Source organism: Camellia sinensis, unplaced genomic scaffold (assembly GCF_055761805.1).
Source record: "Camellia sinensis isolate YWXY unplaced genomic scaffold, ASM5576180v1 Unanchor11, whole genome shotgun sequence".
NCBI classification, from domain to species: domain Eukaryota; kingdom Viridiplantae; phylum Streptophyta; class Magnoliopsida; order Ericales; family Theaceae; genus Camellia; species Camellia sinensis.
The window spans coordinates 7,774,636-7,918,814 of NW_028128989.1; the positions used below are offsets into that span (position 1 = coordinate 7,774,636).

At 35.5% G+C, this 144,179-nt stretch overlaps 10 protein-coding genes and 1 pseudogene across 24 annotated transcripts; 4 read left to right on the plus strand and 7 right to left on the minus strand.

Moving 5' to 3' along the window:
* Positions 1-2,898: 2,898 nt before the first annotated feature.
* On the minus strand, positions 2,899-3,900 carry LOC145814498 (uncharacterized). The gene is made up of 2 exons (XM_082911328.1): positions 3,574-3,900; positions 2,899-3,483 (listed from the first exon to the last, which is right to left on the minus strand). Exons 1-2 carry the CDS (start codon positions 3,898-3,900, stop codon positions 2,899-2,901), a joined length of 912 nt encoding a protein of 303 aa, XP_082767454.1.
* A 14,292-nt stretch (positions 3,901-18,192) lies between these two features.
* On the plus strand, positions 18,193-22,427 carry LOC114287630 (large ribosomal subunit protein eL13z). Its single transcript, XM_082911420.1, has 5 exons — positions 18,193-18,333; positions 20,678-20,793; positions 20,964-21,097; positions 21,695-21,853; positions 21,949-22,427. The coding sequence occupies exons 2-5, from the start codon at positions 20,685-20,687 to the stop codon at positions 22,168-22,170; spliced, it is 624 nt and encodes a 207-aa protein (XP_082767546.1). The 5' UTR covers positions 18,193-18,333; positions 20,678-20,684; the 3' UTR covers positions 22,171-22,427.
* A 1,735-nt stretch (positions 22,428-24,162) lies between these two features.
* LOC145789252 (uncharacterized) lies at positions 24,163-35,103 on the plus strand. Its single transcript, XM_082911421.1, has 4 exons — positions 24,163-24,629; positions 33,287-33,340; positions 33,770-33,895; positions 34,570-35,103. Exons 1-4 carry the CDS (start codon positions 24,228-24,230, stop codon positions 34,753-34,755), a joined length of 768 nt encoding a protein of 255 aa, XP_082767547.1. The 5' UTR covers positions 24,163-24,227; the 3' UTR covers positions 34,756-35,103.
* A 1,578-nt stretch (positions 35,104-36,681) lies between these two features.
* LOC114314861 (uncharacterized) lies at positions 36,682-42,511 on the plus strand. Its single transcript, XM_028261386.2, has 10 exons — positions 36,682-37,198; positions 37,328-37,406; positions 37,541-37,635; positions 39,252-39,356; positions 39,472-39,551; positions 40,282-40,372; positions 40,447-40,554; positions 40,847-40,933; positions 41,712-41,780; positions 41,955-42,511. Exons 1-10 carry the CDS (start codon positions 36,959-36,961, stop codon positions 42,099-42,101), a joined length of 1,101 nt encoding a protein of 366 aa, XP_028117187.2. The 5' UTR covers positions 36,682-36,958; the 3' UTR covers positions 42,102-42,511.
* Positions 42,512-43,802: 1,291 nt separating this feature from the next.
* LOC114314860 (membrane protein of ER body-like protein) lies at positions 43,803-54,670 on the minus strand. 5 transcript variants are annotated; one of them, XM_082911423.1, is made up of 11 exons: positions 54,233-54,670; positions 52,331-52,486; positions 51,083-51,688; positions 50,746-50,889; positions 49,906-50,094; positions 49,045-49,323; positions 48,531-48,707; positions 47,306-47,494; positions 46,123-46,356; positions 45,074-45,135; positions 43,803-44,487 (listed from the first exon to the last, which is right to left on the minus strand). In XM_082911423.1, exons 1-11 carry the CDS (start codon positions 54,366-54,368, stop codon positions 44,017-44,019), a joined length of 2,643 nt encoding a protein of 880 aa, XP_082767549.1. In that variant the 5' UTR covers positions 54,369-54,670; the 3' UTR covers positions 43,803-44,016. The 5 variants fall into 5 exon arrangements, with proteins under 5 accessions (XP_082767549.1, XP_028117182.2, XP_028117183.2 ...); XM_028261381.2 differs by having other exon boundaries at positions 48,537-48,707; positions 54,077-54,670; XM_028261382.2 differs by having other exon boundaries at positions 47,306-47,488; positions 54,077-54,670.
* Positions 54,671-61,489: 6,819 nt separating this feature from the next.
* Positions 61,490-71,202, minus strand: LOC114314862 (uncharacterized). Of its 3 annotated transcripts, none has more exons than XM_082911425.1 (6): positions 70,243-71,202; positions 69,986-70,079; positions 67,390-68,264; positions 66,783-66,894; positions 62,390-62,485; positions 61,490-62,304 (listed from the first exon to the last, which is right to left on the minus strand). In XM_082911425.1, exons 1-6 carry the CDS (start codon positions 70,299-70,301, stop codon positions 62,221-62,223), a joined length of 1,320 nt encoding a protein of 439 aa, XP_082767551.1. In that variant the 5' UTR covers positions 70,302-71,202; the 3' UTR covers positions 61,490-62,220. The 3 variants fall into 3 exon arrangements, with proteins under 3 accessions (XP_082767551.1, XP_082767550.1, XP_082767552.1); XM_082911424.1 differs by having other exon boundaries at positions 61,496-62,304; positions 67,390-68,267; positions 70,243-70,435; XM_082911426.1 differs by lacking the exon at positions 70,243-71,202 and adding an exon at positions 69,794-69,854 and having other exon boundaries at positions 61,496-62,304; positions 69,986-70,064.
* Positions 71,203-73,666: 2,464 nt separating this feature from the next.
* On the plus strand, positions 73,667-74,386 carry LOC145814531 (protein RESPONSE TO LOW SULFUR 3-like). Its single transcript, XM_082911428.1, has one exon. The coding sequence runs from the start codon at positions 73,717-73,719 to the stop codon at positions 74,098-74,100; it is 384 nt and encodes a 127-aa protein (XP_082767554.1). The 5' UTR covers positions 73,667-73,716; the 3' UTR covers positions 74,101-74,386.
* A 1,147-nt stretch (positions 74,387-75,533) lies between these two features.
* On the minus strand, positions 75,534-81,227 carry LOC145814530 (chloroplastic import inner membrane translocase subunit HP30-2-like). Its single transcript, XM_082911427.1, has 6 exons — positions 80,784-81,227; positions 79,423-79,538; positions 77,451-77,577; positions 76,149-76,297; positions 75,998-76,060; positions 75,534-75,774 (listed from the first exon to the last, which is right to left on the minus strand). The coding sequence occupies exons 1-6, from the start codon at positions 81,069-81,071 to the stop codon at positions 75,738-75,740; spliced, it is 780 nt and encodes a 259-aa protein (XP_082767553.1). The 5' UTR covers positions 81,072-81,227; the 3' UTR covers positions 75,534-75,737.
* Positions 81,228-91,513: 10,286 nt separating this feature from the next.
* On the minus strand, positions 91,514-92,176 carry LOC145814499 (uncharacterized). The gene has a single exon (XM_082911330.1). The coding sequence runs from the start codon at positions 92,174-92,176 to the stop codon at positions 91,514-91,516; it is 663 nt and encodes a 220-aa protein (XP_082767456.1).
* A 21,277-nt stretch (positions 92,177-113,453) lies between these two features.
* On the minus strand, positions 113,454-126,894 carry LOC114286431 (uncharacterized). 9 transcript variants are annotated; one of them, XM_082911430.1, is made up of 5 exons: positions 126,431-126,891; positions 124,554-124,669; positions 123,082-123,409; positions 114,389-114,749; positions 113,455-114,298 (listed from the first exon to the last, which is right to left on the minus strand). In XM_082911430.1, exons 3-5 carry the CDS (start codon positions 123,171-123,173, stop codon positions 113,717-113,719), a joined length of 1,035 nt encoding a protein of 344 aa, XP_082767556.1. In that variant the 5' UTR covers positions 123,174-123,409; positions 124,554-124,669; positions 126,431-126,891; the 3' UTR covers positions 113,455-113,716. The 9 variants fall into 9 exon arrangements, with proteins under 9 accessions (XP_082767555.1, XP_082767563.1, XP_082767556.1 ...); XM_082911434.1 differs by adding an exon at positions 115,503-115,709 and having other exon boundaries at positions 114,389-115,404; positions 123,082-124,669; positions 126,431-126,463; XM_082911429.1 differs by lacking the exon at positions 123,082-123,409 and having other exon boundaries at positions 113,454-114,298; positions 126,431-126,894.
* Positions 126,895-128,873: 1,979 nt separating this feature from the next.
* On the minus strand, positions 128,874-132,399 carry LOC145814500 (UDP-glucosyltransferase 29 pseudogene; annotated as a pseudogene).
* Positions 132,400-144,179: the final 11,780 nt, after the last annotated feature.

A 144,179-nucleotide genomic window follows, 5' to 3' on the forward strand; every position in this document is an offset into this window, starting at 1 on the left:
ACCACCCACTTGCCACCACCATCCACCACCCATCTGCCACCATCACCCACCACCCACCACCATCCACCACCCATCTGCCACCATCACCCACTACCCACCACCATCCACCACCCATCTGCTACCACCATCCACCTACCACCACCACCCACCACCACCCATCACCACCCACCACCCACTTGCCACCACCACCTACCTGCCACCACCACCCACCACCCACCTGCCACCACCACCCACCACCATCACCCACCACCCACCACCCACCTACCACTACCACCCACCACCCACCTGCCACCACCACCCACCACCTACTACCCATCTGCCACCATCACCCACCACCCACCACCATCCACCACCCATCTACCACCACCACCCACCACCTATCACCACCCACCTGCCACCATCGCCTACCACCATCCATCACCACCCACCACCCATTTGCCACCACCACCCACCTGCCACCACCACCCACCACCCATCTGCCACCATCACCCACCACCCACCACCATTTACCACCCATCTGCCACCACCACCCATCACCACCATCCACCACCCATTACCCACCTGCCACCACCACCCATCACTACCCACCACCCACTTGCCACCACCACCCACCTGCCACCACCACCCATCTGCCATCATCACCCACCACCCACCACCATCCACCACCCATCTGCCACTACCACCCACCACCCATCACCACCATCCACCACCCATCACCACCCACCACCCACCTGCCACCACCACCCATCACCACCCACCACCCATCTGCCACCATCACCCACCACCCACCACCATCCACCACCCATCTGCCACCACCACCCACCACCCACCACCCATCACCACCATCCACCACCCATTACCACCCACCTGCCACCACCATCCATCACCACCCACCACCCATCTGCCACCACCACCCACTACCCACCACCCACCACCCACCACCCACCACCACATTTAATTTAATGACAACATATTTATTTCTAAAAGTTATTAAGAAACACATTGCATATTAATAACAACATATTTAATTGTCTTTGGTAAACTATACATAAATTTGCATATTACACATTGCATGAACAGCATATTTAACTACACATGTACTAAGAAAACCATTATCTTCAATGCCCATGGTGAACATGATTTTGCCACATAGCAGTAGCAATTGCATCCCTAACGTTCGATTGGGACGTTAACCCATGTTGTGACATGCCAACGTAGTCAGGTTGGTCTCCAGGAAGCCCGTCTGCTTCTGCTTCTGCGGCCATTTTATTATCAGCTTCCATAAAGAATGGATCCATAACTGCATGCAAACGGATCCAATTGTGCACTACATAACATGCAATCACGAGAGGCCCTTGTCGTGTAGACTAGTAATTTGGCATGGACCGCAATATTGGGAAGCGCTTCCTCGAAACACCAAATGTTCTTTCTATGACGTTGCGTAATGACGAACGTCGATGGTTAAACAATTCCTTAGGTCCTGCATAACGATGGCCACGAAACTCTTGCAAGTGATATCGTTGAGACCGAAATGGAGCAAGAAATCCAGGCATGTTCGTGAAACCAGCATCAACTAAATAGTACTTGCCTACATGTAAATAATGAATACACAGTTCTGTCAATTGATATGTATAAAAACAGCCAAGGAAAAAAGTGTACAGTATGTTGTTCAGGGACAGTCACCATTGGGTGGGTGTGGGAACTGTAGATCAGCTCGTGTAATAGAGTCAACCAGAATAGCGTTGTCGTGAGCGCTACCTTCCCATCCAGAATTAATAAATGTGAACAACATATCGAAGTTGCAAGCTGCGAGTACATTTTGCGATACCGTTGCTTTCCGACCGCGGAATGTATGTTGTCTTGAAGCAGGGACCCATGCATCCACCAATGTGCCATCGATAGCACCGACACAATCCTAATTGACAAATATCAGCCTTTGATACTAAAAGCGAAACAAACTGATTGATTTTACTTTCATAATTAAAAAATAATAATATTTATTAACCCTTATGGATATGAACAAATTTACAGGACAGTCACACTGTTCGTACCTTGAACCAGGGAAAAAATGCCTGTCATTTAAAATTTTTCCCGGGATGTCCTCTAGGTTACGTGGTTTGATAACCGATGATGAAAGCTTGCACAATGCCCACATAACAATTTTTATGTGCCGACAAATTGTTTCCGTTGAGTGTTGAAATCTATCTGCCATTATTCGATGGCGATCATTTTGTGCGAAAGTGTATAAAAAAATTCCAAGCGATTCCTTCACACTTATATGCATATGTTCAGTATCGATAAAGCCATTATGGAGTAAAGTGTCTTTCAATAAAATGAATGTTTGTGCATCCATTCGCATAACGTTCATCATTGTTTCTGGATGGCCATTTAATAGGCCGAAGATGTAATCATCACCTTTGAATGGACACGTTCGCTGCTATCGGCGACTACTTGACACGTTGATATGGTCATGCATTACAGCAATCATCAAGAAATCCATAAAATCATCAACAACCTCATCCTCCTCTTATGAGAGCTCCATTGTATTGTTTTCTCTGTCGGATGACATATGCCTTTGTCTACATCACAGTAAAAGCATACTTATAAAATATGTTATTCATGCAGTAACAGTTAGCGTTATTGGTGAAACAGTAAAATTCAGAGGATAACAAAATTTATTTAACACATGGTCATATTATAATAACTTCCATAGTTTTAATATAACAGAAAACACTTAAAAGTTAAAAAAAAAAAAAAAAACATACGAACATAGAAAAGGAAAGAGGATATGATGGAATGAAAAAAATAAGAATTAAAACCAAATCAGGGATAATGAAATGATCAAACAGTTCAGCCAAGAAGATTTGCTAACACAAGCAAAACAGGGATAATCTCAGTTCACTGCAAAGCCAGGATCAAGGCTAGGCGCAAATGGGTAGGAGTGCGCATGAAAAACCTTCGCCATTCCTTATCCTTGAACAGTGTCAGTGCCCTAACGTACTGCAACGGTGGTATGTCCCCAAGCTCAAGCAATGCATCTTGACATGCATAAAGGGAATAATCATCACCACCTGCACTTACAGCCTCAGTCTCATTTTCTCGTGCACGTGAATGTCCTGTTTTGGCTTGTACATAGGATGTGAAAGCAGCACACACATCATCAAACCCACTTGACCGTGACTTTTTGGAACGACCACTGTCAGTCTGGCTGGTTGCAGGACCTCTCTTGTGACTTTTGCCCTTTGCTGGATCTATATACTCATCCCCGAATAAGTCAACAGGAATGGCCTCAACAGCGTTACTCCCACCAGCATCAGCGTTCCAAAATTTATTTAACATGTCGTCTTCTTCTTCTGAGTCAAGGGGTCCTTGTGTGGATGCACGAGACAGGGCCCCTGTAGCACAACAATTTTCAACAATTTCTGCCATTTCCTGAAAATATTCAAACCCTTTTGTCCTAAACTTCTTCACATTTCTGCTAGCCTACAACAAGTACAAAACAAGAATTAAGCATTGTGTATATCATGAAACGTTTAAAATAAAATTAGAAAATAGTACAGATTAATGGAAAACCTTATCCCAAAATTCATCGGGTGCAACAACAGTGCCTGTAATAAGATCCCATCCCAGACCAGTCTGTGCCTGGAGTCGCTTGAATGTCTGGTAATCAGCTTTCAAGCGCTGATATTTTTGGCGCACCTTAACACCTGTATACCGAAATCCATATATGTTGTGCAACTGATTTGCATAATGATTCCAATGCCTAATTGTCCACGAAGTAGTACGGCCGGTTGTTTGATTGTTTCTAACCTCATCTCTCAACATATTTATTAATTTCATTTCAATTCTGGGCGTCCACATTTTGGTGTTCTCATTGTCATCGGAATTATTTCCATCCATCTATAAATATACAAATTATATTTAAACTAGTTTGGGATGAATATACAAGCAGAACAGAGTATTTTAAAGAACACTGCGATGGATATACAACAATAACAGTGCAAAATGATTTGAAGGAGAACACAGATAAAGGAAAAAGAACAAATTATTTTATTTTAAGGAAAAAAGTACGTAGCAGATTAATTGAATTTAAATAGCAGAAATATAATCACAAAAAAAAAAAAACATTCAGATAGCAGAAATATAACCACAAATAAAAAAAAAAAAAATCGACTTTTATAAACCCAAAACCAACTTTTTTTCCTATGTCCCAAACGACCCCTTGCTAGTAGTCATGGAAAAAACATTTTTTTGTTTTATCAAAAAAAGTTTTGCATAAAAAAAATTTCGCTAAACCTTTTTTTTTTAATTCTACAAAATGTAATTTCAGCCAATAGAAAGAAAAGGAGGGTAAAGTATGGTATGAACTCGATCAAAACAAAAGTATGGTATGAACATTTTATTTATTTATTTCTATAAATTAAAATATGACTCAAAATAATAAAAAATGAAAATGCATACATAAATATTCTAATTTGTTGAAAAATTATGAAAAAATATAATTAATTTTAACATAAGTATATTGACTTATCTTTTAATAAGATCAAAATAAAAAATATTTTGATGTAAAAAAGATAACATTATTATTATTTTTAATTCATATTCATATGAATGATAAATTATTAATAAAAAATGAAATGCTATAAAAATTAAAAACTTTACTATATTTTGTATAAATCTTATTTACCATATAAATAAATAAATATAGACATATATATGTCTAAATGGTAATGTAACAGTAGCTATCCCTGGTTTTAACCGTGTGTGCCAGCGCTAGGGGTGTCTTTACTCTCAAAGCCTCAAAATTCAGTTAACATTGGGGTGTCTTTGCTCTCAAAGCCTCAAAATTCAGTTAACATTGTGTTTAAATAGTAGGAAAGAAATCAGTAATTTTTTTTTTAATTAACAATCAGATAAAAAAAAAAATAGTATTGGTTGTTAACAATGTAAAAAAAAAAATCTGAATTAAAAAAAACACAATGTTAACATTCAGTTAACAATGTTTTACAAAAAAAATTCAGTTAACATTCAATGTTTAACAATGTGTTTAACATTGTGTTATATTGATTTGAATTCAAAACAAATCAGTATTGGTTGTTAATTGAAATTAAGAAAAAAAAATAGTAAAAAAGCTGGTGGGTTCAAACAGTTCAGGGAGGACCGGTGGTTCAAACCATTCAGGAATGGAAAGTGGAAGACAAAACCGGAAGAGAGGTGGGAAGACCGGGTGGTCGACCGGCCGGTCGACCAGCCGGATGACCCGGGGGACGACCGGCCGGGTGTCCCAGGCACTGCCACTATACCTTTGATAGAAGAAAGGTTCAAACCGTTCATAATTTCAAATGACAACCGATCTGAAATGGAAAATACGACATACCAAATTCTGATAAACCATTTACGAACTGATTTCAACTTCTCCAAAATCATTTATACATAACAGATGAATGATTTACACTATTCTTGAAGAACAAAAAGTTGAAACAGTTGATCGACTCGTTTGAAATCATTTTCAGATAACAGATGAAGGATGAAGGATTTATTTACCAGATTAGTGGGAGTTGAATAATTATCGCCGGTGATGGAATGTGTATACTGATTGAACGTGCCACTGTTTGCTCGTCGAATTCGACAATAAATTTGATAAATTTGACCTGAAAAAAAAAAATTAGAATGAATTTCTCAAATAATTTCCCTATAACAAAATATGTAAATAATTTTGTGAGTAATTTCACCTCGCAGTCGTCGTTGTTTGGTTGCCCATAATAAGAATTGTCCGCAACGCACAAATCGTAACTCAGTTGATTTGTGAAATATGATACGAGTACGAAGCGGGTTGGGTAGATTCATTATTTATAAAATGAGTCTGACTTCTGAAACTCTCTGAAACTCATCCATGATGAATCTGAACACTGAGAAGCCGCCCGTGATAAATCTGAAGGACAGGTGTAGATGAGGTTCACGTGAAAGTTGGGAGATGATGAACAAGGCAGAAACGTTGAAAGGGAGATATTTGCTACCAAACAGATTTTCAAAATGTAATTTGAATTAACACGCGGAATCAATTTTTGAACATCGTATCCAAACGTCATACGCGAGCCCACGTGTTGAAAATTGATTTCAGTTCACAACCAAACAGAGCCTTAGTGATATACTAAATTTGTTGTTCAAGTGGCAGATAACATCAAATTTTATTACTAAGAATATAATTGAAACTACCTAATAGAATTTTCAACTAATTCAATCAGACTTATAATTAATGTAAACAAATATTAGCTAAACACACATACATGTTCCTCAAAGAGATAGAGAGAGAGAAAAAGAAAGTGAGAGGACCAAACATCAATCAATTGAAGATAAACCCATTACAAATATCTTCTGTTTACTCTCCACTACAAAAGTTTCTCTTTCTTTCTCCGATTCAAATCTTAGGAAAGTAAATGCAAAATATCAGCCTATACCCATTTTTTATATAATAAGGATATGAAAACAAAACAGTAAATTTCATGAAACAGAGTACCCATGAATGGCACCTTAAACTTCACAAAAACATCAAAATAAACAAAACCCAGTAGAAATTATAACCCAATAGATATATATGAGATGAGAGGAGGTTAAATATGGGGTTTCATGAACTTGAGAAGAAAATAATTTATACACTGGACTATACATGAACCTGCTAAATGACACAGAATATACTATCAATAAATTCAATATAACTGCATCCATTAATAGCTAATGAAAGTTAAGTAAACATAAAGGATAACCTGATAATCAAGAATGAGAAAACATACATCAAAATAGTTTAATTTTGACCAGTTAAATCATATTTTCCCCATAGAATTTCCCCTTCAATCATATTAGCACTAAGTTGAGAGAGTTGGTTCAAGTGCTAATAAGACCTAATGGACATTTCATGGGAAAGTAAGACATTCTTTGAACATCTCTACATACTTAGATCTGGTAAGTATTTATTGAGTAACGTTGGATACTTCTAAATATACTTAGATTTGGTAAGTATTTACTTTGTACTATTATATGTTGTTGTTGATTAGTTTTGGAATCAACCAAGACCAAGAACATCTCCAAGACCCAACCCCTGCTATGTAGTAAATTTAGAGAAAATATTTTAGGGTCTTAAACATTTTACTAAGAACATCTCCAACCCTTCATGAATTTTATACACTAGACTATACATGTATATATATCAAGTGAAACCCATTTCAGACCCAAAACCTTCTAAAAATGAAAATATCCAGATTCAAAATCTATTTCAAAAATGAAAACTCATTTCATTTCAAAATCAACCCAACCAAACACCCACATGTCAAAAATATCCAGATTCAACTTTACAAACCTACAAAAATATTCAGATTCAAGCAAAAAAAATCACGAATTGTAACTTTACAACCAAATCCACAAAAACATCATGAATTGCAAAAGTTGGAAGTTCTAGTTTACCTTGCAAGGGGAGAGAGACGAAAGAGGAGGGTGAGAGGAGAGGAGGTGATCTGTGGTGTCGTCGAGAGAGGATGACACACAGAGGAGAGGTGGTCGGTGGTCGTCAGCGTCGCGATGGTCGGTGGTCGTCGCACGGGATGGATTTCGATGCAGGAAGAGAGAGAGAGAGAGAGAGAGAGTTCAAAAATTGAAATCAGAGAGAGAGAGGAGATGAGTACCTGTGATGGAGAGGAGTGAGAGAGAGAGAGAGAGAGAGAGAGAGAGAGAGAGAGAGATTTTCTGACCATTAGATCTTGATGATAATTGATTTCAACCATTGATGCTCAAAGAGCATTTGGGCCGGGAATAAAGACATCTCAACCATTGAAGTTGAGTTAAGACAATTTAAACCATTTGATCAAAATGTATTTCTAAGATAAATTAGACATTTTTCAAAAACCCTTCTCCCTTATTATATAGATATTTTGTGTCATTTAGCAGGTTCATGTATAGTCTAGTGTATAAATTGTTTTCTTCTCAGGTTCATGAAACCCCATATTTAACCTCCTCTCATTTCATATATATTTATTGGGTTATAATTTCTACTGAGTTTTGTTTATTTTGATGTTTTTGTGAAGTTTAAGGTGCCATTCATGGGTACTCTGTTTCATGAAATTTACTGTTTTGTTTTCATATCCTTATTATATAAAAAATGGGTATAGGCTGATATGTTGCATTTGCTTTCTTAAGATTTGAATCGGAGAAAGAAAGAGAAACTTTTGTAGTGGAGAATAAACAGAAGATATTTGTAATGGGTTTGTCTTCAATTGATTGATGTTTGGTCCTCTCACTTTCTTTTTCTCTCTTTATCTCTTTGAGGAACATGTATGTGTGTTTAGCTAATATTTGTTTACATTAATTATAAGTTTGATTAAATTAATTGGAAATTCTATTAGGTAATTTCAATTATATTTTTAGTAATAAAATTTGATGTTATCTGCCACTTGAACAATAAATTTAGTACATCACTAAATTTGTCTTTCTTGGGTTAATAAAAATTCCGGTGGTATAATTCCAAAGGGAATGGTTGCCTTATGCATATGATTTTTTGCTTCTTTTTTTTCTATAATTTTTATAAAAAAAAATTTCTATTAGTAGCCATGCCTGTGAGCTTTATATCTTAATAAATATTACTCAATAATCATTTTTGACACTTCAATTTCCCGTGGGATTGAATTGTGGAGGTGCTAATATGACCTTTTTCTTTTCTTTTCTTTTTTTTTTTCCCCCTCTCCTGTAGGAACATTGCTTAAGATTGGCATAGTTATGCTTATGTTTCTTTTTAAAAGATATGTTTATGAAAATGTCTATGTTACGGATGTGTTGTATAATCTTCGTAAGTGTGTTTGGATCGTGGATTTTGATAGGATTATGAAAAGATAGAGGAAAAGAATGAGTGAAATGTGAATGGAATATAAACTAAATTATTTCTCTATTTTTCTTTCCCTTTCAAAATCTCTATCCAAATTCATGATTCAAACACAGCATTAGCATTAAAAGAAAGTAAGAATGCAATTCCAAGCCTGATAAAATATTCAAATGAATGTTATCTTTTATTGTCTATTTTGACATATGTAAGTCGTGAGTATTGCACTTTAATTCCATTTGTTGAATAAAAGTATTTCAAGTAGCTCATAATGCTTTGAGTTTTATAAGTGAATGAAATTGCTATTCAAGCCTCTCCATCATGGTATGTGCAAGATTTGGGTATGAACTGGTCACCAACACTATGACGCTCTAATTTTGACTATTCAAGCCTCTCCATCATGGTATGTACAACATTAGTTCTATGTGACACATCAATGGTGTACCACACAGTAAAGTAGGTGGTCTTTCTAATAAAATTTTATGTTTTCTCCAAATGACAGGTGTTTAAGACAATTTCAGTCTCATATTCAAGTTTAGAAAGTCTCGAATCTCTTGTTCTATAAGGTTTCACTTTAATTTTTCTTTTTATTTTTTGAGATTGCAGAGTACTGGTTGGTGTGCATTGTTTATTATTTATTTTAAATTTATTTTTTTGGTATTACAGAGCACTGGCTGATGTGCATTGTTTGTTATTTAATTTTGAATTCGATTTTCTAGATTGCATAGCATGACTAGTGTGTTTCATTTGGTGTTTAGTAAATTTTTTTTATTTATTGTAAAGTATTGATATATGTACAATAGCTTTGGCTGGTATTATTTGGTAACGAATGAATAATAAAAATGGAATATTTTTTATTAAACAACAAATATATATACCTGTGCCTAGGGGTTGCTATTTTTAATTGAGTTCTGTAGCATGTGTGATACCAGGAAAATTATTGGAAGTGTTTTAAAAACAATATATATACCCATGCTTAGGGGTTGTTATTTCTCAATGTCTTAGTTTTTTGTATGTTTTTCGATAAATTACATTTGTATTCAACTACATTTTGATCTCAATAATTATTTGCATCGTATCTTTAGGGACGAGCATACCTCTTATTCTTCCATTTTTCCACTTCTCCTCTCATTATAAAAATCATTTAACACTAAGATAAATGATGGGAAGTGAGCATTGTTTTTAGGATTGCAAAAAGTCCTAAATTTATGGAAACTTTGACATATAATTAAGATTGCAAAATTAATACTTTTTAATAACTTGCTATTTCATGTAATGAATTCTTTTTCCTTATTTTTGTTTGTTTGTTTGTTTGTGTAGTATTAGATAATTTGATAAGCATGAAGGGATTGAATTAGCTTGAAATCAAGTGAAACTTCATGATTTCTAGGAAAGCCCTGAAGATCTAAAAAGGTATTATCAAATTCATCTACTGAAGACCTTGACTAGATTAAGTTGCTTTTGTTTATTAAACTCTATCTTTCATTATGTATGTGTTTGGGTTTCTCTTTCTTTTTTTGGGTTTGTATTCTGTTTCTTTTTTATTTTCCTTTTTTTGTGTTTTTTTTTTTTTTGTGTTTTTTTTTTCCTGTGCATTGTTGCCAATAAAATCTCACGTTGTTGTGTTCAAAATACCACTTGAAATTTTGTTGAATGTTTCTTGAGGACTCTTTCTACAAATTAGTTTGGCCCCTCTTCATCTCCTCATTTCTCTCTAAACTTGAGAATTTCATTCTGGGTATTTTGCCTATTTTGGTACAGTAAAGCTCTTTTATTTTGTATCTTTGTGCATATACCATATTCTGTAAAATGACTCAATTAAAATAGTTTATTTTCTTTTGGTTAAACCAGTTACTTATATAATTCAACTTTTTTGTTGGTCAAATAGCGAGTGAATCTATCATAACAAGCCAAGTAAATGATTAAACAACCTTTTCTATAGATAATTTGATCAACAGTGCATGAATACTCTAATTGTTTGTAATGTCTATGTTATGATAGAATCATATAAGATATTAAATTACGATAGATTCAATCACTATTTGGGGGGAAAATGTAGATTCACTCACAATACTTGGTCTATTATGATATCTTCTTTCAAATTGTGAATGATACATTATTTGGAGGGAAAATGTAGATTCACTTACCTTTCCTATAGAGAGTTTGATTAACAGTGCTTGAATGCTCTAAGTGCTAGTAATGTTAATGTTATGACAAAATCAAATAAGATATTAAATTATGATATATTCACTCACTACTTAGGGTAAAAATACAGATTCACTCACAGTACTTGGTCTGTTATGATATCTTCTTTTAAATTGTGAATGACACCTACCTTGGATATTTGATTTTTCATACCTATGATGGGAATGACCAAGAAACTGATATATATATATGATGGACACACACAGATGGACATAAGTGATGACCCATCACTACTGATTGTCCTATATATGATGCAAAGGACTCCCAGATTGGGGGCACACTAATAGACCTTCTTGAGGTTTATTTAGCTTTACCATTCTACGTCAATAACTCAAATTTTTTTAATGTTTTTTAATTTCCCAGCAGTGGCTTCAAGACCCATCGTACAACACCAAAACAAAGGTATTTTACATTGTCACTTGAATTTCCCTTTCTCTGCTCTTGATTGCTGTTGTTGGTTGATTATGTTGTTTGGATTTGTTGGTTGATAATATTTTGTATTACTTTTAAGATTTCATGTACAACACACAGTACTTCCCTTTTGTAAGCTTTTTTTAGTATTTTTGAACTTCTATATAGAGTGGTAAAGAGTGAATGACACAGGAATTGATCCTAGCAGTGACTGATGCTAGTGAACATGGGCCTGTTTGCCTCTGCAGGAATCTGATTGTTGCTTGCTACTCTGTTTTTGCTGCTGCTGAAATAGCAGTCTAGGGTAGTGGCAGTTTGTTCCTTCTGTGGGATGTTCTATTAGCTGTTTAGATGTTATGTGGTATGAAACGTAAACATGGGCTGGTTTGGAATTTTACCTTATGGAGAGTTTTTAAAAAAAAGTGAGAAAGAAAGAGTGGGCTGGTAGAGTTAGAATAAGGGTGAGAAATGAGGACATAGAGAGTTAGACAGGAGAAAAAAGTAGTGTATAGTGAGTGAGTAAGATAGAGTGAGGTAACATGTAAGAATATGGTTTTGTTTTCTACTGAAGCTAATTTTGATGCTTTATGTTGGCTGTTGCAATAGTGTAACCTTATGTTGATGATATTTACGAGTTCTATCTGTGTTGCTATGCTCGTGGGTCCTTTAAAAGTGGGCTGCTGCTGTCCTCGTTAAGGCTGTGTTGGTATTGGTAAAATTTTGGTTTGTGTGCACTGCCATGTTCGAAATCCCATAGCTCCTCAAGTTGATATTGTGAAGCCCCTGAAAAATGTATTCACTTTAAAAACCCTAATGTTTGCATTATTTTCTTAAAGCCCCTCAGTTCCTTAAATTATTTCGAACCTTGTCGGTTAGATTTTTATTTATTTATTTATTTATTTATTATTATTATTTTTTTATCAAAACAGGAATATCCTAGCCGGATTAGGTTCCTTAGCCTAATTTAATTTAATTCTACATAAGTAAGGTTCCAATACATGAATTTAATTCCAAGCCCTCACTCTTTATTTAAATTCAAGAATTTCCCAAAAAACTAGTACATTTACCCTTATACTATAAGTACCATCAATCAATTGAGATCTATATATATATATATACACATTGAGGAATGTGCCCCTAGTACCTAAATTGATTAAAAAAAAATAGTCCCATCACCCTTCCCAATGGCTGGCCACCCTAGGGAGAAGTGAGAAGCCTATTTTCAAGATTTATAATCATGGTATTCTAGAAATCCAAAAAAAACCTAGTACCCCTAGACCTAGGATGTTGCTTCCAATGCTAGTTTCATTTCAACTAGGAATCAACTAGATGTTGCCTAATCCTATGATTAAGCTCCCTAATCACTCCTATCCCATTAGACTCCAAGTAAATCCTAACTTTCCCATCCATTTCCAACTAGTGGGCTTTTATATCCTTTTACACCAAAATTTGCCTATAAATATCACCACTCCCTAGCATGGCAAACACAAGCAACACACTTACACACACACTCGGCCTAGAGGAGAGGAAGGAGAGCAAGAGAGAAGTCTTGAGAGGGAGAGGAAGGAAGAAGAGAGCCACCTTGTTCAAAGCTTAGCAAAGTAAGCCACAACACAACTTTCTCTTTCATTTTTCCTTTTTCAAATACATGTTCTTAAAGGTTCTAAATAATGTTTTCAGATGTGTTATTGATGAGTTACTTGTGTTAAAAATGATAAGAGTTGAGCCTTGATCCTACCTCTCTTGTATTTTCCCTCATTTCGGCACAAAACCATCTTTTTCATACCAATCTCTCAAACTTTCCAAAGGCATACTTTCAAGAAAATTTTCTGAGTTAAATATAAGTTATTTAGCATGTTTTTATCACAATAGAGACGAAAATTTTCCCTTAGTGGATCCCTTTTCTCATAAAACTTATTGTTTTGGGCATTGTACCTTAGAATCTGTTTTCGCAACCCACTTTCAAAAATTCTAGAAAAATTTATAAATTATTCTGGACCTCTATTTTATGTCAAAATCTTCCTTAAGGAGTTATATTTCAACTAAAATTGGTTTCATTGAAAAAAAGTGAGCGGTTTGCAAGAAAATCAAATTTTCGTAACGATCGACGAATCTGGACAGCGCTGGAGTGTTTTCTAAATAACTTAAAATCTAGAAAAGCTATCCCATTTCTGAAATATGTTCTGGAAACTAGATTAAATTCTCTACGAACCATAGGTAGGCTGAGTCCGGTAAAAATTCTAAAATAGTCCTTTCATTTTAATCCTTATGTGATATTAAATCTGGAAATTCTGTTGTGCATGGATGTTTTATACTCCCGTGTTCATGACAATGCTTATTAGCTTATGATCATATCTTGGCATGATATTATATGTGTTATGGTTATGTTTTTTATCTTCTTCATCTTAATGATGCATGCTTATGTGGATATTATTATATTGTTAAGTTGGTCTAACCTTGATTTAAAACATTTGACTCAACGAAAAACTTAATTGGGATGGTATTGGAATTTTGATCACTGGAGTAATGAAAAGATGATAATGTGTGATGTATAGATTGTTGGGATGCGTTCCTTATTTGGAAGCTAAGTCTTGCGCAAGTGTTTTCGGAACCCTTGAACGGAGTGGTTGTATTCGGACCTTAGGTGGTTTGGTGTGAGGAGGGATTTGGGCAAGGCCCATTGTTACCATCTCTTTTGACGCCTTACGGTTGGCGCTACGCGGTATATAACCGTTGGTAGGCATTTGAGGTTAATTCTGCAACAAAGTAGCAAAATAGGGGACATACCGAATAATCCGCGTCCGATTCTTGTGGTTGGGAGGACGAAATCTCTTTGGAGGATTTCTAGTTTACTAACACCTAACTTGTAACATTTTATTTATTTAGTTGAGTATCATGCTTTACTGCTTGATGTTATATTGGTGATTGCGTATTGGACTGGGAAAAAAGGGGATGGGGTGTGTGTGTGTTTATTGGGCATTCAAAGCTCACGACGTATCATGCCAGATGATGAAGATGAACTTATAGCTAGAGACGACAAGCCTGAAACCTTCGAAGACTTTTAGCTATCTTAGGAAAGTTAGAAATTTCCTTTGATATTTTGTAAGACTCCAGTGAAGATTTAAATTTTCTTTTGGGATGTAATGTAATGGAACAAGCTTTTGAATTAAGGATATTTGTGGTTGTTATGTATTTATATTCTACGTATATGCATGAACCTTATCGTTGCTTGTGAGACCTTGCGTCAATACCTTTTAAGATCTGTCAAAAGGGTAGTGCGTTGCCTAAGAAAGCTGGACTTAGAAGGGAGGCTAATTTGACTCATCCGGCGATCTGGGATCTTACTTGGTTATTGACCATAGGACTCATTAGTGACTCTCCCTTGACTGCAACCAATAGTGTAGAATCGGGGCGTCACAGATATGGTTGCTTTCAAACCATTCATACTAGTTGAATAGGTGCTTCAACTATATAGGAGGCTCAGGAAGATGGTTTGGGTTTAAAAGATTTTTGAAGACTGTGCGAGATCGAAGACATATAGCTTTCTTTTAACACTATGGTTATGCTCTCTCTCTTTTTTTTTTTTTTCTTTTCTTTTTTTTAAATATTTGGGTTTGTTAAGTAGGTTTATGGTTTAGAGGTATTTGTTCTTATATAGGTAGGTTTTGAAGGAATGATCCCCAGTTGCTTTTGCCAATGTATAAAATTCATTCTATGGTGGTCGCAGCTGGGCGATTTTTGTTTTGGGGTTTGGGATTGGGTATTGTTTAAAGGGATGTATCCTCCTTGGTTACGAACCAAACCATGCACACACAAAAAATGTATAATAATCTTGCATGGGTGATTTAAGAACAGTTAAAACCTCAAAAGACAATCAATTAGATGTTTAAATTACAAGATTATTTCTCTATAAATTATTACAGAGAATGATATGATTGGTGGTTGGCATTTGAAAGGCTAAGATGAAAGTAGCAAAGATATAGAGAAGAGGAGATTGAGAGATTACAAATATGAAAGTTGAAATGTTTGCATAGAAGAAGGCAAAGGGTGAGGTGAGAGATGGACACACACAGATGGACATGAGTGATGACCCATCACTACTGATTGTCCTATATATGATGCAAAGGACTCCCAGATTGGGGACACACTAATAGACCTTCTTGAGGTTTCTTTAGCTTTACCATTCTATGTCAATAACTCAAATTTTTTTTAATATTTTTTTAATTTCCCAACAGTGGTTTCAAGACCCATCGTTCAACACCAAAACAAAGGTATTTTACATTGTCTCTTGAATTTTCCTTTCTCTGCTCTTGATCGCTGTTGTTGGTTGATTATGTTGTTTGGATTTGATGTTTGAATTCTGAATCCTGAAGGATTTGTTGTTTGGATTTGTTGGTTAATAATATTTTGTATTACTTTTAAGATTTCATATACAGCACATAGTGCTTCCCTTTTGCAATAGTTAGCCTTCTATTTGACATGTAACTTTATAGAGACATGTCCAATTTTGGAGTTAATAATAATGTATTTTGGAGTTGATCTCAATCTCAATTAAACAATGGACGTTTTATTTCTAGGCTTTTTAATCTGTAGAAAATGTGCTAAAAATTTACCAAATAGGTTTTTGTTTTCAGGCTTCTTTTTTTCTCCTTCCTTGAAAGTTCAAACATTGAGTTTGGATGTGCTTTGATTGTTGGAAAACTTTGTTCTTTACCTGCTCACAAAACTTTTTGCTTTATTGTTGACTGTAAACGAAAGAACAGAACAACAACTTAAAGATCGCATAAACACGTAATTAAACTAAAATAAAACTATTTGGGCGTTAATTGAATTTCATTTGAAAACTCGCCTACGTTCTTATAAAGTTTAATTTCAAATCCCTTCATTTGATTGGAAACTCTCACAGCTTCTGTGAACTTAGATAGATATTTTTGAGTTTGTTTTATGGTGGGTCACCAAAGCTCAACAATGGTTGTTTACCTATGCCATTTTATTGGTATAGAAACAGGGATTTTCAGGTTGAAGGCATAATCTCATCTCTATAATTGACCCAAAGCTCAACAATGGCTGTTTGCCTATGCCATTTTCTTGGTATAGAAACAGGAATTTTCAGGTTGAAGGCATAATTTCATATCTATAATTGATAATTTATTTTTAAGGCAGGAATGGTTGGGATTACAATTATATTAATAATTTATTAAATATAATTGGTAATTATAATTTATTAAATAGTGTTGGGATTACAATTATATTTTAATCCCAACATTATTTACACTGTGCCTTCAGGCACGGCCATACGCTAGTACTATCAATAAATTCAACATAATTGCATTCATTAACAGCTAATGAAAGTTAAGTAAACATAAAGGATAACCTGATAATCAAGAACGAGAAAACATACATCAAAATAGTTTAATTTTGACCAGTTAAATCCTATTTTCCCCATAGAATTTCCTCTTCAATCATATTAGCAATATGCTAAGAGAGTTGATTCAAGTGTTAATAAGACCTAATGGACATTTCATGGGAAAGTAAGACATTCTTTGAACATCTCTACATGCTTAGATCTGGAGTATTTATTGAGTAACGTTGGGTACTCCTAAATATACTTAAATCAGATAAGTATTTACTTTGTACTATTATATGCTGTTGTTGATTAGTTTTGGAAACAACCAAGACCAAGAACATCTCCAAGACCCAACCCCTGCTATGTAGTAAATTTAGAGAAAATATTTTAGGGTCTTAAACATTTTACTAAGAACATTTCCAACCCTTCATGAATTTTATTCACTGGACTATACATGTATATATATCAAGTGAAACCCATTTCAGACCCAAAACATTTTAAAAATGAAAATATCCAGATTCAAAATCTATTTCAAAAATGAAAACTCATTTCATTTCAAAATCAACCCAACCAAACACCCACATGTCAAAAATATCCGGATTCAACTTTACAAACCCACAAAAATATTCAGATTCAAGCAAAAAAAATCATGAATTGCAACTTTACAACCAAACCTACAAAAACATCGTGAATTGCAAAAGTTGGAAGTTCTAGTTTACCTTACAAGGGGAGAGAGACGAAAGAGGAGGGTGAGAGGAGAGGAGGTGGTCGGTGGTCGTCATACGGGATGGGTTTCGATGCAGGTAAAGAGAGAGAGAGAGAGAGAGAGAGAGAGAGAGATTTTCTGACCATTAGATCTTGATGGTAATTGATTTCAACTGTTGATGCTCAAAGAGCATTTGGGCGGAAAATAAAGACATATTAACCATTGAAGTTGAGTTGAGACAATTTAAACCATTTGATCAAAATGTATTTGTAAGATAAATTTGACATATTCAAAAACCCTTCTCCCTTATTATATAGATATGAAAGGACAAGTTTGTCTAAAAAAAAAGTAATTTTTTTTTTTCTTTTCTGTATCCTCCATCAAGTATGGGCCCCAGGTGAGGCAGTATATGAAGAAGAAATTTATGAATTGTTCTTTTTACCCAAAAAAAAAGGTTTAATGAAAGGGTTTTGGCCAAATTTTATTTTATTTTATTTTCATATTCAAAATACTATTGAAGCTCACCGAGGCCCAACCCAGTTCAGGCCCAACGTAAATTTGCAAAGTTTGGACTTGGGCTTAACAGTATGGGTAAATTCTCAAGGCATCTTGGGTTACCTACAAAGCACTTTTGATCAGGCCAAAGCCCACCTTAAAACTAGGGTTTTTCATGGTGCCCTCCCTTATATATGAAACCAAAGCAGACAACATTCGCCCTGCTATATGTATATCGTCGAGAGGGAGACAGTACAGTAGCGAAGCTCTGCGCCATTTCTGCTCAGCTTCATTGGCGACGTTGTTGTAAGTATTTTTCTGAGATCTGTGCACTTCTCTCTGGTTCTGTTATATGCAAATGGTTCATCAATTTTGTTGTTGTCTATGGAGTTTTAAGATGATAATGGCTCGTAATCGGTTGAGCTTTATGCAACTAGTTAACTTCGCTGAGAAATCATGTAGTTGTTTTGTTTGTCTTGTTTTCTTTGGAAATCGATTTTTGTATGTTATGGGTGTAAGTGTTTTGATTAGGGTTTTAGATATGTTGTTTTATCATTTGAATTATTATTATGTTTCTCTGTATGCAATTTGAGAAATATGTAATTTTTGTTGTCATTTTCCTGAAGCTATTGTAGTTGAGCAAATCGAATTATGTTCATCTTCCTTGGTTTTTACTTGAATTGAATGAGCATACATGTTAATAGCGCTGCTATATTGAATATCTTGAGGTTTGACTGAACCTGTCCCCAGTTGTGTGGTTTTCATGGTAAATATGTATGGTTGATTTTATCATTTGATATAGTATATTTCTCTGTTTGCAATTTGAGAAATATTTAGTTTTTGTTGTCATTTGTAATTGAGCAAATCAAATTTTGTCCATTTTCCTTGGTGTTAACTTGCAAGTTGCATTCAGTGTGCATACACGGTAATAGTGTTGCTATTTTTGAATCTTGGTTCTGTAATTTCATGTGGCTCGACTGAACATCTCACCGGTTTCGTGTGGTTTGCATTATCAATATGTATGGCTGATTTTGTAAGCATGGTATTGTGGGGTTGTTAGTGGGTTTTTGCTGCTTTTTCCCCCTTTCATGGATGCCCTGGCCAATGAAATGCTGTTTATATTTTCAAACTGCGTCTATAATTTTAATGATTTATTCCAAATAGCATTCCTGATCAACATGTAAAACACGTTTCTTTGAATTGCTTGCAAATATTTTGCACCTCAACTAATATTTTGCACCTCAACCAAGGTTTTGAAAAGCGGTTACAGTCGCTGTAACGGTGGCGGTGGCGCGGTTGTGATTGCGGGGTGTAAAGGCCGTAGCGTAACGGTTGCGGTAGCCAAAACCGTGAATTTTTTATTTTTCGCACAATTTGAAAAAAACTTACCGATACGCATATTTTTTTCCATGATGGGTTTTAAAATAAATATTGATCAATTTTTGTAAATTTTTAAGTATAATCCAGTATATTTCATATTTTTAAATCACTATAAACTGAGTTTTTTTCATTTTATTATAATAATTAATGACTTTATATTATACAAAAAATCAATCACTAATTATTATATATAAAATAAACATTGACAAAAGTAAGAGAATAAATAAAAGTCTAAATATATATATGCATATTTTAATCAAGCCAAATAGATAATGACTACACTTATTATTATTATTAATATTATTATTATTATTATTATTATTATTTTCAAACAATATACACGCACAAACAAAATGGTTGAGTGATAGCAGCTGAATAAAATAGCATAGGTCTTACAGTTTCAACAAGTCAATAACATGTTCTTCATCTTCCTTTTTTCTTGCTATCTTTTGCTCCTTCATATTCCCTTTTTATCTTCCCTCTTCTCTCTCTATCACTCTTCCCCCATTTTCAACTTTTTTTGTGTGTTTTTTCGAAAGAAGAGTTCGGAATCATTACGTAACGGTGCGTAACCGACCGTTACGGCTGTTACGGCACTGTCACAACCGCTACGGCCGACACACCTGTGAATCTCAATCACACTGCAAAAGCGGCCGTAACGGGTGACAGTAACCACCACAACCGTTACGTATGCGGTCGCTTTTTAAAACCTTGACCTCAAGATATTATAATTATCTTTTAGGTCTAGATCACGTCCTAATATCGATAACAATCTTTTTTTGTGCCGTTTGGAGTGATGAAAAAGGAAAGATTGTATTCATTACAATTTACTATTATTATTTTATTTGTTGGGTGAAAATAACGTGAATAATCATTAATGCATAATATCATCAAGTTATTCATGGATGGACCTTCTATTTTTATTTGTTTTGTTATAGCAGCATGTGAATCATGGCAAACTAAATAATTAAACAATGATCTCATTTGGCAACTTGAAGTTTTAGGCAAAAAGTCATTTTAAGTTGTCACCTCACTCTCTTTACTTTTCTGCATATCTTTTCGTAAAAAGTTAAAAAATTACTAAGATAATTTGTTCCCAAACCAAGCATCTAAGTAACCCTAAATTTTGTGCCACACATCTGAAGTGTGTACTGTATATTAAGCAATTTACCTTTTCCCTTTTTTGACCTTTGTTTACTTTAATCACTTGGAATGAAATTGGCTTGCTGTTATTGGAGTTGTGATTTTTATACATTCTACTACTTTATAGGTAAGCCATGGTTAAGCATAACAATGTTGTGCCCAATGGGCACTTCAAGAAGCACTGGCAGAACTATGTGAAGACCTGGTTCAACCAGCCAGCCCGCAAAACCAGAAGAAGAAATGGTAAGCAGATCCTGTCTTTAACAAAAAAAGACAGTAAAGGATGCCACAATGCTGATCTGTGTTCTTTTTAGTTCTGCAAGTTGAGTTTAGTATGTTTTAATTTTTAAATTTTTATAGTAATTTTTTTTATGCCAACGTTTGCGATTATTGTCTTTTATTCCCATTTTCAGCGAGACAAAAGAAGGCTGTGAAGATTTTCCCTCGGCCCACAGCTGGCCCACTACGTCCCATAGTTCATGGGCAGACATTGAAGTACAATATGAAGCTAAGGGCTGGCAGGGGATTTTCTCTTGAGGAGCTCAAGGTCAGTTGTTTCATTTCTATCAGTAGGATGATTAGTTCAACGTTCTTTCCCTGTTATATTTAAGTTTCTTTTAGATCTTGACTAAAAGGAGGCAAGAAAGTTAATACGTAGAAAATGTTTTAGTATGTGAATGTTCTTCACTTGAATGTTTTGATAACAAGTATGAATGTTTTTTATATTTAAAAGCTATGCCTCTAGAATTGGAGGGGAGCTATACATTTGTAGTTAGGCCTCGTTTGGGAACAGGCTAATTTAGTAATTTTTTGGCTATTTGGCTAAAAAGGTAGGTAAAAAAAACTTGTATGTTTGGAATAACTTTTTGGCTAATTACGAAAAGATGTGCAAAAAGTAGAGAGAAAAGAGAATCTTTGACTTTTTGATATGAGTTTTTGGCTTTTTAGCTAATTTAGTAACTTTTTGGCTAATTGGCTAAAAAAGTAAATCCCCAAACAGGGCCTTAGTTTCGGATAAAATCCTTCAATCTCACTTTTGGATCAACTGGACAATTGTTGTAAAACTGGTAATCCCTTTGAATCTAAAATCTCATCAAATGATATACTTCGGTAGTTTACCCCTTCTCTTTTCTATCCCTATCAGGCAGCAGGTATTCCCAAGAAACTTGCCCCGACCATTGGCATTGCTGTTGATCATCGCCGCAGGAACCGTTCCCTGGAGGGTCTCCAGACAAATGTCCAGAGGCTGAAGACATACAAGGCCAAGGTGGTCGTCTTCCCAAGACGTGCTCGCAAGTTCAAGGTACTGTTAATATGGTTGACTGAACTTTGGTACGTAGGATTTGCTTGCTATTAGTTTATATTTCAACACCTTTTATGTAACTACTTTGACTGCAGGCTGGTGATTCTGCTCCTGAGGAATTGGCAACAGCCACCCAAGTCCAAGGCTCTTACATGCCTATTGTGCGCGAGAAGCCAACCGTGGAGCTTGTCAAGGTCACAGATGAGATGAAATCATTCAAGGCCTATGCCAAGCTACGTGTGGAGCGCACAAATACACGCCATGTTGGTGCCAGGTTGAAGAGGGCTGCTGAGGCTGAGAAGGAAGAAAAGAAATAGTTAGTTTTTGCCCATGTTGATGAGTGGAATTTTTGTTTTAATTTTTGCTTTTTCAGATCGTAAGTTAATTTGCTGGACTTCTTTTGAACCAGTAGTGGTAGTGTTTACAATATCAGTTGAATGTATGGATTTTGATTATTACTCGTTTATACCATTGTCTGGATTTTTTGTGTTCCATCATCCTGGATCCTTGTAAGATTAAGGCACCACCCAACTCTTTTGACTGTGTCGTTATTCAATTATTTTAAACTTGATTACTTTTGAGGTTGGTGTAAGTTTCTTTTGACAATGCCTTGGTGGTGGGGACTGCTTGCTGTTGAGTGAATATAATAATACTCCACGCTCAGTGGTGAATGGTGTTATTTGTGTGGAGATGGGTTTTTATGCATGATCTTAATCTACTTAGCAGTCTAGCACCCAACAAACCTTTCTGCTTGTATGCTCACTGTCAATCTTTTCTTTTGCTGGTTTGACATGAATTGCCTATATATCTGCTGCTTGGCATGTTTGCTCAATGGTGTTAATTGCTTTAGATTCATTCATGTATTTCTGTTCTAGACCTGCACTTGAAATGTATATTGGAACAGGGAAGATAATGTTGAAACTTGAATCAGATGCTCTGATTCTGGTCTCTATAATTTTGCATCTGTGTATTTTGTCTTCTTGCAGCTTAGTTTGTTTTTTTTGGAGACTTGATATAGATTTTCAACAATGATTCATCCCACTAAAAATATCACCACTAATAGCACTAATGCATTAAAAAAGTAAAAAAAAAAAAAAAAAAACACAACTCCAAGACTAAAACATCACATTATTAATGGCGGGATCCACTGCCACCTAATTAGTGGGTGTACTAATTAGTGCTTCCAAGCATTTTTCATAGATTTTACAGGGAGAAAGCAATTCAGGAATGTTGCACGACCACATTACCAATGCTGTCCGGTTTTGCTGACTTTAGATGCTGTGGTGTTGAAGTCCCCTTTGTATCTTGGTGGGTACAACGTGGTTCTTTTTACTTTGACAGAAAATATATTTAAAAACGTTTTATTTTTCAAAAAATTTTAATTTTTTGTTTTTCGTATTTTTTTATTTTTAATGATTTTTTTTTTTAATATTTTAAGTAATTTTTTTTAATTTAATAAAAAAAATTACTTAAAATATTAAAAAAAATCAATAAAAATAAAAACACATAAAATAAAAAAGTAAAATTTTTTTAAAAATAGTTTTTAAAAAAATGAAAGCAAGCAAAGTGATGGTCATCACTTCCACCACTATTACAATGCCTAGGGGTGAAACCGAGATTTCATTTAGGTGTCAGAGTTGTGTCCTTTCATATCTCTCCATAAACAGATATATGTGTCAAATTTCATTAATCATATTATAACATCAAGTATAACTTATTTTCATGCATATTTTATTAAATAAAAAAGGAACACAATTGGAATATATAGTACATATTTTAAAAATATCATATGGTATCATATGTATTATTATTGCAAATGAAAATATTAACTACTTACGACACTCTTATAAATAATAAATGATTAGTTACATTATGATCCTTCATCTATTTGTAAATATTAACTCATATTTATATGACTTTTATAATTATAGAGTCTATTTGAACTTATTTATAGATAAAGAATGATAAATTATATATACACTTTTTGAGATTTATTTATATTATAAATTGTCTCATGTAGTTTTAGAAATTACATTATGCATATTAAAATTTTTAATTTTATAACAAATACGTCGTTTTATTAATAAATCATTAAGTTAATTAACAGTTTTTAATAATGTTATAATTTCATTTTAATTAATAATTTATATAATTTTATTATTGTATAGGTGAATAGTTAAAAATTTTATTTTTTTAATTAATTATGTTAAATAAAAAATTTTGACAAAAAAATATTTATAATTTTTTAAACTAATTGAGTAATTCGTATTTTAAATAAATGTGATAGATGTATTTGTAATTTTGAATTTAATCAAAATTTCTGTAAACCCCAAGAAGCTATATAATATAATTTCTCTCCACCAAACAAAAATCTATGTATTCGATCTGTGTCGTCATGGCGACGAGCCTGCCATGGAATCCTCTACTCCCCTCGAAACCTATACGCCTACACCACCACCACCACCACCACCACCACCGCCACCGCTCTCCCTTCGTACAGGCCTTTAGGCGCAGCGACTTCGATGGTTTCGCGAGGCGCATGGCCACCGGCGAGGTCTGGAGGGACGTGTGGCGGAGCGCCAACGACGGCTTCGAGCAACTCCTTTATGAGACCAAGAAGACGGCGGAGCGCATCGACCGTCGGTACTCCGTCTCGCGGCGGCTCTCGGCGGTCGCCCAATCCGCCTCCTACCGGGCCAGAGAGATCGACCGCGACTTGGAGATCACGCAGCGTTGGCGGACTTTTACCCTCGATTTCAGTCGGAATTGGCCGAGGGTTTGTTTTACTCTCTCTCTCTCTCTACCTATGTTTTGATGCTTTTATTTTATCTATTTGATTGTGTATTGAGTTCAGTATGAATTTTGACATTCTATGTATAGAACTGTGAACCAAGGACTTGTGAGAGCCTCCTGGTGAGTAGGAGGAAAAGCTAGTATCTGCAAGTTAGGGCATGGTTTTCAATTAAATTAGCTAATTAGATTTTATGAAATGTTGAGTGTTCTGAATCCAGCTGTATCTCATTAACCAAACTGAGCCAAGCCAAGTCAAGCCTTAAGTCTCATCAAATAGGGTTGGCTACACGAATCCTTCTTCTCCACATGGTAGTTAGTCCAATTAAGTAGATCCATATCTCTATTAACTACATTAGCCAATGTTAATCTAGGCCTATCCCGTCCCCTCTACTGTTATAGTATCGCATCTTTTTACTACTGTCTCTGTTGGTCTCCGTTGAATGTGACCAAACCATCACAATCGATTTTCTCTCAACTTATCTTCTATTGGTGCTACTCCTACCCATTCCCGAATACATTCATTCCTAATTTTGTCTTGTCTAATCTTGCCATACATTCACCTTAGCATCCTTATTTCAATCACACTCATCTTACATGTTGTTACTTGGTTGCCCAATACTCCATCCCATACAACATCGCTGGTTTAATAGCCATTCTATAGAACTTATTTTTGAGTCTAGTGGGTATTCGTTTATCGCATAGTACCCCAGATGTATTTCTCCATTTACACCATCCCGTCTTAATTCTATGGGTCACATCCGTATCAATCTCCCCCCGCTGTTGTAATAATCGACCTTAAATAACGAACATGTTCACTCTTAGGCAGTTCTTGGTTCTCAATTTTCACTTCTCCTCTACTGTTACTAAATTTACAGTCCATGTACTCTGTCTTAGTTCTGCTTATCCAAAAATTTTTAGATTCAAGAGCTTTTCTCCAAATATCCAACTTTGTGTTAACTTCTTCTCTAGTCTCATCCACTAGCACAATATGGTCTGCGAAAAGTATACACCATGGCACGTCATTCTAAATATTTTTCGTCAACTCATCCATAACTAAAACAAAAAGATAAGGGCTTAAGATAGATCCTTGGTGTAACCCAACAGTGATAGGAAATTCATTTGTTTCTCCAGCAGTCGATCTAATAGTGGTCACCACCCCTTCATATATGTCCCTAATCACATCAATGTAACTTTTTGTCATTTCTTTCTTCTCTAACACCCACCATATTCTATCTCGGAGCACTCTATCATATGCTTTCTCAAGGTCGATAAATACCATATGAATGTTTCTTTTATTTTTTCTATACTTTTTTATTACTTTCCTTAAAAGATAAATCACTTCCATTATTGACCTGCCGGGCATAAACCCAAATTGATTTTCTGACACCTTTGTTATATCTCGCAATCGGCGTTCCATCACCGTCTCCCACACTTTCATTATATGACACATTAGCTTGATTCCTCTATAGTTGCTGCAATTCTGGACATCTCTTTTATTCTTATATATTGGCACTAAAATACTCTTCCTCCACTCATCTGGCATGTTCCTAGTCAACAAAATTTTGCTAAACAACCTAGGCAACCAAGCAACTCTGTTTTTACCCAAGCATTTCCAAGTTTCAATAGGGATATCATCGGGTCCTAAAGTCTTATTTTATTTCATCTTCTTAAGTGCAATCTCCACTTCAAAGTTCCTAATCCTGAGATAAAATCTATAGTCTTGGTTTATCGTATTACTGGTCATTTCTTTCTCTATTGCCGTTCCTCCATATTTCTCATTTAATAGTTTCTCAAAATAGTTCTTCCATCTTTCCTTAATCTTTTCATCCTTCACCAATTCCTTAGAATTAAGGGTGTTCGCGGAATCGGTTTTGTGCGGTTTGCGGTTCGGTTTTGACCCGCCCGCATCTATGCGGTTTGGAAAAAAGTCAACCCGCAACCACCCGCAGTGCGATTTGCGGTTTGTGCGGATATGGTTTGCAGTTGTGCGGGCGGTTGTCGGCGGTTTGCGGTTTAGAATTTTTTCTTTAAAAATTAATTTTTGAGTTTTTTTTTTCCCATCGAATTTAGGCATCAGATTCATTTTATATATTTGTGATCATTTGACAACAATTTTCTGATGAGTTTACAAATAAAAATTGAATATCAATGCATTAAATAAAAGTACCCAAAATAAAGAGACCCTACACTAACATTTTTGCCATGAAAAAAATGTATATCAATGTAGAAAAAAATGTATATCAATGCATTAAAGGTTGTACTCAATTAGAATTGTCAATTCAGTAATCAATAATCAAACTAGAAGTTCCATTGACCACCAGAAAGAAAATTTTATTAGAAAAAAGTGGATGAGTCACCAATGAAAATTATATGAGAAATCAAGTGTAGGACTTGATAATTCTATGGCATTAAGAAAGTTGAGAAATACTTAAAAATAAGAATCATAGTGCCATAGAGAACATAATAGTGCTCCTGTTAAAGTTACAAAGTTGGTATATAAAAAAAAAAAATAATAATAATAATTAAAGTGCGGGCGGTTTTTGTGGGTTTAACCCGCGACCCGCCCGCAACCCGCAAATTTGTGATATTTCAAACCGCATCCGCCCTCATTATGTTTGCAAAATCGCCTATTCATATGCGGGTTGGGTGGTTTGAGCGGTTCGGATAAACCGTTGCCCACCCATACTTAGAATCATCACTCTTGATGCACTTAACTTGATTAAAATCTCTTATTTTCCTCTCTCGTATTTTAGTAAGTTTGTATACCCTCTTCTCTCCCTCTTTTATAGCGACCCGTGGTTGAGTGTTGTAGTTTATATCTTGTTTTCCACCCTTGTTTCTTTATATTTGAGCTTTGGGATGTGTTGAGCGAGTTTGGAACAGGTTGGTTGTGAGTTTGTGCAAGTGGTTGCTGCCCAGGTTTTTGCCTCTTCGCTCGAGCGAGACTTGGGTATTTGTCTCTTCGCTCAAGCGAGAAACTTTGCGCTCGAGCGTGCGTCTGCGTCTCTTTTAGACCTGAAGAGTGGCATTCTTCGCTCGAGCGAGATTTCTCACGCTCGAGTGAGCTCTGTATTCCTTCGCTCGAGCGAGCATTCTTGCGCTCGAGCGTGCGTCTGCGTTGGTGGGTTGTAGACCTAAAGTCTTGCTTTGTCCGTTCAAGCAAAGCTTCTTGCGCTCGAGCGAGGTTCTTTCGTTGTGTCTGGTCTCTCGAGCGACAACTCCTTCGCTCGCTTGAGCGAGCTTCGCATATATCAGATTTCAGCAGTGGGAATTTTATCACTTTTTCATTGTCTACTTCCTCCAAAACCCTAGATCCGACTCTCTCTCTCTCTCACTTCTTCTCTCAAAAAATACTCCATGCTCTAGGGCTTTCCTACCCTTCATCCTTGCAAAAAGGCTAGAGTTTGGTGTGGGCTTTCTTTTGATCCAAGAAAATACGAGTTTGGAGCACCTTAGGGTTTCTCTCATCTTTCCTTTTGAGCTTCTACTTGGAGGTAAGGATTTCTTGAGTTATATATATAGGTTATGTATTGTTGTTGTTGATTTAAAAGTTTCCTTGAAAGATTAGTGTTGATTTTGATTTTGTGACCTAAAATGTGGAGTTTTCAAGATGGGTTTAATCTCAAATCATTTTACTAAATACTAGTGGGCTTGTTTAGTTATTGAACTCAAGGGGATGATTTAATGGGATTTCTTTACGGGGATGGGAAATGTTTGGTTCTTTGGTAAAAACCCTAGAAATTTAGGGATTTTTGGAGAATTTGGAATATGTTCATGAAATTATTTTTTCCTTCTTTGAATAGAGGTTGATTGAGTATAAATTTCATAATGTGTTTGCAAGAATGGTAACCTTTTATATATAATGAGATGGAGAAATTGTTTTTTTTTTTAAAAAATTTCATGTGTAGCCCTTGATGAGACGATGTTGCTATGACTTGTGAAATGAGGGAATTGTGGTATGAATGGATGGTTTATGGTTGACTTGTGAAAGACAATGAAGGAAAGAAATGGGAAATTGTAAATGTGGCATTATTGTAGAGATTTTGAACATGAAGAAATGTTATGAATTATGGAAATTATTGCATTGCAAACCATTTCATTTATTATTGTGCATTGTGGTTCTAAATCGAAGGAATTTGCATTCACGACAGAAAATGATTTGTATGAGAAATATGGTAATGTGAATGGGGTAAATACGTGGTAAGTCCGGATAGAGGGTGTAGATGAACTTTGTTAAGTTGGCCTGAGTGTCCATGGTGAAAGACCAGAAAACCGCGCGGATAGGTGTCGAGCCTTCCGGTCACCGGTAAAAATGACAGTTTGGTAGTGCTTGTTGAGCCTACTTGCAGACACCAGCCTAGGGATTACCAGTGTCGTATTTACCGCCCCTATTGAATTAATATTAGAAGTTTGAAATTGATGAAATCACATGATAATATTAAGAACATGGTAATTTTAAAACAATGTATTGAAATGAATATTTTTCCTCATTGATTAACCTTGGCATAGCATTGCATTTACATTTACTTTTGTGTTGAGGAAAAAGCATAACTATATATACTTCGTGAGAATTCTCTACTGGGCTTTATGCTCACCCCTATGGGATTTGGTGCAGGTAAAGATGTCGTGATCCCACCGAGCTAAGGGTGTGGATGTATTTTGGTGAAGAGTAGTCTTGTTTTTATTTTTGTTGTGATATTTTTGTAAGCCAAGGGCTAATATGTTTGGGTCCGAGAGACCATTTCATGTAACCGGACTACTGCCTTGGAAGATGTAAGCCCTTAAGGGCATTTTATTATTTTGAGATTAGATGCCTTACATGCTATAGATTCAAGTGATTCATTTATCGTTGAATGTATATTTGCATGTGAACTTTTGTATAAACTCTCTCATTTTCTATGTAAAGATGGATGGTTCATTGTCATGGCTTAGTGGATGTTAATTAATATGGGTTGATCATGTTGGTTTATTTTCGGGACGCTACATCTTTACTGTCTAGTCTAGTGTATAGGTCATCATAAGCTTTCAATTTTGCCTCTTTCACTGTTTTTTTGACCTCCTTATTAGCCAATCTATAGCTCTTAAGGTTTTCTTCAGTTCTATCCTTCTGCCACTTTTTAAAGCACTATTTTTTTTGCCTTAACTATTGCTTGAACCTCTTCTCTCCACCAAGTTTCCCTAGAGCTGGGTCCCGTCCCTTTCGACTCTCCAAGTACTTCCCTTGAGATTCTCCTTATGCAATTGGCCATCGAGTTCCACATAGTGTTAGCATCATCTTCCAACTCCCAAGCACCTTCCTTATCCATTCTATTCTTAAATATTTCTACTTTATCCCTTTTTAGGTCTCACCATCTCGTCCTATGATGCCCACCATCCTTCCTAACTTAGTATTTCCCTCTAAAGCATAAATCTAGTGCCAAAATCCTATGTTGAGAGATCAGGCTCTCTCTAGGAATCACCTTACAATCATTGCATTTTAGGCGGTCCACTTTTCTCACTAAGAAGTAATCTATTTGGCTCTTAATTGACCTACTCTCAAAAGTTATCAAATGTTCCTCCCTCTTCTTATACATAGTATTGGCCACCACCAGGTCAGAAGCTAACGCAAAATCTAAGATACTCTCTCCAACCTCATTTCTGTCACTAAAACCGTATCCACCATGCATCCTTTCATAGCCTAGTTTATCTATGCCTACATGGCCATTAAAATCTCCATCTATAACCAGGTTCTCTCCTACTCATGTCTCCTGTAAGATCTCATCCATTTGCTCTTAAAAATCCCTCTTAGTCTGATCATCTAATCCTACTTGAGGGGCGTATGCACTAATAACGTTCATAATATTTCCTCCAATAACTAGTTTAATTAACATAATCCTATCCCCTTTCCTAATGACCGCCACTACATTCTCCACAAGGCCCTTGGCAATTAAGATTCCTATCCCATTCCTGCGTCTATCCTTACCACTATAATACAGTTTAAAATCGGTATCCTCAAATTCCCTAGCTTTTTCGCCTGTCTACTTAGTTTCTTGTACGCAAGCTATACTAACTCTTTTCCTAATCATAACATCTACCAACTCCATTGTTTTACCAATTAAGGTTCCTATATTCCAAGTGACTACCCTAAACCTATAGTCTTGGACTAGTTTCTTTACCTGCGCTCGTCCAGAAAAAAGAGAGAACCTTTGGCCATTTTTCACTGCACCCAGGCGTCGATGCGGCGCCCCTTGCTCACTTTTCGAAACACCCGGAGGCAGGCGCAACGCGTCACTTGAGGGTAACGACCTAACATTTAAACGATTCAAAGTAGGATTCATTGTCATAAGGGATCCGAGCGGCTTTTTTACGTGTTGGCTATCGGCTACCTAACACACAACCCTCCTCCTTAACCCGGGCTTGGGACCGGCAGAGCTGTATCTCATATGTTGCTAAAATTATTGGTGCTTTTCTACGGTCTATTATGAAAGAGTTTCTATTAATTTAATGAAAAAAACATTAAGATTGGTTGTATTGTTTAGGAATTTTGCCAAATTTTAACCCCAAATCTTATCTTTACTTGGTTCACATAACCCTAAACCTTGGAAATTCGACTCATGCCACCAATAGCTTCAATAATGTACCATGGGTTTGAGCTCTTATTAACAACACTGGAAATCTGACTCATTATCATCCTCTTGTCAAGAAAAACATCAAGATTATTCTAGTTATTTTATTTATTTTTTATTTTTTTTGTCCACATGCACACACACACACACACACACACACACACACACACACACACACACACATCTATATATATAGGATTCATGGTTTGGCTCTTGACGTTTATCAAGGCCAAAAACTAAAGAAATAGTCTGATAGAATTACTTAGGATAGTTTTCAAAAGAAGATCTGAGAAACTTTTTGAATGATGAGATCATTCCTAGTTTTTAAAAATAAAAATAAAAACAAAAAGATTCCCTGTTACTAAGGTAAATAAACTTGAAATTGTTCCGATGGTGATTTTAGATGTTTTTGTCTTGTTAATTAAATCAGTTACTAAATGCATCCTTGGAATTTGCTGAAGTGTTGATGTTTATAGCAGCAAGGGCTTTCGTGAGAGATATACTTGATATATACTTCTGAACTTTTAATGTTCTAGACATTTTAAACCCTAGGATCTTTATCCATATACTACATGAAGATTAATTGTTAGGAGGGCTATCGAGGATTGAACTTTGGAAGGGGAACCAGTTCCATAACTTGTGTCTACATGGGCTTTCTTTGCCATGTAATGTGGCATTATCAAATGTTGACACATTTTCTACTCATCATGTTGAGATCACCAGGGGTTCCCTCTATGTCAACCGCATGAGGTGACGTGACACAAGAATCACACAACGCACATTTTTCTCGTTAGCTTCCCTCTTAGGTCGGTCCATATTGCTTTTGAGTGAGACTAACAAACATGGTGCCTTAGCCTTTGACCTAGTTGGTCAAGAATAATGTATAGAAAGCACTTCTTATAAGCTTGTTATAATGTGCTTGCCCTTCTTTCCCCCTCTCCGAGCTTTTTGTAGTGTGTCCTTATCTATCTCCCCTTCCTTGGCTGACTGAACCTTCAATTTCAAGCAAGTTCTCTTTTTTTTTTTTCACGTAATAATAACTCGTTTGGAACATCCTCGTCTTGCATGAATGTCTCTACACCTAAGCATGTTCTTCTTATGTCTTGTGATTCCTTCTCTAGAATGGCACCACATTATCTCACACCATGCCGGGATGGGAACAAGGCGGTAAGGACCCTCTCAGGGTTGGTTCATTGATCATTGCATCTAGTGTTACCTATGTTGGTTGTTAGAATTGAAGGTTCACCAAGTTGCTCGTCTTACTCTCCCTTAAGGGATTTGTACTTGACCAATCTTAGAGAAAGAACACCAAGATCATGTATTATACTGTGTTCATTTTCCTACATATTTTGTGACATTTGGCTCCATTATTAGTTGAATTGAGATCGCTCCACTAGTAGGATGTTAAACTTAGTAGAGGCCACTTGTCTCTTGCACTTGGTTGATCACAATCTCCACTAGTAGGATGTTAAACTATCATCTGCTCTATACTCTTCTGAATCTAAGGAGTATGTTCCATATTCTTTATGACCTTTGGCTCCACTGGCAAAGGATCACCTATTTCTTGTACTTGCTTGGCTTTGTGCCCTTGACTTGTGTGGTGAGTTGGTCTCCATGGCCTAACCACCCGTATATATAGTAAGCTTGCTCCGTCTCTAGGCAAGCAATCACCTTCTTTTGGTTAGAAGCTTTGGTTCATCTTTTCTATACCTCCGTTGGCCGTCTCTCTCTCTCTCTCTCTCTTAGGCCGCCTTAGCTTTCACCCAACCCAATTCTAGTGGTTTGGTGCCTCCTAGCTGTCTACAATAATTATACTTTTATTCATACTTTGGTTAGTACTTTATCCTACAACAATCTTTTGTCTCTAGGCAATTCTTTTTTCTTTCTATTTTATAAATTTGGCAACCTAGTTTAGTTGTATTGCTTTGTTATTTGTTGGTGCTAGAAGATGAATTGTTGTTTTTTGTGTTGCTGAAAGAGAAGTTTTATTAATTGTCTGATTTCTTTTTTCTTTTTTTTTTCTCTGTTCTTGCAGTACAGGAAGCAACTTAATGACTTTTCAAACACTCCTATTGGAAAAAGTTTTGCTGTGAGTATCACCCAATTTCATGTTGCATGCTGTGCACTTATTGATTGAACTATGTGGCATGATGTTGTTCATCATGTCTAATGAACTTTTTGGTAGGTTAAAGTTAATAGAGAACAATAGGTCCATCCAATAGTTTGGATTAGATTTCTAATCTATTCTGGCTGCTATATTGAGAATTTGAGTTTGATTGAATCAGCAAGTGTGATATATAATATTAATTATGTAAATGTTAGTCAGAGGGAGCACCTATTCCACAGTGAGTATATTAAGTGGGGAATAGACAAGGCAATGATTTTAATTTTGTTTTTGAAACTAATACTGGTAGCCTAATATTCATGAATTACATTTAAGTATTTCAATTTTCATATATTGTAGTCTCTGGCTGTGCAATTTTCTGTAAGCTCACTTTGTATTTGTTTATATGTGTAGACAATATTCTTCATCTGGTTTGCACTATCTGGATGGCTGTTTCGCTTCTTGATATTAGCAACATGGATACTGCCATTTGCGGGTCCTCTTCTCATTGGAACAGTTGCCAATAATTTAGTCATTAAGGTAAAACAAGCTGCCATTACTTTTCATAGACATTTGTGTTTTTGTATTGATAAATTATTGTTGTTTTAATTTTGTTGATTTGCAGCTGTGCTGGTAATAATGTAATGTACCATCTCATATTACACATGGGGCAATTGGATATAAGCTTAAGTCCTCTTTCAGCATTCAATAAATCAACTCTTGCTTGTCTTTGGTTTTGCCTCATAACACATCCAAATATCCCTCCGTCCTTGGCTTCAGCTAGGATTCACTTTTTTTTAAGAACTGTGTGACATGCCCACCCTTCGTTAGAAATTTTTGTCAGACATGTTTGATTGTATTTGTGCCCCTCTCCTATACTTCTTGTTAGTTGCATTTTGTTGGTGACGGTCTCACATGTTTGTAGCCAGTTTAGTGAAATACATTATAATTCTCACAGGCCGCAGCTGGCTTGCTCTAAATTCACTGACAACTCTTCTACAATGCTTTCCAGTAATATTGGTTCCTCAATTGAATTTATGGAGCGCACACACTTTCTCATAAATTACTTACTATATCCAGTGAGATATTAATACTAGTACTCATAATATGTGTTCAAATGTGTGGGTTTTGAGAGATTAAGTGAAGCCATTGTGGCCATGGAAAAATCTACATAACCGAACTGTTTGGCATATTGTTTTAATTGATTTGAGCAGGGAGCTTGTCCGGCTTGCAAGAGGCAGTTTGTGGGTTTAAAGAGCCAAGTAGTTCGCTGCACGGGTTGTGGAAATATTGTATGGCAACCACAAGGGGATTTCTTCTCGAGAGGTCGTGGAGGCAGTAATCCATCTTCCTCAAAGTCTGAACCTGAAATAATTGACATTGACTTCGAGGAGAAATGAGTAGAGAGCTGGTGATGTGGATTCAACAAGGCACAGAGGATAGGAGACAGATGAGAATGGAAGAGTCGTCTCATAACTTACACGTGAGTTTGGACTCATGTTTTATGTTTTTGTGTATATTAGTTCTCTTGTATTCAGAGTGTTCGTAGGAATTAAATGTGTTAAATTTGTATACTATCTTTGCCTTTGCCTTTACCCGCAAAGTTGACAAATAAGAACCACAGCCAAAACTGTCATACTCAAATTTTCTGCTATTGCTGGGCTGTTATTTCAGTGTACAGGTTGATGTGGAGTAGTTCTAAGAAATGCTGCTTTTGTATTTTATTTGAAGAATCTAATTTCATTCAACTTCCCCACTATACATCTATGTGAAGATTTTTTTATTTTTATTTTTATAAAGACCCAAAATATAGTTTATATCTAGTCTTCTTTTAAAGATATGGGGAAGGGGGAGTCATCAATCGATAGGGGCAGAGTGAACCTGCGACCGGTGATCAATGGTATGCATAGACGGGGAGGGTTTAACGAAGCTCCTTCACAGATGACATTGGATTATGATGTGAAGAGATGTTTTAGATGCTAAATTGTAGTACTCCCTCTTTCTCTGTCTATCTCTTTCTTTTCGTAATGAAAATGATAGATTGGTGTTATATATTAACAACAATTAACATTAAAAATGATTACATATGGTGGAAGGATAGAAGGCATACTAAATGAAAGTAAAATGAGTTTGCATCAGCATGGCTTTTATTATAAAATTACTTTTAGATTTTCATTTTAATTATCAGTTTTTAGTTTGTTTTAACTTTGGGTTTACTTGTGGTTTTATTACAATTTTTTATTTATAGTTTATATCTTAAATAAGTTAGGTTATCTATAAATTAGGAAAGATATATTTTAGCTTTCCATATTATCATTTTTAGCTTATTTTTAGTTTTTCATTTTAATTATCAGTTTTTAGTTTGTTTTAACTCTTGGGTTACTTGTAGCTTTATTACAATTTTTTATTTATAGTTTTTATCTTAAATAAGTCAGATTATCTATAAACTAGGAAAGATATATATTTTAGCATTCGATATCATCATTTTTTTAGTTTATTGATGTAACAATTTAGATAGTGGTTCAAAAGTTGATAATAAAAAAGGTAACAAATAAAAGTAATTCTCTCTTTAATTTTTAGTAATTAATTTTTGTAATTTGCTTGTGTCATTATTTTTGCTGCATAAAATATTCTTACACAAATTTTTAAAACAAAAAAATATATTATATATATGAGAAATTACAACCAGAATCTCATCTAATGAGTAAATATTAAATATAACGATAATATTATGTGACTAATTTTATTTTTGACTTGATTTTTGATTTATTTTACCTAAGTGCATCTTTAATCTTTTACCAAATCCTTAATCAAATTTATAAAATAAGATCCAATCAATTTATCAAACTTATATTAATCAAGTTTTTTGAAAAGTTTCATCAAATGAAAAATAAATTGAATCTTTTATCAAACTTCAACAACTATTTTTTTATTTAAATTTAACAAAATTGTTAAAAGATAAAATATTAGAGACAATTTTTTTAAAAAAATCTGAATTGAGATAATGTTTTTGAGATATATTAGGTGTATTTTTTTAGAAAAAAAAAAATGATTTTTACTAGTTCTAGAAATTATTGAAAAAAAAAAAAAAAAAAGGTTGGGAGATGGTGTACGTGAGACACCGGGAAAGGTGGCAGTTGCCGTGGGGCGAAGGCAAAGTGAATTAGGTGACCCGCAACCAAACACCAGTAGCACGAAAAATTATTTGGTGTTTTTAAAATATTTTATATTTTTTTATTAATTACTATATATTATATTTTTTAATTATAATTATAAATTTCATCCTCTTTACTAATTATATTCTCCGTAAAACACCACATAATCGCACTTCAAAACAATCCATAATTATAATTACTCCAGTCCAGTAGCAGAGCAGAGGTTTTATTGCATCACATTTCAGGAAACAAATAACCCAAAATACATACTCCATAAATAAATATTAAAAATAAATAAATAAACTCTAGTCTCTTCGGGAGCACCACCAGCGCTTCACTCTCTCTCTCTCTCTCTCTCTCTCTCTCTCGATTCTTTTACTCTACATACACATACACGTAAAACCTAGGTAGGCGAGGCGTGAATTGATCTGGATCGATTTCCTCGGGGATGGGCGATTCGAAGTCGAACTCGAACTCAGATAGAGCAGTCGGCGAAGAAGTTTCGAGACTGATCGATTCGGCCAAGGAGTTACAGGACTCAGCTTCTTCGTTGATTTCAAGAACGACTCGCGAAGACGAAGCCCTGCGACAGCGAGCCCTCGCTCTTGATTCCGCTATTCGCACCCTCCGTTGTTCTATTTCCTCCTTAGTCCGTAATGGCAATTTGGATCCCAAAGAGGCCGACAAAGTAACAACTACTCCAAATCTCATTCTCTTTCTCTTGCTCTTGCTTTCTATAGAATACAAGTTTTATTTATTTATTTATTGAGATTTTGGATGATATACTCACACTACAGTTTCCTTTCTGTTTCTCTAGTTGGAAGAAGAATTATACAGATCTAGCTACATATTGAGTGAAGGAGATGCGGCCGCTTTTATTCCCAGGAAATCTCATGGTGCCTTTCTGTGTTGTGTTTACTCATTTCATTTATCTATCTATTTTTTTTTATTATTATTTTTTTTATGAATGGGGTTTTTGTTAATTGCATTCGAAAGATGTGATGATTAACTTGCTATTGATTGACGGCAGGACGGTTCTTGAGTATGTTTCTCGGTCCAATTAATGTCCGTGCCACTAGGAAGGATGTTCAATTGAAAGTCAAAGAGGAGTACAATAGCTTCAGGGTATGCTGACCTACCTTTTCTAGCTCATTTTTTTCTTTTCTGCTTGGAAATATTAACATTATATTAAGTTGTTTGGTGAATTTTGTTCCCCCGAGTGATGATTTCATTGCAACAAATGGAGCCTTGTTGATACTTTCTTTCTTTCTTTCTTTCTTTCTTTCTTTCTTTTTTAATATATTTTTTTAACGTGCCCTGTGGATGGATGATCTACAAACCATTTGGAGCGTCCATATCATTTGCTCGGGTTTTTAACTTCCAATTTTTTAAGTCACTTCTAATTTTGTTTTGGATTTTGTCGAGTATAGGTAAATGACTCCTGTTAAGTCTGGCAAGTCAGGCCATGCTCCATCAATAGTGAGTGCAGTTGATTCAAAGCTGAAATGAAACACAAAAGTATATTGGGGAATTGCTCTATCTGCTTAAGGGGCTTTGTAACCCCAAGTCAATATTTGTGTTAAGTCAAATGGTGCAGAGTACATGAACGGGGGTTGGTTTGCTTAGGGCTCTCTGGGTTGATACTTGATGAATTGGAGGAAATGAGAATCGTTAAATGCCTGTCATTTCTGTGAATAAAGGGGGATTGTAAAGATATTCTGATTTTGACATCGGAGGGGTTATTAGTGGCAATTGAGTGCTCCATTACAACAGTAAGCACCAATGAAGATTTTGCAAAGATTTTTTTTTTTTTTCAAATAAAAAAAAAAAAAAAAAATGAAAATGCGAAGGGATCTCAACAGAACCATATGTATGGGTTATGAAATGAATTTAAATCTTTTTATGTTTCTTGGTATTTTATATCAAGGGTCTAAAGAGGAAATTGGGAACCCTTTTGAGGTTAATAAAAGCGTAGGGTCTTGAAAAAAAAGTAATGTGATGTTGTAGAATTTGAAGGGAATTAAGGCTTTGTTATTAGAATCATACGATTTACGATTAGAATCGTACGATTCAATTTGATTAAGTGGGTAATCGATGTGAACAGGTTGCGTGAATCGTGAATTGTAATTTACCCTTAAATAATTTTACTTATAATTTTACCCTTAAGGGGTGTCAGTGTAATTTACCCTTAATAATTTTACTCGTAGGAAAAATAAGCACACTCATTATTCTTTGGCCATCAATGTGCTAAATGTAAATGATTTATGTTGGGGTGATTTTTTTCTGATACATATTGTTTTTACCTAAAGAAAAAGATATGCAATTGTAAATGTTCTTCCCTTACCCCATGTCATGGAATAATGATTGAGGCTGTTAGATTTGTTTTCGTATGGGTGTTTCTGAGATATATCTTTGATGTTTCATTGGCTAATGGTGGTCAAAAGCCTCAGGCATTAGAAGAGAAATATAGTGGACCTTTTCTTCCGCCATCTGGTGGTGTTCTTGATAGTGAATGAACCAAGGAATGGCTGAATGGGTTTTATTAACAATGTGAGAGGTTTGTTAATTGTTATACGTGGAGGATGCTTCTGTGCTTATCTGACTCTTATTTCTATGTTGTGTATATTTTGATTCTATCTACTCTCAGTATGCAATCAAGCAATTCCTTAAACCATCTCCTAATAATTTTCATCTTGTTATAATATAATTGTTCTCATAATTTTTTATGCCATTGTGGACAGGATAGAACTGCGTTTCTGTTTCTTTTTTTCCCATCACTGCTACTTGTGTTAAGGACATGGATATGGGGCGGGTGCTTACCTGCATTGCCAGTTCAGCTTTACCAGGTACTTATGTGGACACAAGTCTTTGTATAACTCCTCTTCTTCATCTGATTTATTTTTTATTTTTGTATTTTGCTTTTGTTTTTGTTTTGAACCATACTGAGCATAGCTTTTTCAGGCCTGGTTATTATATCTCTACACAGGTTTGGCTTTGCGAGAGAACATTCTTAGAGTGAATGGAAGTGATATTCGCCCATGGTAATTGGATATGATTTTTTATGCATTTAGTTGTTCAGATGGTTATGCTCTTATCCTTCACCAGGTCAATTATTTTGATTGAGAATGTGTTTCTTTTAATTTATCATAGAGCTAGATGTTAGTAATTTTCATTTCCTGTACTGTACCTTTCAGGGAGAAAAGGGACTTTTAAAATTTTTCAGGCAATGAATTTATGAAATAAAATAGAGTTAGTGCCAGAAGAATCATTTTGTAACTTCCATGCGTAAAGATAGTATGATATTACGGTAAATGAATTCCATTTACTCTGTAGTCTAAGATTCACTGCGATTACAACAAGAATAGTGAGGGCAGAGTGTATGAGAAAAAATGTGGTTGTCAATAACAAAAGAATAGAGGATATGGTTCTAGATGGAGCTGTATGTTGTAAAAGAATTCATCTAGTTGACTTTAACTAGAGGGATTAAACTTTGTTGAATTGCATATTTCTGGTGGTCTCTTGTTCTCTTATATTGATACTTATGTGCCACTACATTCTAATTCCAGGAATATGTTGAATATAGTTTTAACTTATGTCATGCTCTTTTATTCAACTGGTCCCTCATTACATTAACTTAATTTGCCAAGTTGCTTCATGACTTAGATGACAATGTGAAAATGCAGTGGATTTCTTTGTGATTCTCATCTGCCCCATCCTTGATTAATAGACAACCACAGGACATCTTAATTCATGACACTTGTGTTATTGTAGGTGGATATACCATCACTACTTTGCTATGGCTATGGCACTTATCAGTCTCACTTGGGAGATAGAAAGGGAACCTGATTGTGCCCAGAAGCAGGTTACTATATTTGAATTGTATATTGAAATTTAGTTTACTTCTTTATTTATTGAGACTGTACATGTATTGTGCAGAGAGGGGTACAACTGTTCCTGAAATGGGCCATCATGCAAGGTGTTGCAATGCTTCTACAAAATAGATATCAACGGCAAAGACTCTACACACGTATTGCACTGGGCAAGGTGCAACTAGAGAAAACCTTTTTATTTTCTTCTTTTCTTCCTGTCCATGCTCTTTTTGAAGCATTGACTTCTTGCATGGTTTGCTGAAATTTAATGAGTTCTTTTGCCTGTGCTGGTGGAAATAACCATGCATATCAATCTTAGCTGATGCATGTTAGTTTTTTTTATAACCCACCAAAATGCCAATGGAACTTCATTTTGGTGGGCATTATCAGAAATTTTTAGGTTGCTGATGTTTTTTCTCTAAAGGTCTGGCGAGGCTCTTACCTTTTGATCCTTTTGCTGGTCATAGGCTAGGAGAATGGATGTTGTTTGGGGAGAAACTGCTGGAGTCGAAGGTCAACTGTGGCTGTTGGCACCCATTCTATTCATATTGCAGGTGATTCAAGCTATGCAAATGACTGTCTTGGGGATCATGGCCATGATGATTGTATTAATATATGCTTTGTGCTTCTAGTCATTTTGAATCAAACATGAAAGTGATCTGAATCAAGATTATTGAATTGACAAATATTTTTCCCACAATACCTTACCGAACTTTTTTTCTACGGAAAGGAAATTATTTCATTAAATATCATACCCGTCGTTACAGACAAACATATATAAGTGTTTTCTTTCATTTCTTGCAGAAGTTGTAGTCATATTATTAATCTCTTTCTGTTTTCCATCTGAGAATTTTGTAGTTTTGTGTATCAAGTTTCTTCTTTTCATAACCTTCTCTCTCTCTCTTTGTAAATTTCTTGGCCCACTTGTCGCTATGTAGTTCGTGGAATGACTAGTGTACATATCAAGATATTAGAGAGAAGAGGTATTATACTCTCCAAAAGGAAATAATCCATAAATCTTTGCATGATGATCATTAGTAGCTCAATCTTTTGCTGGAAAAAGACAATGAAGTACTTCAAAAGAAAATTACTAACGGCCTGCCATCAATGTCATTAACTATGGCTTCTCAAGGCTCAAGGCCTTGCATTTGCTCTATAGTTGTACCAGATATTTTCTTCAGTAGTAGTCCTCCGAAGTACCAAATATTTTCTTCAGTATTAGGCCTTGGAAATCAATTGTTCTCTTTCATTTGTTACAAATCCAATTAAAGAATTACCCTAAAGACTGAGCCAAATCAAAGTTACCATTATTTGTGTGTACACTGATTTCAGGGTTTTGAAGCATATGTCGGAATGCTGCTACTTAAAACTGCACTGGTTGGTGTTGTTTCGGAGTGGCAGGTAAGAACTATCTTATAGTATTAAGCAGACCCGCTGGAGTTCTATTTTCATGGCTTTTATTTTTGTGACGTGCTTGAGCTTTCCAGGTTAAATTCTTAATTACATTTCAGTATATAAGCTCAAGTAATTTACTGTCATGTAGCACTAAATGGATTGCCTAACTTGATTTGGCAGGTGACCACTTGTGGGATCCTTCTGATTATCATGGCAGGTGGGAATTTTGCAAACACAGTAGAAACACTTTTGGCAAAATCTCGGTTTAAAGCAAAAATGAAGAAAAGTAAAAGTAAGCCAGAACTAAATCCACAATCCCATTCTTAAGAATTTGTGAATGGAGATTCTTTTGCTCACTGAGTTGAGGATATGGGAACAGGAATTAGGAAAATTTTCTTACTCAACCCATTCTTACTTGTAACAACTTTTTCACCTTTTTACTTGTAGACCATCAATGCTGTTTGTGAGTGCGACCTTTGATTGCATACAATTGAGCTGTAGGTTGGTTGTTAAAGTTTGAACTAAAAGGTCAATCATACATACTGTGACAGTTATGCTTGATGTTTTCACACACAGCTTCGATTTTTATTTTTTATTTTTGTCATTTAGGTGATGTGTAATTTGTCTTGGATGTTGAGGTGTGTGATACTAACATTTTGGCACATAGCATTATCATTTTCTATTTTAGTGTACAAATGTTCAAACAGATTATGCCATTACTCTTTTTGAGTGCTTTACGTTGCTGTCTTCTGTCTCATTTTGGAGGACCATTTACGGTGTGTTTGGTTTGAAAATTTGAGAAAGAATTTGGAAAAAGAAATGAAAAAGGTAAGTAAAATGTGAATAAAATATATTTATATTTTATTTAGTTTTACACATTTTTTTTTTTTTTTTTTTTTTTCCAAATCTTCCAACCAAACATAGCATTAGGATTACGAAATTAGTGTGAACATTACACTTTCTTTGTAGTGTTACAATTGTTTTTCGAACTTTTTATCTGTGCAAGTCTTGTGGTTACTTATTCATGTACTAGAAACTGTGGTAAACCATTGTAGCCTACACCCTCCAAAAGTTATAATTTTGGAGATTGAGCAGGAATGAAACTATTCAAGTTATACCCTTCCGTTTCACAATGGTACGAGTAGCTTAAATATGGGTGTAAAGACATCACAAAGTTTTACTTTCCTGTCATAAAATCTCTATTCTTTTCGTAAATTTCCAGAGAAAATGACAAGATTAGTTTGATTTGTTGTAGATGTGTACATTAGGATTATGTTTGTTTGGATGGATTAGAGTAGATGATATCAACATTTTTATGACTGTACGTTATGTGATTATTATTATTTTTGAGTCAGTGGTGTTATATGCACCAATTAGTATATTAACTACAACAATGATTCATGTCCCCTTTTCCTCCCACCCCTTTTGACCCCCTCTCTCTCTCATTGGTTACATTTTCTTTTTCTTTTTCTTTTTCTTTTTTTTCCTGCTCCTCCAATCATCACCCGCCACGTGGCAAAAGGGGGGTGAGGGGGTGACTCCCAAAAGGGGGTCTCAAGCATTATTTTATTAACTATTGTATCAATATCAATTATGACATTATTATTGACTTTACTTATTCAAATTATAAATATTAAAAATTTCTTAAATTATGTCACATCATCAATTGGTATATTAATTAATACACTAATTAGTACATATAACATTATTTTTTTTAAATTGTGTATCCTAATCTATGTTTGAATGAATCCCAAATTATGAGGGATTGACAAAGATTTTATCCATTTTATAATTTAGTCGATTAGTCTGAATCTCTTCCTATTTTTACATTTTGTATCCTAACCCAATCATCATGTTTTAGCAGCCAATTAAAATAGTTATGTCTTGGTGATCAATTAATTTAGACCTAACTTTCTTAATCAAAAAGTAATATATTTTGCTGAATTATTAATCCAATTATAAGGTTATGTCGATCCGAACAACCATGGCCTTGTTTGTAATGTAATCCACATTGTACGTGTATAAAAATTTTTGCAACATGCATTGAATTATTTGATTCTCTTTTATTTCAACGAAATTTTGTTTCTCTTACAAGTTGCTGTCGCCCTAGGAAATGACTAGAAAATATAAATAAAAAAGCGCGAAAATGAAACACCACTGCAGGAAAATGGTTCATTTGACCCACTGCCACACTGCTCAATCAAGTTTCTGAAACAACTCTGCTTTCAAAATTTGTTACCAATTAATAGGATTCCCATGCTGGCTGCTTTGATGTTGCCTCAAGAATGGGCAGGGTGAGAGCTAAATCACCAGAGTTGAACCCATGTTTCTCCAGGAGTTCCTTGATTAGATCACCTACCGCGTAAGAAACACCAGAGGCCATAAACCCGACGATAACATAGTACATTACTGTTTTTATATAAGCCTTCAGTGGCCTTTGAACGTAAGCCTTTCCGGTAGCAAGTATAGTGACGCACAGAAGAGAAACTACGGCAACTGCAATGAGTTTGAAATCTCTGTTGTTACTCTCGCAAAAAGAGAAGCCGTATATGACAGGTGGCAGTAAGCCAAAAATGAGAAATGATAAGATGACGACTGTTGCATGAAGCAAGAAATTTTCTCTCCGGCCCAGTAGTTCTTGGTACTTGTCTAGTCTCTCAGTTACTTGATGGGAAGAAACACCCTCGTAACGGTCATTTTTCAACTCCCACAGCTGTAAGATTACATGTAAGTTCAAGATGGAAGTAACATGGATATAGGTTAAAATAAACAGATTCTATGGACATATCATGGTTCAAGTTACTACTTTTACCAAGACACATCATCACTACTAGAGTTCCAATCCAACCATGTTTTTTCTCTATAATATCTGCTGTAACGTTACATGTACAGTGAGGAACAAAAACAACAATAAGATCATTTGAGAGAACCAAAAATTACCAGTCCTGTTACGTGCTATGTTGCATGGACGGGTGTCGAGTGTGGATGCATATCTAGATGTCGGACGCATCAAAAGCTTGTTTGGCATCCCCTAAATAAGTGCACTTATTTAGATAAGTGCACTTATTTGGATCATATTACCTCTCTACTTTCCTACACGTCAAATTTAAGGATACGTGGACTTGGAAAAAGAACATGAATTAATCATAATTTTTGCAAAACTCACCTAATTTCCAATCATCTTGACAAAAGCATTTCTACATGAACCTTTTTATTTGACAAGTGCGACTACTATGATTTTTGGAATGACTACTACATTTATTGATTGCAACATTGGCAAAAGCACGAGAAAAACTCACATTATGACCAATGATGAATAGTCCACCAATCAGATTAGCCAATCCCAAAGCCAAAATATTTGCTGCAATAATAGAAGACAAATATTAATCACCAAGATACATGCATATTTCACAGACCCAAAGAAAATAAACAGTTACAGAACAACATATAAGCACAAGAAAGGAAAATTTTAAAACAATTTTTGCAATACAAAGGCAACAACCCTAGAAAGGATGTCATGGTAATCCCATATGAAACAAGAGCACCATGTCATATCATCAATACAGAAGGAGATCAGTAAAAAGTGTCTTGATTCAGATGCTTGCTAATTTCAGCAAATTTTTTTTTTTTTCCCAAAAGATTTCAGAAAAAGATGCACATTACGTTAGGCACAGGTGTCTGAACAGAGAATACCAATTTTCAGCTCGGCGATTTTTCAAATTGCTTTTTGTTATTAATGTTATCTTTTAGTCACAAGTTATGGATCTATCAAACCAAAAAAAAGGTGTCAATTATTAACTTACTCTTGTGATTTACCGAAAAGTAGATTAGGATTGGCTATTATTAGTGTATCAGTATTATAGTTTTAGTAGTACACCCATTTTAAATAAAACCCATGCATTTTTTGAAAAATTACAGAGGGAACATCCTGTCTCACTTGTGACCAAATTAACCATTTTGCAGTAGTGACTTGTACAAAATTAAGTTAAAAGAGTAAAATTTTTCATGTCCATTCGGATATGTACAATCTTTCAAAGCAATTACCAACTATCATCCTAATTCAAGAATACTTAAACCAAAACTGCAATTTCTTCTCCTGAAGTTGATAATTGCCCACCTTTTCTGCAGTAGTAAAAGCTTGGCAGGTTTGAGTCTCAAGGCAACCATTGTATATATAGTAGAAATTAACAATTTACAAATACCTCATACTATATCATGAATAGGAACCTAACAAAATCTAATCATCAATCAATTGTTTCAACTCTAATCATCGATCAATTGTTTTAACTCTAATCATTGATCAATTGTTTTAGCCTAAGCACGGCTGAAAGAAAAATCTAACACTTACATGTGGCGGCATCAGCACCTGCTGCAGACGACACAATACCTAGGCTTGTAATTGATTCAATCAGCCCACCATACACAATACTTTTTATTACATCCAATCCTTGAAAACCTCTAGCTTCAGTAATTTCAGTATGTGGTGAAGGCCCTATTGCTGCTGAAGCAACAATATCTCGTGCTTCGTGAGGCTCTGCTGGCTCAACAGGCCCTTCTTTTATGATAATGATTGTGTCACTGCCTGCAACATATTTTAATAAGACAACAATTTGACAAATAAGGTTTAAAGTAGGCAAATATTATGGACGAGACAAAAAGAATAAGAGCATGCTTTATAATAATAAAGACCTTTATGGGACGAAGAATTTGGTTAGTCTTGCAAACAAAAGAAGATAAGGGAAAATTAGTTTAGCAATCACAAAATCATTTGATTTGTGGGGAGGCTAGTAGAATGTGCTTCAAGCAAAGAACAGTTACCCTACGCAGAACCTACGAGCATATGCTCCTCCTGTTACGACATTTTGTACTTTTTGGTTATGAGTGAAGTGTGTAGTTATGACCCATTTGTGATTATGGGGTCTGAATTTTTCATTTGGAACTAGTAGTGTACGACTGGCTTCAGCTGAAAACATCACAATTTATTAGTAGTACATGAGAATAGGGAAGAAAAAAAGGGGTTTTTGTTCAATTAGTAAGTTCATAATTACCCTATGCAAACCTTATTAGTTTTTTTTAATAAGAAATAACAAACTATCAACTTAATCAGTTGATGATATATTTTAACTACTATTTATATCATCAGCTTTTCCTGTTATTACAAAAATCAAATTTGAAAATTTTGATCACTAAAGTGGTTTGCAACAACATAATAATACCAGGGGATGATAGCAGAGGCAATTCAACACCCCAAAACTCTTTCTACCATTATTTCTTCTCTTGTGAAAAAAACATTCTATGTAGTTATTTGTGGATATAACAAACTTATGTTTTAGAGACCTCCAAAAGTAAGAACATCATATCCTCAGATACCCTCAGAAGACAAACATCTCAACTATCAACTCTCTCCATGCTTACCCAATACACATTGTCTGCAGATGACTACGCATATTTGTAGCGAATGGTCTCACCTCAAAAATGGGTCAGGGATACATTGGTGTAACAAAAAAACAGAAAACAAGAAAATTTCTTACCTGCACTGGTTTTTGCTGGCATATCCTTCAAATCTTTAGTAGTATTGATTAGTCTTTCAGGACGCAATAAAACATCCTGTACAGATAGAGTAAGGGCGTCAGTATCAGCTTTCAAGGGCTCCTCTACATGAATGTCCACTTTGGTGCCAATGATGGCATGCGAAGAAACTCCAGAGGGATAGGCTGCATCTGGCAATGTAAAGTATTGTTATCTTCACAAGCAAAGGCATGTCTGAATTTTGCCATGAACATTATCAAATTTATTGAAATTGTGCAGATAGAAAAGCCCTGATCACCATTCTATGGAAAACAAATTCATATGACATTAACATAAATTGCAATACATTACATGACTATTAATTTCAATCATGTCAAAATGTTTCTTATTACAAGGCACATGGGAAAGCACCAAAGAAGCTTCTGATGAGTGTGTTTACTTAAAAAGAACATTAAATGATACTAGCCATGATGTCATAGACTCATTGTACTACACAAGTAACATTCAGAGTACAAATTATTAAATGAGTCTAGTTTTGGGTTAAGGTAACATTGCAACTCAAAGTGATCCCTAAGCAGGGTCAACTCAGTTTCCTGCCTCACCAGAATACTTTTAAAAGCCATCATCCTCCCCTACTGGCCTGATTTTGGCCTGATTTTGGCTTACATATGCTAATCATTTCAAAAACTAAATCTGTAATAGTTGGCTACTTGGATATACTAAAAAAGACAAGCATAAGGACATTATCTCAATTTTTCTTTGCAATCTAAGGTAAATGAAACATTATGCATACAACTAGGTTAGGTTCGAAGTGCCGCACCCCTAGCCTAGCCCGAAAGGAAACCCAGCCCCAGTGTACCTTGCAAAGGTGGAAATTGCCACCCCTAACCTAACCCTAAGGGAGCATGCTTTGGCAACGTCCGTCGAATTACTATAGTTTCATATGTTGCTAAATGGTAACTGCCATATTCTAACAGGCCAATCCTTGAATAGTTGAAAATTGACATCAACATGATCCCAACAACACCATTCACCAAGGTACCCCCAGTAATTTCAATCTGTAACCACAGAAAGTGAGGAAAATAAAATATGTACTTACTATTACTTTTGCAAGGTCTGGTGGCACATGCTATCAACAGTTGGAGATTGCAAGGCAGAAGGACAAGAGAAGTGCATATAATAAGAAGTAGTTTATAGGACAAGCTATACAAAATTTCACTTACATACCGTTACCATTTAGTTTGAGTTGCTCATTTTTATCTTCAACTATAGATTTGGTGGGAAGTTTGACCTGCCCATTTTCAGAAGGAAGATCTACTACAATATTCGCTTTCTCATTAATATCCAACTCTCCAAGTACTGAAACTGGTTTCGACAATAACAAGATTGATGAGCCTTTATCATCTGCACATGTTCAATTCAATATGCAATAAAAATTCAAATGAGAAAATAAATCCATCACTTCAAAGTCCTGAACAACAAAATTAACATTTTTCAGATAGCATTAAAGCAAGGGAAAAAACAAGCAGCTTCAAAAGACATAAGCACCTCTTGTACATACAATACTCCGTGCTTCTCAAATGTTTAAACTTTACATAAAAGAATACGTACAGATTAAGCTAAAGTAGAAGTTTGGCAATAAAATTATGTGGTTATACTAGAGGGGTGTTAGCATTGTCAAACATGGCTTTTGTACTATAGTCAGTGCATCACTGTCATCATTCAACATCAGAAACTATACCTGCACTTTTCCTTTCTATTGTCACATTGAGTTTCTGGTCTGTCTGTGATTTCTCAAGAGTTATAGACTCTGCACTTGAATGAACTAGAATCTTTAGTCCATCTTGTTGAGGTTTGAAGACAGCAGTTTCAGCTGGTTCTTCAGTATGCACCGATCTTTTTCCAGTAATTTGTGTTGCTGGATGATCACTTTCATGATTCAGTAGCATTTCATCCGAAAATCTTGATAAATTCAACTGATTAACAGTATCTAATTCAGGATGGTACGGTGCAGCCCCCTCTGTAACAGATTTCAATCAAAATATGCAACAGTCAGCATAAAATGTTACATACATCTTATGATTCAAACTGCTGGCAAAATACATGTACCATTGTCCAACCACGATTATCAAATACCGTCAATAACCAATCAACTTTGGGGAACATTACTAGTGAGAAAGATAAGCATGAGGTACTTCATGCTTCAGTAACAGAAGATGGAACACAAATCCTTCTGTCGGTTTCATTAATTTCCAGAGGACATCTGATAAAAGGCTAAACATGCAAGTATGCATTAGAAGATGAGCTTTGGCCATTATTGTATATTCTAACATCTCTATGTGAATAAATCATATGCATACAGCATGCCAAATCCATTAATTAGACATTGATAGTTGTGGTAGCATGTGCAGCAGGACCAAACTACATAATTTTAGTCAGATGAGATGACTTTGTAATGGTTTTAGGTTTAGAAAAAACCAAACTGCATAAATTTAGTCAGATGAGATGACTTTGTAATGGTTTTAGGTTCAGAAAAAAATCCAAACAATCTTCCTACTTCACAAAGTGGTCCATTCATCATTCACAAGCAAAACTGCCATACCTGTTTGTTTTTTCATTACATCAACTAATTTCTCTCCTCTGTCAGCTAAAACTTTCTCAAGAAGTTCGGAGCCTTGCGTTGAAGAAGGCACGATATCATCTCCACCTTCTGGAGGTTCAGCACTACCGGTTATTACAAGTCCATGAGCACCAAACAATTGAGGAGGTGATGTAACTTCTTGGTTTGATGCTGCAACAATATTTGCATTAGCACATTAAACAACGGTATGCCTAGAAACATAAGCACAGGGACAGTTTATGATTACTGAACATATATAGGGCATCACTAGAATATTGTTAATATTATAATTGTCACGCTAAGTTCTTCAGTAAACACTTTTACTTTTCTTTAAAAGTACTAGTGATATTATATTGACTTTAATATCTTCACTATTTAATGGCAAACCACACCTCCAACAGATGCCCTTTCATTTCCATGCAACTCATTTCCACTACTATTTCCCCCCCAATTTAATTCCCCCAACCGTAGATAGCCTGAAATATTTGCTTCTAACTGGTTTACAATTTCTCCAAGGCAGGAAATTAGTATGCTTAAAACACACTACCTCAGTATGGAAATCTTTATATAATAAGACAGTAGGTGTAACAGGAAAAAAATAATTACTTGTCCACAGTAATTTAAAAGAAATAGATCTTCTAGTTAAGACAACCAATTCCAATATGGCAATATATTGCAAATTTTAGCTCAGTAGATAGCAATCATAGCATATAACTTTACTAACACATAAAGCACTTAAAGGAACTAGTGAAAAGATGAAGCAACAAATATTTCAAGCCTAATCAAGTTTGACAGTTGAAAGGATAGCAGATGATTCAGTACCTGGCACGATCAACAATTCATCGTTACGTGATGCAAAAATAGATGAAAGCCAATTTTTCTTCGTTGCCGATATTTGTTGAGGATTTTGCATGGTTTCCTTCTCCCTTTTATCTCCAAATATATTGAACATCTTAAAACCATTACCTGTGAAATTTAATTAGATATGTAAATTTTCTGTCAATAGTAAGAACCTGAACATTACTTTCCCAAATACCATGAAAAAGAACAGTTTTCATTGCCAACCCCATGAGAAATCACATCCAAATAATGATAATGCAAACAAATATGAAAAATTAAAAAGAAAAAAGCTTTCTGCTAAGCTGGAGTAGTTTTGTACCAGTAGGAATGAAAAAGCTGAAGCATGATAAACATCTGAAAATCTCTGGCTCTCTGTCACGATTGTTGTCATTGGCTGCAGGTGTTGGACTACCATCCAAGGAAAAATCAACTGCATTATGACCTTGATCGTTGGTTGCATGGCCAGAAATAGCATCTAACTCAGATGCAACTACTGTTTCCAATTTGTTACGTTTTGCATCTTCACCAGGAATTCGAATTTTGCGTTTTCGTTTACGAAGAATAACTCTTCTGGTAATGCAAGAATTGCAATTTGGACAGTACAAGTCATGTGTATCCTGCTTCTCTAATACTCCCTCAACGTCTAATTCTGCCAATTCCTGATCACTCTCCTTTATTAGCTCAGTATCATCACATGCTACTGTTATATCACTGATAGATTTGTTTGTGTTATGTTCTTCAAATGACTTTCCAGAGAAGCTGCCATCCTTCAGGATTTGCTTGTGTTGATGGTTAATTACAGTGCTTTGACTGACAAAATTATTTTCTGTGATGACTAATCCATCATCTCCAGGATTTTTCTCAGAAGAAAAAACTTGAACACTACTATTTTCTGTCATAGAGAGTCCATTAATGGATTTAGTATCTGCAATCATGTAGCAAACAAACATTCATTACAAACTCTTGCTTTTAAAATGTATACACACAAAATGTCCATCGACAGAGTTGATATTCTTAAAATGCACAATCACAGTCTCTTTTTTCGTAGGTACACATGCCAGTCACGAACATCTTGAGATATGCTGTGCGCTTGTATGTTTCACGTGTTACAGTGTAATCTATAACTAATTTCAGTTAACATGAAAAATAACAAGGACGCAATCTATGATGCATTTGTGCATAAGTTTTCAGTACAATCATAAATTTAGAGTAACAGAAGATAAAAATTGAACAAAATTAGTACTATCCTAATTTTTACTTTATGAAATGTAAATATTAATAATAAAAAGTGTATAGTTTTCTCTCCTTTATTTTTACAAAATTTTAGGTACCTATTACTTTGGCCCCTGTAAAGAATCTTCTAGCCACAATTGAATAACCAAACAGCTCCAGGATAAATAGTTTTCTTTCTTTCTTTCTTTCTTTTTGAAAACATCTCTACGATCAATGTTATTCAAAATTAACATAGAAAAATCCATATCTGTTAACAGATAACAGCAATTTGTACTAATTGTCATTTTCCACACATACTTTGTTTTCTAGAAATCATGGTATCTAATCTACTGACCTTTAATTTCACAATAGAAACATTGTCCCTGTTGATCTACAGTTTCGACATTCATCGGCATATGCAATTGCCACTTGCACTTAGGATGCTGAGTGTGATCAATCCACGGACTTCCACTTTGGTAGGTCCAAAAGCAGTTTCGACATTTCCATATTCCTTCATTCATAATAAGAAATAAAATAATTGCAATTTTACCAAAATTGCCCATTCTTAAGGAATGAATTGAGTAATGCACTCAAAGTGGTCTCGCAAGCAAGGGTGCAAGATATACAAGAATGGGTTTATGTTTTATAAATAGGTAAAAGCTTAGACAGATCAAAACAGAAGTATGAAATTTATCAAATTCCAGACAACGCAGAGCATTGGTGAAGATTCATCTAGAAAAATGAGTTGTTTCCTACAACATAATCCACATTTCCAACTAACTCACGAAAAAAAAAAAAAAAAAGAAATAGAAAACAATTATTGCACGTTCAACGATTACCAAAATCATCCCATACTAAAGGAATGAATCAAATAACTTGGTTGAGATGGTTTCACAGGCAAGATACATGCTACAAACATTGGCTATGTTTAGTAAGTAAAAGCCTGTAAATTTATATGAAAAAAATCAGGATATGACCATGAGATTTAGCGATCAAAACTATGGCATAGATATATCTAGAAATGGATTGCAAATTTGCAGTTTTAGGTGACAATTTGAATAAGAAAGCATGGGTGAATCAAATGACCACAGTGACAATATGGTATACATAATTTTGGTGTTATTAAAGATCTAGCCTCTAGGTCACATCACATTCACCAATTGAGGGAGATAGACTCTTACTGCAATTACTTGCATATTACTGACTTTCACAGTAACAATATCCTGAAAAGTAACCCACAGAATCACGACACGGAGAATATGTGAATGTTAGTATAATCAACCAATCTTAGTAACACCAACAATCAATCCCTTGCTTGAATATGGATGTTCCAACAAACATGCACATATTAACACAAAAACATGTTTGAGGAGGTGAAATTTTTTTTTTTTACTTCAAGCAGAACCAGTGAAGGTGGGCTCCCCAGGGAAAATCTCAAAACATATTTGTTAGGTACCTCTCCCTGCAACCGCTACAAAAACATACATGTAGATGCGATATCGAATGCCATAAAAACATAATAGCAATTGATTTTAGGTAACATGGTGGAACTCGGTCCAATAAGTTGTATTAGAGTCAGGTTGTCATGTCATGGGAGCATCATTGTGAGGGAACGATTATTAGTTACACAAGGTCCCTTGTCACGACCACTCTAAAAATAAGCCTGCGGGTGGGGTGCACCATAAAATGCCATAAAAGAAACCCTCCCTAACACGTTTTAGGTGAGATGGCGGAATTGGATTCAACATTATTCGTTCTTTACAGATTGAGAATGGAAGAGAGGTTGCATTTGTTCAATACATATATACTAAAGAAATATTTTGGGATGAGGGGGAAGAGGAAGGGACAAGGAATTAGTAAAAGAAAGCTGAGGCAGTAGGGTCTAAGGGGCATTGCTGTAATTTGAAATCTTCTTATATTATAGTTTTGTTGTTTCAAAAACCCTACTTCAATTTACGAATATGATGATCATGATGAATGAATGAATGAATGAATGAATGAATTCATTCAACCATACGCAAGAAAGACCGACTCACATATTCATAACATACATACATACATACATACATAAAATGGCTATTAAATAAATAAATAAATGTACCTTGGTCATTGTCAAAGTAAACGTTCCATTTAGAAGCTCCTCCTCCATTACCATCACCATTACCATTTGGAAGCTCCTGTTGTCGATATTCTCCGTCTCCAAATCCATTGGAAGACTCTGGGGAGGTCACCATTACATCACCATTACTACTCTCACCAATACTTGCAGCGGCGGCGGTGGTGTTGGGAAGCCGAGGCCGCCTTCCTTGCAAAGCCACCGCGTCCGCCGCGACATCCGCCTCCTCCTCCTCGGCTTGCTGCCATTGTTGCTCTGCTGCTATTTCCATTTCCATTTCTATTTCTGAAAAAACACACTCCAATGCTTCACACCCCCCCCCCCCCCCTCTCTTTTGTATACAGACTCTCTCTCTCTCTACTCTCTCTCTCTCTCTGTCTCTGATTATAACTCTCTCTTTTTTTTTCTCGTGTTTTTTTTTTTTTTTTTTATGTGATCAATTACTGTAATTGGTCAATAACCCTATATATGTATTCATTCAGGCGTAAACTGCAAGCAAAAAATAATTTTTTTAAAGTTTTGAAGCTGTTGGGATTTGTGAACCTTATCTCCAATGGCCCTGACCCCAACAACTTTTTGAAAAACGCTTATCAATGCTATCTATACATACAACCGTACTGCTATATACATTAATATATCAATATTAATTATAATATTATTATTAATTTTATTTATTTTATAAATTATAACTATTAATTTTTTTTTAAATTATATCGCATTATTCATTAATATAATAATTAATATGTATAACATTATTCCACCTACAAACACACGTGATGCCAACTTGCATCATCATCAAGCCATGACTTGAAGAATTTTAAATTATATTATAAAATGAATCTTCTCTCAAATAAATTAGAGGTAATATAATATGAGTTTCGATTCAGACTATTAAGATCATCTCTAATGTTTCATTAAATTTGACATTAAATTTAAAATTTAGTGAAAAAGTCACTTTTTTGAGCTTTAATGATTTCACCAAATCAATATCAAATCGAAAATTTACTAAACCTTTTACCAAAATGAGAACAGGCGCAGCATTTCATCAAATCACTGTTCCTGACCGTTGGCGGAGACCAACCGGTCGACCACTAAAGGGTTCAAACAGTTCAAAAAAAAAGTTCAAACAGTTAAAAAAAAAAAATTTTTGCCTTATCGATCGACCAGCCGGTCGTCCCGGAAAAAAGTTTAGTCAGTTCACTGAAAAGGTTCAAATAATTCCAAAAAAATTGTTTTGTCTTCACCGGTCGACCAGCAGGTTGACCAACCGGTTGTTCCGGCGCAAATTTGATGAAAATTTGATTTGATGAACCATTGGAGCCCTCCGTATCAGAATAAAAAAAAAGTTACTTTTTTACTCAGATTTGATGAAAATTTTGGTGAACCGTTGGAGATGCTCTAAGGGCTGGTTTGGGGTACATTATATAATCCATCTTTTTATCTTTTTTTCATCACATCACCTCTCTATTTTTCTGCACATCTTTTCGTAAAAAGACAAAAAGTATACTTTTTTAGGACACCCCAAACCAACCTTAGGGATTGTTTGGAATGACCTAAATAAGTTTACTTTTTATCTTTTTACGAAAAGATGTGCAGAAAAGTAGAGAAGTGATGTGATGAAAAAAAGATAAAAAGATGAATTATTTTTGAGTTGTCAAACTTGACCTTAATACACCATTATTAAAAACAACACTAATGATCTTACAGTATAAGAAAAAAAGAAAAATATTAAAGACCAAATTATCATCTCAATATGAGATCCACATCTCACCATATTATTAGTAGTATGTTTAATAATGTTAAATTAGTGATATAAAATATTTTTGATATAATATATTGGAGCAAATGGCTCGCCTCTTGGGTTCACGTTCACCGCATTCCCTATGTTCGGCGTGGTTTGGTATTTTTTTCTTTCTTTTTTTTTTTTTTTAATTGGAGCCAAATTTTAAATTTTTTTTTAACTTGTTTAATATAGGAAATTTTTTTAAAGTCAAGTATTTTAAATTTTTTTAGTAGACTATTTATCAAATAATTTTCGTTCTACGTTTTTTATTAGTCTAATTAAGTAAAATTTAAAAGTATGAAACATTTTTAAAAACTCAAAAAAAAATTTACTTAAAAAAATTAATAAGAAAATCACTAAAAAATCAATCTCAAACTAGCTAAATTATTAACAATGATTCAATGAAGTAAAATTAGAAGGAAGCTAAAGATGAGAGAAATGAGTATGAGAACATTTTACATGGATCTTAGCCTCCGTTTGGGAAGTGGGTTGGCTTTTTGGCTTTTTGACTTTTTTGGCTATTTTAGCCTGGGCTAAAAAGCCTGGTTTGGGAAGGGCTTTTTGGCTTTTTGGCTTTTTGGCTTTTTTGACTTTTTTTGTGAGAGAAGAGTGTAATGATTATGGGTTGGATGTGATGTTTTGTTTGTTGTGGCTAAAATAGCCTGTTTTGTCTTTTGTGGCTATTTTAGCCCCAACCCAACTTGCCAAACACCACTCATTGAGATTGAAATAGGAGGGGCAAAATTAGGAGCTGTATTATGACTATTAATTTATGTATAAAAAAATAAAAAATAAATATAATTTAAAAAATAAATCATTAATAAAATGTCTATTTAGGTCTCGTTTGACAATTACACATTGCCTTGTTTGGGAAGCTAAAAATAGACTTTTTTTTGAACTAAAATTTACAAAAAGACAAAATGTCACATCAAATTCATAATTATTTTATTTTTTTTTCTCATAAATATCGCATTCAACTTAAAAAAATCCAACATTCTTTCCAAATACAAATATTTTAGCCTATTAAAATATCTAAAAATTAAAATAGTCAACTTCTCAAACAAGGCCATTGTAGTCTAAAAGTAAAAAAAAATCACTAAAGCCAACAAATATAAAAAAAATCAAAAAATTATTTCCATTTATCCTACTTTTTGTATATATTTTTGTAAAAAAATAAAAATTCATTCTAAACATATTAGTAATTTTTTTCACCTCCTATTTTAACTAAAAACCTAAAAAACTAAAAAATCACTTAAAAAAAAAAAATCTAGTCCCAAACGAATATCCACCAAAGCAAAACGTTGGGTTAGCCTTTTCAGCCAATTGAAGCCAAGTTGGACCCAACCCTCCCAATTTACTTATGTAGCATTGATTTGTAGTTCTAAATTTGAAACACATGATGTGTTTGGTTGGAGGATTTGAGGAGGAATTTAGAAAGGGAAAGGGAAAAGATGTGTGAAATTAGGTGAAATTTAGGCATGTTTTATTCATATTTCACCTACCTTTTCCATTTCCCTTTCCAAATCCCTCAACCAGACACAACATAAATCAATTTTAATGTGTTGAGAAATCACAAAAAAAGAAAAAAACAAAAACAAGATCAAAATATTTTATCATGTAGGACTCATATCTAAATTAGAGTTATTAGAGCTCTTGAATTAGAGGCTTAAAATATTTCTGTTTACATATATCTCACACATGAATTTTAAGAAATAGATTTTGAAATAAAATTGTGAGCTATTAGAGCTCTTGAATTTGCGACCTAAAACATTTCTGTTTACATATATCTCACACATGAATTTTAAGGAATAGATTTTGAAATAAAATTGTGACTGTGCAAACCTTTCTGAAACTTTCGTTAATTATTTTTCTGTTATGTGAATATAATTTTTTTTTTCTCTTTTTTTAATAAAGAGGAAAGAATAACTTGTTTCAAAAGATAAGCACAACAATTTTCCGGAAGTACAGGCGAGGGGAAAAAAAAAAAAAAAAAAAAAAGGTTTCTCTTCATTTCAGTTTGTATGACACGATTAACCATGCTCACAGTTTTAAGTAAAGTGTGTTTAAATAAGCCTCCGTTTGGCAAGAGTTAAACGGGGCTTTTTTGACTATTTTAGCCACAAAAAATAAAATAGGTTATTTTAGCCATAAAAAATAAAATATCACATCCAACCCATAATCATTACATTCTTCTCTCACAAAAAAAACCAAAAAAACCAAAAAGCCAAAAAGTCCTTCCCAAACCAAACTTTTTAGCCCAGGCTAAAATAGCCAAAAAAACCAAAAAGCCAAAAAGCCAACCCACTTACCAAACGGAGGCTAAGTAATATTTAAACAAACCCAAAACCAACCCCCAGCTAAGTAAAGAATCTGTAAAATTTGTAATTTGATTCAGTCTAATCAAATTCGATAAGTTTGAATTGATTTTTTAAATCTGTGGTTCAGTTCTGGATTGAAGAATTAAAAATTCATAGTCCATGAATTGGTTCCGGATTGAACCCTACAGTTCCGGATTGGAACCGATCCGGACCGTATACAAATAGTCTATATTTTTATTATGCATCCTCCCTTATAGTATCTTCTCTTATTCCATATGAAACTAAACCTAAATCCGCATCATATCTTCTTTATTACTTTTATTTGTTAGTTTTTAATTTTAATTTGTAATGGTCTAAATATTTATAGCAAAACCAATTTTCTTATGGTTGTTTAAATTCTAAAATATGTCGCAATTATAGAAAGACATGTTGCTATTGTGGAACTAACATAGCGCTATGTTTATGTTTTTATGAAATTAAAGTGTTATATATATTTTTTTGTTATTTAATTATGTGAATCCGTGATCCTAAACCGATCTAATCAGTATTTAAATGGATTGGTTCGGATTGATTTCATGATTTAAACAGATTGGATTGATTCCAATATTTCAAGAATCGTAAATAACGGATTGATTCTGATTTTACTCCAATCCGATCCAATCCGGGCCATTCTTATCCAAAAACTATTATATATGAGATGATCAGCACTCAACTACGTTAATGCTGCTACTCTTCTTCACGTTTAAGTTTCTCAATTTTTATTTTTTATTTTTAAACTTTTAGTTTTTTGAGATTTTTGAAATTTTAAATTTGTGAAGAGCCAAAAAAAAAAAAAAAAAAAAAAAACCGCATAAAATATTTATCATTTATTTCATTCACGATATCTTTCTTAAACATCTTTTATTTCATTCACGATATCTTTCCTATTTTCTTTCTCTTTATAAATCTCTATACAAATTTAAAATTCAAACATATTACAGAAGCATTTGGTTCATTTTTTAAATCATGATTCTGTTTTTAAATCATGATTTGAATTAAACATGTTAATTAAATATATTTTTAAAGTACAATTCAAATTTTTTCAAAACTCCTACCTTTTTTTTTATAATAATTATTAATCAATCAATTAATTATTATTTTTTTTCTCCTCTCTCCTCTTACGTTCTCTCACATTCTATACATCAATCAATTAAAAAAAAAACTACAAATCATCTTAAAACTTTTTTCAAAACTCATAACTGTTAGTGTTAATTTAGGCCAAGTTTGGGAAGACTAAATAAGTGTACTTTTTGACTTTTTTTGTATTATGTGTAGAAAAAGTAGAGAGAAGATGTTGATTGATGTGACTAAAAAAAGATAAAAAGATGAAATAAGTACACTTTTTTTTGTTAGCCAAACTTGGCCTTAGTGTAGTGATAATTTAGTGTATTATTCATAGTAACCAACTGTCCTCCCATTATGTACAGTCAGGAAAAAAAAAAAAAAAAGCTCTAAACATAAAGCTAAAGTGATGTACACTAACAAATGTCTAGGCTAATGGGTCGTGACTGTACATAATGGGAGGACAGCTGGTTGCTATGAATAATACACTAAATTATCACTACACTAAATTAACACTAACAATAACAAAATAAATTTTCTCATTTCAAATTATGTTTCAAAAACTCAAAATTCAAAATATAATTTCACACTCAAATCATTATTTTTAAATTAAACCAAACAGACCTTATAAGTTTCAGATAAGAGTATTTCGAAGGTGATGGCTATCTCTAGTTGATTCCCACTGGGGATGTGCGGATGAACTCATTGAGCGTCTTTGTCTGGAAATAATTTTTTTAGCTAATTTAACATGGCTAAATTAATTCCATTTGAAAGGAATTTTTTGACTTTTTTTTTTTTTTTTTTTTTTTGAGAGAAAAAGTAAAATGATTATGATTTGGATATGATATTTTATCTTATTGACTTATGTAATCTATTTTATCTTTTTATACTTTTTTAGCCCCAACCAAATTCCCAAATGGGGACTAAATCGTTTCGAAAAATATAATTTATATAAAAAATAAGATTAATCACATATTAATAATTACATAATTGAATTATATTTATCTTATAAAATTAGATTGTAAATATAATTTTGAGATAAATAGTCTATTTTTTTAAACACAAATGTAATCCAATCATTTGATTTTCCATGTTCGATCAATCTAATTTTATATATAAATATTTTGTCAATAAATTATATGAAATAAACGGTTCAAATCAATAAATTAAACCCTTATTATTATATTTTTTTGAAACGAAAATTAGACCCTCATATGAAACCATCTTTAGTTTTAATGTTGTCAAAGCTAGTTAACAGTATTAAAATGGTGTTGTTGTTCATACTTTCACATCTATCTAAAACATTCCTTGGATCTAAGGCGTCAAGCTGGTAATTTCCAACACCCTTACGCCTTTGTTATTGTTGCATTTAACTTTCTATTACCTGCCTACCTTCTAATGACAAAGATACAGTAACTAGCTTTTATTTTATTTTTTTAAATGAGATGTCAGGTGAATTTCACCTGAAAGTTTTTCCCCCTTTTTCATGTCAATCTACATAACAAATAATGTAACAGGAATTCTCAGCTATGATTTTGCGATAATGATAACAATCTCTCAATAAGTCAAAAAATATATATCAATGGATCAAATTTAACGTAAAGTAAAAGTGACAATAAAATCACATTCCTTCGTTTACATGACTTAATTTTACTTTAACTTTAAACAGACTATTAAATCATCATAATACGATCATTATAAAGAGATGATGTTCCGTAAAATTTACCAACATATATACATAAATAGGAAATGAATTTTTTTTTTTATAAAACTCATCTGATAATATATGTATATATAATTAAAATTTGCCTCAGGCCATAATCAATAGATTAATAATTATGTACAAGCCATGTGGGTGTTGACCTAACAACTTACTATCATTTAAGTCTGACTGAAAAAAAAATAGTCAATTAATGCCTAGGTACACATTTCCTTACCACTTTCTCGTATTAAGGATCTGGTCCAAGTGATGAATCAAGATTTGTCTAAAAAAATAAAGAAAAAAGTGATGTATCAAAATATAATATATTTTCTTCAATCATGCGCTACACGACCTAGCATTAAAGAGAAGGCGACAATAGGGTGTATTATTTAATATTTGATCTCATTTACACTAGCTTTTTTCGGTCAAAAATATTTTATGCATTCACGATAGAAAATATTTTTTTGCAATCAATAAAAAATGAACTAATTTGCTTTTCAAATGTGTAAAGAGACAATGGAGTCAATTAGATTGCTTTTCAAATGTGTAAAGAGACAATGGAGTCTTACCAAAAGCTGGCATCACCCTACAACCACCACCTTGTCCCTACCACCCTTACAACTGCTAACACCATCATTTTTTAGAGCCGCTACTGAACAAAAGATTTCTTCTAAAGAATGTTTTCAATGGAAAGTGTTTTCCCAAGAAAATGTTTTCCGCATAAATAAACAGACAGTTAACCTGAATTTGTATATTTGGCTGGAGGGTACTATGGATTCAACTTCATTGTTAGTGTCACACATTTGACATGGTACAAGCAATTATCCAGCTCGCCATAGCTGGAGTCAATTGTCAGTGTGAATTCAGCTCTCCATAGATGGAATCAACAAAATTGAAAAGCAATGGCAGCTTATCGTCTAGAACAACACAGGTGACCATTGCCCATGAACTTTCCAAAATTATAAAAATCATGTAAATGGGTACCTCGTTCAAGATTCTACAGCTTCCAGAGCTTCGCAGAGAATTAAATACCTACACACACGCAAACGCACATGCTTACAAAGTTTTATACAGTGTATACTCCATGATGTTTGCCCAATGTTTTTCATTTTGTATCTTGATTGTCTTATCACATGGTGGATGCAAATTGTACTCGTTTTAGTTCCAGACAAATAAAGCATTGAAGCAGATGCACCTAAAAAAACTGCACAACTTCAGATATAGTCTAAAATTCAACATAGACACTGTCTAAGGTCTTGAGCTGCTCTATCTCCACGCCGTAGGCAATTCCAAGATCAATATAACACAACTGAAACAAATACAAAGCATCAACCAAACCAACTTATCAAATAACAAAATGCAAAAAAGTAAAAGTTTTTCAACTGCAGTAAAACCTGGTACTGTGGTTTCTTCAATGTGTGTACACCTCTTTTTATTAGCTTTTGCCATCCGACATTTTCTTTGAGTGATTTTTCCAGAGCTGCAGTTTTCTGTAGGCATGGGCCAAGAGAAAGCAAAAAAAAATGTGATTTTGTAGACAGTAAAACTTCTAGAATACTTCTGGCAATTTGTTTAGAGACATGTATTAACATATTATTTATCCATGGAGAAAATAGATGAGCCACAGCTATAGAAATTAAAACAATGAATTATATGGCAACAAACAAAAATGACCAAATGCATTAAAAATTTCGAATCTACAACCAATTCTGACTAGGCAATGTATAAAATTTCTAGTATACTTCCACAAGAAGCTTCATTTGGTCACAAGAGGAAAAGAAGTACTATGATTCTGTTAAAAAATACTGTATTATTGATTGATATTGTTTGATTGATGTATTCTATTACAAATCAGAGTAGCTCATTATATAGGAGAGGGTTTGGGTAGTAGGTGAGGAGTAGGTGAGGGTAAATTGGTGGTAGGTGTAGTAGGTGTGGTAGTAGGTGGTGGTAGGTGTAGGTAAATTCTAACAGCCCCCCGCAAACTCAAGGAGGATAGAAACTAACCAACTTGAGTTTGGAGAGAGGAACAAAACAAGAAAATACATAAAAAATAAAATAAAGATAGGAGACACTGTATGGTCGTGTCAGACCGTTGGTGAAGACACTGAAAGGTGGTGCCATAACGTGGTAGAGGACACTGGATGGTGGTGTCATAACGTTGTAGAGGACACTGTATGGTGGTGTCATAACCATGTAGAGGACACTGTATGGTGGTGTCATAACGGTGTAGAGGACACTGGATGGCGGTGTCAGACCGATGTAGAAGACAGTTTATGGGGTCATGTCGGACCGGTGTAGAAGACAGTTTATGGGGTCATGTCGGACCGTTGTAGCAGACAATGTTGTGACAGTTGTTGTGACAGTTTACGGAGTCTTGCTGGACCCTTGTAGAAACTAACCGGAATCAATGTCGGGACAGTTTACAGAGTCTTGTCGGACCCTTGGAAAAGCTAACCGGAATCAAATGTCGGGACAGTTTACAGAGTCTTGTCGGACCCATAAAGGAGCTAACCGGAATCAATGTCGGGACAGTTTACAGAGTCTTGTCGGACCCTTAAAAAGTCGCACCCTCAAAAGGTGTGCCCAATCCATAAAAAGGCGTGCCATCAAAAGGCGTGCCCAATTCATCAAAAGATGTGCCATGAAAAGGCGTGCCAGTTTGTCGGGCGGCAAGAGGCGCGCGATGCGCGTGGCTGGCCCTGGCTATTTAAAACAAGGTTGAGGCGAAGGCTGTGCATACGAGTCTGAAACCTCTGAACGCTCGGAGAGCTTGTCTCTGCAAATCTTGAAACACCCGGAAACCAACCCTTCTCTGAAACACTTAGCAACTCAAAAACATGGCCTCTTCTTCCCGTCCAGTTACCCAGAACCTGCTCACGCTCTTTCCAGAACTGAACGAGCCCACAAGAGAAATAACTGGTGCGGTGGCCAGTGAACCGCAACCAAACACCTCTGGTTTTGCTCCATTGAACTTTCCGATGCGGTCGGTGGAGCAAAAAATGGCGATGCAAACTGATATTGAGGCTAATCAGTATACTCTGAAGTCATGCGTGGAAACCATGACGGCGGTCACAAATTTGTCGAACCGGCTGCAGAGTAGGACAAATGAGGTGCAGCATTTAAACTCCCAGCTGGCTCTGCTCCAACGCATGTATAAGGATGCGCGAGCAGAGATCAGTGTGCTAAAGGCAGAAAACAAGGAGCTGAAGCGGAAGGCCACCGTGATGTTCCGATTTGGAGGGCCGCCATATGCTGCAGTGGAGGAGCAGGGAGTAGTGATCATGCCCAGTGGAGTGGGAAACACGGAGGCCGCACCGTCTAGGGCCGCGCAGGACGGAGGCAAAAAGAAGAGACCTGCAGTAGAGTAGAGAAGAAAAAATCCCGCCTGTGGATGTGTTGTTTGTTGTTGTTGTTTTTTTTTTTTTTTTTTTTTTAGAAAATGGTGATCGGGGTGAGCCCCGACATAAATAAAATGAGTTTGTGTGCAGTCGTCTTCTTCTTCTTCTTCTTCTTCTTTTTTTTTTTTTTTTTTTTTTTTTTTTGGACCCAAATCGCCACAATATATATTTATATAAATATAAATATAAAAGTAGGATAGCTACGTAATAACAAAATAATACCTCAACTTGTTGCCTCCAAAAGCTACATTTTCCAGCTGACACCCACTTAAAATAATTCACAAACCAATTATCACCCCACGTGATAGAAGACGTATTTGCAGCTGGTAACTCTGCCCAAAAAAAAATATCGGGCCCCACTTCAACTAACACCCGTAGATGGATTCCACTAAACAAAAAAGGTATATATAAATAAATATATATACCACTCACAACCGGACCCACGTTGGATACAGCAGGCCAAGATCAACGGCTCACTCACAAACTCTATTCTGACACAGCAGTGCACTTTCTCAAAAACAAGAATAAACAAAACAAAACCATAAACCAGCCCCCCGTTTGTTTTTAAACCAGCTAAAATTTCTGAAACCAGCCCAAACGCCGAGCCACCTAGCTAACGACGGAGCAGACAAAACCAAATGGAATCGAAGGTGACTGGGAGATGGCCAGCAAATTTATAAAAAATGAACCAGATAACACTGCAGTCAGGGCTGCCACAACAGCAGACTGAGAAACAGCGCTCATCGTTGCAGTAAAGTCAAGCAGAGAAATAATTTTGTGAAGAAGCTAGTTGAGGAGCATATGTCACAAGAGGATCTAGCTCTCGGTGACAGCAGAAAAAAAAAAAAAACAGCACTTCACAGGGCTGCCGGAGCTGGAAACATGGAGGCGGCGAAACTGTTAGTGAAAAACAACCAGAACCTGCCAAATGTCGAATGTCGAGACATATGACAAGATAACACTGGCGCAATGGTAGCTTTTCTACTCTCAAAAAAAAAATGGGAAAAGGCCAGAAGATTGGCTTTGGTTTGAAACTACGCTGGCTCACGGCGAAGCACACTGATGGGAAGGTATGTATAGAAAATAAGCGGAATAGGTTGAGGTCCGGCGGACGGCTAAGGTGAGGTTGCCGTCCGCCGGTGAAGCGAAAAATCTTAGGTTCTAAACCTGCTCTGATACCATGTTAAAAAATACTGTATTATTGATTGATATTGTTTGATTGATGTATTCTATTACAAATCAGAGTAGCTCATTATATAGGAGAGGGTTTGGGTAGTAGGTGAGGAGTAGGTGAGGGTAAATTGGTGGTAGGTGTAGTAGGTGTGGTAGTAGGTGGTGGTAGGTGTAGGTAAATTCTAACAGATTCTTATATGAATCAATCAATGCTTAGACAACAAATTTGTATCCCTATAGGCTTGAGTTTTTCCAAATCCCATAGGAGTCCACTAGTAAGTCCTTAAAACTTCAAATGACTAAAAGGAAAATACATCAAGAAATCATCTCGGAAGAGAACGCATCCCCTCCCCTGGCATGGTCGCAAATTCGTATACAGCAATTATTTCATACGCAGCATTATATTATAAAGAATGTGCTGCTTCTATGCAACGACTTGATTGAGACATTTATTGAACAAGGCCGATCTCTATAAACAATTGAGAACGGGGCAGACCCCGAATAAGAGATATAAAGTGGATCACCACCTGGCGTGGCATTAAGACTTCGTTACAGACATATCATCTGAGCAAAAAAAACCTAGTTTTTCAAGGCCGGGCGTAATCCAACTAAGTTAATACTACCCTAGTATAGGGTATCTGGTTCGTTCCTAGTGCTAGATAAAGAAATGTCCCATAAATTGTGAATACAGGAATACATGAAATTTTTATGTGAAATTTCAAACCTATTCCTTTACCAATATAGCAATGATTGAATAAATGATAGAACATGATAGCAATGAAGCAGATAATATGCATTATGCAGAACCTGTATATAGGCACACAAAAAATGGTAAGATGAAGGGAATTCATGAGACAGTAGATACTAGACAAATAGAAAAGTTTCACATCTCAATGTCTTTTTGTAAAGCCAAAATGTACAGAACAAAATTATACAATGGACCCAGCCACCTACATAGCAGTTTGTGAAGCACACTCAACTTTGTTACTCAGTTTCATGATCTTTGGATTGCAATGTTAATTCCAGCTAGCAAGTTAGGATGTAACTAAACATTGTAAAACATCCAAGATTAACCTTTTGTTAGGGTAACAGAAGTTTCTATATACATAAGGTCAATTTCAAACACATATACACCACTAGCCTTAAAGGCAGCATAACTTTCATATAAGAAGCCAAGTAACTTGCAGATATAAATGAATATGGATACACTTACATGACCAGGGTCTAAGATTAATAGGTTGTATTGTTGTGTCCCCTTGTGCTGATGTTTGACTTGAATCCCAACAATGGTTCGTGAATGGCCATCGTGCTGGAAGTACAAGGGCCTGCTCATTGTAGCTCTCAACAGATCAGAACACGGTGAAGGATGTATTTGTTCTGGTGTTATAAGAGCATCTCCAATCGTTCATCAGATATTTTATCAAATTTGAGTAAAAGGTTGATCTGATACAATGCACTTCGAATCTTTCATCAAATCTGGCTGGGGCCGGTTGTCTATCTAGAGTAAATTTTCATCAAATTCATCCCAAAACTGGTTGTCCGGGAGGATGTTTGGGCAAACGTCCGGCCCAACAGTCATATAAAAATTTGATGAAAAAAGTACTGCTTCTTTCGTTTGATACCAAATTGATGAAATGGTTGGAGCACCGTTTTCATCAGTTTTTCATCAAATTTGATGAAAGGCCTGATGAAGGATTGGAGATGGTCTAACATTTCCAAAAAAGAAAATCTCAAATTTATATAATCCAATAAAAAAAAGGGAATCCTTCAGAAAATGAAGTAGCCAAGTAGGCTATAGCCAGTAACTAAATGTCACATACGCTTTCTCGCTGACAATAACGCGAGCATTGCCCAATGTAGTGAGCTTATTGTCAGAGAAGTAATTCCAAACCCAATCAATGAGAACTTGATGGCCCATGAGTGACCTTTTAACTGCATTGCTACAGATAGAAGTACCCATATCATTTGCCACACAGATACTAGAATAACTAGATTTATCTTCGCAACTAGAACCTGATTGGGGGATATTAGGATCCCCTCTAGACAGATATCTGTCCATTGGCCCGTATATTTTTATTCCTGATGCCCCATCTCGCAAACCAGAAGCAGAAGATATTGTTTTAATGTTCTTGCTGTCAAAATCAACTATCCTGGCACGAAGCCCAAAAGAACGAAAAAGTGCAGCACACTCGGTAGTTCCAATCCAATTTTTTTTGCCATAAATTTTGTGATTGAAATGACTCGAGCCAAGCATGTCAAAACCCCTTTCCCAAGAGATTTCAAGCCATCTTTGGAGTGATGCAATATCGGGAACATATCCAGAACCACCAAACAAAACCTCCCTCACGTCCTGTCTTTGCATAAGCAAGTGCGAGCTGAGCATCTGGATGTTACGCCAACCACAGCCCCAGCCTATGTCCTCTGATTCAATGCTCTGAAAATGATCAACATAACCTGACAATATACTAGTCGAATTTGCAGAATCTAATTCCAAACATTTTCTCAACAAGGCCATCAAACCAGCTTCAACTTTGTAGAAGGACGCTCTAATCTGTAAACTGATTAAATAATAGATCTTTTCATCAATGCTACTTTCTCCATCATCACTTTCCCTCCCATCACACCTCGAGGTACTACTTCCTTGGCTTTGTTGAGCACTAGTTTCACATGGCATGTCATTCTTCACTGGATTATTCTGCTAATTTGTCATTAACTAATGTGAGTATATTGAGCTGCAGATTCTGATAAAAACAGCCAAACAAACAATTGACAAGTATGAAGAGACAACCATATGATGTGGCACTTATTTAGTAATATGCATAAACTTGAGCTAATACATGTTCCAAGTATGCTCCGTTGTCCATTCTTATTCTGTCAGGAGATTCAAATCTGGGTTAATGTTTTAGAATATCTTTATATATCAGTGGGGATCCAGTTGTCAATTACAAAATCTATTTAAATCTCAAATTCTGGTTTCCTAGTGTGTGTCAGGATTAGCAATAACAAGTATATATGAACCATCAATAGACTAAGAAGAACGTATGACAGTGTCACAGCTCCACAAAGCTCTCTATCTCTCAAAGTGGCATTTTATGAAGGTCCTTTGTAATGGATTAGGATCCTCTGCCTTTTTTTTTTTCTTTCTCCAATGATCTTGCTATGATCAGGCACCCAACAAATTACAAAATCCAACAGTCCAACTTCAAAGAAAAATTAAAATCTAGTCTTTTTATTTTAAACTACATGCGCGTTGAATTACCTTAGTAAAATCATTGCAGAGAAAATAATAGCAGATCCAGTGTCAAATTTAGACCATTGGAGATATCCCGTCACCCATTCATTCTACCTAGTGTCACGTACCGACTCATTGGGGGTACGAGTTCTACACCAAGCACCTTACAAGCGCATTAGTTTGTGAGCGGCAAACCAGGCAGGGTAGATCCCTATCGCATCTCCTGGGTAGATCCCTATCGCATCTCCTGGGTTGCTCGTTGGGTATAACACACGAGGGTATGCAATACCACTCGTGGAGCCAGCTTCTCGGGAGGATGACAAGCGCCTAGTCTGTGACAAGTGGTATCAGAGCCAACCTAGGGGCACTGTGTGAGAACGGTACGTGGGACTTACACCAAGTACCTTCATTGTGGGGTCCACACCAAGGGTGGTGTCCGCGCGGGGTGGGTTTCTCGTGAGTAGGGAAACGGACAAGCATGGAGGCAGGCAGGATAATGTCCCCCCGACGAGGGTGTCAGGGACTGACGGTGGTAGCATGTCACGTACCGACTCATTGGGGGTACAAGTTCTACACCAAGCACCTTGCAAACGTATTAGTTTGTGAGCGGCAAAGCAAGCAAGGTAGATCCCTATCGCATCTCTTGGGTTGGTCCTTGGGTATAATACACGAGGGTATACAGTACCACTCGTGGAGCCGGCTTCTCGAGAAGATGACAAGCGCCCAGTCCGTGACACTAGGCTCTCGCATCAAATTTACATCTTCCTATAATAAAGTTACAATTGTAGAGCATCTCCCACAGGCTCTTTAAAACAGGCACATTGGTTATTATAGCTATCCTAAACCCATTTTCCCACCTTTAACAAATTAGCCATTACAATAGCTATTTTAACGTTTCTCTTCCAAGCTAGCTACATTCGAAGAGCCTTGGGAGGCTGTTTGAACAGTTTGTATGGATGGATAGGTAAAATAAAGAGCAGTAAAGAGCATACCTTTTTGTCCTTTAGCTGGTGAAAAATGAAGTAGCAATTTTCAATTTTATCTTTTGATTATCTACAAAAAGAAGACTTTGATTGTCTTTGATCGTCTAGCATTATACAATTACAGTCACAGGCTCAACACATAAGCATATACACAGAAATACATAAAGCAACAGAGAGAGAGAGAGAGAGAGAGAGAATTACAATAAAGGGGGGACTCGGGGGAGCAAGAGCGATTTGTTGGGCCAATTCCATGTCCCTTGCGAGTTCCTCATCCTCGAAGTGGCTGTTGGCATGCCTGCAATCATCGATTCACAGTTTTCTCTCAAAATACAAAGTTCAAACAGAGGATATACGCATTGCAGAACTCGATATCAAAGACACACACACACACACACACGCATATATCTTTTATATAGAGAGAGAGATATGAACAGATTGATCTATGAACAAAGATATACCTTTGAAGTTGGAAGGACGGAACAGATTGATGACAAATTGGGCAAATCGACTGATCCATACACCAAACGCCTCTTCTCTCTCTCTCTGTCTCTGTGGGGATGGTTTAGCAATGGAGCGGTCAGTTCGGAAAGAGGGAAAGAGCTTCTTCGCGTGTCTGACGAGGGAACTTCAAATGAGCATGCTTAATTTCAATTTTTTTTTTTTTTATAATCCTAATCTATTGTTTTATTATTATTATTTGACAAGCATGAAGTTTTTAAAAAATATAAATAATCCACAAGTAATGAAAAAAGATTAAAACAATTTACAATTTAATATAATTATACAAAAAAATGTGTGACTTATAGTATCTTTATTTTAAAATTTTTTTTTTACTACTTTCGCGATTTGGACGGGAGTGATTTTCCCTTTACCATAGCTTTCTGGTTTTTTGGACTTGGGTTTGGTCTGCTTCCCCATCTCTGGCCTTCAAAGTTAGAGAATCAAAACACATAGAGAGAGAGAGAGAGAGAGAGAGAGAGAGAGCGCATCCATCCAGAGTCCATAGCTGAGCTCCCCAGACACTTTTTTCAAAAGATCGTCTCTTGAGCCTGTACAGGTTTCACAACAGACTTCATCTCTATTGCAACCTGCTGGTTTGTTTTTAGGTTGCTGAGTGCTAATCCTAGTTGTTGCTGAAAGTGGACAAGCTGACCCCAACGTGGAGAGTTCCCTATGCAACCAGAGTGAACCAAAGTGTTTGCTAGTTTTACCTTCCACCTGTTCGACAAAAATGCCTCAGTGAACTCTGCTACTGAGAAGTCATAAGATGATTAAGGAGAGAGAGAGCAACAAGCTATCAATGGAGAGAGGTAAACTAGCTAAGAGCAAATTAGCCAAGAGTAAATCAAAAAGCAAATCTGCTAAGTGCAAATCATCCAAGGTTTCCTTGAAGAAGTTTGATAATTAGGTGGATGCTCAAATATCTACCGATGAGATGCCTAATGTACTCCCTTGTAGGTCTACACATGCATCCGAGGAGCCCCCAAATCTCTTATATTTGGAGATTTTGTGGGACCATGGCAAGGGCCCTCGAATGAAAACAAAAGGGGATTAAGGGATGTGGAATCAAAGGATAGCTCAATCGAGTGTAATTGTGTCGATCTATGTTTATGTGGAAATCTTGGTACATCACGGTTGCAATTGAATGTGGAAATGCAAGTCTTAACTGAGCAATTATCAAAGCAGCATCAAACATCTAATGCATGGAACGCACCAAATAGAGTGCTAACTGATCTTGAGCAGTGGCCAAAATTAACCATTGTGTCCCCATTGGCAGCAAATGAAATGATAATGTCAAATAAACTTGGCTCACCTAATGCTGATCAAAGGAGAGAAGTACTTGGCACCAAGCAACGGAAGAGTGTTGAAAATGTGTAAGCTTGTAGAAATGAGGATTTGGTTGAACAACATATGGAAGACATATAATCTAGCAAGGGTGAATGTCTTGATCGTAATACAACTGCTATATCAGGCAAGCCTCTACAAGTTTGGAGCTCTTTACTTAAAGAGAAGATTAACAAGGTGTCAAAAATGAAGTATAAAATAGGTGCTCATAAGATTGAGAACCTAGTAGATGGTATGTACAATGTTCCTATAGAGATCTCAAAAAATACTTTTCTCATTGGGAAAATGTATTGGTTAGATATTTCATTGATAAAAGATTCTCTTTCCATTATGTGAAAACTTGGGCAAAGAAACTTTGGAGAAATTTGCTTGAGGATGTTGGCTCCATTGATAATGGGTCTTTTATTTTTAAAGTAAATAGTGAAGAGGCCATGGACAAAATTTTGAAAAATGGCCCCTATTACGTTGGGGCTAGATTGATTGTTGTTAAAAAATAACAACCTAAACTAAAACTAACAAAGTGTGAATTTTTGAGTGTGCCGTTGTGGGTGAAGTTGTATAATGTTCCTTTGGAGCTTTGGACTGAAGAAGGTTTGGGTTATCTTGCTAACATCATTGGAACTCCTCTTTATTTGGATGAGCTTACGTTCAAGAGAAGCATACTTACGTTTGCGAGAATATGTATTGAAATGCCAGCAAATAAAGAGATCCCTGAGTCTTTCAAAATAAATCTTGGTTATAGTGACCCATGTAAGATTCAAGTTAAGGTTTCATGGAAGCCTCAAACGTGTGACGTTTATGAGATTTTTGGTTATACCACTAATTTGTGCCTTCATAAGCCAAAGTCCTTGAACCCTCCATCTTCCAAACAAGAGTGAAGGGTCAGGAAGACTAACATACAAATTCCAACTAAATGGGAAGTGGTGAAGTAAAAGGGGAGAGATGGTGGGAAAGGTTCAACGACAGAGATAAACAAGGAGGGAGAGACGCAGCATTTCACCCCATCAACATCTAATGTTTTGATGTCCTTGAATCATGTGATATGGGAGAGTTGGGAAATAGAGAATTAAATCAAGAGTTGCTGTGCCAAACAAAGAGTCTAAAAAGTAGGAGTCCATCTCTAAGTGATCCCAGTAATGGAGAGACTACAAAAGGAGGATAACAGAAGAAAATCAAAGCGAAACTTCATTAATTGAAGAGTGCTGGAGGGAAATTTTGAATCATTTGTTGTGTATATTGTGTTTGTCTCTATAGGCTTAGTTTGTTTCTTTTGAGGAATTAGTTTGTTTTTGTTTATGTATGTTCTTCCTACGAAAGATGTGTATTAAATTTCATTGTATATCTTTCTTTTTTAGTTATAATATGACTTGCTTATCCAAAAAAAAAACTATATCTTTTTAAATTGCAAGAGTGATTGGTGTTATTTATTTATTTTAAAATATTCTAAAATTTCAATTTCATCATTTTAATTCATAAATTTTATCATTTCAGGATATAGTCTAATTGGAGAGATGTACCTAGATCATTAACAATGCTGGGGCCTAAATACCTATTCGAATAGATAAAAATATAACTTTACAATTTAAATCACCTGTGATTTCATGAAAATGGAAGTAGATTTTTTTATGATTGAATTTATAATAAATTAAAAATTAACATGTAATTTATGAGACTTGAAAGAGTCTTAATAATTTTTTTTTCAAAATTAACAAGTTGTATCTATTCTATTATGTAACATGAAGACTGAGTTAGTATAAATACTATTACACATTTTACAATTTTAAATTATCCTTATAGAAGTATTTTAAAATTTGAATTATTTATTTATTTTTAATTATCTAGGTACTACTATTAATGTCTATTCCAATGCATTGGATGTGCAATGACGATATGAAACCCAATAAAATACACAAGCAAGGAAGGAAGGAAGCAAGCAAGCAAGCAAGCAAAAGTGCAATAGGGAACTCTCCATGCAGATGTACATTGAACCTGGACATACTCCATTTGGGCCTATAAAAGTCCCACACCAAATCCCTCCGTCTACCATTCCAAAGAAAGAATCCTGGATTAGTGAGAGAGAATAGAAAATGGCTCCAACACTAGCAGTTATACCTGAGCAACCGAAGCTCCACCGCCGCCAACCTCCGAGTCTGGCGGCGAAGGAGGAGGAGGAGGAGGAGGAGGTGGTGGTGTTGAGGAAGAGGAATGAGGAGTTGGAGAGAGAATTGAGGAAGAGCGTGGAGAGGGAGGAGAAGATGAGGCTAGAGCTTCAGAGAACGTGGCAGAGGCTGAGGGTGGCCGAGGAGGCGGAAGAGCGGCTTTGCTCCCAACTCGGGGAGCTTGAGGCGGAGGCTGTCGATCAGGACCGGGCCTATCGAGCTCGCATTTTGTCATTGATGGATCAGCTCTCTGCCGCTCAAAAGCTTATCCACACTACTTCTTCCATCTCACTCCCCTCCACTCCTCAATGACCACCACCACCACCACCACCACCACCATGTATACATATATATGAATATAATTATGTGAGGTAGGAGAAGAAGAGTTCGCTGTCTCCAGTAGAATCCCCATGAATTCTGTTGTGTGTCAAGGTTCACGAGTCATGAGTGAATTCATAGGTTCCCTGTTTTAGTGTATTTTTCCACTCAAAAAAGCTAGCGTTGGGATCCAGAATTTATATATGTGTGGTCAAAATTAAATTGATCATGTGCGAGATTCACATCTAAAATGAATCTCTGAATAATTTCTTGATTTTTATGTTTAGGTCCATGGCACTACTAATTTTCATTTCCTTTTTGCATCTGAACCTATTGTTTCCTAATTCAAAAAACACATCTTGTGAGTAATCATGAACTGAAAATATTTCATTTTAATCATGAACTGAAAATTTGATCTTCCATTTTAATCATGAACTGAAAATATTCTCCATAATAAATAACATCTTATTGCAACGACGGATCTAAGATTCGAACTTTAGAAAGATAAATACACATGTAATTTCTTATTTTTTAAAATTATATTATTATTACTAGTATAATATACATACTATATAACTTCTGATTGTATTATTGATAAAATAAGTACAAATTGATAGCACACAGAAGTATTATTGATAAAATAAGTAAAAATTGATAGCACACAGAATGACATGTACCCAAAATTGTATTACACAAATTGATAGCACACAGAAGTATTATTGATAAAATAAGTACAAATTAACACACAGAATGACATGTACCCAAAATTGTATTATTGATAAAAATAAGTACAAACAAATTGATAGAACACAGAATGACATGTACCCAAAAAAATTGATAGTATGCTATATGACAATTGGTGATAAAAATGAAACCCACATTTATATATTAAACCTTTCTTAATTTAAGAAGAAAATGAGTATTGAGAGATGTTAAAGTTTCTTATAGTGTCTTTGTGTTAGGCCACACACACCCCTCCTTTTCTCTCCCTTCTCATACCGTCTGGCCAGACCCCTCCCCCTCTTTTTCTCTTTCCCTCCTTGTTATTAGAGTCTTCACATAGTAAACATGACACAAACATCTGACAGATTTTTTTGTTAACACACAAACATATTGATTGGAACAAACACTTATTTCCCTTTCTGCTAACATCTTGCACTAAAATTCACACAAGCACTTCCACAGTAAATATGCGCCAAGGGCGATCCACAGCCACAAGTAAGCAATCCGCAAGCACGAAACCCTGCACATTTCATTTTCTCAACACTCTTCCCTTCCTGTTTCCTTGTAAACTATACACCTATAGACACTGAAGGACAAACAAAACAACAATTTGTGACATATGTGCAGAATAATGAGCAAAAGACACTCGTACCCATTTAAATATTTTAAAAAAAAAAAAAAACAGAATTTTCCACATTCCAACATTGACAACACTTATGGCGCCATGGCTATTTAAATTATGCAGAAGCTCCAATATAAAGCTACAACAGTCTTTAAAGTTTCTAAAAAAGCACATAACGGTAACTGGAATTTTAATACGACAACTGAGACAAAAATCTCAAAACATAAAAAGCTCTCCCTGATGAATGAAATATTTCTTTTGTAACCACCCGGTTCAATGCAGCAAATTAGTTTCTGCCTCGACTTCCTCTCAGCTCAGGCTCCCTAAACACACAAACCCAGTCACAGATGAGTTGTGTTCGCGAGTAAAGATTATAAAATGGAAAAAGATACTTCATAGAACACTCACTAGGGGTGGGGCCAACTGTGGAGCCCACACAGTATAGGACCCCACACCATTGTGAGTGTTCTGTAATCCATTCTATGGTTTGTTTGTGTATGTAGAACTACTGTTATAAAATTAGTTCACAGGGCGCATGGGTCAGACCTCTGGATGTGATCGAGAATGAGAAGCCTAGGTCCAGGAGGGATTTTGACATCTCTAAGAGCACTGAAACATATCACCGTGGAAAATACCATCAAAATATAAATACAGTTAAAATGAAAGTGTAAAGGATGGGTGAATCTTAACTACTTGCCTATCGGTGAGCAAAGGCAAAGTGGTGTCGGTTAACAAGCCTTTCTTGAAATTCTTTTCATAATTCTGGAGGCCAAGGTTGGTTAACATGCTTCTCGTTTTCACGTAGAGCACATCTTCAACTGGTGGTTGAGAAAACTTCTCCCCTAGCTGCATGACCACACGGAAAATGCTCTAAGCATGGTTAAGTATATCAACACAAAACAATTATAGAACCATCTCAACATTCTCACCTGGCTCAGAGAAGGCCATGGACAATGACATAGACAAATCAATTCATGTCATACACAATTGCCTAAACCTTACTTTACCAGGACATTCATTCAGGTTCTCCATGTATGAAAGGTTAAATATGAATAGTTCTCTTCATATAGATTAGATACATTTTCCTCTTCCCTATATTCAGGAATTATTTTAATTTTTTTTATAGCAATCCATGCATATTTTCCTCTATATGGAAAATATTGAAAAAAAAAATCAGAAATCCATGCAGACTTCCTTGGCTAGGGATTTAATCTTAGGAAGGGATGCACAAAATCATGTCAAACCCAAATAATGCAATTGAATACAATAACTTCAAGCATTGTCCAAGCCTTAATGTTCAGCATGTTACCATCACATTGTAATAGATTGATTATATCATGTTGCTTTTGAAAATCTGTGGAGATGTACATAAAGAATCAGAGACAGCATCTCCAAAAACCTTGCCAATGGCACATAACTAAATATGTCCGTCTTTGCAAACTTATTTAAACTAAAGTTTTTTTCTGTGTTCAAGTAGCTACAGTTTGTGGAAGAACCTGAGGGAGTGACAGTCAGAAAAGTGAAAGTGAGTTTTCAACAAATTCTGCTACCAAATGGTGAAACTCACTTGTTCATCAATACAATTTTCAAGTTATAACAGCAGACTCCTCTACAAATGTCCAAACAGATGGCAGACACAAGTGGAGACAAGTGTCATGCACACGAGTACAGCACACCACTCCTGAAAGTTAGAAGTGTAACAGTTCAGAGTACCTGCCCCTAATGTCAAAAATGCCATGTTAATGTGGTAAATTTTAGCTTTACATATGTCCATCTGAACACATAACAACATGGGGTCAACAGACAGTATGTCAGTTCATATGCAGTGCCATTGGATATCATATAGTTCGCCATAAATAGCACCAACACTAGAATTATGCAGATTCTAACATGTTCACAGCATGCATTGGACTTCTTTATAGCAATGGACTTCAAAGTAAACACATGGTAATAACTGGGGTGCTGTTGAAGTTGATGAATTTCATCTCTGGATTATCACCTTGAAAAGTCCACCCTGAACAAGTGCAAAGAAGAGGCCAGATGTGACTACATTGGCTGCCTGGTTCGGGCCACCCAAGCCACTCACCAATGAAAACATGGCTCCAGAACCAAAAGCTGCCACCATACTGCAATCATAAATCATCTCAAATAAGTAGACAAATAAGAGTAAGGGAAAATAAAACCCCTTTGCAAATTCAAAATCCAAACATAGCTTTAAATGATACACCTCGCAAGGATTTGTTAAAAAAAAGAGGGGTTATAAAAATTTTGAGGGGCACACATGAAAAGAGGGGACAAATTGCAAAATGATAGTTTTGAAAATTTTAAGCGGGGACCACCCCTCCTGGGCCACTGATGGCTTTGCCACTGGTCCTCACCCAAGGAATGTGGCCACCGCCATGCATGCAATGAACAGTGCACTTCACCTCCGGCAAGCCCAAAGAGTCTCCATTGCCACTCTCTCTGCCACCTTATCTCTCCCCATTTCCACCTCTGGTGTTTTCATGCCATCTCAGTCCCTACCATAACTTCCCAGAGGGCTTCTCAACCTGCCCACTCACCGCCAATCCTCTACCATTTCTATTGAAACTTAAATGCCCTTCATCATGTTGTACAAAATAAATGTGCAATGCAATCATCCCCAATGACTAATATGCAAACATGTTAAGGAGCCAAACACCGGTGATGTTATGACAGTCAATGATACAATAATTGTTTATTATTTCTTAGGTAGATTAATGCCAAAGTGTTATGCAACAATGCAATTAAATAAATGAGGCAGTACACTTTAGCAACTATCATATTCAAGAAAATTCATAAATTAGTTATAAGACCGTTGCAATTTCAGCTCCCCTCTGTTCCTATTTATCGGAATATTTATGAATTGGTGTGATAGTAAGTGCAATCTGCCCCAAGCATTTCGGTGTAGGTTCCAGTCACATGAATTAGCCTCTCTCCACAAAAAAAAGTGTGAAGAAGCTAACTACTTGCTACCTCTCCTACTTGCTAACTACATTCTCTTTGTGACACAATTTTTTTTCATATAATCAATAAATGAATTTCAATAGTAGTAGTAACCACATCTTCCACCAATATACAAATGGATGACTGCTTTTAACTACCATTTTACATTAGAATTGCTCCTTTTAAATGGTTGTTACGTACTACAAAAACATTTAAAAAAATATAGAACCTTTTTTTTTTTTGTTTTTTCGGATTCTCATGCATCCTCTCTGAGACACAACTATTTTCCTACAATCAATAAATGAATTTCAATAGTAGTAGTAACAACATCTTTCACCATTATACAAATAGATGACTACTTTTAACAACCATTTTACATTAGAATTGCTCCTTTTAAATGGTTGGCACGTACTACAAAAACATAAAGAATAAGCTTTAAGCCCAAAACAATTATAGATGTCCTTCATCACGTGGTACCAAAAAAAATTTGCAATGCAATAATCCCAATGACTAATATCCAAATATTAAGGAGCCAAATACTGATGATGTTGTGACAGTCAAGGATATGATAATTGTTAGTTATTTTTTAGGTAGATATTTTTTTGGGTGAATATTTTTTAGGTAGATTAATGCCCATATGTTATGAAATATTGCAATTAAACAAATTTGGCAGTGCACTTCAATATCTATTATTTGCAAGAAAATTCATATGTTAGAGACCAGACCAGACCATTACAATTTCTGTTATTCTTCTTTATAATATATCTATTTTTATATTTTATTTTTTTGGGATTCTCATGGATTCTTTTTGCAAATCAAAACATTTTTCCTAGCATCAATCATTGAATATCAATAGTAATAACCAACCACATCTTCCACCAATATGCAAATAGATGACTACAATAGTTTTTATTTCCGCTATTTTACATAGAACTTTTGAAGAATAAGCTGTAAGCCAAAAACATCCTGAACAATAAGGTGGAAAGAAAAGGTTCAAGTAAGCTTACCTAGACTGCACATCCTCCTTCCCTCTTATTCTTTTCATGACACATGATATACCGGCATTGACACCTGTCATGACAGCAAAATTGCGTGCTTGTACAAAGGGACCCCCTGCTAGGGCCTATAAACAAAATAAACCATTTGTTAATTACACATCAAGTAAGTTTCTACATTAAACAGTAGTTGCATCATCAAAAAGCTGAATTTGGGTTGCCAGAAACAGGATGTTAGAATAAGAACCAGAGGGCCCTAATTCCACTTCCAAAGGCTTGCACTACGGATCAACTTATTCAGGGTATGCTTAGATTAGAATACCTGAAAATTCTCAATTTGACTAATAGAAGAATCCATTCCACATTCAAAATCAGATACAATTCCAAATAAAACCAAAAAAGCCCTAAATGATTCTTCAACAAATGAACAGATAAATAGAAATATCCTTATCATGACCCATAAAACAAGCAACCAAAAACCAAGTTTGCTCTATTTTAACAGATTCAGGGTATGCTTAGATTAGAATACCTGAAAATTCTCAATTTGACTAATAGAAGAATCCATTCCACATTCAAAATGAGATACAATTCCAAATAAAACCAAACAAAGCCCTAAATGATTCTTCAACAAATGAACAGATAAATAGAAATATCCTTATCATGACCCATAAAACAAGCAACCAAAAACCAAGTTTGCTCTATTTTAACAGATATAAGCACAGGACCCCAAATTATATAATCAGCAAATCAATCCAGAACTTAGCATCTCCAATCCCTGACTCAAACCTATATCAAATTTAAATTTGGATAAAAATCACTCAAAACACCCTCCACTCATTGTCCCAAACTTACACCAAATTGAATTTTACTAAAAATTTTACCCAAATCAAATGTTTACTCAAAATTTTCAAGGTTATTTAGTGGCTCTCAAATTTACCACTCTCCAATTACCGAATCTTTAACATGGGGCGGGAAGTTAAACTTGGGAACTTGCCGTCCTTGGCTTGTTAATCCTCCTTGTGAGGATGGGTATCAGCTTTGATTATCACGTTACTTTTTTTTTTTTTTTTTTTTTTCTCTATTATTATCTATTAAATTTTTTTCTTTTACTTAAATCTGAATATGTCCACCGGAGTGGTTTATACCAAATAAGGCTTTTACACAAATTTTTATTCAAATGAGTAAAATTTTGAGTAAGCTTTTACTCAAGTTTTCAAGCATTGTAGTGAACCAAAATCCCCCCCAAAAAACCCCTAACTCGGCACAAAACCTAATTTGTGAAGCCAGCAATAGAATACACACATATAGGTATGCATGAAAAATAAGTAATATATGAAAAATTAGGAGGGTAAGGGTGAGGATGGAAAAAGAACCTGGGCTTGCTGGAGAGAGGCCATGGCTTGGGGATTCATAGAGGCAGCATTAGGAGGAGGAGTGGGGAAAGAAGAAGAGACGTCGTTGGTGAGGGTGCCCATGAAAGCACCTATGGCGGCACCCTGGGCGGCGCTGGTGGCGGTGACGACGGCGGCCTCCACTGGCAACGACTGCTTGGCCAACCATGCCTTGAACCCTGCCTCCAATTCCTTGAACTTGGCTTGCAATTGAGCTACTGGGTTCTGTGTCTGAGTCGCCACTAGTCCTTTTGACATCTCCCCCACCATCACTCTTTGCTATCTCTATGTTTTTTTGTTCTCGACTTATCGCTGCTGTGCAACTCTCTCCTCTCTCTCTCTCTCTCTCTCTCTTCTCACAATTGGAATCCGGAAGCTCTAACAAGGGGCTGTTTTGGGGAGTATGGATGGATAACAAAATACGGTAAATTACACTTTATACCCTTCCATTTCATACCTAATTTTATTTTTGTCCTTTCGTTAATTTAATGAGAAATTCTATTTTCACATACTCCGGTCTTGTTTGGTATGATCTAAAAAAGTCAAAAAGTCACTATCCTATTTAAGTCACATTATCTTAAAGTCAAAAAATACATTTATTTAGATGATTCTAATCATCCCTTAATTACCTCAATACACATCTTGTCTTAATACACATACTTATTAATTTAATTATTAATTAATTTTTTCAATCTACACACTAAAAGTTACAATTATATCATTCACTCATAATCATTGTACATACACCACTCAATCTTATTTTTACACACTTGTTAAGTGACCTTACTTTTAGATTTGTAGACCCATTTTATACCGACGTAAAGATCATTCAAGACCACAATGTGAAGTAAGACAAAATCTTCCATTGAAGACCCTATTGAACCTCTATTAAAAATACCATTGAAAACCCTTCAAAATATTATTGAAGATGAGGCATCTTTCCAATTTGTTATTGCATTTACCATTTTCAGATCTCTGTGCACTCCATTGCTATAAAACCCTCATGTTTTGTTTTTTTAATAAATATTTTTCGATTTGGGGATTTTGGCATTGTTTTTTCAAAATTATACATTTAATAACTCCTAAATAAAAGTCATTAGTTTGATAAATTTATTCTGAAAAAAAATAAAAAAAAACTTTCAGCAGTTGATGTCTGAATGTAATGAAATAATTCGACAGTTGATATCCGAATATAATAAAATAATTCAGCACTGATTGTTCGATTGAAAACCGCAAAAGGAAAAGGGAAAAAAAAGTTCTGTACGAAAAACTAACATTTTCATCACTAATGGAGTATAAATCTAGAGATTAAAACAATATGAGAGTTGTTATGAGAGTATTTCTTTCTAAGTAATAAAAGAGTATAGGGTGTGTAGTAAGCAAAGTGACAACAATGAAAAAATTACGATTTTTTTTTTACTCAAAATGTGTATATTAAGATTTTTTTCATTTTTAAAAAATGTGTACAGAGAATATTTTCATAATATTTTGGGTGCTAGTGGAAATTCATTATGGTCATTTTAATTTAAAATATAATTGTCATTAAAATAATATTTTATTAAGTATGCATTGAGATAATTAGGGGTATGAAAATAGAATTTCCCTAATTTAATGTTAATTAGTTAATAGAAATTGTCATGGGACGACCCTAGTACAAGGTATTTTTAGTGAAAGAAAAATACAAATCCATTTTTATTTCTTATTCTTTTATATCTATCAACTGTAATTTTTTTCTTATACTGTAATTACATCACTTTTTATGTTACTTCAATCTATTTCTCACTTTTTATGTTACTTCAATCTATTTCATCATTTCTCCACCATTTATTGATGGCATTAGCTGATAATAAGGAATAAAATTATCTGGCAAAAGAATTGTGGTAATAGATAATAAAAAGCATGTGGGGAAAGGATGTGGGTCGCGATGATAGGGAGGGGCAATGGCCATGAGTAGTGTAGAGAAAAATGATTATGGAAATATGATGGAGTTATATTAGAGAATTAGAAAAGAAAAATAAAGAAATTATGTTTTTATTATAAAAAAGGTTATCATATGAGAGTTCTATGACAATTTTTATTAAATAATCTAACATCAAATTAATGAAAGGGTTATATTGTGATTTGATCAAAATATCAGAGATTGACTGTTAGAATTAAAAAAATATAGACCAAAATAAATTCTAATATAGTCTTTGAGATTTGAAAAAAAAAATTACAATATTAGTCTTATATTTTTTACATAATTATATTAACATTTTTTAATAATGTTAAAGCGACTGAAATTAATATAGACGATAAATACACTAAAATAAATAAGATATGTATATATATTCTAATTGAAAATATATGAATATATTATTTTTTTTATTCATGTAACTAACCAATTATTGATAAAAAAATAATTTAATTATTATATAAATTAAAATTACTAAAAAAAGTTAATATAATTATATTAAAATTATAAAATTGCCTGTATTTTTTTTTTTTTAACATTTTAAGAAACACGACTGTAGTTTAGCCTAAAATATTAAAGTATAAAGTGTAATTTATTTTTATTTTTTTTAATAGTAATTTCACCCCGTATCGTCGTCGGCTATTGAGGCTACGGCAAAAGACAACGTAGCAGGCTCATTGAGCATCTTTTCATTAAATTTGTGTTAAAAATAAAATAATTAGAAAATTTAAGAAAATAGATTACAAAAAGGTCATAACATTACATTCCCGGGCCAGACCATGTTGGATTTTCTTACCCCCGTTTATATTTATTAAATATTAGCATGTCACTCGTATTATGTATGTACGGGATAAAATAACATATTATTTATTAAAAATATGATAATTATATTTAATTTTATATTTTTTTTCTCATAAATAAAATTTTATATATAAGTTTAAGAGTTTTGTTTTAAATGTTCCTTTACTATAATATTTACTCATAAACATAGATTAAAATTGTTGTATTGACAATTAACAATTAAAATTATGTTTTGTTATAAAAAAATGACATAGTTCTAATACTTTGCTATTTTAGAATAAAAATATATGAATTTTTAAAAAATTTATATTGGTTTTTGAAAGGAAAATAATTAAAGAAATTTTAAAAACTTAATGAATAAGAAAGAATCATCGTAACATGTAATTTAAAATATAAAAAAAAGAGTTAAAAATGAATAAAAACTTTAAAAAGATGTGATTATAATTAAAACTAATGTCATATTTATTAATACGTATAATTTTATTTGGATATTATTTATATTTTAACATGCTTATTGAAAACAAAAATAAATAAAAATAAAAATATTAATATTAATAATTTTGAGTTTTAAAATATGATTTTGTAGACTTGCTATATTAACTTTTGGAAGGAATATATTGAATTTTTTTACAAAAATTGAATATTAGTCATTGAACAAATCTTATAAGATTTATAAAATAAAATTTATAATAGGAAGAAATTAATGATATTGCAGCATATGCATTTTAACAATTTTAAATTTTGAAAAAAAAAATAGATTAGGATTTTAAACTTCAATTATTGTTCAACATTTTTATTTAAAATAATATAAATACGGATAGGTAATAGATAGATTAAAATTAATTATAAATATAGCTATATTTAAAAAAATATGGTTCTGTATAGTTATGTTTTAAATTCTAAAATTTATTTTTTAACTTCCTATATAAAAAGATTCAAAATTTTAAATTACATATGATTTTTTTTCTAAAAACATATGAACTCACAGTGGAGTAGAGAGAGAACTACCATAAACGAATAGAGGAGCTGCACATATTAAAAATAAATAATTAAATAATTGACTAACACCTTTAATAGTTTAAAAAATTTGATTAAAATTAAAATTTTCTATTTATAGCTTTGAAAAACTATTATATGCATTTGAAATAATGCTCTGCACCAACTGTCAATTAACACATATCATGATATCAAAAAAGTATTAAAAGTAATTTTTTTTAAAAAAAGTAATAATATATAAACATAAAATCAATACAAAAAACTTATTAATAAAGATTTTGCTTGGATTTTTATCTATCATTTTATAGTGAGTGACATATTTTTTTTATTATACAAATGATCCTATCACGCCATTTTAGTATAAAAATTCTAGAAAAACAATATTAATCAACAAAAAATAGTTATAAACAAAAAACAGAAAATGGTTGGAAGAGAGGAGAGAGAAATGACACAAAAAATATGAAATACAAAAACAAAAAAATGATCATAGATAAAAAAGAAGAAGAAAAAATGAAGTACCTAAAAGATAAAAGAGTCTGTTTAAAGAATAGAACAGATTAAACATAAACTAACCTCTAATTTGTCTCAAAAAAATAAAGTTAAAAAACAATCAGTTTTATTGTTCCATGAATATAATATTTATAGGGCAAGCAAGACATGAATGGCTTGGAAAAAGTATAATGTATGATGGTTAAGATTTTTGAATAGAAGAAAGAATTGGTTAGAGAAAGAGTAGTGGTTGGTCATTACACACACCAAAAATAAATCACTAAACTATACCAAATTCTATTAGAATAATGGCAAGTCCAGGTATCAATCCACAGGGACGAATGTGAAATTAGATTAATTCAATCGCAAAATTCCTAAATTAATTTTGATTAAAAAAAATAGGATTGATTTTATAACTAAACAACAATTAAATGAAATTGAGGAATTATACTGACAATTAAAATTAGGGTTTGAGATATTAATTTTTCGAAAAAAAATCCTAGGGCAGAGAATTCACCACTAACCACATGAATGAGACTTAACATTGGCCAACCATTGCGATTCGGTTTGAAGTACCCAATAATTCACAACTACAAGTTTGAAATATTGATCAAGAGGGTTATCGCATTCAACATACAGGCACGAATTATCCTGAGTAGTACGAGTCGTTTGCTCTAACTATTGTGGCAATACGACCCATCTCTCATAGCATGACTCGTCTCGTACTTTGAATACAAACACAAAGAAAACTAATGTATGGAAAGTATTAAACAATCACAGAGAGTAAAATGCTTGAACAGATGAAAGAAACAAATATTAAAAACTTCTAAATCATCCATACATCCATTTAAACCAATTCACAATTAAAGCTAATGAAAAATCCTATTACATGGCTAGGGTTTCATCAAAACCCTAGAAAAGACGACTAACCACTCATGGAGGAGTGAGAAGAGGAAGAAGATGAGGAAGAAGCCCCCATGGAAGTGTCCTTCAAGCTTTGGTAGAATAATCACCTCTTTAGAACCCGAGCCTCCCTTTTCTCTGAATTAATTTTTCGAACCCTAATTTTGGCTATTTTTCTATCTTTTATTCTCAGTAAAATAGACCAAAAATTCCGTGCACGCGTCCCTAGGTGGGCAGCTTGAGCGCCTATGTGGGCCGCACGTGCGGTGGTCTGGCTGGCTCGGATTCTTCATTTCTCGCACGAAGAATCTGCTTTCACGCCCTTTTTGATTGAATTTTCATATTTCCCGCCAAATCTGTACAAGTGCATGAAACACATCATCTCCATCAAATAAATAAAATTGAAAGACTAAAAATGTAACTTAAATGGCCTCAATGTGGTACCTTTCGGCCAACATCACACCCCCCAACTTACATTTTGCTAGTCCTCAAGCAAAACAAAAGAAATAAGAAAAGGAAAATACTCTAAGCCACTTTCGTAGGGATCACGATTGCATTTAGCATATACAACAAGCCTTTAAACCACAAGGTTACCCCAAGTGGACGAGTATAGTCTCGTGAGGGTTTTCAGAAATGATACCCACAAACATCAACATATTCATATCCGCTCAATAACAATTAACCACACTACTCCACACAACAACCAACTTATGTGCCACTACAGTATGATATTAAGACATGATGAGTCATTGAAGACACAGTGGACAAGTATGAAGGAATCTATTGAGCCAAAACCACAATTCAGTTTATACAAAAGTAAAGTCCCCTGTACTTGTAAATGTTAGTAGACACATCATTAGTACTCTCGGTGTAAAGTGCAATCCCCATATTAGTTAAATGTCCACTATAATAGCCCAGTGTAACTCATAATAACACTCAACATATACAGAAAAACTAAACTGTTGCAACCAAGATTCTCATTTTTTTTTTTTAAAGGCTGTGCAATGTCGTGATCCATTAAGCATTCTAGTCAACCCATGTAACAAGCATTGGGCCAATGACTCCCAACCCAGACGGTTTTAGGGCACTAAGTGTAGAGACACCCCTACGGGATTAATAACTCAAGCTGAAAATGCTACGAATCCGAACAAGTCATTCTTATTTTTCCTTAACTGTGCAATGTCTAGGTTCCTTAAGCTTTCTAATTAACCCATGTAGCAAGTATTGGGCTAATGACTCCCAAACCAGATGGTTTTAGGGCACTAGGTGTAGAGACACCCATACGGGCTTAATAACTCGAGTTAAAAAGGCTACGAACCCAAACAAGTCAAGTGTTTTTTTTTTAGAGAATCTTGGCTACTCATTTATTCTTTTCTACAACCTTAACCATTATCAATGATGTACACCAGAGATTATAATAAAGAGGTCACCGCTATGATAGTGTGTTCATGTGAATTAAGGCATACTCATGACAAGTGTACTAATACCACAAACACAAACAACTATCCTAGTGCAAACATCACATGTGAGTATTTATCCAATAAACCATTTTCAAGCAAGCCAACTATGTTCCCCAATTAACATATGCTCATATCATTATCATACTGGCTCAAAGTAAACATTAAGTGAAGTGGTGCAATCAAGTGCAGCAAGTATAAACATGAATAGTTATTACAAATACCTTCATCCCCCAACTGGAATATAACATTGTCCGCAATGTAAGCAATGATACAGTAGATAGGAAAACGAAAGAGAGGATCTTACCAGACAGCGTGGGCGCACATCTAGCGAGGCAAGGACACCCAAACACACACTTTGAAATATATATATATATATATATATTTTGTGTTTTTTTTTGGGTACAGTATAAAATAAAAAGAAAAACAAAACAAAACAAAACAAAACAAAACCAAATGAATAAGGAAAGAAAATAAAGGAAATATACAGAAATCACTGATGTGGATCTGGCAGTGGTGGGAAATGCTGCTCAAATAGGGCATGCATCAGTGTCCGAGTCTCGAACGCCTCATCATGAACCCTAGTGCCATGCTGATTAAACTGCCGATCAAACTGATTAAATCGCTAATCAAACTACTCAAATCGTTGCCCACTCGAATCCCGGTATGCATAGAAGTCAGTTTGTAGAGAGGCAACTGACTGCCGATACCCATCAAATGCCACCTGTGAGTAATCCCGATAAGCCTGGTAGTCGGTCCGGAGATCAACCACAGAGTGCTGAATGGCGGCTTGATTATCCAAAAGAGCCTGATATTACACCCTCGTCATACGGAATGGCGCTGGCGGTGGCGCTGGTGTGGCGGTGTGCTCGACTAGAACATCATTAGGATTGGCCGGGGCATCGGGGAGGACTAGTGGAGGCGGTAGACGAGTAGTGGTTTGACGCTAGTGGGTTTTACCATAAAATGTGGGCAGCGAAAGCTGAACCTCATTGGCCTGAAGTGGGTATGTCTGTTGGTCTTTAACGAGCGCAGTAATGAGATTGGCAAAATGAAGGGCCCATGTAGAATTGCCTCGAGTATTACGTATTTTGACTTCATTAAAGATTCGATGCATTTGGTTGTAGATCAAAGTAGGGATGTCAACCTAAAACCCGAAGTCAAATCGATGAAAGGCATGGAGCAAGTCCTCTCGCCGCTCTTCCTTGTGGCCAAGAGGAATGACATTCTTTTTCAGTACCACATCAAGGAAGAGAAGGCGGCGTGGTAAATTAGCCCACCGGATACCAGTCCTGTTGTTATTATCCTGCCGCCCCTCATAAAATTCGGTCACCAATTCCGGGACAGTAAGTTCTCGAGTGAATACCGGGAATTGTTTTGCATTAATAGGGTCCATGGAACAGTGGAGGACCTCAGCAATTGAAGCTGGAGTGACCACTAACTCCACTCCATCAACAAGGGAGCAAAGAGCTCCCGGGGCCTCGTCACTGACGTACATATGCTGATAAAAGAATTGCACAATGCGAGGATATGCCGGTTCAGTGACAGTGCAGATGCCCAGGAGGCCCCGGTCTTCAAGTTGTTGAATACTTCATGCAATGGTTTGATGGTGACGGAAGAAGTCCACATCAAAGGACGTGTCACATGCAACGGGTTTGGTGGCCCAAGCATTGATTGGCACATCTCTTAATGCAATGTTGGCATTGTGGGGCCGTTTGGGTGCTCGGTGGGATAATGAAGACATATCTGCAGAAAATAATTCAACCACCACAACCAAAAATGTGGAACCATTATATCAGCACTCATAAAAAATAGCATGTATGCATACATCACTCAAAACCGCATCATCCTCACACCACCGAATTGATTGATATTTATTTATTTACAAACACATAGTAGAACTATAAAGATGAAATAAATAAGAAAATAACATTAAATTAAACAATCTAGGTTAGTAGAAGAGAAGAAAGTAAAATAAAATAAAATAAAATAAAAATTTAGAAAATAAAATAAAATAAAATAAAAACTAGACTACTTAATAATTAAATGAACAATTACATCATAGAATGAAAATAAAAATAAAAATAAAATCACTAACTAAACAAGTAAAATAAAAATAAAAATAAAATAAAATCAGTCCACTAACTACTTAAACTAACGAGAATCACTAACGAAACAATTTAAACTAAATAAATATAACAAATAAAAAAAAACTAAATTATTATTATTATTAACACCCTTATTTCTAAGCTTTTTTTTTTTTTTTTTGGCATGGACCGCACATGCGCCGGAGAGGGCCGCACGTGCGGCGATCGTCTTCTTGCCCAAATTTGATTTTTTTTTTTTTTAAACTAACCCTAAATCTAACTACAATACAAGATTGACAGAAGAAATAAAAAGTTGGAAACCAAAAAGGGATGATTTACCTTGAAGTAGTGAAGAAAGAGAGGAACAAGGATGAATTTTGCCGGAAAAAATGGTGGTCGCCGGAGATTCAATGGACGGAGAGAAAATAGGGCGCCGACGGTGAGATGGTGGTGAGGAAGAAGGAGGGCGAAGGTTGGTGATGGTGGGGTTTGATGGAGTTTGCGGGTGTGTGGGGTTTGATGGAGTTTGTGGGTGCGTAGGGTTTAGAGAGAGAGAGAGAAAGAGAGAGAGAAAAGAAGAAGAATAACGATAAAGATGGGTGGTAGATAGAGATAGTTGGGAAAGTGAGGGTCAGCAAAGTGGGTTAGGTTTTGGTTAAAAGACTTTTCATTTTTTTTTTAAATAAAGAAAAATATATAAATATATATATACACATGATTTTTTATTTATTTATTTTATTTTATTTTATTTTATTTGAATGAAATATAAAATAGATAAATAAACATAAATAAATAAACAAACTTCAGATTTTGTTTTTTTGTTTTTTTGTTTTTTTTTATAGAAGAAGAAGAAGAAGAAGAAGAAATAGAAATAAAAATAAAATGAAATCAGATAAAATAAATAATAAAAAAAATTTTAAAAAATCTGTATGTTTTGTTTTTTTTTTTTTTTTTGGCTGGACCTCTCGCGCGCCCATTTGGGCCGCACGAGCGCCTATTTTTGGCCGCTCCAGCGACGTGAAAGCAGTACGCTCTAGGGGTTGGGCCGCTCGTGCGCCCAGCCCAACCGCTCGTGCGGGCTCCCTCTTTTTTTTTTTTTTTTTTTTTTTAACTGGGTTGCTCGTGCTAGGCCGCTTGTGCGCCAAATGGGGCCGCACGAGCGCTCAATTTGGGCCGCTCCTGCAGCGAAAGTGGGCCGCTCCTGCGGCATGAAAGCAGTACCCTTTTGGGGTTGGGTCGCCCGTGCACCCAACCCAACCGCTCGTGCGGTCTGGTTTTTTATTTATTTATTTATATATATTATTATTATTATTATTATTTAAACTTGACTAAGTACAATTTTGTTTTTTATTATTTATTTAAACTTGACCAAGTACAGTTTTTTTTTAATATATATTTGTTTTATTCCCATTTATTTATTTATTTATTTTTTAAAAATTAACCAAGTACAACACACACAAATTTTTTTTATAAATATATATATTTTTAAAAGATTAAAGAAAAGAAATTAAAAACCAAGTATAACCCAAATCATGCTAAACCATTTCTACCTTCATTTGACATCCGAAATAAATATAGTACTTTAGAAAATATCGGAATGCCTAACAAGGGTATAATCTTCACACAAAAAACACGGGTACTACTTTTCTCCCTAACTGTGTTTGTAACCTTCCCTATTCCCCAACAGGGTGACATACTAGGTTGATTCGGTATCCAGAATCGAGGCGCATAAAGTTACCTCAACCTTTGGGGTTGCTATACAGAGTTTAAGCCGGGATAGTTTTGAAGCAATCTCCACACCTCTGGGTATTTAAACCAGACTCTAGTCTCGAAAATTCCAAACCTTTGTGTTCTAGGCTTTGCCATTCGAACTCTAGTTTCCACCATCTCAGTTGGTCTCTTAGGAACTCACTACAAACACAGTTAGGTGGCTATACCAGACCGTCAGATGCCGTTCGGGCACGGCTAACACCAAATGAATTACACCTTTAGAGGATTTAAAGTCTCCTAGACTCAAAGTAATCACTATGGAAGATATATTGGGTCCGTCAGATGGACAACCTCAATCATCTCCCCTTTCTTAATACCATCCACATACTGTTTCAATCTTTGGCCATTGACCTTGAAGGTCGTACCATCTTGTGGGTTTTTAATTTCAACCGCTCCATGCGGAAAGACTTCTATAACGTCATATAGGCCATCCCATCGAGACTGGAGTTTACCCGGGAACAACCACAATTTGGCATTAAATAGCCACACTTTTTGGTGAGGCTTGAAGGACTTACGAGAAATATGTTTATCATGAAATGCCTTAGTTCTAGCCTTGTAAATTTTAGAACTCTCATACGCATCATTGCGAAGCTCCTCTAACTCATTGAGTTGGAGTTTTCGATAGTCACCGGCTTTAGCCATATCAAAATTGAATTTCCCAATGGCCCACAAAGCCCGGTGTTCTAACTCAACAGGGAGATGGCACGGTTTTTCAAACACAATTCTATATGGAGACATCCCAATGGGTGTCTTATATGCAGTACGATAGGCCCAAAGAGCATCTACCAACCTAGTGGACCAATCTCTCTTATCGGGCCTCACAGTCTTTTCGAGGATGTGTTTAACCTCCCTATTAGAAACCTCTACTTGACCACTAGTCTGGGGATGGTAGGGGGTGCCAACTTTGTGAGTGATCATATATTTGCGCACCAACGCCTCGAAGAATCGGTTGCAAAAATGTTTACTACCGTCACTAATTATGGCACGTGGGAACCCAAAACGACAAAAAATGATCTCATGGAGGAATTTAACCACAACCTTATGATCATTCGCTCTGGTTTCCACTGCCTCCACCCACTTGGACACATAGTCCACAGCTACCAAAATGTATTCAAAGCCAAAAGATGGTGGAAAGGGACTATAGACACCCCATTTTTGACCGTCCTCAAGATTTGGACGTCATTGTTTGAACACTTGATGATCATTCATGCTCGTGTTCGTTTTGAGTTTCTGAAGGTCTCGGCTACGCGCCTTGCCTTGAAGCCTCTCAACTTTTTTGTTTTGTGCTTGGTTGTGTACCAAGAGCTTGTGGCTTTGTTTCTGAGGGAAGGAGGTGACTTGTTGGCCAGCCCTACAACCCATCGGCTAGACCTCATGCCTATCGGCCTTACTTTCTTTTCATCGGCCATCAGTGCTGGCCGGTCGACACCTTTAATGGTCAGTCGGCCATTTTTTTGGTCGAGGCCCATTTTTCTGCTTTTGCAGATATTTTTCTTCCAACTGGTGCCAGCTGTTGATCACTTGGTGTATCCTCCATACACGTGTATGGAGGGATTTTAACAAGCCCTTGGCTTGTTCAACAAGCTTGGGACTTGTTTTTCTATAAGAAGGGAGGTCCCTCTCCCTTTCTAGAGGTTTTGAAAAATTGAGATACAAACACATATCTCTCTCTCTCTTTCTATATTTCTTCCTCTCTCTCTATATTTGTGCGTGTTTGTGCTCAAAAGTGTCATTTCTTCACACTTTTGCACACAAACACCTAGTGAAACACCTTCATTACTGAGCTAAGGTTCTTAGAGGTTACATTTGAGTGGTTTAAGCTTGATTTTTGCCTCTGAAGTTGCTGTTCTAGAATGGTTTTTCAAGGGTGAGTCTCTTACCTCTTTGAAGCTTTGTTTTCATAGCTTATTTGGCCCTATTTGCATGCTTCTTTTGGCTTGGCCTTCAACTGTAAAAAGCTTCCTTTTAAAATACTAAAAGTGTTTGTTTGAGGCCTCTTTGGTGTTAGAGGTGGTCTACCCCATTTTGTGCCTTATTTGGCCTTGTTTTGAGCCATCTCTTTTAGGCCTTTGGATCACCCTTGTTTGGCCTCTTCACCACTGAATTCCAGAGGAATTTCAGTTGTGGAAAGTGAGTTTTGAGGCCTCAAATGGGAGGGGGTTGCCCTCCCTCCTCTTCTCTTGTTTGCTTGTGTTGATGACTCATCAAAGTAGCATGTCTTTCTAGCATGTTTTGGCTCCATCTCAACATATCTTAGGCCTTATTCAGTATGCCTTAGCTCTGTTTTGGGTTGGTTTGGTTACCCCTTGCATGCTCCTTGCACTTGTAGTGCAATTCCACTCACTAGCCTAATATGTATCATGCTTTGGACCATGATTTTGGCATGATTTTGGCTTAACTCCAACAAGCTTTTACTCATGATTTACTATGCTTAAGCTCTATTTTATGTTGTTTTGGTCATGCATGCATTGCTTTGTATAGCCATAGTGCAATCTTGCTCACTAGCTTTGAGTTTCCAAGTCATTAGCATGCATTGCTTGGGTTATTTGCATGATTTAGCATCATTTGGTATGTGATTTCAGTGTGTGTAGTGTGGTCATGTTCTCTCATGCTTCACTCTTTCAATGCTTTTGGAGAGTCATGCTTCATGTCCTAAACATGAGCCAACATGTATGCTATCTTGCCTAAGCTTTTAGGCTGCCATTTCAGCGTGTTTTGGGTGTTATTTTTCCATAATACAACTCTGATTTTTGTTAGTGAAGTCATCTCATGCTTGATTTTGGTAGGTGTAGTGTAATCCTCCTCATTGGCCTTGTATGCTCCATGCTTCATGTCTCTAATTCTAGCATATGTTGGCTATGTTTAAGCATGTTTCTAGCATTGTTTTGACCTACCTTGGGATTGTTTTGAGTCATCTTGGCTCTTTGGGGCTTGATTGATATGGACATGGTGTGAGTCCCTTTGCTAGTCTTAAGCTTTGAGCCTCCTAGCATGCTATGCTTATGTTATGTGCATGATTTGGCATCATTCCTTACATGACTTTAGAGCATATTTCATTGCCACATTCTCACATTTCCCACTCCTTCAATGTGTTTGAGAGTTGTGTCCTCATGCCTTGTTTATGAATCAATGTGTATGCATGCTTGTATTTGCTTTTGGACTTCATTTTCAGCATGTTTTGGCCATTGTCTTGGTATGCATGAGGCTTGTTTGAGGTTGGTTTGGTCCATTGAGTTTTGCATTACATAGCCCTTGCCATGCTCATGTTGTTTGCATGTTGTTGCATTACATTATTGTTTGCATGTTGTTGCACTGCATTGTGTTTGCATGTCGTTGCATTGCATTGTGTTTGCATGTTATCGCGTTGCATTGTGTTAGCATGTTGTGTGTGTTGCATTGTGTTTGGGTTGGACGTCGATCCAAACACGAGGAATGTTTCACGTTTCGTACTCAAAGTGATGAAACGTGCCTTGTTCCTTAGGTCACCGACACCTTTGATCACGTATGGTAAGGTGGAGGTTCATCGAGTCTTATGTGTTATTTGTGTGCATTCATTGACATTAATTTGTGCAACTTGGCCTCTTTGGCCATCATGCATTGAGATGCGTGATTGGTGGCTCGAGAGCCGAGTACTACACTCCTTTGAGCTTAAGACATGATAAGGAGTGTAGTTGCACACACATTTTCTTGCAAATACACTGCTATGTCTCTGTTAGTGCTCTATTGCAGCAAAAGGGAAAATTGTAGGAAGCAGTGGCCGACCGGCCATCAGAGCTGCCGACCGGCCATTTAATTTGCCGATCGGCTATCACAATTGGCTGATAGCCATTAACTTTGGCCAATGGCCATTCCTCTTGGCCGACCACCCCTCAGCATGTCCATAAGGTGGATCAGAAGCATCTTGGAAGCAGGCACAATTTTCAGAAGTCCAAAATAGTGCAAACAGAGGCATCATGAGGCACGGCAGTGGATTTCCGAGCGAAGCCGACCAAGCATGCATCTCTTCCTTGCCCGCGAGACCATTTCACTGCTTATGATTAGTTTGCGTGATTAGTCATTCAATTTGTTGTGTAATATCTCAACTAGCTTAGTATAGCTATTTGTTTCAATTCGGTTGTGTAATAATTAATTAGCTAAGTTAGTTAATTAGTTTGGTTTGTAATAATTAGTTTAATTAGCGTAGCTAGTTAGCTTATTATTCGGACCCTCCGTCGAGAGGGTGAATTTTGTAATAAGCGTGCGTGTGTGTGATGCATGTCTTCCAACCCCCATTTCTTTCTCCCTTTTACTTATCAGCTTTTGATGGTTAGTTTAGGGCACGTTTTGATTAGCATACCTTATGCTTTGCATGTTTGCATTCATTCATTTGTCTTGCATGGACCGGGCTCGGCGCATCATTCAAACTGCATTGTATTTCAATACTTCTTTGAATATATGTTATCAAGTTGCATTCACATGACATCTTAGAATAACCGAGCCTACTTAGTTGCATTTTGCATGTGTTGCATTAGGCATTCTTGGCATAGATAGGAGCATGCATTGTTTTCTAACTAGTTTTCTGTTTTGGCTCGGAGTACTAGGTAAGCGTTTATGCTTTAGCATCCTTGCATGTGTGTAAGTGTTACCATGTCAGTATGCTTGCCATGAGGCTAACTGCTTAAGTGTTTTAACTGTATGAATGCCTGTGGACAAAGGCTTCATTGCTTGAATTGGAACAATTCATTGAATGCGAGTTTTTAAGCCCACTTGAAGTGATAAATCATGTTTTCTAAGCCCACTTGAGGGTGACAAATCCGCGTCTTAGCCTATTTGTGAGTAGCACTTTCAAACCATTTTCGAAAAACAAACATGAGATGTTTTGTTCCAAATTGAGTGATTTAGTCTATACTTGTGTGCTGTGCGCATCACATAGTAATGTTAGCTAATAAATCGGAACAAGAACACATGTGTTTTCAAAAACAACATATCATGTTAGTAGAGGCCGATCTTTGATCGGGCGAGCGGGGGCGCTCATTTCAGGACCTTCTCCTCTCGTACCCAAGTTCCTGAGCCGAGGCAAGTTTGGTGATGACGGACACGTGGCCTTAGGCACGAGTCAGGGTTTCCTAAATTTTCCAAAATAAAACATTTACGTGGCGACTCTGAAATCTGGCAAAGTAGTCTATGTTTGGCGCTTTCTGATTAAAATTGATTTTCTAAAACCGATTGCCAGATTTGGACTCTTTGGTGATTTATCAGTCTTACATTACACTTTGTGAGATTAGATTCAGAACCGTGACAAGAGTCTAAACTGTAGTAGCTAAGAACAACGATTTGCGCCCTTGTGCGCGGAGCGGAGTTCCGGGCGGTCTACAGGGACCCATAAAGTCAATGCCCCAAACATAAAAAATCTCAACAATTAAAATAGGGGTCATTGGCATCATATCTCGCCTTGACATAGAGCCCATGCGTTGACAACGCTCGCAAGCTCTACAAAAGTTATGGGCATCTTTGAAGACAGAGGGCTAGTAGAACCCACATTGTAAAACCTTGGCGGCCGTTTTCTGCCCACTGAAATGGCCGCCACATGCATGAGAGTGGCAAAAGGTGAGAATGCTATGGGTTTCTCTCTCAAGAACACAACGCCGAATCACTTGATCCGGAAAATACTTAAACAATTCTGAGTTTTCCTAGAAATACTGTCTGGCTTGTGAAAAAAAATCAGTCTTTGTCTTGCTTAGACCAAGTTTTCGGAATTTGACCAACTACCAAGTAATTTACTATATAAGCAAACCACGGGAGGGTCGCGTATGAAACCGTAAGAAGTTGCTCGTCCGGAAACGAGTCGTGCAAGGCTAAGGGATCACTCGTGCGCTCAATAAAGATGCGGGATAGATGATCAGCAACTATATTCTCAGATCCTTTATTGTCCCGGATTTCTAGGTCAAACTCTTGAAGGAGCAAAATCCACTTAATCAATCTAGGTTTGGTCTCTTTCTTTGATAGTAAATACCGTAAAACAGTATGATCAGTGAAGATGATGACCTTAGAACCTAGGAGATAGGACCGAAATTTATCTAGGGCAAAGACCATAGCTAGCAACTCTTTCTCGGTGGTAGTGTAATTCAATTGAGCATCAGTAAGAGTACGATTAGCATAGGATATGACATGGGGCACTTTATTCACCCGTTGGCCTAAGACGGCATTGAGGGCATAATCAAATGCATCACACATGATTTCGAAAGGAAGGGACCACTCAGGAGATTGCATGATAGGGGTAGTAGAAAGGGCAGCTCGCAATGTTTCAAAGGCTTTAAGACAAGCCTCATCAAAGACAAAAGGTGCGTCCTTAGCAAGTAAACTACACAAAGGACGGGATATTTTACTAAAATCTTTGATGAATCGACAATTAAAACCTGCATGCCCTAGGAAAGACCTAACTTGACGCACAGAGCTGGGTGGAGGAAGACCTGCAATGAGACCAACCTTAGCTTTGTCAACCTCTATACCTTGAGGGGACACAATAAGTCCTAACACTATCCCCTTGCGATCCATAAAATTAACTCAAAATCAGATTTGTCTCCACACAACGAATAAGAACTTTAGTTAAGTTTTGGAGACATTCCTCAAAAGATAGCCCAAATACGGAGAAGTCATCCATGAAGACCTCTAAAAATTTCTCTACCATGTTAGAGAAAATAGCCATCATACACCGTTGAAAAGTCGTCGGTGCATTACATAGCCCAAAAGGCATGCGCCTATAAGCAAAAGTGCCAAAAGGGCAAGTGAATGTGGTCTTTTCCTGGTTGGCAGGGTACACTGGGACTTGATTATACCCTGAGTAGCTAACAAGAAAACAATAAAACCCCTGCCCTGCTAACCTCTCGAGAATTTGATCAATAAATGGCAGAGGAAAATGGTCTTTCCTAGTCATGGAATTCAATCTCCTATAATCAATGCACACTCGCCACCCAGTAGTGGTTCATGTGGGGACCAACTCTCCTCGCTCATTCTCAACAACAGTGATACCCGATTTTTTGGGCACCACTTGTGTGGGACTCACCCACTTGTTATCCGAGATGGGGTATATAATACCCACATCTAATAGTTTCAATACTTCATTTTTCACTACCTCTTTCATATTAGGATTAAGCCTCTGTTGCATGTCACGAGAAGATTTGGTGTCCTCCTCAAGATGTATATAATGTATGCACATGGAGGGATCTATCTCTCTCAAATCAGCCACCGACCACCCTATAGCACTCCGATGTGCCACAAGAACACTCATTAATTGACTCTCCTGCTCTGCAGTCAAGTCAGATGCAATGATGACTGGTAAAGTATCTTGGGGCCCTAAAAATGCATACTTGAGTATGGCCGGGAGTGGCTTTAACTCAAGTGTAGGTGGTGTGACTAAAGATGGTATGGCGGGCTCCCTCGACAGAGGAGGAAGTGACTCAAATCGGGCTTTCCACGGAGGAAAATCCGGTGTAGAAGAAGCATTAAGTAAAGCTTTTACCTCCTCAACCGACCTGTCAATATCTAAATTCTCAAGCCCAAAATGAGCTAGACAAGCCTCTAGAGGGTCCTCTACAAGAATGAAGGGTAAAGCTTCCTTCACAATCTCATCCACAACATCCACAAATAAGCACTCCTCTCTCTCATTGGATTTTTGGGATGCTTGAAAAACATTAAGTTTCACTTGCATGTTACCAAATGAAACTTCCATAACTCCGGTCCGACAATTAATGCATGCATTGGCTGTAGCCAAGAAAGGTCGACCTAAGATCACTGGGTTTTGTTACGTAGAACTGGCTACCGGTTCCATATCCAAAACCAAAAAGTCAACAGGAAAGTAAAACCTATTGACCTTTACTAGCACATCCTCAATCATGCCACGTGGCACTTTGAGGGACCGGTCAGCCAACTGAAGAGTGACAGTAGTGGGCTTCAACTCGCTAAGCCCAAATTCCTACACAGAGTACGGCAACAAATTGACACTAGCCCCTAAATCTAACAAGGTCCTATCAATGAAATGGTCCCCTATAATGCATGCAATGGTTGAGGCACCTGGGTCTTTAAGCTTAGGAGGTGTGTCATTCAACAAGATAGAGCTTACTTGCTTTGTGAGTAGGACCTTTTGGGACACGTGTGTCTTAGATTTACGCTTTTACGTACAAAGGTCCTTCAGAAATTTGGCATAAGAGGGTACTTGCTTAATCGCCTCCAACAGGGGGAGGTTGATTTTTACCTGTTTAAAGACCTCCATCATTGCTTCCATAGATGCCGCATTCTTATTAAAAGGGGACGGTGTATCAAGGCATTGGGGAAAGGGTGCCTTAGGCACATATGTTGCCTTGGGCTCATGTGAAGTGTTAGGGACTAAGTCATCCCTCTTAAGTGTTTCCCCCTCACCCTTGCTCTCATTGGGTGTACCACCGTGGTCACCTTTCTTAGCTCTAGTTGCATTAGATGCAACTGACTGAGGCTCTAACTCCCTCCCACTTCTCAAAGTAATCACCGCTTGCACCTGCTCATGGTGCTTTCCATTCCTATCCGAACTCTCTGCCCCGTATTATCCTTTAGGGTTGGCCACAGTTTGACTTGGTAATTTTCCCTCCTCTCTTCGATTCATGTTGTTAGCCATTTGACCCAATTGGGCCTCTAGCTTGGCGATAGAGTGAGTATGGGAGTGAACTACCGGTGCTAACCCCTTAAGTTCTGTGAGAACTTCCAACACCTGAGTCTCAAAGGCAAAGTTGGCCTGAGGAATATGTGGGGGTTGTGGTTGCCGGTACGGTTGTGGGGGTCGATAAGGTTGCGGTGGTCGGTAGGATGATTGGTTGGAAAAATTATTAAAATTCTGCCTTGGTGGTGGAGGATTGTAAGAAGTGCCTTGTGAATGAGGTCTTCATGAGAAATTGGGGTGATTTCTCCATCCCGGATTATATGTATTGGAGTATGGGTCATTACCCGGGTTGGAGAATCCTTGAGTCCCATTCATATGCTCTTGGACTAACTCCGAAAATTGTGATTCTGAAGGGCACTCACTCAAGTCATGAGCAGGGCTCGCACAAATAACACATGCCTCGTGAAATTGAGGCTGATCTTGCTGGGTAAGGGCATGTCCCTCAGCTAATAACTGGTCCATTTTGTGGGACAGTGCCTCTACTTGTTGGGCTAACTCTAGGTTTTGCCCGACCTCATAAATGTCCCCTCTTTTCGGGGCTCCAACTACTGGTTGCCAGACTTGCCGGGCTGCGTAAGCATAGTGAAGGGAATTATCACTTAGGTTCTCAAACAATTGCCATGCCTCGGCATCATTTTTGGACATGAATGTCCCATCACAGGATGAGTCCACCATTTGGCGGTGCGGCTCAGTTAAGCCATAATAAAATGTTTGAACAAGTTGCCAATCAGGCACTTGGTGGTGGGGACACTGTTGGAGAAGGTCTCGAAGTCTTTCCCACGTCTCATGGAATTACTCGCCATCCATATGAGCAAAGTTTGTGATGGCCCGCCTAAGTTGGTTGGTTTTACCTATGGGAAAGTACTTCTCCAAGAACCGTTGCTGTAATTGGTCCCAAGTTGTGATTGAATTAGCAGGTAAGGAACTTAGCCAGTGTTTGGCTTTATCCTTTAATGAGAATGGAAACAATCGCAACATTAAGGCCTCATTTGTGAAATTCTGGATCCTCACTATTGAGCAAATTTTCAGAAATTCATTCAAATGTTTGTAAGGATCATCATGAGTTAGTCCATGGAATGACAGGAGCAGTTGTATGGTGCTGGACTTAATCTCATAATGAGCAGCAGTGGTGTTGGGTAATTGGATGCATGATGGTGATGTATATGTAGTGGGTGTGAAATAATCCTTAAGGGTCCGGTTAGGCACATTCGGGACATCTGGATTTGCCATCTCTAATGGCTCAATGTATGAATATGAATATTCAAGCCTAGGAACACGGGTAGAGGCCCTAAGTCTCCTAAGAGTCCTTTCTAGTTCAAGGTCCAAACTCCACAATTCAGGGCGACAAGAACGGCGCCCGTGCATACACTACCCACACACACACAAAAAGTTCCGACTCTGTGCACTAAGTTACGAAAACAAAATACCAAAGGGAGAAATACTTACAGCGGTTTAACAAAAACGCTTTACTCGTCTTGCGGGTTCTTGACGTGTAGACGTTGTCTCCAACCTCTAGTTGAGCTTTTGTCTTTCTTTTTAGCACTTTGGTGCTTTGCTTGCGAGTGTTTGCTTCTGTTTAGGCACTTTAGTGCTGCGGTTTTTATTTTTATTTTTATTTTTAAAACTTGGTTGCACTCCGCTTGCACTTCTGTGATAGTTCCAATTTCAAACGCTCTGCACACTTAGCAACACGAAAGCATAAAATCCAAAACTAAAAATTAAAATAAGAATGTAACTTTAAATTAACTAATTTTGCCAGAAGTCCCCAGCAACGGTGCCAAAATTTGGTTGGTCATTACACACACCAAAAATAAATCCCTAAACTATACCAAATTCTATTAGAATAATGGCAAGTCCAGGTATCGATCCACAGGGACAAATGTGAAATTAGATTAATTCAATCACAAAATTCCTAAATTAATTTTGATTAAAAAAAATAGGATTGATTTTATAACTAAACAGGAATTAAATGAAATTGAGGAATTATACTGACAATTAAAATTAGGGTTTGAGATATTAATTTTTTGGAAAAAAATCCTAGGGTAGAGAATTCACCACTAACCACATGAATGAGACTTAACATTGGCCAACCATTGCGATTCGGTTTGAACTACCCAATATTTCACAACTAAAAGTTTGAAATATTGATCAAGAGGGTTATCGCATTCAACATACAGACACGAATCATCCTGAGTAGTACGAGTCGTTTGCTCTAACTATGGTAGCAATATGACCCGTCTCTCATAGCATGACTCGTCTTGTACTTTGAATATAAACACAAAGAAAACTAATGTATGGAAAGTATTAAACAATCACAGAGAGTAAAATGCTTGAAGAGATGAAAGAAACAAATATTAAAAACTTCTAAATCATCCATACATCCATTCAAACCAATTCACAATTAAATCTAATGAAAAATCCTATTACATGGCTAGGGTTTCATCAAAACCCTAAAAAAGACGACTAGCCACTCATGGAGGAGTGGAAAGAGGAAGAAGATGAGGAAAAAACCCCCATGGAAGTGTCCTTCAAGCTTTGGTAGAATAATCACCTCTTTAGAACCCTAGCCTCTCTTCTCTCTAAATTAATTTTTCGAATCCTAATTTTGGCTATTTTTCTACCTTTTATTCTCAGCAAAACAGACCAAAAATTTCGTGCACGCGTCCCTAGGTGGGGCCGCACGTGCGGTGGTCTAGTTTGCTCGGATTCTTCACTTCTCGCATGGAGAATCTGCTTTCTCGCCCTTTTTAATTGAATTTTCATATTTCCTGCCAAATCTGTACAAGTGCATGAAACACATCATCTCCACCAAATAAATAAAATTGAAAGACTAAAAATGTAACTTAAGTGGCCTCAATATGGTACCTTTCGGCCAACATCAAGTGCATAAGAATAATTTTTTTCATCTTTTCTTTTCTAAATTATAAATCATGGAATCATTATAAAAAATAATAAATTATGAGATTTTTCTAAAAATATATATATAGTACAGATATGCTTAAATTTATTTGAGAATAAAATTGTGTTTAATTATAAAATAGAGAAAGAATCTAGATATAAGGTTTAATTTTTATTTTATGTTAGGTTTAATTTTAGATTTATATAGATTAGACCAGTTGCAAAATATTTTAATAGTATACATTTTGTGGGAGGTGAGAGAGTTTTCTTTTCATTAGATTTATTTTAGGAGAGAGAAAATTGTATGAAATTTATATATTTTAAAAAAAAAATAGATTTAAGGTTTTAAAACACTTATGGCCTCTAAGATGAAAAGTCACTTTGATATAATATATAGTATAGATAGATTATGAGATTTAGGAAATAGATAAATATTAGGAGAGAGATTTTAGAGACTTGTAATTCAATTTTTTTTTTTTTAAAAAAAAAATCTATAGTTACATTGTTAGCAAATAGTATTATTTTTAAATATTTTTAAAATTACAAAAATTAGCAATTTTAGTTTTTTTTTAATCTATAGTTATTTTGTTAACCAATAGTACTATTTTTAAAATTACAAAAATTAGCAATTTTGATTTTACGTTCTTTTTAATCTATAATGTTTTTGTTTTTAAATATATAATTACTTTGTTATGAGATGAGCTTTGTGTTTTTTTTAATTTTTTTTATTATTTATTTATTTATTTATTTATGGATAATTACTTTATTATGAGATGAGATTGAGGAAAGAGAGAAATATTGAGAGGGGAGGGGGGGAGAGAGAGAGAGAGAGATTTTAGGAGCTTGTAATTCAGAATTTTAGATTTTTTTTTTTGTTGAAATCTATAATTATTTGGTTAGCCAATAAAATTATTTTTAAATATTTTTAAAATCACAAAAATTAATAATTGTGGAATGAGAGTTTGGAACTCTCACAAATCTTTTCCTTATATAATATATAGATAGATATAGATATTTGTTTTAGATATTTTTTTAATATACAAATTATTATTTTTAGATTTTTTATAAAAATAATTTAATAATCCCATCACTAACTATAGTGTATGAGAGAAGTTGAAAAATGTGTTACAATAACTACGAGATAAGTAAAAAAGGCTTGTGAATTGGGAGAAATCAATAAATGTTGAGATTATTGTTATTTTTAAATATGTAATTGTAGGGAAGTGGTTTGGAAATACTCTTCCGATCTTGGGGGACACTCGTGATCCTCAGCTAGCCACCTGAAAAGGAATGAACACTCTGGTCAGAGGTGCCGGAATTAGCACTCTGACGGATAAGTCACTGTATACTTTCTTGATTGCTTATATTTTAAGTTAAGCATACTAGTTTTCTCATACCTCTTTCTGGCTGATGTTCTTCTATTTATATCTTTTCTTTCTTGGGCCTCGGGATTGGGCCCACTTTCAATTCGCCATTTGGCTTCTTTTGTAGCAAACCGCTTTTCACTTGGCCCTTTGCTCAACTGGCTATTTGGCCGAATATGGTAGGATTTGAATGTGCAAGATGGGGCCGAGTGCTATATATATTTCAACTCTCCAAGTTCAACTCTTCGGCCTCTTTACGACTCCTAATATTCGGCCCCCACAATTGCCCCCCAAGCACTCCACTAACGACAGTTGGCTAGAGTGTTTGGTTTCGAACTCGAAAAGTCAGAGCCGAAATTCGGCAGCTGACCTTATTCCAACACAGATGTCTGAGCACACGTTTCTTGGCTATCTTTTCAACTTCCCACCCCTTCGTACACTTCTATTTATTGTGATGTAAAATTTCGACGCCTTTTCAAATACATACACATTCTTAGGTGCTCGTCGCTGGACTGCCTTTCGAATTACCTCTGCAACTTCCTTTCCTTCACTATCCTCTTCGTGTCTTGTAAGTTCTCTCCCTCTCTGCTTTGAATCCTTTTCTCTGGTTTGTTTTTGGTTTAGCATATTTCTATAGGCTGAACGAAATGGCAAAACATTTGAAAGATCTCCTCTCCTCGGATCGAATTTCTAGCTTTTGACGCCATTTTTCCATTCCTGATGACGTCCGTCTGTCAGACAAACGACATCCTCGATATGGAGAGGGCTGATGAAACCACGATTGTCTTCCCTCTCCTATCAATCACAGAGGGTGGAGTCTGTTTTCCCCTTCACCCATTCCTTAGGGCTGTGCTTTGCCATTGGGGTCTAATCCCTTCCCAACCCAATTTCAACTTTTTTATAATCATAATGGGGATTATAGAGCTAAACCGTCGCCTTAGGATTAACCTCGGCATTCCTGCTATTCAGCATTGTTATGCCTTGGCCAAGTCTTTTGGTCGGCATGAACGTTATTTCCTTAGGGCCAAGGACACCGATCATCAATTAGTGACTATGCTTTCCAGTTCTGGGAAGCGAGTTGATGATTTTATGGTCGTTGTCCAAGGTAACTGGGAATTCAGCGAAGGCGAGGATCGCCTCGATCCTATTCCTAGACGGGGGGGTGAACCAGGTGGCCGTATAGCTTCTTGTGTTTATTTTTTTTGTTATATTTATAAAGCTTCATTTTTGAGACCTCATAGTTTTGCTTGTGCAGGAAACGATTTGAAGAAAGTCCTGACTTCAGCGATGCCGTTCTTTCAGAAATCAAAGTCGCGCTCAAATATTTCGGCCGTCTGAGTCTTCAGAAATAGGGGAGGGCGGCCTACGTTCTGCTTCGTTACGAGCCAACATATATGACCTTCTCGACGGCAGAAAACATCCCAATTCCGAAGGGTGAAGAGTTTCTTACCGCTCTTATTTTGTCCGACTTCAAGAACTTACGGCAAGTTGGTTTCTAGGGGTCCAATTCGGAGCGGGCAGAAGTAGCTAAGGTTGCCGAGTCAGATTAGTCCGAAGCGGAAGTAGACGAGGCTTTGAAGTTGGCCTTTGAGGAAGCCGGCCTCAATTCAGCCGACCCTCCATGCACTTCAGACCAAGGGGACCTTCCATTTGACGACGTTTTTAACGGTTTAGAGGACCTTCCCGGCGCATACCCCAAAGACATGTCTGGGTTAAACCTAACACAACTTGCTAAAAAGAAAAACGCGGAAAGGATGGCTGCGAGGCAAAGAGTAGAGGCCATTCGATCTGAAGTGCCACCTGCCGCCGAATCTCAGCCCTTCCTGCCTGTTGCTGAATCTCAGCCCTCCTTGCCTATTATTGAGGAGAGAACGGCAAAAAACTGAAGTGCCGAGTCTGAGGTGGTTGTGCAGGCCGATCAAGAGGCTGAGCAAAGGGCAGAGAAGCATCCTGCCGAGGTCGAGGCTGGCTCAAAAGAAAATCGTGCCAACAAACAGCTTCGTTTAGAGGAATCAGATGTGGTTGTGCCTTTTGTCATTCAACTGAAGATAAAAAAACACGCCGATCTCCTCTGATGTTTCAGCAATTAAAGACCCAGCCGTCGCACTCAGCATGGCTACGTCCGTCTCATTGCCGGCTGACAAGGCGACTTTTTGGGTAGAGCCGGATCTGCTGGCAATAGCGCTAGCCGCTCAATTGGCTCTCCTAGTATATACCTTGACCTTGTCTTTCCCTTTTATGCAAATATTGTTTTGGTTTTAATTTCTTGTTTTGCAAACGGTTGGAAGAATAGCCGAGATAGGCCGTCGCCAGCATGACGCCGTCGAACGACTCGGATGTTTACAATTGGAGGTAGAGGGCCAGAGGATCATGACCGATTTTGAAGCGGCGAGGGCAAAAATGGAAGCCGCGAGGGTCGAGGCCGAGATGGAGAGGGCGCGAAATGCGGACCAGTTGAGATTGGCCGCCGAGAAGAGGGCAGATGCGAGTGAAGACGCGTTCAAGTTAGCCCAAGAGGCGATATCCAAACTGGAGGCTGAATTGGAAGAATTGAAGAAGGCAAAGGAAGAAGCTGACTCCAAGGCTTCCAAAGCGTACGAGGCCGGGCAAAGCGCTGCTCTATGTGGAAGAAGTCCCCAAATTTGAAAATCGGGGATTCAAACACGGTTGGCACAAAGCCCTTGCTGCTGTTGATGTGACATTGGCTATACCGATTCCATACGAGCAAGTGGATATTGAGCCGCTGGAGTCTGACTCCGAGAATTAATTAGGGCGACACTTTTTGTTACAGCTTTTTGCTTTAGTAGTTTCTATGTATTGCTATAGTTTAAGTTTTTTGTTAGGTATTTTCATATGTAAAATGGCTACAATTCGTACCCAATTTACTAATGAAAATTTTTCTTGTACTTTGCTATTATTTGTACTTAATTTTGCTATTGATGAATGGTATGAATGGTATTGTTTTTTGCTATTTTGGATAAAACGTTTATGTATACTTGCCGATTAGATAACTAGGCAATTTAATTTATCCTCGTTGAATAGCTGATCAAATTACTAAATTTGCCCTTGTCCCAGCCAATGCATGAACTGCAAAAAGACAAAAACTAATGGTTCATGGAGTGGCTGAAGCACAGATCGATCGGCATCGGGCTTAGATGCTTGGCCGATCAGATTAATAAATCTGCCCTTGTCCCAGCCAATGCATGAATTGCAAAAAGCTGAAAACTAATAGCTCATGGAGTGACTGTGGCACAGATCGATCGGCATCAGGCTTAGATGCTTGGCCGATCAGATTAATAAATCCGCTCTTGCCCCAGCCAATGCATGAACTGCAAAAAGCCGAAAACTAATGGTTCATGGAGTGGCTGTGGCACAGATCGATCGGCATCGGGCTTAGATGCTTGGCCGATCAGATTAATAAATCTGCCCTTACCCCAGCCAATGCATGAACTCCAAAAAGCCGAAAACTAATGGTTCATGGAATGGCTGTGGCACAGATTGATCGACATCGGGCTTAGATGCTTGGCCGTCAGATTAATAAATCTGCCCTTGCCCCAGCCAATGCATGAACTGCAAAAAGGCGAAAACTAATGGTTCATGGAGTGGCTGTGGCACAGATCGATCGGCATCGGGCTTAGATGCTTGGCCGATCAGATTAATAAATCTGCCCTTACCCCAGCCAATGGATGAACTCCAAAAAGCCGAATATTAATGGTTCGTGGAGTGGCTATGGCGCACGTCGATTGGCATCAGTCTTTTAGAGTTTAGTATTAATGAAATCGCCTCAAGTATACCACATCGATCGGCATCATTCTTTTGCTGCTACCCAAAGTGGATTTTGAAATTCTATTCAAATCCACTTCCTACAAATTGAGCTAGGTGAAACTTCAAAACTACTTTTTATTTTTAGCTAGCTAAAATATTTAAAAAAAAGAAAAGAAAAAAGTACACTTTGTTTATCTAGCCATTTTTTTTTTATTTCATATATTTTAACAAAACTCTCTATTTTACCAATTCATCTAAACAAACTATTTAAAGAGTCTATCTTAATATTAAAATAATTATTGTATTAACTAATCTGTTAGAACAAATTAAACAAAATAAGAATAGTTATAATAATCAACTGCATTCTTTTAAAAAAATTGTTAAAGATGCTTTTAATAGATTCCAATCTGTTTCCATGGTATCCTCATTTGTTGCAGCAAGGAAGGGTGGAATGTGTAGTGGGGATGTATTTGCTCCAAAAATGGAATGGGTTTTGGGGTTTAAAACTCTTACGTTGTGTTTGGTTGGAAGATTTGAGGAGAGATTTGGAAAGGGAAAAGAAAAAATTAAGTGAAATGTGAATAAAATATATTTAATTTCACACACATTTTTTCTTTTCCTTTTCAAATCTGTCCCAAAATTTTTCAACCAAATACAACATTAAAGAGAGGACTGGAACAAAGCAACTATGCTCGAACACCTTTGGCCAAGAAGTAAAAAAAAAGGTTGATTCTTGGACTATGTCAAAAAGATTTCTAAGTTATAAGAGACCTGGGTCTGTCTTTGATTAGGCATAAATTGGTTGGATAATTGGCATCCTTTATACAAAAAATAAAACTCAACAAATTTTTTGTTAAATTATAATTATTATTTTTTTTATATTTTTTATACAACTATCTCTTTAAATACACTATCCTTCTATTACAAACTTCCATTCTAACTCTATTTTATTTAAAAAAATCTTTTACTATCTATTCTTTCAATGAATAGTACCCAAAAAAGAAAAAGTCAAAAGTGGAGCTAAATTTATCAAAAAAAAAAAAAATGTTTAAATTATTAAATAGCCAATGAACTATCTCAACAAATTTGTTAAGGTATCTGGAGCTATAGGAGAGCAAAAATCATAAAGTTGGGTTGACTGGAATAGGCCCGAAGTTTAGGCCCAAGATCAAAAACCCAATCCCCTATCTCCTCCTTTAGGCCTAAAAGGGAAAAAAGCGCCTATAAAAAGTACAACAATGATTCATTCCCCCTTTTCCCCCCACCCCCTTTGACCCCCTCTCTCTCTCATTGGTTACTTTTTCTTTTTCTTTTTCTTTTTTTCCTGCTCCTTCAATCACCACCCGCCACGTGACAAAGGGGGTGAGGGGGTGACCTCCAAAAGGAGGTCCCAAGCATTATTCTAAAAAGTATGTCAGAAGAGAATGACCATGGAGTGTTTGGTAAGTTAGATTTTAGTAACTCAAGGGTGGGTGGCATTGTGGTTAAGACTTGGGATTTAAGCCCCAAGGTCATGAGTTCACTTTCTTTCCTTTTGGGCCAATTTTCTAGGTGAAGTACAGTTGGTTAGGAAGTTGGATCTCAAGTTATCTAATCAGCACTTGGTGTGGGTTCAATGCTCCCCCGCTGTGCGAGTCCTGACTTAAGCAGAACTTGTCTTGGGAGGTCGGGGTAAGTTCTCAGGTTATAGTCTCCTCGCTCGGAACGGCTAACAGGATACCCTAGTGATCTCTATAAGGGGCGCTGCCTTGGACCTGCGGGAGGGTAGGGAAGATTTTCCTGTAACAAAAAAAAAAAAGAAAAGAAGTTAGATTTTAGTTTTTTTTTTTTTTTTTGGGTTAAAACTTACAAAAAGATAAAACAGTTAATAAGATAAAATGTCACATCAAATTCATAATCATTTTATTTTTTCTTTCACAAATATCACATCAAACTATAAAAAAATTCAATGATTTTCCTAAACACAATTTAGCTAACTAAAATAGCCAAAAACTAAAATAACCTACTAAAATAATAACTTTCCAAACACTCACCATATTGACCGACCAACTACACTGTTGCATATCATTTATTAATCTATTTAAAAGATAATAAGATCCACGTTATCACATGGGTAAATCTAGCGTGGACGTTTTACGGGTTTTTAATGTTACTGTATAATCCTCAATTGTTAAGAGAGTGAGATTCTTATTGTTGGAAACAAAATTAAAAATTCAATATATATTTTTTTTTTGGTTACAGCATTAAAGAAAAGAATCTTGGAATAATGCACTGAGAAAATACATGTTTTAGTTGAGAAAAATGATATACAAATAGAATTTAAGACCAAAATAATGTGATAATAGTACTCTTATGGCATGTTTGATTGGAAGGATTAAAGCATGGGATTAGGATTATTAATCCGTGGGCCCAATCATCCTATGTTTGTTTTGACATTTTGGTTTAGGACTATTAATCCAATGGATAATTAATCTAACAAATTTGTAGGATTATTAGTAATGGGGTAGGGGTGGGATAGTTAATACCACATTAATTTGATAGGATTATTAATACCTCACTATTAGCATTGTGAATCAAACATGACCTTATAATTATTAACCATGATAGACATTTTAACCTACAAATGAGTATAAATATAAAAGTGACATATCATACTGGATGAAATTTTTATATACAAATTCTGTTTATATGACATTATTTTTGTTAGAACAAATTCAAGGAGAGGAGTATTATAATGATTATTGACATTAATGGAATGGGCCAAAGAATGTTTGAGGAAGAAACCGTGTCTGAGATCTCTCTATTAATAGTGTGTTGAAATTGGACCATTGGTGGAGCTGGTATTGGCATTGCCCTATTTGATCTCTTCTTCCTGCATTCATGCCAAGTTAAATTTTTCCCTATCAGGAAGGAAAAAAAATTTAGAAAGTGCAATGGTTGATATAACTTTTGAAGTAGCAATTAACTCAAAAAAAATAAATAAAAAAATACTCATTTAGAATTTGAAATGTGTGGATCAATAATAATATTATAATGATAGTGTTTATGTATCAAATTATATTTACTATTACATTAGTTTAACAGGGCACACCACTATATTTCACCTACACAGTAAAAACATATCATATGATAATGCATAAATGTGGTTATTATAATATTATTAGTGGATCAAATTCATTGTAGTGCACCCCCACCAAGTTTAAATTTATAAGATAGGTTCAAATTTCAAACATTTTTTTAAAAAAACTGAAGATTTACGTACCCAGAAGCAAGATTGGGGCAAAAGATGATGGCATAATTGGAAGCCTTGCAAGTGAAAGTGTTGGTACTATCATCAAATGCATAGCTATAAGGCCCCATTTGTTTTCAGAGGTAGGATGAAGGGGATTGTTAGTGAGGGAACTGTTAGTGAGGAGATTACGAAAAATTGTATTTGTTTGATAACTAATAGACTAATAATAATTCATGTTTGTTTTGAGAGATAGGAATGAGATTAACCATGTGAAATTTCACAAATACCCTTTGCATTATTATCAAATTTGGACTTATACGAACTAAAGAATAAATAAATTTTTACTCAATGTTATTCTTCTATTTTTTTTTAAATTTTTTTTTAAATATTAAAGAATCTAACTATCAAATTTTTTTTTTTGTCAATGTTATTCTTTTTTTTTTTTTTTTAATATTATTGAATCCAACGACCAATAAATTTTTATTCAATGTTATTCTTTTTTTTTTCTTTTTTTTTTTTTTGTAAATATTAAAGAATCCAACTATCAATAAAATTTTACTCAATTATTTATGTTTAATATTACATGAGCTATATTATTCAATGTCACTGCTTGTGCAGAATGTATATCTTGCCAAATTTGTTTTTGCAAGTCCAATGCATCAAAACCAAAATAGTATTCATCTGATATCTTTAGACTAATTTTAAATCTTGAATGTGATGACTTTGACATTATGAAATAAAAAAATCGATAAACCAACTATTGCACAGTGAAGCTTGAGTACACCATGGTGACCTCCGTAGCTTCAGTTAATGGATGAGTTTAGAAAATCTTAATAAACCTATTGAAGCCTTCACGTCTCTATATCTTGCCACATTTAGATTCATTTCACCTCTCTATATCTTTCTGCATTCCATCAATCTAGAGCTGTAATATGAATTACACTTTTCACTTTACCAAGCTAGACAAAATTAATGACAAAGATCTATAATATAAAAACAATCCTCATATTGGCAGAACATAAAATGACACTAAGTCAGTGTTTGGATCATCAATTTGGGTAAGAATTTGGAAAATAAAAGGAAAAGATGAGGGAAATCTGATAAGTGATCCATGCTAGATCAATAAATACAAAAAATAGGAAGTGCTGGATACTTACCACAGAGTTTCTACTGCCTTCCTTGGTTGCCCAAGAAAATAAATAAATAATAAAAATAATTTGAAGGAATTGCAATTTGAAACTAGTGATATCTGATCCATGCACAATCTCTATGCAACTAAGTCTAGTACATCAATCAGGCAAATTTGAGTTTATTATTGTTCTTTTAATTTTTGAAAACCAAATTACTTTAGAAGATGAGATTAATAATTTAATTTGTTAAGTCTTCATCAACCAAACGGATCATAGACGATCAGAGCCTGCAGAAGACAACCCTGCTGCGAAAAGAAAGAAAAGAGAACAACTGAAGAACCAGACCACTTTTCAATATAATGATGAGAGAGAGAGAGAGAGAGAGAGAGAGAGAGAGAGAGAGAGAGAATATATATTTCATATTACAAAAGTCTGCCTCAAAAACTTTCAAATTTCAATATATTGGATGGAAGAGAAAACATAGAGCCAATTTGAAGAAACTATGGACCTGTGATTCTCATTCGGTCAATCGACCATAAATTATGGGTCTATCAATGCAAACTGTATCAAGAGACTAACTATGGTGGCAAAAATCTAATCCTAATCCTGTCATTTTTTTAACTTGTTTGTTTCTCAAATTCAGTTCTCAAATTAGAAATCATGTCACCAAACCAAAATACCCAACTTGAAACTAAAAATCCCCAATCTAAGTATGAATCACAATTTCCATTCATGCATCTAATTCATCAAAATCGCAACAATATGAATCACAATTTCCTTTCATGCATCTAATTCATCAAAATCGCAACAACCCGAACACAGTACGAGCAAATGAATCCCAAAATGCCAAGGAAAATTGAAAGCAAAGGGACCCAAGTTCACATATGTAGTCATCAAGTTAATTTGCATTTCATCAACAACAATTGAAAGTAAAAGAAAATAGAAGGGCATAAGAAACAGAACCCAACTAAAAGTCAATATATATATATATATATCTCAAGCATCTATGCCACAATCACCATTTGTATTTATCTGCCAAGAGAGAGAGAGAGAGAGAGAGAGATAGAGAACTGACCACCCAAAAAGGCAAAGTAGGCAATCTGTGAGTGACAATGAGCCAAACAAGACCATACCCAACAAAATTCTGAACAACACTAATGGAAAAAACAGCCCAAATGGTTTAACCATATATTCATACATGAAAGAAAAGTTCCAACCATGAAAACATACCATGGAAATCCACCATGAAAGGGCAAGTCTACATATTCATGATTTCCATACAAAATTATGCACCATGTGCATCCAAGATAATACCTAACCTATAATATTTATGTATATCACATAATATATTACCGAAGTCAAGTGGCAAACAAAAAGACCATTATAAAATAGATACCATATTCAAATATGACCTTCCAATAACAAAGAAACCCACTCTATCTTGTCATTCTCATCTAAACTGAAAAACAAGTCAACTTTGTCTTCATCTTTCACTATCATAGATGCTGCCATCAACCTTTGGGTAGTACTCATTGGCAACTTCAGAAGTTTTTCATTAACCAACCTCCTTTGTTGGGATAGGTCATGTGAATGTCCTATCCTATGAGCAATCTCCACCATCGTAGTATTAGTATTCTCAATGAATGATCCAAGATTTTTTGCCATCTCAGATAGTTCAGTGGGAATCCTCTCAGTATGTCGAGCCACTTTTTTTCTAGTTTTAGTAGAGTCAGCACGGTTGGAAATATTACTTGAAGTAGACATTGAGTAGTCTATATCACTCATGTTCATACTAAACTGTTCAACAGGAGACTGTTCTCCTTCTTCTGTAGTTGCATTCGCATCTTCCTTTTCCATGGCTGCAACTGCATCAGCAGGATCCTCAGCTAGTTCACCAGTCGCCCTATCCTTCCCAAATAGAATAAGCCAATCTTCATAGAACGGGAATGGCCTATTTCGCATCCCTTTTGCATCCGGCACCCTCTACACAAGTGATTATCCAATTACTAAAAATAACAGATTGATTTATAAGTAAAGAATAATGCAAACAACAATAACAAAAATGAGATATACCCTGACATAGTTCAGCCATACGTCGTCACTATCAACTAGCGCCATCTTTTGTTCATCATCCCAACCAAAACCACTTATCTTTAACATATCTTGAAGAGTGTTATATTGTTTCCTGCACAACTTAATCTTTGAGTTGATGTGAGGAGTGGCTCGAAGATCAGTTCCAGGAAATGCACTTAAGATCTTCTTTTTACATTCATTGTAGAAGCCTGCCCTAAATTGATTATTATCAAGCTTCCACTTAGGATTACTTGCGGTTACATCCTTCATGGTTGTAATGAGGAAGACTTCCTCACGGTTATTCCAAAACTTTCGAGGTTTCCGCTTTTTACGAGAGCTAGTGGTACCTGTGTCATCCATACTTATATATATATATATATATATATATGTATATCATGAGTTTAAATCATAACACACATGTCAATCATAAATAACAAATCAACTTACACAATATTTCTTACAAATACCACACAAAAACTAAACAAATATGGTTTGAATTACATGTCATTATAAACTCTCACTATTAAATAAAAATCGTCATACAACACAAATTTATTGGCCTTTACTTGCTTGCCATTCATTAAACATTTGGGTTGCCAAGGCTGTTCTCCATTCACTCCATTGATCGGATGCTTCAACAACGTCAATCATTTCATCTCCTAATTCAGTAGCCGGAGGAGGAGGAGGATTCATTTCCTCATTCTCATCATCAGCGAGATCCATAGGCATTTCACGTTGTATGAGATTGTGAAGAAGGCAACATGTAGTGATAATACGAAATTGAGTCTTAATTGGAAAGTAAGAATATATCCTCAATATTGCCCACCTCATTTTAAGTTGGCCAAAACACCTCTCAATGACATTACGAGCAGAAGAGTGCCTCATGTTAAAAAACTCTTGTGGAGTTGTTGGGGCACCCCCTTCTCTTCATGTCGATAGATGGTAACGTTATCCTCTATATGGTGCAAGAAAACCCTTCCCATTTGTGTAACCCGCATCTATGAGATAGTAGTGACCTGTAATTATGTAAAATGGTTTCACTATGTATGTACAAAAATAATTGTTTAATATAGATATAGTGTACTTATATATATAACTTATATAATTATCATACCAGTAGGCACTTTCAGCTCATTGGCTCTACTGACAACATCTCTAACTACCCTAGAGTCAGAAGCAGATCCTTCCCATCCAGGCAAGACATATATGAATTGCATGTCTTGTGAGCACACACCCAATACATTTGTGGCAATTTCTCCCTTTCTCGTTCTATATCTTGGTTTATCTATTGCAGGGGCAAGAACCTTAACATAGGTTCCATCTAAAGCACCAAGATAATTCCAAAAATAAAACAATATTATAAAATTAATATAGGCAATACAAAAATATAATTCGCTAATTAAGCCAAGTTGTAAATATATTGTACTTGAAAACAACTCCACCTATCATCTGTACAATTAGCAGTTATTGGTTCAGGCTTCTTAAGGAGGAGACCATAGGGGCGTGTAAAATAATGATGTATTATTGATTGATATTTGATTGATAGATTACAAGATTGATTAATTACAATTCCTATACAATCTATATATAGAAGAAAATGTGGTAGTAGGTGTAGTGGAGGTGATAGTGGGTTAGGTGAAGTGGAGTGTGTGGTGAAGTGGAGGTAGGTGAAGTGGAGTGTGTGAAGGTAAAGATGGTAAATTCTAACAGCCCCCCGCAAACTCAAGGAGGAGAGAAACTAACCAACTTGAGTTTGGAGAGAGTAACAAAACAAGAAAATACATAAAAATAAAAAAGGATAGGAGACACTGTATGGTCGTGTCAGACCGTTGGTGAAGACACTGTATGGGGTGTCATAACGTTGTAGAGGACACTGTATGGTGGTGTCAGACCGATGTAGAAGACAGTTTATGGGGTCATGTCGGACCGTTGTAGAAGACAGTTTACGGGGTCATGTCGGACCGCTGTAGAAGACAGTTTATTGGGGTCATGTCGGACCGGTGTAGAAGACACTGTTGTGACAGTAGTTGTGACAGTTTACGGAGTCTTGTTGGACCCTTGTAGAAACTAACCGAAATCAATGTCGGGACAGTTTACAGAGTCTTGTCGGACCCATGAAGGAGCTAACCGGAATCAATGTCGGGACAGTTTACAGAGTCTTGTCGGACCCATAAAGGAGCTAACCGGAATCAATGTCGGGACAGTTTACAGAGTCTTGTCGGACCCTTAAAAGGAGCTAACCGGAATCAATGTCGGGACAGTTTACAGAGTCTTGTCGGACCCATAAAGGAGCTAACCGGAATCAATGTCGGGACAGTTTACAGAGTCTTGTCGGACCCTTAAAAAGTTGCACCCTCAAAAGGTGTGCCCAATTTTGTCAAAAGGCGTGCCATCAAAAAGGCGTGCCCAATTCATCAAAAGGCGTGCCATCAAAAGGCGTGTCCACTTTGTCAAAAGATGTGCCATGAAAAGGCGTGCCAGTTTGTCGGGCGGCAAGAGGCGCGCGATACGCGTGGCTGCCTCGGCTATTTAACCAAGACGAAGGCTGAGGCTGAGGCATACCATTCTGAAACCTTTGAAACCAACCCTTCGCTGAAAAAAACTCTGCCTCTGCGGAGAGAGAAACTGTGGAACACTTTGTTGCCATTCTGTCACCAACCCTTCCGAACATTACCAGTCTGAAATTGCTATTTCGCTGAAACACTTAGCAACCCAAAAACATGGCCTCTTTTTCCCGTCCAGCTACCCAGAACCTGCTCACGCTCTTTCCAGAACTGAACGAGCCCACAAGAGAAATAACTGGTGCGGTGGCCAGTGAACCTCAACCAAACACCTCTGGTTTTGCTCCATTGAACTTTCCGATGCGGTCGGTGGAGCAAAAAATGGCGGTGCAAACTGATATTGAGGCTAATCAGTATACTCTGAAGTCATGCGTGGAAACCATGACGGCGGTCACAAATTTGTCGAACCGGCTGCAGAGTAGGACAAATGAGGTGCAGCATTTAAATTCCCAGCTGGCTCTGCTCCAACGCATGTATAAGGATGCGCGAGCAGAGATCAGTGTGCTAAAGGCAGAAAATAAGGAACTGAAGCGGAAGGCCACCGTGATGTTCCGATTTGGAGGGCCGCCATATGCTGCAGTGGAGGAGCAGGGAGTAGTGATCATGCCCAGTGGAGTGGGAAATATGGAGACAACACCGGCAAGGGCTGCCCAGGACGGAGGCAAAAAGAAGAGACCTGCAGTAGAGTAGAGGAGAAAAAATTCCGCCTGTGGATGAGGTTGTTGTTGTTTTTGTGTTTTTTTTTTTTTGTGTTTTTTTTTTTTTTTTTTTTTGTGTAAAATGGTGATCGGAGTTGATCCTGATATGAATAAAATGAGTCTATTGTGCAAGTTCGTCGTCTGCCTGTTTGTTTGTTTGTTTGTTTTTTTTTTTTTTTTTTTTTTTTTTTTTTTTTTAATAATAATAATAATAATAATAATAATAATAAGAGAGGACAAACTCACATGGGTGGAACCAGCAGAGGGGTTTGATGTTATGATTGATTATTTTAATATATATATATATAATAAAATAAAAGAAAAGATGGGTATAAAGAAAGTGGGGGATATGGGCAGTGGATGTGTGATAATGGTTTTGGATGGAGAATGGAAAAGAGGATAGAATAATAAGGAGAAAAGGGAATGGGAAGATTAAAATAAAAAGAAAGGAAAGAGAGGGATACTGTGAGAGAGAGAGAAATTGAAACTAAGAAGACAGTCATTTTAGCAGAAACCCAAACAGGAGAAGAAAGAAAAAACCAGAGCGATCTCTCTGACCAGCCTCTGAAATGGGAGCTTTCGGATCAGAAGCTCAGTGCTCTGAGAGAATGGCAAACCCCAAGGTGTTCTTCGATATGGCCGTCGGAGGTCAACCGGCCGGGAGGATCGTAATGGAGCTCTACGCCGACACCACTCCCCGCACGGCGGAGAACTTCCGTGCACTTTGCACCGGCGAGAAAGGAGTTGGAAAGAGCGGCAAGCCTTTGCACTACAAGGGCTCGTCGTTTCATCGCGTGATTCCTGGATTCATGTGCCAAGGAGGCGATTTCACCGCCGGAAATGGCACAGGAGGCGAATCCATCTACGGATCAAAGTTCGCCGACGAGAACTTCGTCAAGAAGCATACCGGAACCTGTGGGGCTTCTTCACTCCTCCGGTCGCCGGAGCTGACTTCCGGGCAGCTTTGGTCGCCAGTTGCTTCCTGGGTGCCTTGCCGCCGGTGGATTTTCGGGCAGTTTGCTTGGTACGTGCTATTGTAGAGAGAGAAAGTGATAAAGAATAGGGTTTCTGGTGTTTGGTTTGGTGATGTTGAAAAACTCCCGCGGGCAGCGAAGGCAAGGTTGCCGGCCGGCTGCCCGCCGGAAAGAAAGGAGTATATGCCTAAATCTTATCGCTCTGATACCATGTAAAATAATGATGTATTATTGATTGATATTTGATTGATAGATTACAAGATTGATTAATTACAATTCCTATACAATCTATATATAGAAGAAAATGTGGTAGTAGGTGTAGTGGAGGTGATAGTGGGTTAGGTGAAGTGGAGTGTGTGGTGAAGTGGAGGTAGGTGAAGTGGAGTGTGTGAAGGTAAAGATGGGAAATTCTAACAGGGCGCAACATAACCTTGACAACATTATTGAAGTGCTTACTAACTGTTTGACTACTCCGCATGAAATTAAATTAAATTCTGCGGTTCTTAGTATGATGTGCAAGCACATTCAAAAACATTGCTACTTGCTCCTCTAAGACAACATATTTTGAATCAGACAATCCAACACTTTGCACCAACCCACATAAAAGCATGAAAGTACGCCTATTCATCTGAAGTTGGTCATGACAATTTATGTCACTATCTTTGACCAATCTATTCAAATGGTCAATTTGTTTTCCATAGGGGTGAGGTGACCTAGGTAGTAGCAACCTAATTTCTTTCTTCTTAAATGCAGCATGTAAAATCACTATATACATAGCACATGCATAATTAATGGATGAAACAACATGTTGGAGGGCTACAAATTCCTCCATAAGGTCCTTTCTCCTTTTCTTAGTGGCATAATTATTATCCATCTACAAAAAATGAATAAATAATAAGCGGCTAAAGTTAGCACAAAAAGTAAAACAACTAATAGATAAATAAATTTAACATCTGTTCATATCAATCATTTTGTGATTAAAATTAAATAACAAAAAGACACTTCACAATGGCAAATAGTGGGTATATTCAAATATACACAGAAAACCATGCACCAGCAGATATCCACATGAAGAAAATACTGAATAATTATTTCAAGTCAAGTAATTTGTAACAATGCTCTACCTAAATAATAACATACAGCTGAATAATTATTTCAAGTCAAGTTATTTAAGATTCTATGATATACCAGATAGGGCAGATTCTAAGATATACAATAACATACAACTTTCAGATAAGATCCCAAATCATATCTTTCTCTGAGAACTTGGAATCTTGGATCAATTTCAAGTTTTAATGACTTCCTAACAAAAGACAAAACCACAAATCTTCTGGAAATAATTTAACAGTTATTATTTATGTTTGGAAAACATGTAACCGAAAATATCATCTCAAAGGAGATATCCAAAACAACCAACAGATGATTCCATTGGTCTTTGAAAGTTAATGCTCTACCTATATTCGTTGAACAAACATCCTAAACATTCAATCAAAAGAGTATAGCATAAAGTTGCTAGATAAAATGTGTCTCCTCGTCCACAAGAAGCAAATCGACTAATCAAGTCCTCTTCGGTGCAAGTGAAACCTGACTAACAGTTGTATTGCCATGTGATTGACAACCTTAATAGAAACACAAACCAATTTAGATGATATAGTTAAATGCATATAAAAAATAGTCGAAGTCTCCAATATGTTAAAAAGTACATTCTCTGTGCTTGAGAGCCAGTCTCAATCCGAAAGAAATGTGTAGGGTTGTGGTAGGCTAGCATCCAATATAAAACTTATAATCACACCTTGGAAACATGGATCGTAAGGAGTTGATTTGAATCTTTTCGTGCAATTGAGGGGAACCCAAAAAAGATCATAATCAAGGGCATCTTAGAACATTTAATTGGTGCCCTAGGGAGGTCCAACAGCCCAAAATCAACGAAATCTAAGAATAAATATGGACATTTCTAGTGCTACTTTTACAAGCATCATTGAGATGGCTAGAGGTTCTATTGATGCTTGTATCACCAAATGTGAGTTTGGTCACAACAAAATCATTGACTAAAAAACAGGAAATAATGAAATCAGCTCCAAAAATAGCTATGACAACAAACAATCAGAGTTGAACCCAACTTAAGTAGAAATAAAAGGTTGCTTCCATCTAAAATTTTCCACTTACAAAAAAAGTAAATCAATAAAAAATTGTACATTTTCAAATGCCATCTTTAAGCCACAATGCCCAATGGTTCTCAACAAAACTGATTTCTTCTATCTTGCAATCTATTTAATTTGACATCTAACTATTGCCTCTTCTCTCCAAATCCAAATTTGTGATAAAGAAACATCACCATATCCTCCAAAAAAAGTCCCCATCATATCCTCCTCAATCCAGATTGGAGCCCCTGCTTTCATGTTCACTAACAAGAAAATAAACCAACTTATATTGGAAACCCTTTTTCTAACAGTGGAGAAAAAAAAAAACATGGAGAAGCAACTTATAAACCAACTTATATCTATGTCTCCATTCCATTTATCCATTAGGCATGTAACTGTGGAGGAAAAAAAAAAAAAAACCCTAAACTTCTTATCACAAAACAGTTCCCTTTACATCTCCTGAAACAGGCCCCGTTTTTGCATGTATTTTTGGGATAGAAGGGAAAAAAATTAATCAACAGATAAACCATGGCAGATAAAGCAGGAAAAAATAAAGCACCAACATTTAGAATAGAAGGAAAAAAAATAATGAAAACCCATTCACAGATGATGAATCAACAGATAAACCAAAAAATAATCAAATAATGAAAACCCATTCACAGATGATGAAGCAACATTTAAAAATTAATCAAATCACATATGATAAACCCAAAAATAATGAAAAAAAATAAACCCATTTATAAATTATAAACCACAAAAAAAATAGGGTATAATTTGGGGTAGAGAATCTCATACATCAAAACCCATTCACAAACCCAAAAAAATGAATCAGGTAGCAGATGATAAATCCAAAAATAATGAAAAAAAAGAAACCCATTTTCAAATCATAAACCACAAAAAAAATAGGGTATAATTTGGGGTAGGGAATGTGATAGCGGGATTAACAAAAAAAAAATTACCAACGGAGCAGATGCTCAGCTGAATTTGAAGATGAGAGAGAGCTTGCTGTACTTGAGATCGAAAATTTGAAGAAGAAGAAGAAGAAGAGCTTCTCTTGTCTCTCCCTTCTGCTGCTGCTTCCAAAGATGAGCTAGGGCTAGGGCAACGATGGGTGAACAAGTAAATCACTCTCCTAATACCAACAGACTAATTTTCAATACCAAGTTTTGGGGCAGACTGTGAATCCCATCTGCAAGGCCTATCTCAAGCCCTTCGGCTTATGAGTCCCTTCCTGAACTCTGTAAGCAAACAACACATTAAATGGGACCCACAACTATCCTAATCCCATTCCTCCCCCTAAACCCCAAAACAAACGGGGCCTAAGCTCTCAGACAAGCAGTCTAGAAAATGGTGGAATAAAAAGAGGGTCTGCAAGTAGTTGGGTTAGCAAACTCTCCATTGCAGCAATATTGGTCTAGCTCAAATGCCTCACATGCACTCCTGTATCCAACCACTCCCACTCCACCATTGTCCCTATCAACCACCTGAAGCTCTTTTGGGCAACTTGCAAAGTTTTCATTTACGACAGTACTACTTGAGCATCATCAAGAAGACAACCATGAATCATAGTGACTGCAAATGTAACCCTTTATTGCATTGTAGTATGTGTGTGATTTACAATTTATATTTTTTATTCTTTTCTATTTTTGTGTCCCACCGATCCTAATTAAGTGCTTCACAATTTGTAACACATTTGAGGATGGTGGTCAAGTGGTTTGGAGGACAGGAGGTCGAAAGTCTATACATAGTTGTTTGAAGCATAAGATTCATGCCCATTAAGCCTGAGGCGTTGCTCCTTGCCACTATAATCTTGGTAGCATAAATTATTCAATCTTCTCATGACACTACATAGTTGTGCCTAGACAATGTTTTGTGATTCCCCCCCCCCCCCCCCCCCCCACCCCACTTTTTTTTGCGTGTGGTCATGCAAAGTTATATCCTTACTATTGGATAGGCACACCGTCAACATAGTGTGCCAAGGAGATTGAATAATTAATCTAACCATGGGATTGGGATCAGACTTTGACTTAGCCTCTATGTAGGGAGCACTTGCATATATCCCCAACAATCCTACGTTTTCAGGCCCATCTAGGCCAATCTAACCATGGGATTGGGATCAGACTTTGACTTGGCCTCTATTTAGGAAGCACTTGCATATATCCCCAGCGAATCCTATGTTTTCAGGCCCATCTAGGCCACTTTTGTCCGACTTCCAGTATATAAGAGCTCTTATTGTCACGCCCAGGAAGAGTTTTCACGCTCTAATCACCAAATCCTACTTTTTTACGAAAAAATAAAAAATAAAAAATCATTAATTACCTGTGTTGAGGTCTGAAACACATCCGGTGGGGAAGCAATGAGAGGAAGATTATAACGATCCACAATGCTGACATCATAGAAGTCTCTCTCATCGGCACTGATGCCTATCGTGATCTCAAAGAGAAACGCAGGTGGTGCGGCTCCAACGCCATCACACTCCAGCCTCCCACCTCAATTCCTTGTTTGGCACATATCCACCCCTGACTCATCAAATTTGCACCCTATCCTTGGCCATATTCGACCTGACCACCCTGGAAATGCCGGAATTTTGATACTTTGGCCAGAGTCCAATTTGAACCCTGTTGTCAAAAGTTGCGGTGTCCCTGAACTGGCAAGTGTTCCAGGCCAGATTATTTGTGGGCAATTGTTAGTGACAGTGAATGTAGAGGCAAATGAGTTAGTTGGGAATGATTTGACAAGAAAGAACATCAAGAACATCCATTGTGATGTTATAGTGAACATTTTGGGGTAGAGAAAAGTGGGTTATGGTTCCAAATTCCAATGCCCTATTCTTTTCCAGGAATGGGTTAGTAGCAGGGTTCTAAATAAATTGGGATTTTGACATTGCAATATCAATATTTTGACCAATACTGTTTGATATGAACTGATCGAATACTATTATTTAAAACCAAGGTTGATAATCAGTTATAGGAAAGAGACACTGCTATATATTGTATTTACAGGTAAGAATCTGCATGGGAAACAAAAAGGGTTAGAGTTGCTTTGTGACACAACTTTTTACCTACAATCAATAAATAAATTTCAATAGTAGTAGTAACAACATCTTCCACCATTATACAAATAGATGACTACTTTTAATTACCATTTTACATTAGAATTGCTCCTTTTAAATGGTTGGCACGTACTACAAAAACATAAAGAATAAGCTTTAAGCCCAAAAAAAATATAGATGTCCTTCATCACGTAGTACAAAAAAAAAAAAAAAAAATGCAATGCAATAATCCCAATGACTAATATCCAAATATTAAGGAGCCAAATACTGATGATGTTATGACAATCAAGGATATGGTAACTGTTAATTATTTTTTTGGTAGATTGTTTTTTGGGTGAATATTATTGAGGTAGATTAATGCCCATATGTTATGAAATATTGCAATAATGAAATTAAACAAATTTGGCAGTGCACTTCAGTATCTATTATTTGCAAGAAAATTCATCTATTAGATACCAGACCATTACAATTTCTATTATTCTTCTTTATAAAAAGATCTATTTTTATTTTTTATATTTTTGGTATTCTCATGTATTCTTTTTGAAAATCAAAACATTTTTCCTAGTATCAATCATTGAATATCAATAGTAATAACCAACCACATCTTCCACCAATATGCAAATAGATGATTGCAATTGTTTTTATTTCCACTATTTTACATAAAACTTTTGAAGAATAAGCTGTAAGCCAAAAACATCCTAAACAATAGGGTGGAAAGAAAAGGTTCAAATAAGCTTACCTAGACTGCACATCCTCCTTCCCTCTTATTCTTTTCATGACACATGATATACTGGCATTAACACCTGTCATGACAGCAAAATTGTATGCTTGTTCGAAGGGACCCCTTGCTAGGGCCTATAAACAAAATAAACCATTTGTTAATTACACATCAAGTAAGTTTCTACATTAAACAGTAATTGCATCATCAAAAAGCTGAGTTTGGGTTGCCCAAAACAAGATGTTAGAATAAGAACTAGAGGCCCTAATTCCACTTCCAAAGGTTTGCACTACATGTCAACTTATTAAAGGCATGTATGCTTAGATTAGAAAACCTGAAAATTCTCAATTCGACTAATTGAAGAATCCATTCCACATTCAAAATGAGATACAATTCCAAATAAAACCAAACAAAGCCCTAAATGATTCTTCAGCAAATGACCAGATAAATAGAAATATCCTTATCATGACCCATAAAACAAGCAGCCAAAAACCAAGTTTGCTCTAGTTTAACAGATACAAGCACAGGACCCCAAATTATATAATCAGCAAATCAGTCTAGCACTTAGCATCTCCAATCCCGGAGTCAAACCTATATCAAATTTAAATTTGGGTAAAAATCACTCAAAGCACCCTCCACTCATTGTCCCAAACTTATACCAAATTGAGTTTTACTCAAAATTTTACCCAAATCAAATGTTTAATCAAAATTTTCAAGGCTATTTAGTGGCTCTCAAATTTACCACTCTCCAATTACTGAATCTTTTACATGGGGCGGGAAGTCAAACTTGGGAACTTGTCGTCGTTGGCTTGTTAATCCTCCTAGTGAGGATGGGTATCAACTTTGATTACCTTGTTACTTTTTTTTCTCTATTATTATCTATTAAATTTTTTTTCTTTTACTGAATCTTTTACTTAAATCTGAATATGTCCACTGGAGTGGTTTATACCAAATAAAGGCTTTACTCAAATTTTTATTCAAATGAGTAAAATTTTGAGTAAGCTTTTACTCAAGTTTTCAAGCATTGTAGGGTGTGTTTGATTCAAGGGATTTGGGGGGGGGGGGGGTTATTTATTATTCGGATTACGTATTCAATGGAGGGAGATGTCCATCGTTTGGTGCAATTTTAATCCGCCGGACTCTATATCCCTCTTATGAGGGACTAAACAATCCTAGGGAGGGGGTGTGATTATTTCTGTAGGATTGGTATCATATGAGACTAATGTGTGAAATGTCTATTTTACCCTCATGCTATTACTTAGTAAATAATTGGAAAATGGTAAAATAATTTTTTGAACATTTATAAATATTTTTTTAGTGTTGTTAATTTAAAATTATATATTAAATAAAAAATATAAATTATAAATTAAATTAAAAATTATGGCCTTATAAATTAAATTAAAAAAAAATTAAATTTATATATTAAATAAAATTATTATTTTTTGTGTTGTTCATTTAAAATTATATATTAAATAAAAAATATAAATATTAATTACAAATTTAATTTAATTAAGAATAATAAATTAAAAATTATGGCCTTATAAATTAATTTTTTTTTTTTGCGTTGTTAAATTATAAATTTTAAATTATAAGGGTAAAATAGGCTTTTAAATATTTATTATTATTCAGTACGCCCAACCAAACATTGAATTTAAAAAATAGTACATCTAATCTCATGGGAAAACAAATACGGATATATATCCAATTCAAAAAAATAGTCTGGGATTAACAGTGAATCAAACCCCCCCCCCCCCAAAAAAAAAAAAAAAAAAAAGCCCTAATTTGGCACAAAACCTAATTTGTGAAGCCAGCAATAGAATAACACACATATAGGTATGCATGAAAAATAAGAAATATATGAATAATTAGGAGGGTAAGGGTGAGGATGGAAAAAAAACCTGGGCTTGCTGGAGAGAGGCCATGGCTTGGGGATTCATAGAGGCAGCATTAGGAGGAGGAGTGGGGAAAGAAGAAGAGACGTCGTTGGTGAGGGTGCCCATGAAAGCACCTATGGCTGCGCCCTAGGCGGCGCTGGTGGCGGTGATGACGGCGGCCTCCATTGGCAACGACTGCTTGGCCAACCATGCTTTGAACCCTTCATTCCATTCCTTGAACTTGGCTTGTAATTGAGCTACTGGGTTCCGTGTCTGAGTCGCCACTAGTCCTTTTGACATCTCCCCCACCATCACTCTTTGCTCTCTGTATGTTTTTTTGTTGTCGACTTATTGATGCTCTCCTCTCTCTCTCTCTCACTTCGCACAATTGGAATCTGGAAGCTCTAACAAGGAGCTATTTTGGGGAGTATGGATAACACAATACGGTAAATTACACTTCACTTTAGTCCTTTTTATTTTAGTCTTTTGTTAATTAGTTAGTAGAAATTGTCATGTGACCCTAATATAAGGTATTTTTAGTGAAAAATACAATTTTCTTTTTATTTCTTATCTTGTTATATCCATCAACTTTAACTTTTTTCTTATATTGTAATTACATCTTTTTTTTATTCAATCTGTTTCGCCATTTGTCCACCACCTATGAATGGCATTAGTTAATAGTAAAAAGTAAAGTTGTTAGGCAAAAAAAAAATGTAATGACAAATAATAAAAAGCATGTGGTGAAGGGATGTGGGTGGCGACCATAATGAAGGGCAATAGTCATAAGTAATGTGGAAAAAAATGATTATGGAAAAATGATTGAGTTATAATTGAGAAATAGAAAAGAAAAATAAATAAATTATGTTTTTATTATGAAAAGGATATCATATGAGAGTTATATGACAATTTTCATTAAATAATTTAATATTAAATCAATGAAAGAGTTATATTGCGATTGAACAAAAGTATAAGAGATTGACGATTAGAATTAAAAAAGTAAAGACCAAAATAAATTTTAACAGTCTTTGAGATTTGAAAAATAATACAATTGCCCTTATATGTTTTACATAATTTTGTTGACATTTTTTAATAATGTCAAACGACTGAAACTAATACATGATAAATATATTAAAATAAATAAAGATAAATATATATTTTAATTGAAAATATATTAATATATTATTTTTTATTCATGCGACTAACAAATTATTGATAAAAAATAACATAATTATTATATGAATTAAAACTATAAAAAAACCAATATAATTATATTAAAATTATAAAATTACCTATATTTTTTAAAACATTTAAGAAAAATGACTGTAGTTTAGCCTAAAATATTAAAGTAGAAAGCATAATTTATTTTTATCTTTTTAATAATCATTTTTTCCCGTATCGTCGTCGTCTATTAAGGCTACGACAAAAGACAAAGTAGCCAACGAATTGAGCATCTTTCTATTAATTTTGTGTTAAAAATAAAATAATTAGAAAATTTAAGAAAATAAATTATAAAAAGGTCATAATGTTACATTTCCCTGCTCGACGATGTTGGGTTTTCTGAACTCCATTTATATTTATTAAATATATTTATATAATATATATCATTTAGTTTTTTTAATATGATAAAATTAAAACACAAATATTACACTTACTATTCGTTTTCATTAATTTCTTTTTCATCTTACATCTTTTGATTTTTATTAATTATAAATCACCATTTGATAATGTATTATATTATTTGTCCTCTCCCTGATAAGATGCAAGGTAAATATGGAGAAGGACAAACTTGTCCCTTGGCCATCTCTAGTCTCAATTCAAATCAATTATCTATTTATACTCTATATTCAACTAAGGGGTGTATTTAAAAAGAAAAAAAAATATTTAATTAAAAAATTAAAAAGTCAAAAAAATTAAAATAAAGGTTTAATTAGGACATATGATACGTTGTGCATTATAAAATCTTCCTAGAATTTAACAAGTTGTTATAGAAAAAGCTGATGAAACTGCAGAGAGGGTGAAAATAAAATAATTGTGTTGTTGAAAATTAATTTGTACCTGGTATATTGATTTACTTTATATACCAAATTTCATATACATGTGTTTATATAATTCCCAATCTTTATGGCAGAAGTATCTGTTTACCAAACCAATAAACAAAAATAAAATGAAACAAAGTCAAAATCAATAACAAAAAGATCAAATTTTTATTAAAGATTTGGGCATGCAAGATAAACAAAATTGACAATTCTTGACACCTTTTTCTTCGTTAAAGCCTAATCACATCTGGGAAGAAAAAAAAATTAACAACTCTGACTTATATCGCATATGATGTGCTCTTTCAATTAGAGAATAGCGTGTAAATATGTGACTACTTGACCTAAAAACTAAATACTAACTATGGAAACTAATATAACTTGACTGAAAACTAAAAAAACACCTAAATTTGAAGTCTAACAGTACCAACTGATTACTCTTGTCTCTTTTTCTGGCTATAAAGTCTCACCAACTCTTCCACCACCCCATCTATATCCTCCTCCCCTTTGATAGTTAGGGTTTCACTCAACTCCCTTGCTTTGCTCCTCACCGCCTCCCCACCATCTTCAACCACCACTTTCTGAATCACCTCGGCCACATTTTTTCGATCAAGCACCCTATTCTTGTCCCTCACAGCCTCCATGCCAACCCCTATCTCCTCCACCAACCTAGCATTTACAGGTTGATCAAGATGCATTGGTATGGCTATGATTGGACTTCCAAACTTCATTCCCTCCATCACTGAGCTCCATCCACAGTGACTCACAAAACCACCAATGCTTGGGTGCACACTACAACATTTTCTTAGTTTAGTGACATTTGAAAGTGCCACAAAATTATTCTTCTAATGACATTTTTTGGTCTTGTGACATTTTGAACAAGTGCCACTTCTATCGGTGCCACGGTAGATACGAGTGCCACGGTAGATACTTGCAAGTGCCACTGCACCATCATGGCTGAAAACTTTCAATGACATTTTAATGTCATGGTAGATATTATTTGTGGCACTATCAAGCGCCATTAAAAAAAGAGTTAGTGACACTTGTAAGTGTCATTACACCATCAAGACTAAAACCTTTCAGTGACACTTTAATGTCATGGTAGGCACTATTCGTGACGTTATCAAGTGTCATTCATGACGATAATTCGTTGTAGAACAATTTGATCCACTCTTGCGGAGACTCGATCCGCCAACCTTCCGCACCATAAACCTTATACACCACACTCTTCCCACTACACCTCTATAGCACCACATGATTATATATGCAACATATGTTATTTATATAGTGCATACATCCATATTAATATAAAAGTATATGAATAAACATAATTATTTTATTGAACATAATTTATGTAAAATAAACTATTTACTACCAAAATAAAAAAAAAAGACCACTTTTGGTGACTAAAAATATTTTTTAGTCGCCAATTCTATACTTTTGGCTACTAATTGTTTTTTAGTTGCTAAAAAACTTAATTTTTGTCGACCAAAATCGGATTTGGTCGCCGAAGATGCACTTTCAACTACCAAAATTTTGGTCACCAAAAAATTTTATTCCCGCCTTAAGATTTTAGTTCTCCCGCGCTAAAAATGACCACTTTTGGCGACTAAACTTATTTTTTAATCGCCAATTGTAGACTTTTGGCTACTAAAATTTTTTTTGGCACCAAAAAGCTTTACTTTTGGCTACTAAAATTTTTTTAGTCGGTAAAACCCATATAATCAGCGACCAAACTTATTTTTAGTCGCCAATTGTAGACTTTTGGCTACTAAATTTTTTTAGTCGCCAAAAAGCTTTACTTTGGGCTACTAAAAATTTTTTAGTCACTAAAACCCATATAATCAGCAACCAAACTTAGTTTTAGTCGCCAATTGTAAACTTTTGGCAACTAAAGCTGTTTAGTCGCCAAAAAGCTTTACTTTTGGCAACTAATGTTGTTTTGGTCGCTGAAAGCTATACTTTCAGCGACCAAATTTTTTTGGTCAGGAAATTTAGCCGCCGAATATGCTTTTTCCTGTAGTGTATATTGAGTTTAATTCATTTATTTCTAATCATTTACTGCATTTTAAAAATTTAGAAAATATATTGGCATTTTTTATTTTTTCAAAAATGTCATTATAAGCTTGGAAAGTTTTTGGCTTAGTAGCATTTCTCAAAATGCTATAAAATATTTGTTTATGACACTTTTCACCTAAGTGCCATAAAAAGTAATTTGCACTCCTGACATTTTTAAAAAAATGCCATTGCAACTAAAGTTTAGTGGCATCTGTTGGGAAATGTCACGAACATAATTTTTTGTGTCATTATTTTATAAAATGTCATAAAATTGTGTGACATTTCTTTATTGAAATGCCACTAGAGCCTTATATGTTTTGTGGTTCTGTGGCATTTTTCTAAAACATTTAATGCCAATTTTTATTTTTGTGGCATTTTCTAAAAATATGCTACTAGTGTAGTGTCACTAAAGTGTAAATTTGTTGTAGCGACATTTTTGTTGTAGTGAAGTGACACTTTTTTAAATTGAAATGCCACTAGAGCCTTGTATGTTTGTGGCTCTATGACATTTTTCTAAAAAATGCCACCAAATATTCTTTTGTGACATTTTTTAAGAACATGCCACTAGTATGGTGTCACTAAAATATGTTTTTGTTGTAGTGTTGTGACACTTGTTCATTGAAATGTCACTAGAGCCTTTTATGTTTGTCGTTTTGTGGCATTTTTCAAAAACGTGCCACTAAATATCATTTTTGTGGCATTTTCTAAAAATATGCCACTAGTGTAGTGCCACTAAAGTATGTTTTTGTTGTAGTTTTGTGACACTTGTTCATTGAAATGTCACTGGAGCCTTTTATGTTTGTCGTTTTGTGGCATTTTTCAAAAACATGCCACTAAATATCATATTTTGTGGCATTTTTTAAAAATATGCCACTAGTGTAGTGCCACTAAAGTATGTTTTTGTTGTAGTGGCAGCAAAATCTTCAATTGAGGAGCCCAACCTTCCACCACCATGCCTCTCTCTCCTACCCTCTCAACGAACCCTCTAGGCATTGCCTTCTCAACACTTGTATTTGCTCCCATTGAAAACCTCACAACCCATACAAAATTAACACCAGAAAGCTCCAACCCATAAGCTATCTCTTCAATCTCATCCTCCGATAGAAAATACTTGGTGCCAAAACAAACAAACACTGTGGACCGCCGCTCCTTCTAGTTCAGCCACCCAATAATCCCGCTCTCATCGTTGTCGTCGACACAGTCTTGGACAAGAGGGACAGGCACAATCTTCTTCCCAACCAAACTAGAGAGATAATCGATGTACTTTCCTTCAGCTTCTTTAAAAGTTTTGATCAGAACAATCTCCGATGATCGATCAAGGCACTCGAAACAGCGAGTCTTGTCCTTGTCGAGGTTTTTCGAAGGATTGAGCAAATGGGATACTTCTACTTTGTCATAATCACGAAGATAAATCGATGGAAAAGGAAAAGTGATAAGTGGGTCTTTATAGAGGTGGTGCATGAAGACGGTCATGGTGGCGCTGCTAGTGATGAAGTCCACCGCCGGAATACCATACTCGGCGGCGACCACCGGAGCCCAAGGCTGAAGAAAATCATAGATGAGGAGGTCTGGTTTGTGGGTTTTGAGGAGGAGAGAGAAGTTGGGTTCGGCGGAGTCGAAGGCCTTTTTGAGGGTGGGCAAGAGGTGGGGAGGGATGTCTTTGGTGGTGTGGTACGGCGGAGGGAGGTTAGGCAATGGTGGTACATGGAGTTCAATTAGTTGGATTGAGTTTGAGTACTTTTCAGAGAGTTTTCTTTTGATGGAAGTGAGGTTGACTGGAGTGGAACATAGGTAGATCTTGAAGTTTCTTGTTGAGAGCTTTTTGGCCAGCTCTAAATAGGGTGAGATGTGGCCAAGCCATGGGAACATAAAAATAGAGATGGTGCTTTGTTTTGCTTCCATGATCTCTCTCTTTCTCTCAGGCTCTTACTGCAACTTCGTGCGGTGATATCCCTTGTATATATAGAAAGGAATGACCCGTGAGATGCATAATAGAGATGATAAATTCATGTCACAGATATGAGATCTTCTGTTTTCAAATTCTTTGATTTTTAAATCTTTGTATTTTCTTGTCTTTCAACACTCAAAACTATTCAATTACGTTTGAGGATTTTCATACATTGAGATTCTTTCATTATCCAAAGGTTGTAACTATTTTGGGACAAAAAAGCATAGCTATTTTTTTGAAACTTTTTACGTTTAAGGAACAATAATCACCTGACCGTGGAAAAGATCAACAAGACAATAAATAGTAATTAAAATTAGCTTAATTTGTTGAGTTTGATTTCCATTTTTTCATTGATAGTTCCCTACAAGCTAGGAGAAAATCAACTTGAGGATTTTCTTGGGTTAAAAAGAAAAATGGAATGTTTGTATGCATATTTAACCTTTCTTCATCAATAAGAGCATACACCATGCTCCTTATTTTCCCTTCCTTCCTGATTGAATTTTAAGCTCCAAAAATTCTCATAGGAATAATCGGGTCTCTATATTCTTTAATATTATTTTTGGAAGGATTGTATACGACAATGCTACGTATCTCAAATTTTGTGGCTCAAAAGTGGCTCAAATGGCCAAAACGACGTCGTTTTGAGTACAGAACAACATAAAAATGGCCAAAACGACTTGAGCCACTTTTGAGCCACAAAATTTGAGTTACGAGACATTTTCCGATTGTATAAACCCTAAACCTTAAAATAAAAGAAAAAACAGATTTTTCATATAATTTTTTTAATATTAGACACAAATGTTTAGTGAAACCCATATTCTTGTGTATTAAATAAAAAATTCATTTATATATCTCTTTACGTCATGAGAAAATTAAAACAGCCTGCACAAAATCATTAAGTTAAAAAAAAAAAATCATGGCGGCAATTATGGCTTGAAAATATATAGGTTTCGTTTGGAGCCACTTTTCAAAATCCTTCCTAAGTATAAAAATTCTTTTGAAAAACTTTTTTATTTTACTTTTATGTTTGATAAAATTATTGAAAGGCATTCCTTCAAAAGTCACGATCTGTGAAAATCTATTTTAAAAGTGTTACGGAGAGAGGATTTTGAAATTCTATTCAAATTCACTTCCTACAAATTGAGCCAGGTCATTAAGAGAAAATTCAAAACTACTTTTCATTTAAAAAAGAAAAAGAAAAAAGTACACTCTTTGTTTATCTAGCCTTTTTTTTTTTCATATATTTTAACGTTACTTTTTATTTTACCAATTCATCTAAACAAACTATTTAAAGAGTCTCTCTTAATATTAAAATAAATATTGTATTAACTAATCTGTTATAACAAATTAAATAAAATGAGACTAGTTATAACAATGAACTGCCATCTTTTAAAAACTTTGTTAAGGATGCTTTTAATAGATTTCAATGAGTTTCCATGCTTTTAAAGATGCTTTTAACAAGGGTGGAATGTGCAGTGGGGATGTATAATTGTGATAGAGACCCCAACACAAAAAAGATTCTCACAACTCTCATTCTCATTCCAACCACTCATAATGTGAGGCTCATACATATATAAGTGGACCCCCACACATCAAAGGCCAAGATCAAATTGGAGATCATGAAACCCCCAAAAAAGGAGTCCCGAACATTTCTCTTGCTTCTTAAGTGGAATGGGTTTTGGGGTTTAAAACTCTTAAAGAGTGGATTGGAACATGCACTACAAGAAAAAGCATTTTTGCCGATCACTTTTAGCTACCAAAACTAATTTAGTCGCCAAAAGTCACGGAATTGGCTACCAAAAATAATATTAGTCGGCAAAAGTCAACTTTTTAGCTACTAATTTTTTTTAGTAGGGGAATGTTGATTATTGGCTACTAAAAAAAATTTAGTAGCTAAAGATATTACAATTGGCGACTAAAACAATTTTTAGTAGCTAAACATATGACAATTGGCGACTAAATAAAAATTTAGTAGCCGTAGAGGTACCTTTAGCTACTAAATTGTTTGGTAGCCGAATGAAAATAAAAAAATAAATTTTTAATCTTTCCCGACCAAACTTTTGGTCGCCAAATGTCAAGTTTTGGCGACAAAATTTCTTTTAGTCGCTGTATACCTACTTTCGGCTACTAAATTGTTTGGTAGCCGAATGAAAATTAAAAAATAAATTTTTAATCTTTCCCGACCAAACTTTTGGTCGCCAAATGTCAAGTTTCGGCGACAAAATTTCTTTTAGTCGCTGTATACCTACTTTCGGCTACTAAATTGTTTGGTAGCCGAATGAAAATAAAAAAATAAATTTTTAAACTTTCCCGACCAAACTTTTGGTCGCCAAATGTCAAGTTTCGGCGACAAAATTTCTTTTAGTCGCTGTATATCTACTTTCGGCTACTAAATTGTTTGGTAGCCGAATGAAAATAAGAAAATTAATTATTTTTATTTTTATTTTTATTAAGAGGTTGTACACCCACCATCCAAAAATATTAATATCTTTTTTTTAATTATTATCTCAAAATATTAATTTTTTAAAAAAATTAATTATTAAAAAATATGAATTTCTTATTTTGTCCTTTTTTTAAATCCATTAATAATACAAAAAGTACAATTATGACAATTGATATGTCTAAAAAAATATACTATCAAAAGGTAATTTTGAAAAATTAATATTTTTAAAATGTAATAATTGTATTATAAAAAGAAATTAAATTCTGAAAATAGATTATTATTTTTAGATGGAAGAAGTAGTCGGCTTTCATTTGATGGTTGAACACATCTTTTAATAATTGGGCCCTCACGCGAAAGGTATGATAAAATGGGCAACTTGTTATTGGCTGTTTGTCGATAGTTTTACATTGCAAAAATTTAAAGGCATAGTTACAGGTCAGTCTGATGAATTTAATTTTTAATAATAAATTTATTATTTTTAAAAAGTACAATTAAACTATTTATACTTTTTACATCATCATATTTCAATAACACTAATAAATTAAGAATAAATCAAAATTCACAAATAAAAGACAAAATATCCCAATTATTTATCATTTTAATAAATTTTTCAATATTATTACCAGTACTAATGAAATAATCATTTTACCGACACAAAACATATATTTAAAAAGTTTTAAAAAAATTTCATTATCAAAACGAGGGCTAAGTGTGTAAAAAAAATTCACTCATGACTTATGAGTAAATAAATCTGATTTGTAAGACTTATTTTTAAATTTATACTTTCTAAATATTTCTAAATTTTGTAATTTTTTTTTCACAAACTGAGTCATAAAACTCCAATAAAGTAAAAAGTATAAACAATAAATAAAATTAAAAAATATTAATTTAACAACCTGATCTATTTTTCATTGACTCGAAAAAAATTAGCAACAAATATTCGCTCTATGTCTCTCTCTTTTTGTCTATCTCTCGCTCATCTTTTGTTTCTCTCTCTTTTTCTATCTCTTCATCTCTCTCTCTCTCTTTCTCTCTCTATCTCTTTTTCTGTCTATCTCTCTCTCTCTGTCTCTCTCTCACTCATCACTCTTCTCTATCTCTCTCTGTCTACTTGTCTATTTGTCTATTTCTCTCTTACTATGTTCGTCTTGCTCACTCTCTTACTCCCATCTTCTCTATTTATCGAGCTCCTTCTCGATTTATCGATCCACTATAAGAAAATACACTTTTAGCAACCACTTTGTCTCTCTCTCTCTCTCGCTCATCACTCTATCTCTGTCTCTCACAAAATTAAAATATTTTTAAAATATTTAAAAAATTGATTTGAATTAAGTTTTGAAAAGAGTTTTGAATTATCTGTCTTCTTTATTTATTGAGCTCCCTTTCGATATATCGATCCACTACAAAAAATGCACTTTTAGCGACCACTTTGTCTCTTTCTCGCTCATCACTCTGTCTCTTTCTCTATCTCTCTATCTCTTTTCTCTATTCGTCTCTCACTCATCTCTCTCTCTCACCACCCATCTTCTCTACCACATTTACCACTACTGCAAATGCCATTCAACTACCACCACTCTTATTTTTCTCTCTTTCACTCATCACTCTTCTTTCTCTGTCTGTTTGTCTATCTGTCTGTGTGTCTTTCGTTCATCTTTCTTCTCTTTATCTCTCTCATTTGTCTTCTCTCTATGTCTCTATTTTTCTGTTCTCTCTCCCGTTCATCTCTTTTCGTTCTCTTTCTATATATCTCTCTCATCGCTTGTTTCTCTCTATTTTTCTATATGTTTCTCTCTATCTCATTCTCTCTCTGTCTCTCTGTCTGTCTCTCTCTCTATATCTCTTTCTTTCTTTATCTCTCTCTCACTTATCACTCTTCTCTCTTTCTTTCTCTCTCTGTGTCTGTTTGTCTGTCTCTCACTCTTCTCTCTCTCTCTTTCTTTCTATGTGTCTATCTGTCTGTTTATCTCTCTCTCCTATTGTGTTCACATTGCTCACTCTCTCCCTCATCTCTGTGTCTCTCACTCATCTATCTCTTCTTTCATCTCTTTTCTCTCTTTGTCTCTTTCGCTCATCTCTCTTCTCTTTATCTCTCTCGCTCATCGCTCTTCTCTCTATCTCTGTGTCTCTCTGTCTATCACTCTCTCCCTCATCTCTGTGTCTCTCTGTCTATCACTCTCTCTCACCACCCATCTCTTCTATCACCTTCACCACTACTGCAAACACCATTCCACCACCACTATTACTTCTACTGTCGCTACTTCACCTCTACGACTACCATTACTACTACTATCGCCACCACTCTACTACCACCACTACTACTACTGCTACTACTACTACCACTACTACTACTACTACTGCTACTACCACCACTATTTTTGTGTATTTATTAATTTTTAAAATATTTTTTTATTTAAATACATCTAAGTAAGATGCATTTTAAAAAGTAAAAAATTACTTAAAATTTTTAAAAAATTTCACTAAAAACAAAAAAATATGAAAAATAAAATATTCAATTTTCAAAAAAAATAAATTCAAAAAATTAAAACCAAATACACCGATTAATTTTTTGAATTACCAAATTAAAAAAGAGAAATGAAATTTGGTTTTTAAGGAAAATAAAATTTTGATTATTCTAAAAATTCCCGCCCAAATGGCAAGCGGCACACATCACTGCCCTAACCTAACCATTCCACGCACTATAATCTCTCTCTCTCTCTCAAGAAGAAGAATCAATGGAGGACTCAGTCAATGATCAATCTTCTGCGGCTGGTACCAAAATCTATGCCCTAATCGCCCTCTATAATGTGTTTGTATCTACTTGTGTGTGTGTGTGTTAATTGTCATGTATAATTTGAATCCCGATTTTGCAGCGAACGCGCGGAGATCTTCATCGATACTTCGGTATCCGCTGCGATCCGCCACCAAATCGAAGGAGGAGAAGCCACCAGCGGCTGAATTGTCAACTTCTGCGCCTAAGAGGTAAAAACCTCTCGATTTTCCCTTTTGATCCATGTGTACTTACTTGTAAGAGAATCCTGCTTTTCTAGCCTCTACAGTATTTAATTTAAGGGTAAATTATAACTGTAGTCCTGTACTTTGGTCATTCTATCATTAGTTCATGTAATTTCCTTTAGTTCAATTTTGATTATGAATTTGTGATTTTATTTCTTAGAGAGTTATTCATCATATCCATATTTATATAATTATTGCTTTAGTGTGTTGATTTGTGGTTTGCAAGTTTGCATTTAAATTTTGGGATGGTTTGATGAATAAAATCGTTTAGCAGTATTGGGCATTTTGATGAATGAGAAGAAATGTTGGCCGGATGTGAACAACCAAATAGGAATTGAATAGATTCACCACCACTTACAAGGGCTACCTCAAGTATTTGATTCTTTGTTGCTTAGCATTTCATTGTTACGGTTTCTCATGAATTTATAGTGGGTTTAGCAAAAACTTTTTTGTCCCAATTTATATGAGTTCAATCTAATGTCAATATGATCCACGGCACTGGAGTTCATTTTTTCAATGTTCACAATCTTTATGAACTTAATGGGATTTGCGGTTGTGGGTGTAGGGGATGGGTAGGTTGACATAGGAACCTTATGTAGGAATTGGCAATGGGGCAAGGTCAAAAAGCCTTATTCCTATTGATCCATGTGTCACCTCTTGAGGCTCACACGTGGTTAGAGAACTTAGAGAAGGTGATGTAGTGGTGACATGGTCGAGCCACATGGCAAGTGGAGCCATAGACCCATATACCCAAATTTTTATTTACTTTTTTTTGGGTAGGTGAGTTTTTCTTCTAAATATGTAAAAAGTATCATTTTAAACCTTGATCTTGTCATTATATGATTGTTTTAAATGTTATTATTCTCTTACACTCTCTTTTAAAAAAAAAGAAAGAAGAAGAAACAGGAAATCTAATAATTCTACTTGATTCTTTACAGGCCACAAGATCTTAGAATCTCATTTGAACGATTTGGTTCAATAAAGGATGTTTATCTACCTAAGAATTACTACACTGGATATTATTATTTTAGCTTTTACATTTCCATGTGTGTTTTTGTTATGTTGTTTGTTATCAAATATCTAGAAAGTTCTACTTATTCAAAAATATATATATATAATAATTGAAACAATAAAGGAGGCAACCCACGTGGGTTACCCCCATCCCTCTTCCCTTACTCTCTTTTCTTTGTTTCCTCTTCTTTATTTTTTGTTTTGCTTGTTTTGGCTGTTTTGGCAGAGACATTCTCTGTCTCTCTAGATTAATTGTGATGTTTTTCGCACCCAATTCATTTATTGATGCATGTGTCTTGTACCCTTCATGATGATCATCAATAATTTTTTTTGTTGTTTCAAAAAAAAAAAAAAAAAAAAAAACCTTTGATCAATTAAGTCATTAAGACAAGCAATATACATAAAAAACAAGATACATCAATTTGAAAATTTGGCAATCTCAATGTGAGTATAATTTCTCCAGTAAAAAACAAATAAGTCAAAAATATTAATTGGTTTCTATTCCACTTTGAATTGTTTGGAGGTAGTGAACGGTGAGAGGGTGAGATGGAATGGTGTAGTGATCTAGTGTTTTGGAGAACCACTGGATCAACTAGAATTTCATGATGCATTCCAACAAGAAAACATTAACTCAGTTGTCCGGATCAACATTGACGAAATTATTTGATTTCATAGGAGATGATATTGAAGCTGAGGTTATTCCGAATAAAACAATGAGAGATAGTAGAGTTGACGAAGAAGATGAAGAACTTGACATCATGATGATATGGATTATGATATGTAGTTTTTGTGTTGTATTTTCTATATGGACATATGTTTTTTATGCATTACATTTTTATGATATATTTTGTTGTCTCTTCAAGAAAATATTTTGCTTTACACATATGGATCCTGACACATGTTTTGTTTTTGTTTTGTCTCTTGAAATCTGACAGTAGGTAATTGGTGTGGATGATATGGTCTTAAGAGTGGCTTGTATTTGCTGTAACTGTGATGCATTATCTCTAATGTTCTGGTGAGTGTGCAGGGCCTTGGAGGTGTATGCTGGTCTCCTTTTAAGGAAAGTGGGTTAAGTGAAGTGAGTACATCAATAGGTGCTAGTCTCCTTTTTATTTATTTATTATTTTTTTTTTTTTGCTAACTTTTGTTAATGCAGGTTTTTCAAAGCTGGTACACAGTGTAGGGATGTGTGGGTTGAGGGATGGTGAGCTCTTATATTAGGGCTGTGAATTGTGTTTGATACAAACTTTTGAGGGTTGAGTGGTTGTGTGATCTCTATATTTCCAGTTTGTGTGATCTCTACAAACCCATACAGCTTCACATACACGCACACACATGGGTTCTTCAAATAGTCAGAAGGTATGCTTTCTAATCCATTAATTTCTTCTCAGGTTTGTGTTTTTCTTCTGCTTCACATCTCTTCAGTTCTTTCTCTGATCATCTGTGTGTATGCGTTTGAGTATGGCCATTTGATTGTAAATTGCTGAAAGCAACTTGCCCTAATTGCTCATTTTTGTACAAATTTTCAGTGGAAAAAGAAGTGAAATAGAGAAATGAAGTTTTGGGATTGGTACCTGAAGATATCAGTCGTGTCGTCGATGATTGGAGGTTCAATGGAGTTTTTCATGGTCAAAACCGGCTTTTGTGTGAGAACACTCCTTTAGCTCTCACTCTTTTCCATTTTGCTTCATTTTTATCTGTTTGTGTTTTCTATTAATGCTCTGATTTATGAAATTTTGATTTTTTGGATTCAATGCACTCATTCATTATGAATTTGCCCAGCTAAAATGAATGGCTGACTGTGAGTTATGGATTGAATTTATCAAATTTATTCAATGTGTTGATGAGGAGATTGGGTTGTAAACAAATTGCAAAAACAATGGATTATGTGAATTTAATTCATAATTTGCAGATAATCTATTAGAGACTTAGATAGTGTTTGGTTCATTGGAATGAAATGATTATTCCATCAAAATATTCTTTCTTATGTTTGGTTAGACTTAAAAAAATTATGACAAATGCATTACAAATGGAATCATGGTTTACTAATTTTAAAGAATTGTCATTCTATAGGAAAGCCTATGGAATCACCATTCTATTCCCTCTGTAGTTAATTCTAAAATAGGTTTTCGGTTGGTGCTGCTGCTTTTAGCCTTTATCTGAGTGGTTGCAACTTGGAAGTGTTAAATTTAGAACTATTAATTGCAAGAGTTGAACTATCTCAATGGTTTAAAAAAGAAATGGCTTATTCAATTCTTGCCTTCAGTCAATGCTATATGGAAATGCAATTGATTTATAATTATGTACTCTGAATTTTGGGATGTGAAGTATTTTTGCTGTATCATGAACTACTTATTTTATTGTTTCCATAAATAACTTTCTTCAATAATTTTTTTTATACCAGTGCAAACCACATTATCTAAGCAACCTTCCCTCCATATTGTTCTCTTACTTTTATTGCCCTTAAATATTTTTCTTTCTGCTGCAGTTTTGAACACCAGAAGTTGGAATGAATATGGACCTTTTTATCTTTTTGTTTCTTTACTTATTAGATCTTTGCAATTTATTTATTTATTTTTGAGTGGTTTCTTCCAATTAGGAAAATTTCTTATCATTTGTTGGAGCCTGTAATTGGAAATTTAGGGGTTGTTTGGGATAACCTAAATAAGTGCACTTTTTGTTAGACCATGATTCTTTAAACAAATTTAACATTTAGCATGGCTGTATGTGATGGTCTGTTACCTATACTTGCTGGCTGTAAGGATACGATACTCATTATTAACATAGTTCTTAGTGCATTCCCTAACGTAAGAATTTTTCCTGTGGTCTTCTAGTTTTATTAGACGTTGTTTGGTTACTTGGAGGCATATTGGTGATTAAGATGGAGGCTTGGTTGCAAATAACACTCAACCGAAGACATTCTATAGAGCCTTGTTCTTCCCCATTATGTGGAATTTTTTAACCAGCATGAGGTGCCTCAAATTCCATAGCTTGTGTGTTTTGTTCTTTTTCTTTAGGAAAATGTGTAACTGAAATGTAATAGCAGTGAGATACAGCCCTTTTTATCGCACACAAGATTTTGAGTATGAGATGATAATGGCTGACCAACCATTTTGCCAATGCAATTTCGGCTTGTCTCTTGAGCATGCCAGTGTAATAAATTTACACCTTCGATTATGTAATAAATTTATGTAGCCATCATTATGTAATAAATTTAATTTTTCCATCATGTTTACACCTTCAAAATATTCTGTAAATGACATTTGATGTATAATTTTTTGTACTGAGGACATCTTTTTTGTATGATTTTGTGTTTGTATGGAATTAATATTTTCGGATGGATTGTATTTGATTTGTATAGAATTTGATGTTAATTGATCAAATTTTTGTATTGTTGAAACGAAATAGAAATAGATATATGTATAATTATTGTTTAAATATAGGGTGCAGGTTGCACGAAATAAATACAGGTTGTGAAGAAATTAATTATAATAAAAAAAAACACTAAATAAAGTTTTTGGCAATTAAATGTTTAGTAGCGAAAAAAAAAAAAAAGTGAATTTGTTAGTGACTAACCAATTGGTAGCCAAAAAGGAAATCAATATTTTTAGTGACTAAATATTTGGTAGCCATAAAGAATCCAAAGATTTTTGGTGATTAAAAAATTAGTAGCTAAAAATAAATGAAGACTTTCGGCTACCAAATGGTTAGTAGCCAAAAGTTTAATAAAATGAAAAATAATATTTTTGGCGACTAAATTCTTTAGTCCCTAAATGTAGTAATGTTGTGACTAAAACTTATTCCCGACAAAAAGTTTTAGTCACTGAAAATTTAATTTATTTTATTTGAACACTTTTGGCGACTAAATATTTAGTCGCCAAAAAATACCCTTTCCCGACTACTCAGAGTTTGGTAGCCGAATGTTCACTTTTGGCGACTAATTTTTTAGTTGCCAAAAGATAACCTTTGCCGACTAACCAGAGTTTAGTAGCCAAAACCTTCACTTTCAGCGACCAAAAATAATTTAGTTGCCAATACTATCGCCGACAGGCTATAGGCGACGACTTTGGCGACAAAAAATATTAGTCGCTAATTTGTTTCGGCGACCAAAAATGGAGCTTTTGGCGACCAATATTTTGGTCGCCAAAAGTGGAATTTCCTGTAGTGATGGCAACCTTCGGCCAATAAGTAAAAAAAAAAAGGTTAATTCTTGGACTATGTCAAGAAGATTGTAAGCTATATAAGGGCCTTGGGTCTGCCTTTGATTACGCATAAAATTGGTTGGATAATCGGCATTTTTATTAAAAAAAATAAGACTCAACAATTTTTTTGTTAAATTATAATTTAAAATTTATTTTTTTATTTTATATAGCTATTTCTTTAAATACACTATCCATTAGACTTCTATTACAAACTTCTATTCTAACTCTATTTTATTTAAAAAAATCTTTTATTATCTATTATTTCAATGAATAGTATCTATAAAAAAAAAGAGTCAAAAGTGGAGCTAAATTTATCCAAAAAAAAAAAATGATAAATTATTAAATAGCCAATGAACCACCTCAACAAATTTGTTACGGTATTGCAACTATAAGAGAGTAAAAATCATAAAGTTGGGTTGACTGGAATAGGTCCAAAGGTTAGGCCCAAGATCAAAACCTCAATCCCCTATCTCCTCCTCCTCCTCCTCCTCCTCTTCCGGGCCGAAAAGGGAGAAAAGTGCCCATAAAAAGTAGGTCAGAAGGGAATGACCATATTGACAGACCAACTAAACTATTGCATATTAGTTATTAATCTAGTTAAAGGATGAAAATTGTTTTAAAGCACTAAAAGAAAGGTTCTAAAAGAGTTCTAATTTGTCTTCTTTATTACTATGTTTTGTCTTTTTTCCTTTTTTTTTTTTTTTTGGCACTGCCAGCTCAGTAAAGCTGCTCTACTAGAGCTCTCTATCACTATTATTAAAGGATAATGAGACCCGCGTTTATCACAGGGCTAAATCTAGCGTGGATGTTTTACGGATTTTTAATGTTACTCTATAATCCTAAATTGTTAAGAGAGTGAGATTCTTATTGTTGGAAACAAAATTAAATTTTTTTATATTTTATATTTTATTTTTTTGTTACTACATTAAAGAAAAGAAACATGGAACAATGTATTGAGAAAATACATGTTATAGCTGAAAAAATGATATACAAATAGAATTTAATACCAGAATAATGTGATAATAGTATTCTTATAATTACGAACCATGATAGACATTTTAACGTA

What these genes read in the sequence shown, in the direction of transcription:
- LOC145814498 (XM_082911328.1), bottom strand. Translation starts at nt 3,900, where the DNA reads ATGGATGGAAATAATTCCGATGACAATGAGAACACCAAAATGTGGACG. An exon ending in CCGATGAATTTTGGGATAAG is followed by an intron (nt 3,484 to 3,573) that starts GTTTTCCATTAA and finishes TACTTGTTGTAG; the next exon opens with GCTAGCAGAAATGTGAAGAA.
- LOC114287630 (XM_082911420.1), top strand. Translation starts at nt 20,685, where the DNA reads ATGGTTAAGCATAACAATGTTGTGCCCAATGGGCACTTCAAGAAGCAC. An exon ending in TTTCTCTTGAGGAGCTCAAG is followed by an intron (nt 21,098 to 21,694) that starts GTCAGTTGTTTC and finishes TATCCCTATCAG; the next exon opens with GCAGCAGGTATTCCCAAGAA. An exon ending in GACGTGCTCGCAAGTTCAAG is followed by an intron (nt 21,854 to 21,948) that starts GTACTGTTAATA and finishes CTTTGACTGCAG; the next exon opens with GCTGGTGATTCTGCTCCTGA.
- LOC145789252 (XM_082911421.1), top strand. Translation starts at nt 24,228, where the DNA reads ATGTATTCGATCTGTGTCGTCATGGCGACGAGCCTGCCATGGAATCCT. An exon ending in TCAGTCGGAATTGGCCGAGG is followed by an intron (nt 24,630 to 33,286) that starts GTTTGTTTTACT and finishes CTGTTCTTGCAG; the next exon opens with TACAGGAAGCAACTTAATGA. An exon ending in CTATTGGAAAAAGTTTTGCT is followed by an intron (nt 33,341 to 33,769) that starts GTGAGTATCACC and finishes TTATATGTGTAG; the next exon opens with ACAATATTCTTCATCTGGTT.
- LOC114314861 (XM_028261386.2), top strand. Translation starts at nt 36,959, where the DNA reads ATGGGCGATTCGAAGTCGAACTCGAACTCAGATAGAGCAGTCGGCGAA. An exon ending in GGAAGTGATATTCGCCCATG is followed by an intron (nt 39,552 to 40,281) that starts GTAATTGGATAT and finishes GTGTTATTGTAG; the next exon opens with GTGGATATACCATCACTACT. An exon ending in CTGATTGTGCCCAGAAGCAG is followed by an intron (nt 40,373 to 40,446) that starts GTTACTATATTT and finishes TGTATTGTGCAG; the next exon opens with AGAGGGGTACAACTGTTCCT.
- LOC114314860 (XM_028261380.2), bottom strand. Translation starts at nt 54,368, where the DNA reads ATGGAAATGGAAATAGCAGCAGAGCAACAATGGCAGCAAGCCGAGGAG. An exon ending in ACTCAAACTAAATGGTAACG is followed by an intron (nt 47,495 to 48,530) that starts GTATGTAAGTGA and finishes TTACATTGCCAG; the next exon opens with ATGCAGCCTATCCCTCTGGA. An exon ending in GCCAGCAAAAACCAGTGCAG is followed by an intron (nt 46,357 to 47,305) that starts GTAAGAAATTTT and finishes AATATGTTGCAG; the next exon opens with GCAGTGACACAATCATTATC.
- LOC114314862 (XM_082911424.1), bottom strand. Translation starts at nt 70,301, where the DNA reads ATGGATCAGTCGATTTGCCCAATTTGTCATCAATCTGTTCCGTCCTTC. An exon ending in CCGTCCTTCCAACTTCAAAG is followed by an intron (nt 70,080 to 70,242) that starts GTATATCTTTGT and finishes CGATGATTGCAG; the next exon opens with GCATGCCAACAGCCACTTCG. An exon ending in TAATCTTAGACCCTGGTCAT is followed by an intron (nt 62,486 to 66,782) that starts GTAAGTGTATCC and finishes CCATGCCTACAG; the next exon opens with AAAACTGCAGCTCTGGAAAA.
- LOC145814531 (XM_082911428.1), top strand. Translation starts at nt 73,717, where the DNA reads ATGGCTCCAACACTAGCAGTTATACCTGAGCAACCGAAGCTCCACCGC.
- LOC145814530 (XM_082911427.1), bottom strand. Translation starts at nt 81,071, where the DNA reads ATGGTGGGGGAGATGTCAAAAGGACTAGTGGCGACTCAGACACAGAAC. An exon ending in TTCAGGGTGGACTTTTCAAG is followed by an intron (nt 76,298 to 77,450) that starts GTGATAATCCAG and finishes GTGGTCATGCAG; the next exon opens with CTAGGGGAGAAGTTTTCTCA. An exon ending in TTGCCTTTGCTCACCGATAG is followed by an intron (nt 76,061 to 76,148) that starts GCAAGTAGTTAA and finishes GATATGTTTCAG; the next exon opens with TGCTCTTAGAGATGTCAAAA.
- LOC145814499 (XM_082911330.1), bottom strand. Translation starts at nt 92,176, where the DNA reads ATGATCACTCACAAAGTTGGCACCCCCTACCATCCCCAGACTAGTGGT.
- LOC114286431 (XM_082911429.1), bottom strand. Translation starts at nt 126,532, where the DNA reads ATGGGCACCCTCACCAACGACGTCTCTTCTTCTTTCCCCACTCCTCCT. An exon ending in CCTCTCTCCAGCAAGCCCAG is followed by an intron (nt 124,670 to 126,430) that starts GTTTTTTTTCCA and finishes TTTTGTTTATAG; the next exon opens with GCCCTAGCAAGGGGTCCCTT. An exon ending in TATGGCTGAACTATGTCAGG is followed by an intron (nt 114,299 to 114,388) that starts GTATATCTCATT and finishes TCACTTGTGTAG; the next exon opens with AGGGTGCCGGATGCAAAAGG.